This window comes from Rhineura floridana, chromosome 15 (genome assembly GCF_030035675.1).
Source record: "Rhineura floridana isolate rRhiFlo1 chromosome 15, rRhiFlo1.hap2, whole genome shotgun sequence".
Taxonomy (NCBI): domain Eukaryota; kingdom Metazoa; phylum Chordata; class Lepidosauria; order Squamata; family Rhineuridae; genus Rhineura; species Rhineura floridana.
In genome coordinates, this window is record NC_084494.1 from 4189466 (window position 1) to 4332616 (window position 143151).

The window sequence follows — 143151 nt, forward strand, 5'->3', positions numbered from 1 at the left end:
TTGACCCTTGCCCTTCATGGATTATTAAACAAGCCAAAGGAGGTCTGGCTCAATGGGTCTGTGGAGTAGTTAACGCCTCACTCCAACAAGGCTCCCTACCGGGATGTCTGAAAGAGGCCATCATGAGACCGCTCTTGAAGAAATCCTCCTTAGACCCATCATGCTTGGGCAATTATCGACCAGTATCCAACTTACCTTTTCTAAGTAAAATCGTGGAACGGGTGGTGTCTAGTCAACTTCAACGCTTCCTAATGGAAATGGATTACCTTGACCCATTCCAATCTGGGTTCAGACCTGGCCACGGGACCGAAACGGCTTTGGTCGCCTTGGTGGATGACCTTTGAAGGGAATTAGACAGGGGGAGTGTGTCCCTGTTGATTCTCCTGGATCTCTCGGCAACCTTTGACACCATCGACCATGGTATCCTTATTAATCGCCTCTCGGGGATGGGGCTTGGGGGTACTGTGCTTTGCTGGCTCCGCTCATTCCTGGAAGGTCGATCTCAAAAGGTATTAATTGGAGACTCTTGTTCAGCCCCCTGGCCGCTGACCTGTGGTGTTCCACAGGGTTCCATCCTGTCTCTGTTGTTATTTAACATTTATATGAAGCCACTAGGTGAGGTCATCCGGAGGTTTGGAGTTCGTTACCACCAATACGCTGATGATACTCAGCTTTACTTCTCCTTTCCCCCTGAAGCCAAGGAAGCCGTTCGTCCCCTAAACCAGTGTCTGTCCTCAGTGACGGATTGGATGAAGAAGAACAAGTTGAAATTAAATCCAGACAAGACAGAAATGCTCCTTGTCAGTCGCAAGGCTAACCTGGAAACGTGGAATGTACCTGTGTTAGACGGGGTTACACTCCCCCTGAAGACCCAAGTCCACAGTTTGGGTGTGCTTCTGGACTCGGCTTTGAACCTGGAAGCACAGGTTGCTGCTGTGTCCAGGAGCGCTTTTGCCCAGCTAAGACTGGTCCGCCAACTGCGCCCATTTTTAGAGTTATCTGATTTGACAAGGGTAACTCATGCCTTAGTTACATCCCGGCTCGACTACTGCAACGCACTCTACGTGGGGCTGCCTTTGAAGACAGTTTGGAAGCTTAAACTGGTCCAACGTGCAGCTGTAAGAATGCTAACAGGAGCCGATATTTGTGCTCACACAACTCCTGTGTTGCAACATCTGCATTGGTTGCCGATCTGCTTCCGGACTCAATTCAAGGTGCTGATGTTGACATTTAAAGCCCTTTACGGCTTGGGCCCTGTCTATCTATCCGACCGGCTGTCTTTTTATAACCCTCCCCGTTTTCTTAGGTCCTCCGATAACTCCCTCCTTAAGATACCCTTTTCCACCCAAGTTCATCTGGTAGGAACCAGAGACAGGGCGTTCTCAGTTACCGCCCCGAGACTCTGGAACTCCCTGCCTATAGAGGCACGGTTAACCTCCTCACTCCCTGCATTTCGTCGCCAGGTTAAAACATATCTTTTTCGTCTTGCTTTTAACCCGGATTAAGGATTAGGAAATCTTTTACCTATGAGATGATTAGGATCATTTTATTGTATAGGGCTTATTATCTAACGTTGTTTTAAATGGGTATTCTTAGCTGCTACTGTTGTTTTTACATTATATTTTTTATCACGGAATTGTTCGCCGCTCTGAGCTTCTTTGAAGATAGAGCAGCATAGAAATGTTTTAAATAAAATAAATAAATAAATAAATATTTGTGTAATATTCTTTCTTTCTTTCTTTCTTTCTTTCTGCCTGGGCAGAGAGACCATATTGCACCAGTCTTGAGAACTCTGCACCAGCTGCCTGTTAGCCACCGGGCTCAGTACAGGTATACAATGCAATCCTGGAATGCAAGAACATAAAGGACCCCCCCCCCACCCGGTATCTTCCAGTCTGTGCTTTGTCATCTACTGGGGAGATGCCACCAATGAGCAAGGTCTGTGGGGCACAGGCATGGAGCAGGGCCTTCTTGGTGGCAGCTCTCTGTCTTTGGAACTCCTTGCCAATGGAGATTGGATTGTCCCCCACATTGGCAACATTTTGACGTTACTGCAAAACATTTATTTCTCCAGGAACTTGGTGCTGCTGTTGTTTTAAAAGATGGTCCTGTTTTGTTGCGTTTTAAAAGTCTTGTATCATGACATTTGTGTATTGCCAATATATTCTGGTATGGTTTTAACGTTGTTAGCAGTTGTTGAGCTTTGTCAGGAGTAAGGGCAGGGGATCAAAATGAGAAAGAAAGAAAGAAAGAAAAAGAAAGAAAGAAAGAAAGAAAGAAAGAAAGAAAGAAAGAAAGAAAGAAAGAAAGAAAGAAAGAAAGAAAGAAAGAAAGAAAGAAAGACTGTTCTCCAGACTGGTGCAATATGGTTTCTCTTCTCTGCTCAGGCAACAGCCTGGCAGTCACATTGTGTGCTAACTGCAGCCTCTGGTAATCCCACATAGAGCTCGTTGCAGTAGTCCAGAGGAGAGGTTATTAGGGTTCCTGATGCCTGACTATCCAAGAACAGCAGGTATTTGGCTTGCTAGGACTGCACCAGCTGCTTACTTTCACTCTTCTTTATTTATCTCTGTAAATAAAGCAAATGTTTCCAGATGGCCCTAAGTCTCCTCCTGCACACTCTCCACCAGAAGGAAGCCAAACCCAATGTGGAATTTGCATGGCTTCTCTGCCTGGGGAAGAGTTTTCTGATAGCAAATGCTGCTGGAGGCTGACTCTTGGAAATTCTTTTTGCCTTGGAAAATCCACGGCAGAAATTCTTCTGCAGCTGCCATGGCAACTTGAGGGCATACCTGCAGATATCCCTCCAGAGGGAGGGAGGGGAAAGGCAAGGCTGTCGCAGCATCTGCCAATAGGATCCTGGGAGGGCTCTTGGCTGCCCCTGGCAATCTCTGAGCACAAAAAATTGCTCTTCCCTTGAGAGACAGAAGAAGAAACGTCAGAGCAGGCAACATTCTGGCAGCCATGGTGGAGCAGAGAGAAAGACTGGGGGCGGGGGCGGAGGGGCTCTGCCAGTGGCCTTCCAGTGTTTGAGAATATGTCTTGGCCAGCACAGTGGACACAGATTGTAAGTCCTTGATGATCCGTCTTCACTTTTTCTTCTACATACTCTGTAAGCAAGGTTCTGTGCACAGCTTCCAATGTTTAGACGCTCTCCAGAACCACATGGATCCACCTAAGCCGCCAATTGTTCTCCTGGGATAATCAAATCTGGTGCCTTGCTCTGGTGCCTTCCCTCCTTCTCTTCCCAGGGCTATGTGGACATGTAGGGCTATGTAGTTTTTTAAACTGCTGGCTGCAGGCACCACCACCCTCCTGAAATCCATGCGAACCCAAGGGATTAGCATGGTTTTAGGGAGTTGAAAATTGGATGCTTTCAAATCACTCTGCATCAATCATTTTGCTATCATTCATGCTACAGAGGATGAAAATAGCTATGACTATTATCAGGGGGAGGGGGTGTCACCCACTTGAGAAGGAGGCACACTGAGTGCTCTTCCCCAGATCCACATAAAGGGAGTCTTTGTCTTCAATCTACATAGAGGCATTCTATCAAAACCATAAAGTTCCTTCAAGATCATATATGTTGCTCCTTCTTTTTTATGTTCTGTTGATTCACTGTGAAGCCAACATTAATCTTTTTCTAATTTCTATCTCTAATATAGTTGTTTTGGACCCCTTTTTCAATGCCCATAATTTTGTATTTTTATTTGCAGTCTTTGTGTCAATTTGTATTTGTAGATCTTTATTGCAGAAGGTCAGGTATTGCACAAAGAAAGCAGGTTGTTGTCACCAAGCTTTTCTGAACTTCTCATTCTGCATCACAATGTAGAATGTCAGGGGTTTGAACAGTATCATAGTTTCATTGAACAGTAGAGTTGGAAAGGCCATTGAATCCAACCCCTGCTCAATGCAGGAATCCAACCTAAAGCATTCCTGGCAGGTGGCTGCCCAGCTGCTAGCAGTTAGGAAGTTTTTCCTGATGTTCAACTGAAATCTGGCTTCCTGCAGCTTGAGCCCATTATTCCGTGATCTGCACTCTGGGACAATCAAGAAGAGATCCTGGCCCTCTTCTGTGTGGCAATGTTTCAAGTAATTGAAGTGTGCTCAATATCTTAATATCTCCCCTCAATCGTCTCTTCTCCAGGCTAAACATAATAATAATAATAATAATAATAATAAAATTTTATTTGTTAGTCGCCTATCTGTCCGAGTGAACGGACATTCTAGGCAACTTACAGCAATGCAAAATACAATATATAAATCAATATACAATCAACAAACCATAACATCAATTCATCTAAAACCATCCTTCAATTAATACCCATAAAAACTAATCCACCCCAGAAATCCCATAGGCCTGCCTGAATAGCCAGGTCTTTAAGGCTCGGCGAAAACCCATCAGGGAGGAGGCATGTCGAAGGTCCAATGGAAGCGAGTTCCAGAGGGTGGGGGCCACAATCGAAAATGCCCTCTCTCTGGTCTGCACCAGCCTAGCTGTTTTGACCGGTGGGACCGAGAGAAGGTCTTGTGAGGCTGATCTTGTTTGGCGGCATAATTGGTGATACTGGAGGCGTTCCTTCAGATAAACTGGGCCGAAACCGTATAGGGTTTTAAAGGTCAATACCAACACCTTAAATTGGGCTCGGTAAACAACTGGTAACTAATGTAGGTCTACCAACACTGGGGTGATATGATCCCGGTGACGGCTCTGCTTTATCAAGCGTGCCGCCGCATTCTGTACCAGCTGCAATTTCCGGACCGTTTTCAAGGGTAACCCCACGTAGAGCGCATTACAGTAGTCTAAGCGAGAGGAGACCAGGGCATGTATCACTCATGGGAGCAGATGGACAGGAAGGTAGGGTCGCAGCCTCTGTATCAGATGTAATTGGTACCAAGCTGCCCGGCTCACTGCCGAAACCTGAGCCTCCATGGACAGCTGGGAGTCAAGAAATAATAATAATAATAATAATAATTATTATTATTATTATTTATTTATTGGTCGCCTATCTGTCCAGGTTAGTGGACACTCTAGGCGACTTACAATAACAAAAAGCTATACATAAAATACATATACAAAAACAAACCACAGTCCTAAACAATTTAAAACCAATTTCCAATTAAAACTTCATAAAATTAATCCTCCTCAATCCCACACACACACAAAAAAAGCAGCACACAAGAAACAAACAAAAAGCAAACAAACACCCAGGCCGCCCCAGCCAGCCGGCTTATGTATCCCTCCAAAGAGGGACAGGTGGTAGCAATCAGTCCCAGCTGACTGGGTACCTGGGGCTTGGTCCTGCAGGATGCAGGTCTGCCAGGCAGAAGTCCCACAGGGAAGGGTGGCGGAGGTGGTGATCCCACAGCAGCAGCAGCAGCAGCAGCAGCAGCAGCAGCAGACTCTCCTTCCCTGGGTGCCGATGTTCTCTTCCTGCAGGCCCTGGGTCTCCCAGGCCACCCCAGCCAGCCGGCTTATGTATCCCTCCAAACAGGGACAGGTGGTAGCAATCAGTCCCAGAATGACCCCGAGGCTGTGGACCTGGTCCTTCAGGGGTAATCTCACCCTATTAAGCACCAAGTCTAAATCTCCCAACCTTCTCTTATCACCCACAAGCAACACCTCGGTCTTGTCGGGATTTAGCTTCAGCCTGTTCTCTCCCATCCATCCACTTACGGACTCCAGGCATTTGGACAAGGTATTCACAGCCAACTCTGGTGAGGATTTAAATGAGAGATAGAGCTGAGTGTCATCTGCATATTGGTGACACTGCAGCCCAAAACTCCTGATGATGGCTCCCAGCGGTTTCACATAGATGTTGAATAGCATGGGGGAGAGGATAGAACCCTGTGGCACTCCGCAATTGAGAGGCCAAGGGTCTGAAACCTCATCCCCAATGCTACCCGTTGATGCCTACCGGAGAGGTAGGAACGGAACCACCGTAAAACAGTGCCCCCTATTCCCAATCCCTCCAGGCGGTTTAAAAGGATACCATGGTCAACGGTATTGAAAGCCGCTGAGAGATCCAGGAATGTGGATAAATGTGTATTCTCCCCTATCCAACGCCCTCCTCATATCATCCACCAGAGCGACCAAGGCTGTTTCAGTTCCGTGTCCAGTCCTGAAGCCCGATTGGAAAGAATCTAAGTAATCGGCTTCATCCAAGTGTGTCTGTAACTGTTTAGCCACCACTCGCTCAATCACCTTGCCCAGTTCTTTCAGTCTCTCCTCATAGGGCTTTGTTTCCAATCCCCTGATCAACTTTCTTGCCCTTCTCTGAACCTGTTCCAGTTTGTGTGCATCCTTCTTAAAGTGTGGTGTCCAGAATTGGATGCAGTACTCTAGGTGAGGCCAAACCAGTGCCAAATAGAGGGGAACTAGTACTTCACACAATTTGGAAATTCCTTTGGCAGAAGACTGAGCCAAAGCAGGAACTGCCTTTTCTTTGTCCTCTCATCATTTTGCCATCCACACTGAGAAGCTGTACCACAATTTTCTTTCTCTGTCTTTTACTATGGATGTACCTATAAAATGTAAATGTACTGCCTTCAAGTCGTTTCCGACTTATGGCGACCCTATGACTAGGGTTTTCATGAGGCTGAGAAGCAGTGACTGGCCCAAGGTCACCCAGTGAGCTTCATGGCTATGTGGGGATTCGAACCCTGGTCTCCCAGGCCGTAGTCCAACACCTTAACCACTATGCCACACTGAGGAAAGCTTTTTTGTCGCTTTTAGCATCCATCCTTAACCTCAGCTCAGCTTTAGTCTTCCTGATACCATTCTTGCAATTCTACCTCTCTGTACTTTTCCTCTGTGGTCTGGTCTGCCTTCCACTTCCTGTATGTGTCCTTTTTTGTTGGCAGGTCATCTCTAAGCTTTTTGCAAAGCCACCTTGGCTTCTTCTGTCTTCCCCCTTTTTACCTTGACAAAATTGTTTGCCGTTGTGCCTTTAGAATTTCCTTTCTTGGAACCCCCCATCTATCTTGGACTCTTATTTTTCATTAGGGTTGTTTGCCATGGAACTTTACTTAATTGTCCTTAGTTTATTAAATTGGCTTTCCTGAAATCCAGGGTATCTGTATGGCCACCCTCAGTTTTTGCTTCCTATAAAATCAAGAACTCAAGTATATGGTCACTTTCCCCTAGAGTTCCTGTAACTGCCACTTCATCCACCAAGTCATCTCTGTTGGTCAGAATCAAGTCAAGGACAGCTGATCCTCTAGTTGCTTCCTTCACTTTCTGTAGGAGAAAGTTATCAGCAACGCAAGTCTGGAATTTCTTGGAGCGGCCATGTTTGGCAGAATTTGTCTCCCAACAGATATGGGGGGAATCAAAGTCCCCCATCTTGCCTCCAGTAGCCAGGGCTGCAGTAAGAACGCAACAATACTTGAGTGAGGTCTAGCTGGGTTGGATGCATGAGGGAACTAATGGGGTTCTTTGCTCTGCAGCTTGTTGCATCCTGGGCAGAGTCCCCGGTGCCAATTTTCACCTTGGGACTAATTATGCCCTTGCTGCTTGAGTCTAAGGCTGCTCCAAATCATTTTATTCCCTTCCCCTCACCCCCCAAATGCAAATATTTTTCTCAGGATCACAGTAAGGGAGGAAGGGGTGATGTGCCCTGTCCTGATAATGAAGAACATCACACACCCCATCCAGGTGACAAATTTTGCATTATTTATTTTTTTTAAAAAACACAGCATATTAAATGCAGACACATTTCAGGTTGTGTCTAGTTTGGGCCTGAGCTCTGAACTAGGAAGTCCTGGGTTCCAGTCTTTCCTCTGCCATGAACTCCCCAAGCTACTAGTACTCCGCCTCAGCTCTATTGAGAATAGGGCGATAATAGCATCAGCCTCCCTTAAGGGTTCTTCTTGTAAGGATTGCTACAGCAGCACAAGAGAAGCGCTTTGCTAAGCAAATTCCAGAGGGGGTAACCCTGTGAGTCTGTCAGACCTTAAAGACTAACAAATTTGTTATGGATTAAGCTTTCATGGATTAGCATCTGCTTCACTGTATGCAAATGCAGCCCCAATTTCCTATTGCTCCAGGCCAGGATATCTGTGTGGCAAAACACATGCCAAGAGACCAGTGTAGCACAACAAGGTTGCTATTGTTTTTCGCTTTCACCAGGGATCTTGTTGGAGAGCCCTGCCCTTAAACATCTTCTTAAAGGTCTTATGGTTTCACCCAGAACTGGAGATGGGACTGTAATTTTAATCACTCTATCAATGTTTATTTGTGTAATTTAGAGTGAGGATGCCTCTTCCTCCCATCTGTCCAGACCATCTGCTCATTTCATCACTCTGAAACAGCCCTGGCCTTTGATTGAGAAGGTTGAGGAAAGCCAGTGTGAGTGGGGGAGGTACCTTATTTGGTAAATGATTGTTCACCCCCTGCACCTCTCTCAACAGCCACATGGCCCTGCTGCACAGAGGTTCAAAGTCAGCAAACCACTGAATGTACTGGGACCTCCAAATGTTCCATTCTGAGGATAAGCTGAATGGGTTCCTGTAGTTCAACCAGCCTTGCCAAAAGTCCACAAATGGCACTGGCCCACCCCAGCTTTTACTTGCCTGCTAGTGTTAAGCATTTGAGGCACACTGGTCTGAAAAAAGGGGGTAGGAGAGAAAGAAATCTTTCTTGCCTCATCAAGTGGGATGCTGTCCACCTACATGTTACCTGTCTATTTTCAAAGCCTCCATCACTCGAAGTGCCAAACTCTTCAACCTCTTGAGGCTGGTTCTCCTTTTTGGCTTTGTCCATTGGATGCTTCACATTTTTTGTGTCTGTTCAGAACCTGCTAACGGCCCTGCTAATGTACTTTCATTAATGGTTGGATGACCATAATAAATATTGGATTGACACCACTTTTGCCAGCCTGGTGCCTTCCCGGTGCCTTGATTCTGGGAGAAGCTACTGGCTGAAGAACTCTCAGAACCGCTGTCTATTATCTTTGCAAAATTGTGGAAGATGAGTGAAGTCCCGGATTACTGGAGGATGATGTTGTCCTCTATCTTCAAAAAGGGCAAAAAGGAGGAACCTGGAACCTACAGACCAGTCAGCCTGACATCGATCCCTGGGAACATTCTGGAGCAGATTATAAAGCAGTCAATCTGTAAGCATCTTGAAAACAATGCAGTGATTACTAGAAGCCAACATTTATTTGCCAAGGAAAAATCCTGCCAGACTAATTTTATATCATTTTTTAATCGAGTAACCACCCTGGTAGACTGGGAATGCGGTGGATACAATATATCTTGACTCCAGCAAAGCTTTTGACAAAGAGCCCCATGATAGTCTGATTAGCAAACTAGCTGAAACTGGGCTGGATGGAACCACTATCAGGTGGATCCACAGTTGGCTACAGAATTGTTCTAGATGGCCTTATAGTCCCCTTCCAACTCAACTATTAGATGAAAATTGGTGTAGGTGTGGTGTAGAAATTCCCTAAATCGGGGGGTTGGGGTTGGGTCTTTTTCAGCCTGAGGGCATTTCCTTTTGGGAGTCACTTCCCAGTGGTGGGCAGAGCCAGAGGCAATAGTGGATAGAACAACAAATCTTACCTTTGTTCCGTAGAGTAGTTTTTGCAAACATTCACACACCCCTCTCAATCCACCTTCCAGACAAGCAAGAGGCATTATCAGTGCTAAAGGACACATTCCAGCCAGGCAGGGCCAGTGAGGGGTGTGTCCTGGGGAGAGGGATGTTCCAAGGGCCAGACAGAGAGGCCTGTAGGGCCACATTTCCCTGCCCTAAATGTTACAAGACTAGAGAACAAATGTTGAGCCTCTAGTCAGCGGCATCACTAGCGGGAGTGCGGGGGGTGCGGACCTCCGGTGCGTGCCCTCCCAGGGGCATGGACAAGGTGGCTGGGCTTGCGCGCATGCGCACACTTGAGGCCAGCCACCCCGTCCATGCCCCTGGGAGGGCGCGCACTGGAGGGACACTCAGCCGGAGAAGGCCTGGGAACGCCGGCGCACCTCCCTCGCCCCGCCGACGCTGCTCCCGGTCTTGCCCGCCCGCCCGCCCGCCTCCGAGGAGTTGGAGCAGCCTTGCCGGGCAACGGCGCGGGGCGGGGCGGCTCTGGGTGTCACCCCCCCTCATGGTGACACCCGGGTGCGGGCCGCACCCTCTGCACCCCGGTAGTGACGCCCCTGCTTCTAGTCCTTTGTCTTTCATAAGTGCTGGCATTTGAGTTGATTACATTGGTGGCCATGATGCAATGCATGTTGACAGCCTGCAGGGACATCCTCATGGAACACTATTATCATGCATTTTTATGAAAATGTATTCTTTAAAATAAGGGAGCAAGAGACCAAAACCTCAAAATGAGCCACAATGATGCAAGTAGTTTTGGACCACAACTCGCCTCAGCCAGCATTGCCGATGGTCAGGAAAGATGGGAATTGTGGTCCAACAACATCTGGAGGCACACTGGTTGGGAAAGGCTGCACTAGATGATTAAATAACTTCTTTAGAAATAAATGCATTAAAGCTTCTAATTTATGCAGACCCTTTTTTCTATCAGGTAGTATGGGAATGTAGTCAAATCTCAGATACAAAGAGGAACAAAGCTGGCTGTATTTGAGGTTCTGGCTATTCATCAACCCTTTTTACAATTGCCATCACCCCCAGCCGGCACAGCCTTACTGAAGCTTCTTTGTGGATTTAACAGGATTTATATTCCACTTATTCATCAAAACCTCTACAGGCCGTCGAGCTGTAGATGGGAGTTGTAGCCCAATCCAAACAGAGGGCACCTGGTGGGGAAGGTGGAGCTGGAGCGGAGTGGGAGTTACTGATGAGAGCCAGTCAAGTTGATTGAGCAGGTTGTTCTTGCCAAGCTTTTCTGCACCTCTTATTCTGCCTAGCAATATCAAATACAACAGTTTCACCAGAGGATCTTGGAGCCCTCCTGGGTTCAGAGACAGTTTTCTCCTGGGAGATGAGAAGAAGAGGAAGGAACAAACAATTTTGGCAGTACTTTTCTACTTTCAAGAGCCCTTTCTTGTCTACCACTGAGGATTCCGAGGCATGTTCCTGAGGATGCTGTAGTGAGGCATGTGGAAGGGCTGTAATTCAGAGGTAGAGCATTTCATGCAGATGGCCCTACGTTCAATCCCCAGCATCTCCTGTCTGAAACCCTGGAGAGAGATGATGCCAGTCGGTGTGTAGATGATACTTAGCTAGATGGACCAATGGCCTGACTCAGCTGTGCTTAGCTGCAGAGGGCCAAACCCTACCAAGATGAAAAGGGAGGTCTAAAGATCAAAAGGAATGTGTCTAAATGGTGGCTCCCAATAGGTCTCCTTAGAGCCATAGTCCAGCCCAGGGATTTAACCTCCATCACTGCAGTTTTGATGCTTCTTGATTCTGCATCTAATTCAATATTATCTCCCTGGGAATAAGGTGCAAGTTCTGTTGACATTGCACCTTCCAAGGTGGGCCATCTCCAGATGCTGGTACAGGAAGCTTTTCATCTAGACAGTGGTACCAACTCCAGGATTTGGGGGGGGGGCTCTTCAATTGGAAAATGTGAAGGATGTAGACTGACAACCTTTCATGCTGCCTTGTCCTTTCTGGATGCTCCATGCAATGTAAACATAAAAATGAACATGCCCTCTTGACATGAAGGTCTCACGGTCAGGGCAAATGCTTAGTCTTGCTACCTTCTGGAGATGGGCATGGTCTAGCGGTAAAACAAAGTGGAGTGGAGGCTTAATTTGAGCTTTAGGTACATTGGAACATATTATATCGGAAGCTGCCTTTTACTGAGTCAGGCAAACGGTATTGTCCGCAGAGACTGACAGCAGCTCTTGAGGTTGTCAGACAGAGAAGATTCTCATCTCTACCACTGAGCTACAGCCAGGGGTGTAGTCCAGGGTTTCAGTGGGTCTTAGACCTCTTATTTTGGGGTGAGCCACGTCCAAACACAGTCCCTGTGTGTACAGCATCCTATGAGCCAATCATAATGAAAGGGGTGTTGGACACTGAGAAGAGTCTTCTAACATGCTTCCTTGTCCTTTCCTGCTTTGTCTTAACCCAGCAGCAAAAAAGCCCCCCTAGGAAGAGTGTGTGTTTGTGTTAGCCCACACACATATTTTCTTTATTATTGTTGTATTATTTCGCTTGAAATTGTTTTTGCCATTGTTCGATTTGCAGTAAGCTATTTCATATGCAGTGTGTTTTTGTTTTCCTTTCTGTATGTCGCTTTGAGTCCTATTTTTGGAAAAAAGCGACTAACAAATGCTATAAATAAATAAATAAATAAATAAATAAATAGAATAAGCCTATGCACCCATCAGTCTTAAAGAAGTGTGTGTTTTTCTTTATTGCTGTAGGTCAGTTATGCAGGCCTCAGTGAGTGTCAACTGCAAGCAGGACTTCTATTAGTTCTAAACTATTAATTCCTACTTCAAAAAGTCAAGACAAGTTGTGGAGAGGGAAGATTCTGCAACTGCAGAAGAGACAGTGAATCCTGATGAGAGCATCCCATCTACATCATCAAACAGTTGGGTTGCAGCTGGAGATAAATGAGACAAACGGAATTTGGTAATTCAAGCAGTATCTCTGACGGTGAGAAAAGACAGCCCAATGGTGAGGGTGACAGAGAAGCAGAAAGCAGGATTCAAGTCTGGCCAGATTCTTCTGTAACCTTAGAAGGGGGCCTGGCTCTGACTGTTCTGAAGGACCCCTGCGCTTCTGATGTTGCCACACAGGACTGGCTACAGCCCCTTCCCCTTCAGGGCCCACACGTTTGGGAGCCATCAAAAGCGGATTCACCAAAAGCTGATTCAGTGCCCTTCCAGCTCCCCTCCTCCCCATGGCCAGTTTATTTCCTTCCCCAGGTACTTATGGGGCCTTTGGTTTCTTTTTCGAAAGGGGTTTTTAGGCACATCTGCGGATCAGGATTTTACGGCAGGGAAGGGAGGCAGCAGCCAGCCTGCCCGCCGGCACAGGAAGCCCCACTCAGACCCCAAAGAAGTCGCGTGCAAACCCTCCCCGCAGAGAGGGGGCCACGTTCCCTCGGATGCCTCAGCTACGCCGGCCTCGTGGTCTGAGAGCACCACGGGGGGGGGGAAGGTGGCACAGGGACTTTCTACTCAAGCTCGAAACTGCCTCTCAGGGCAATCCTGTATGCAATCCGCGCAGTCCAACGACAGCGCATCCTTGCATGCGAGCGCGCATGGGGTGGCAACCTTCAACAGATCGCGGTGGCTGCGCAGCCCGTCCCAACGGATCGAGGTGAAAACAGACGCAAGCGACTCCACTGTCCCACGCCCCGTTTCCTGGGGGAGGGGGCGGTCAATGACATTTGCCTTTCGCTACAGACTTCCGACGGATCAGTCAGCGCATTTTCCACACGTCCCTTCCCGCTACAGTATTTGCGAATGAGCAGATTATGCAAATCGGCTGTGCCGTGGGAAGGCAATCACGTCTCCCCTCCCCCCCCCGAGGGGGGAAATCCTCTTAAAGGGCGGGGGGGGCTGAGCGCCTCTCGCTCCCAGTCGGACCGTACCACCCTGGCCCTGGGAAACGGGGGTGCGCCGGGGGTGGGCGCCGCGCTGGCCGCCTGCGTTCTAAACCGGGAGGGCGGGATCGGACGGGCCCCCAGGCAGCACGTGGCGCGCCCGGCAAGACTCGGCGGCCGTGGGGCGTGGGCGGCCCCGCCGGATGGAATCAGAGGGGCTTCCCCTTCTCCCCCCCCGTGCGCATTTGGCAGAACCCCGAGGCCCCCCCACGCAAAGCTCAGGCGGACGGGCAGCGCCTCGCCGTAGCCGCCGCGCTGGATGGAGCGGCTCGAAGGAGGCGGAGGCGAAGGAGGAGGGCGAGGGCTGCCGCCGTTGCCGTCGGCTTAGGAGCACCGCGGCCGGAGGAAGAGAAGGAGGGCGCCGCCGGGGCCGCCTCGGTCGCCCAGGTAGGTCGCTCGGGAAGGCGGGCAAACTTGGCGCCGCGGGATCCCGAGGGAAGTGGCGAGTGCCGGGCGGGCGGAGGAAGAGAGGCAAAGCGCTGCCTTAAAAAGGGGGGAATGCATTCGGGGGGCATTGCCTGGCATGGCACTGCGGGGGGGGGGAGGAGAGAAAGAAGCCGGGCGCGTCGGCCCCCGTTCGTGCGGTGTCGGAGCAGATTTGCTCCAGGTCGCTGCTGGGAGCCTTGCAACGAGCAAGGGAAGCCCTTATGCGGGGTGGCGGGAGGTCTTTTCCGACGCGTCGTTCTGCTCGGTGGCTTGCAATTGCACCGGGGGCGGAGGGGGCTGCTCTCTACGCATGGGAACGGCATTCGGGGGGGAAATCTCCCAGGATTGCCCTCCCGTCGGTGCTTACCAGCTGCAGCTGATGGGAAGTTGGATTTTGTGGATGGGGGGTTGCAGGGGAGAGGGGCGTCCTACAGCCCGGGTAGAGTGCATATGGGAAAAGACCGGGGGAGGAAATTCATCATCCCCCCCGCTGAGTAGGCAGGTTGTGCATTGGCACTGGTATGGGGGGGAATGGGGCAGGGCGACGGCGATTTGGGGCACCCTACAACCCCATGGGAAATGAGCGGGCAAAGATCTCCCCACTTTCTCTGGCCAGAGGTGTTTCTTGCTGCCTCTCTCGGGAGGAGGGACTCTCAGGAAATGAGGTGGGGGAGGGAGAAGGTGTGGGGTGCAATCCATCTCGTCCTCCAACCTGCAGATGCTTGGGGGAGCGGGGGGGAGGGGAAATGAGCTCTCGCTCTCTCGCGCACACGCGCCAGATTTCTGTACATGCAAGTGAAAGTAGGACTGATGGATTCCTCCCCCCTTCTAGCTTGGCTGCCTTCCACTGTGGAGAGGGAGACGTGAGCCCTCAAAGGTGTGGGGGGGGCAGCAGGTATCCCAGGGAGGCCTTCCATCTTCAAGCTCTCCAGCTGAGGGGGTTGGTTATCTATGCCTTTATTTCAAGTATCCCTTTAGTTCTTAAAAGGATGGATGCAGGAACTCCAAACCCTTTTCATGCATCTGAGTAGTACCTTGCTAGATTCCAGTGTAAACTTGTCTTGACCATCCTCCTGCGAACAGGAAGGAGATTGAAACAGGAAAAGTGGAGGCCAGTTTCTACCCAAGCCTCCTTGCCCTGCCCCTGATGGAATTCCCCCTATATTCTCTGAGGTCTTGATCGTAACTCTATGCACATTATACCTTGCCGTCAGTACACAGGGTGCTTTATAGCATAGGCAAAAATGGCAATAGCAGCACCCCAACAAATCCCTGCCCCAAGGCACTTACAATGCATCCTGTAACAGATGTGATGATGGCTTCTAACTTAGACAGCTTTTTAAAAAGGATTAACAATTAAAAAAAACCTTTCTTTTACAATGGACCTCAAGATGGCATGCATGGGTCTCCCGTCCAGGCACTGATAGGACCCACACCTGCATCATGTGCCTTTAGCTCAGACCCTCTGTTGTTGACTTTTAGCCATAATGGAACCCCCCCCCCATACTCAGAGGCAGTTTACCTCTGAGGACCAGAGGCTGCAAACAAAGAGTACGGAAACAAACAATAACCTTTATGCTCAAAGTAGATTATTATTATTATTATTATTATTATTATTATTTATAGACCGCTTACTATCTAAAAGATCTCAAAATGGTTTACAATAGAATACACAAGGTACAATTAAAAAAAAACAAATTAATTTACAAAGCAAAATACATAAACCATGTCCATATACATAAACATAAACACAGTATAAGTCAGAATTCACCAAGGGAAGATGTCAATGCAGCGTGTGGCATCTGTGAAAAAGGCAAATTCAATACCAGCAATGATTAAGAAAGGGATCTACAATAAAAGTGCCACTATCATAATGCCCTTTTGCAAATCTATGGTGCTACCATACTTGGAATACTGTGAACAGTTCTGGTTGCCAAATCTCAAAAGGGAGAACTGAGAGCTGGAAAAGGGGCAGAGAAGGGCAACCCAGTTTAAGGGGGCTGCAGCAACTTCCTTACAAGGGAAGGTTATGATATGTGGGGCTTTTTATGTATGTACTGCCTTCAAGTCAATTCTGACTTATGGCGACCCTATGAATAGGGTTTTCATAAGGCTGAGAGGCAGTGACTGGCCCAAGTTCATCCAGTGAGCTTCATGGCTATGTGGGGATTCGAACCCTGGTCTCCCAGGGCGTAGTCCAACACCTTAACCACTACACCACACTGGCTCTCTTTTTAGTTTGGTGGAAAAAAGGTGTGTGTAGTGGGGAGAGGGATACTATACAGCAACCTTCCCATACCCATGCATGGTGTGGGAAACTGGGCAGAAGGCGTTTGTCTCTCTCGGTCACAATTCTGGAATTCAGGACAATTTAATGAAATGGAATGGAGAGAAAATTCTGGGCAGGCACAAGGAAGTTCTCCTTCCTATAGGACATAGTTCAACCCTGGCACTCACTCAACTTGGATGACTTTATTAGGTAATGAGATAAACTCATGGAGGAGAAGGCTCTCTGTGGCTGCTAGTCATGAGGACTTGTGTGCTGCCTCCAGAATGAGAGGTGCCTGTCTCTGGATACCACTTGCTGGGAATGACAAGTGGGGAGTGTTGCTTTTGTGCTCAGGTCCTGCTTGTGCACTTCCCAGAGGCATCTGGTTGCCCACTGTGAGAACAGGATGCTGGACTAGATGGGCCATTGGCCTGATCCAGCAAAGCAGCTCTTCATGTTTCATAAGCTGTGGCTTGGGATCCTGTGCGGGATGGTAGAGGAGGGATTAGAGACCATTGATGGATGGGGAAATGGATATTGGCTCAAAAAAAACCCACACACGCTCTCCAGTATTTTCTTTAATATCTGTGGGTAGATTATTTCTGAGGGGGACGCAGTCATGTGTGTGCTCCATTTCTATTGATCTCATTTTTTCAATGGCTGGAAATAACTTGGTACAGGGCTGACACAAAAATTTGCTTGGATCCATAAGGATTGAAACTCCCACCTATGAATGGATACTCTTAACCTGTGTCTTTTTGGTAATCTGCAAACTGTTACGGTCAAAGCACTTCTGATGGAATTTTTTAATGCAGAGAGCAATGATTGTTTGGAGCAGGCATCTGTTTTTGTTTTTGTATTTTGTACTTTGCAGTAATGATGCTTATGATGGCAATGCACAATTGTAATTTTATTAAATCAAGGAGAAAGTAAGGTGACCATAATGATTTTAATGGATAAATACTAGAAAAATTCCAGATGTTTGATCAGTCAGGCACCTAAAAATTTGTTGCTTAGGCTGCAAGCCAATACAACACTTACCTAGGAGTAAGTCCCATTGAGCCCAGTGGAACTTACTTCAGAGTAGACATGTATTGGATTGCAGCCTTAGACATAAGAAGTAGGAATCCCCCCCCCCCATTGCTGTTTTGTATGATTTAACCAAAGCAGAAACTGATGAAAATTCTTGCCCATTGTGATAACTGAGAGCTGATTTACACATTATGCAGAATGAACTGCTGACTCCAGTGGCAGAATTCTGGAATGCGCCACTAGTCTGCAAGTGAGATGAGTCTTTTTTTTTTACTGTCTCCCTGTGCATTTTAAAAAAACAACACCTTTTTTTTTTTAAAAAAAAACACCCACTTCCCTGCTTGGAATCACCTAGCACAAAGAGATAGTTATACTAACGTTTCTGCTTGATGAACTTGCTTTCTACATAAAAGGAGGTCTTTTGTTTCTGATTTGAAGGAACGTTTGAACATGTTATCTCCCAGTTCATAGCCTTCCAAAATTCTTCCACTTCATTCTGTGTAATGTGTAGAACTGTTCTGGATTGTTTACCTAAAGAGTTAATGCTAAAATAACATGTGGTGCTGATGGGAAGATTTTGAAGCACATCTATATAGTGATAGCAGAGCACCAGAAGCAAAGGCAGTTTGAAGTACATTTGCATGGAATTTTTTTTATGAGATGGGTTATTTATGTAATTTTCCTCATAAATGATCAGAATTTTGGAATCCTGCTAGATCCGGCTGATCAATTTAACCATTGGAAAGTTAAGAGGATGTGAATAAGCAATTTGGATGACATTTTCTTGTGTAGATGTGCTCAAGGGGTTGCGTCAGGAAGTCCTCCTCCTTTGAACACCAAATGTTGCATTGAAATAGACCCACCACCACCTTGGGCTTTGAGGAGAGCGCTTTGCTAGGGCTGCAGGCGAGGGCTGTCACTTTCATGCCCTGCTCCGGATTTTTGCATGGGCATCTGGCTGGCTGCTATTGCAATAAAATGCTGGATTAGATGGTCCTTGGGTCCACTCCAACCAGCCTTTGTTATGTTTTAATCCAGGGGAGCTCATCTGCTCCTTTCTCCTCTCCCCCACCCAGCCCATCATTAGGGACCACAAATAGGACAGATGGGGTCAGAATTCTTGCAGGAAGGATGACTAAATGGCCCCAGATTTGATTCAAGGGCTGCCAGGTCATAGCCTCTCCTCCAGACAGCAGCTCAGCCCTCAGCTCAAAGGCGTATCCCAGCAGGCCAGATTAATCTTCCTTTTTCCTGCCTCTTCCTCTCTGGAGCCATGTAGGGCACACTCACACGATCAGTGGAGGGTGTTGAGTTTATGAGGAAACAGTTTGCTACTAATTACTGTTAAGCTCTCTTGATTAAATTTTTTTTTTCAGTGCTTCAACTCCTTTCCTGTATTGCATCTTCTGCAGGTGAGTATCTGCTTGCTGTTAAATATTGGATGTCCTGGAGGGAAGCAGGACTGGAGTAGTTCCAAAGAGGAACGTCACTTAAAATCTTTAATGCCTTGTTAGCAAGAATCAAGGTGAAGAAATCCTATGTGCTTGGCATCTCTAGAAATGTGATGGCAGCCTCTAGGGGGCTGAAGTAGGTCCAGTCATTCAACTTGACTTATTTATTTATGTTGCGCATTAGAACTTTAGCTTTGCAGCCAAGAGATCCGGAAACCTTTTTTTTAAAACAGAAATGCTAGGATTGTCAATATTCTTTGCACCTAGCTCAAATATGGGAATTTGGGAAAAGGCGGCATTGCTGGAGAAAGTGAAAGAAAGAAAATGTTATCTGTTGAATACCTGTTTCAGCTGATAGGTTCCCAAGACAGCTTGCAGAGAGAAGATAAAAATGTCAATTATACAATACAGCTAGATGGAGGAGGGGGAACAACCCAAAACATACAGAAGAATGCAGCTGTAGAGCAGATGAAATTCCAGCAATGAAATATCTGCAGACTGATCAACCTAAGGAAAATAAACAGGAGCTCACCTGGCACAGAACAGGAATCTTGAGTTGGTGCCAGGCACCTCTCCCACACAGAGTCTAGAGGCCACAGCTAAAAAGTCTCTGCCTTCCGTGAAGGACCTCTGAGAACAACTCATAATGTTTGGGCAGCTTCATGTTGAGGGAAAGCAGCCGTTAAGCCCCCTACATTCTAAGCCCTTTGGGACTATAAAGGTTAAAACTAGCACTTTGATTCATGCTCAGAAACAGGCCGGGGGCAGGGTAGGTGATAAAAAAACTGCTCAGAGATGTTTTCTTCATCTAGTCCCAATCAGCAGTCTAGCCACAGTATTTCAAAACAATTGCAGTTTCTTACCAGTCTTCAAAGGCAGCCCCACATGCAAAACATGTTGAAGTAATCTAAACATGTTGAAACCAGAACATGGATGTCTATGTCCAGGCTCCTTTTGTCCAAGAGCTGATGAACAGCATTCCATGCCACAGTGGCCACCTGGGGCAACTGGGTATGCTTACGAATACCAGTTACTGGAAACCACAGGAGGGGAGAGTGCTCTTGCAGTCAGGTCCTGTTTGTGGGTTTCCCATGGGCAATTGGTTGGCCACTGTGAGAACAGGATGTTGGACTAGATGAACCACTGGCCTGTTCCAGAAGGCTCCTCTTATGTTCTCCAAAGACAAGGATGGATCTGACAGCAGCCTCTGGCTGCAAAGTTGTTTCTCCATATCTAGTTCAGTCCCATTTAGATTGAAAACCACCTCCCAGGCCAAACCACTCACCTGTGGGACCTATCTAGACTGAGTTGTCTGATCTATCCTATTAAAAGGACGTTGGAAGGACAGGTGGGTTGGGATTATGTATGAGCCTAAAACAGCCTTCCCCAACCTGGTGCCCTCCAGATATTTGGGTCTACAAATGGCATCATCCCCAGCCAGCATCTGGAAGGCACCAGATTGGGGAAGACTAGCCTAAAATAAAGGCAATTAATTTTCATTATGATCCCCCAAAGCCTTAGAAAATAGTCATGATGCGTTTGGAACCTGGTAGCTTTCCAGCAAGTGCAGTTTACGCAATGTCTGAGTTCTCCATAAAATATTGACTGTGTATTGCCATCATGTATTCAGTTGTTCACAAAGTGGCTAAAGTGTAGCGTTCCAAGTTGTTGGCCCACTAGGTGGTGCCATTCAGCCAACACTGGGTTCTAGAGCAGAAAAGCCAAAATTGTTTGATAGCAGAAGGATAGAGCTGAGTGCCGGACACTTGCAGAGACAGAATCCTCACTAAGTTAGGAATTTTCCACCAGGTCCATTCATAGTCACAGAAGTCTTCCTTGCTGCTGTAACTTGAGCTCCAGATTATTGAGATTATAATTACAGGGATATTCTGCTGGAAAAGGTTAGTAAAATAGGAATGAACCATCTCTCAATCTTTCTCCCTGTGTCTCTCCAAGAGGTAGTCCTTGGCTTTGCTGAAAATAAAATTCTGCTCAAAAGAGAGCTGGCACACTTCTGCTGAAGCTTCCCGCATGAACACTGCTGAAGCAGTCTCCTTCCAGGGTGGGCCTCAGGTTGTTGGGAGCCTGTCTGAAGGATTCCTGCCTCCTCACGTGATAAAAGAAGCCCTTCTCCCAGCAAAACCTTTTGGGAGGCCAGGGGCTAAGGAGGATCAGGCTTCTCTGCACCTCCCAGTAGTTACACAGAAGAGGGGATCTTGGCATGCCCTGTGTTCCTCACCCTCATCCTGAAAAGCTGTACCTGCCAATACCCCCTGCCCCCAAATCCCCTGTGACAGATACAGGAGTCCCTCGATGCTCTTGGTCACCATAAAGTTTCTGGCTTCATAAATTAGATGTCCTTTGCTTTGTGCAGCCAACAAAAGGGATCCCCTGCTTCTGGATTACTCTCATTTCCAAGGCCATATTTTTGCTTTGATTATATATTTTTGAGCTGGGGGGGTAGGAGAGGGGATGTGAGCTTTCTCATGCAGAGATGGCATGCGCACATTTAAAGACAAAACTTACGGAGGTTGTTTAAGCATCTAAATAAACCCTCCAGTGTACAAAGTGCCTCATAATTTGGGAGCATGAGCTATCAAGAATGAAAAATCCATGTAGTGGCATAAAAGGCTGGGAACAGGAAAACCATTTCAGGCAGTTACGCTCTGCAAAAACAGCAGAAAAGGCCCGCTGGTCCATGTTGCGGAGTCTCCTGTCTCCCTCGGTGGCCAGCCACATGTCTCCGGGACCACACAAGCAGAGTGTGAAGGCAAGCGCCATACCCGGTTGTGTCTCCCAGCATCTTGTGATTAGAAGTACAGCAGTGTTTTGGGAGATGTTTTTCTCCCTCTCTCTTAATATTAAAACTCAGGATCATTCAGTGAGAGTGATTCAGGACAGTCAAAAGGAAGTTCTGCCTCAACATGGCTCATAGTTAAACTGGAATTTGGTCAGCTTAGACCATTTCAAAGGGGTTCATCAAAATCATGGAGGATAAGGCTGTCAATGGCTACTAGCTGTGAAGGCCGTGTTCCAGCGACAGCAGGGGTGGGGAACCCTTGGCCCTCTAGATGTTGCTGAACTGCAACTCCCTATCAGCCCCTCAAGCATGGCCATTGGCCAGGGATGATGGGAGTTGTAGTTCAGCAACATCTGGAGGGCCAAAAGTTCCCCACAGCTGGCCAGTGTGCCTCTGAATACCAGTTGCTGGAAATCACAAGCAGAGAGAGTGCTGTTGGGCTCATGTCCTGCTTATGGTGAGCTTCCCATTGGGGCAGCTGGCTGACCCCTGTGAGAAACAGGTTACTGGAGCAGCTGGGCCTTTGATCTGATCTAGCAGGGTTCTCTTCAACGCTGGGGAGAGAACAGAGAAACAGGAGTGAGGCGCAGTGGAGTGGGGAAGAATAAGCCCTTAACTTGGATACATGTATTTAAGCCACATCTGTATGTTACATTTAAAGCAATATCATGCCACTTTAAACAGCCATGGTTTCCCCCAAGGAATCCTGGGAACTGTATTCTGACATGGGTACTGAGAGTTGTTTGGAGGAGACCTTTATTCCCTTCACAAAGTTGCACTTCTCAAAATGGGTTAACAGTCAATCCCTCTTCCCAGGGAACTCGGGCAAGTGCAGCTTTGTGAGGAGAATAAGGGTCTCCTCCTAACTCTCAGTACCCATGTCAGACTACAGTTCCCAGGATTCCTTGGGGAAGCCAGAGACTATTTAAAGTAGCATGATACTGCTTTCAGAGTATTGTGCAATAGGATAGTTACAGTATTTGGCTAATTACTGAACCTGTTCTTTCTCCAAGTTTGCTCAGGGCAGCGTACACAGTTTTATCCTGCCCCCCTCCATTTTTTTTATTCTTATAACAACCCTGTGAGGTTGGTCAGGCTAAGAGAAGATGACTAGCCCAAGGTCAGCCAGCATGGCTGGGTGGGGATATGAACCCAGGCCTCCCCAATGCTTACCTGACACTCACCAGTCCACTAAAGTGGCAGTTGGGCATTGGAACTAAGGGGATGCCCCCTCTTCCTCCTACTAAAAAATTCAATTGGACTAGGGAATAGATCTATTAAAACATCTAAAGTAATAAATGTAATTATATATATATAAAGTATATATATATATATATATATATATATATAAAGTATATATATATATATATATAATAACAATTGTAAAACATTGCTAAAAACAATCATATATAGCAATAAAACATCCTTAATCCATTCCATGCATTCAGATCTTGAACTAGATGTAGATATATTCCCTAGCCCAACTGAGTTTTTCAGAGGTTGTCTAGGTTGGGTTTCTATCCTTTCCGGCTGTAGCCGTCTTCCTCCCACTCCAGGGATTACAGTAGGAAAGGCGGACAAGGAAGGAATCTAGGGAACAGCAGCAGAACTGCAGGAGCCTTTCTAGCAAAACCCACCGCCTGCATTGACCCAGGAAAATTGCGGGGATGTGTGTTCATCTTCTTTGCTCATTGCTTCTTCTTTTCAAGAGTGAAGTTGATTCAGTTCCCAGATGGGTAAGAGGGACTCTGGGTTTCTCACCCCTTCCCTGCAAACCAGGACAGAGCTTGCAAATTCAAGGCCCCTTTAAGTGAAGCCTTTCACGTTTGAAGAGATCACTGCCGTTAAGAGCAGTTTCAAAATATGCCATCAAGGCAACCAATACAGTGTGATAAGCAAATGAAAGCTGCAAGGATCTTTCCGCCCACCCACGGCCAGCGGGGGTCAAGCTGTAATTTCTCCTGTCTATGGAAACCAGCAGAGGAAAGAGAAGAAATCCAAAGGAGCTGTGGGCTTCAGAACAGAGGAAATGCCACCCCCGCCTTGGAGCTCGGTAGGGATTTCCAACAGAACGGGGCTGTTTCTCATCTTTCCATGCTTCCGGTATATTCTTAGGAAGGCTGGAAAGTTGAACCAGACAGACGCAGGTCCAGTCACCACACAAATGCAAACGAGAGACAAAGGGTCAGAGTCCTGTGCTTGCAGAAAGTGGCTGCTTTCAGGGGAAGGGTCATTCTTAGCATGGGAAGGGGAAGCCCTTCACCAAAAATTCTGTCACGGGGGGGTCTATTAACAGGACAAGGGGAAATCAGTGCAGGACCTAAATACAGATTGCCTAATATTTAATTCTGTAAGAAGTTGAGGAGTGTCCTATCCTTTGTTCTCATTGGCCAGACACTGGAAGGTAGATTTCTTACCAAATGACAGGGTAGGTTAGAATATGGCCTCCTCTGTTTTCCTTATTTTCCCAGAAGTAAATGGACTAGAGACTTGACTTTAAAAAACAAAGCTGACTGTTCAGGAAAGAGGGCTAGAATACATCTCTGAGGGGGCCAGCAGGGCCTCTTCCAGGCTTCAGGGGGCCGTGGGAAACGTTTCTTCCAGTGGGCCCCCTCTGCCATGGTGGGGCCTCGCAGGGGTGGGCCGTGGCAGTGCCAGGCAGCTGGGTCTAAATGCCGTGCATGTTTTTCATATTGCCCCAGGTCAACATTCTGGGGTGTATTGGGAAGTTCAAATGGGGTCTACGTTGTCTTTAGCTCTGGGCTGGAAAAATATCTGAAGGGATTGGGCAAGGGCAGGCATCGGTGTTGGGCCCTGGCAGCTGATGGTTCTGGGCTTTCAAGCAACCACAGACAGCCAAAGTGCAAAAGCAGCCTTCCCCAACCTAGCGCACTCCAGATGTTTTGGACTGCAACTCCCATCAGCCCCAGCCAGGACAGCCCATGATCCAGAACATCTGGAAGGCATCAGGTTGGTGAAGCCTGGCTTAGGGCAACAATGTTTTTTAAGGAGTGTGGCAAAAGAGACCAGTTTCGAATCCTGATTGGACATGGAGCTCTTTGGATCAGTCACTTTCTCTAGCCCAGCTTGGATGACCCATATCTCCGGCTGCTTTGGACTATGTCCCATCAGCCCCAGCCAGCCCTCCCAGGTATTGTAGTCCAGAACAGCTGGAGAGCAGCAGGTAGGCAAAGTCTGCTCCAGCCTAACCTGCTTGCAGGGTTGTTGTGAGGACAAAGTAGACAGGGAGAGAACTATGCATAAGAACATAATAATAGCCTTGCAGCTGGATGAGGGCAAAGAAGGCCCATCTAGTCCAGCATCCTGTTCTTACAGTGGCCAGTTGTCCATTGGAAGCCCACAAGCAGGACCTGAGCGCAAGAGCACTCTCCCTTCCTATGGTTTCCGGTAACTCACATTTGGAAGCATACTGCCTTCTTCTGTGGAGGCAGAGCATAGCCATAATGGCTTGTAGCCACTGATAGCCCTGTCCTCCATGAATTTGTCTAATCTTCTTTTAAAGCCATCCAAGCTGATGGCCATCACTGCCTCCTGTGGGAGCAAATTCCATAGTTTAACTATGCGCTGAGTAAAGAAGTACTTCCTTTTGTCTGTCCTGAATCTTCTGACATTCAGGGATGTCCCCAAGTTCCAGCAATGTGAGACAGGGAGAACAGCTTTTCTCTATCCAGTTCTCTGTGTCATGCATAATTTTATACACCTCTGTCATATCACCTTGCCTTTCCTCTAAACTAAAAAGCTCCCAATGCGGCAACCTTCCCTCATAGGGAAGTCACTTCACCCCCTTGATCATTCTAGTTGCCCTTTTCTAAATCTTTTCCAACTCCACAATATCCTTTTTGAGATGAGGTGACCAGAACTGTACACAGTATTCCAAATGTGGCAGCACCATAGATTTATACAACGGCATTATGATATCAGCAGTTTTATTTTCAATACCTTTCCTAATTATCGCTAGCATGGAATTTACCTTTTTCACAGCTGCCACACACTGGATCAGTATCTTCATCGAGCTGTCCACTACGACCCCAAGGTCTCGTTCCTGGTCAGTCACTGCCAGTTCAGACCCCGTGAGCGTATATGTGGAATTAAGATGTTTTGCTACAATATGCATAACTTCACACTTGTTTACATTGAATTGCATTTGCCATTTTACTGCCCATTCACTCCTTTTAAAGAGGTCCTTTTTGTTTAACGACCCTGAACAATTTAGTATCACCCCAAACTCTTATCATTTATGAACATTAAAAAGCACAGGTCCCAATACTGATCCTTGGGGGACTTCACCACAAGGCTTAAAATACAGCTTAACTAACAAACAAAGATATAATTCCCATTTTCTATGCTTGCTTCCTACGGCTGCCGTAATATCCCAGAAGATTGTCATCCATTATCAAAATGGGTCCCTCTCATTCGTGGAGTGATTCTTCCTTTGGCAACTGTTCTGGAGGAGTCCCCTCCTCCCCTCTCCTTTGATCTAAAGATATTTTCATGGTTAAAAGAAAGAAAACTGTTTGGCAATATGCTAGCCTCAACCATCCAAATGGCTCCCTTGTCTTCTGGGCCGGAACACGGACCAGGCCTAATTGCATCTGTGCTGTCATTCTCCTTGTGCAGCTGAGCATGCATGAAAAATTGTACAGCTGCCGCTGTAAGGAATAGATAGAAAGGGAATGAATCTGCTTGGGAAAGCGTTCTTTTTTCCTTCCCTAAAAGGCAGGCTCATCTGATAAAATCAGAGATCCGGTTTGAGCAGGGGTGGGAATAAAACTCACTCTTGTATAGATTTTTCTTTATTTCTTATCACCCTCTGTTGATAAGCCAGTAGCTAAGAGAACAAGCTATATTTTTAAAGAGAGAACATTGCTGTTTATTTGTACTGAGTTGCAGCATCTCTTGTTCCAAGCGCTGCACGAATGTCGTGAAAGAGCAGGGTTTAATTTCTGCAAAGAGAGATCCCAGCAGGAAGCCTCTTTCTCTGACAAAGCAGTCCCTGTGCCAGGGGGCCTTTGAATTAACCAGTGGCATGCAACATGCACTTTGCACATGATCCAAGATGCTGTCTTCACTATTTCTGTTTCATGTGCATTTTAGGGTTGAGATTTGGCTCAAAATGAGTGCAGTGACACAGACAGCAAGCTTTTTGTCAGCAAGACAACATTTAAGGCAAGGTCCAGAGAGGGAGGGGAGGCTGTGAGGAGGAGAATAGCATTGAAATGTGAGGTCCAGAGTCATATATCAGAAATGTGAGGGGTGTTTTGATCCACGACTGACTCTTTGGGGATAGGGAAAACTCTTCATGGAGTTCAGGGATCCCTCCTTGAATTGCATCCATCTCTTAAGAAAGCCCAAGCTGTGAATTTGTGAGGAGTTACTAGATCAGCCTTTGTCTATATGGTGCCCTCTTGATATTCTGGTTTACACCTTCCACCAGCTCCAGCCAGCATGGTATTACTTGGAAACAGAGCTTGGAAAAGTTACTTTTTTGAACTACAACTCCCATCAGCCCCAGCCAGCATGGCCACTGGATTGGGCTGATGGGCGTTGTAGTTCAAAAAAGTAACTTTTCCAAGCTCTGCTTGGAAATCCCTTTTGCTTCAGCACACACTCCCAGCCCTTCTTACAGTGACATGAGGCCTCTCTGGGCCTTTCCACAATAGCTGTGTTCACATGTCTGGGTAAACCATAGTTTTATCCTGCATCACTCCAGCATGATCAGCAAACCACAGTCCTGAGCTTACGGTTTCATCAACACTGGGGACTATGGATTGTTTTGCTGAGAGAAGCCACAATTGGGAAGGCAATAACAAATCTTGCGGGTTCACATGGCTTGCGTGGAGCAAAACAAATGTCAGTTCCCAGTTCGGACGTGATGGTAAGTGTGGAATGATGGTTTGACACCTCCACTGGCTAGAGGGGAGAAACAAAACTGGGGCAATCTTTGCATTCTTGGTAAATGTTATTTATAAAGAATATTTATGAACTCCTAAATATCACAGTAGGCAGAGCTGACACCAGCCTGCAGTGGGCCCTTGGCTGTGGCGGCACTACCGTTGCCACCGGGGGCTTAAGTAGGCCCGACTGTGTCACGTGATGGCAAGCATGCACACACAGCGTGCTGATGTGGCACCACAGGACACATTGCTGGCAGGGTGCCTGGGAAGGTGGCTGCCACTCCATGCTCCACATTAGCATCACGTTGCGAGGCCCATACTCTGCAGCCCAATGCTAGTGCGGATTGCGGAGTGGGAATTACACCTGCCCAGCCCCAGCAGCAAAGGCCCCTCTGAGCACCAGGGACCTTTGGCCAGTACCCAACCTGGCTGCCTGCTGATGCCATACCTGACAGTAGGGGTATATAACAATCAAGGTAAAACAAATAAAAATGAGATAAACCAGTTCTCAAAGAAGATCAAATACTGCCTGTGAGCAACCTCATATGATGTTGGAACTGGTCTAACTTCAATGGGCAGTGTGTTCCTCAGGGCGGGTGCCAGTGCCCCCAAGGACCTGGGCCAACTTGCAATGGAATTAACCTCTGGCACAACAAGGAGTGTCTGCAAAGATGACTGCAGTGAAAGGGCAGGTAAATAGGTAGTAAAGTGATTCTGCAGATATCCTCGTCCATGATAGTTTAGGGCTTTATAAATTTGACCCGGTAGCAGATTGTCAGCCAGTGTAGTTCCTACAACACTGGTGTTAGCTGTGGTGCACCTGGACATGAGAATGTAGTCGGTGAGGCCAAATGTGATCCAGCGACCAATTTTTAGCTGGTGCAAGTTCCTTGTCAATGACGGTGATTGAGTACCTTGTGGACAGGTAGCAGACAGGAGGAAGGGGCCGTCTCTTGTTAAGGGAGGAAGGAACAGATGCAGAGCCCTTTGTCCTTGTCCCCCTGTTAAAACAACTTTGTGGCTAGTTGTGCCACATCCAGCTTAGGAATGCCCGGCACAGCTCCAGAATAACTCGTCTGCAATATAAAACAGCAGGTTCACAAAATGATGAGCCGCTCACTTCTGCTGCTGCTTGTCACTAAAAAGAAATACGTATTTTGCTGGGCGAGTTCTCCCCTGCCAGTGCCTGCCACAGCTACATTCACAGCTTGGAGCTTCCACAACAGGCGCCTGAGTAGCAACAAAGCACTTTCTACTGAATTTGGGTGTCACACCTGCTGTGCTCCTTCATGGAGGTGTGACCCTCCCAACAGTTATCCTCGCTTTGGTCACATCCAGGTTGGACTCTTTTCATTGGTTCTAGGAGAAGCTGCTTTTTAAAAAAACATGGAAAGCTCTGCTGGCTCAGAATATTTATTTATTTGTGATGTTATTAGGCCATCCATCAACCAAGTCTTCTGGGCAATTTACAGACTTCAAAAAATAAATAAACGGAAAATAGATTTTCTTCAAAACTGTAAAAAATATTATCAATGCAGTATCAATACCATGATATAAATAGCAACACAAAACAGCATAAAGTAAGTATAAATGCAACAAGTGGGGAAAGCGATCAGTGCTGAACATCCACAATGCACTAAAATATTTATATAATTTAAAGAACTAAGCAGGCTAGGCTGTTAACAAGGGCCTGCTGGAATGCACATATCCTCCCTGTGCTGGAAGATTTCCACCAGCTTCCAGATGGATGCTGTGTTTCATCTATAAAGCCCTAAACAGCTGTCTGCCTGCCTGCTCCTGTCAGAACCTACCTGCTTGGGGCCAGCCCTAGGATTAGACATGGTGAGGTGGCTGCCTCATGGAGCAGTAATGGACAACTGGAAAACAGAGTTGTGTATGCCACACAGCATGTTCTCTCACCCCACCCCAACTAGCTTGCTGCCTCAGGTGTGGTAAAGAACCCTATCCCATCACCAGTCTTGGAGTAAGACTCTGGTGCAGTCCAGTCGGCCTCTGTACGTGGAATGGGAAGGGGGCACCATGTTGTCCTTTGCTTCAGGCAGCAAAATGCCATGAGCCAGCCTTGCACCCATCTGGGCCTTCGATGCTCTTCATTGCAGGACCTGCTCTCGGTGCTCCTGCCTATGGAGAGTGGGCCAGTAGCAGCCAGGATCAGCCACTGTCTGGCATGTCTCTGGAAATCCCTTTTGTTTTTCATGCAATGTTTTGTTTGTTGTTATTGGCTAAATAGTATTTGTTTCCAGTGCATTGTTTTAAATTCCTTCCTGTAGCATCAGGTGCCATGTAGCACTTACCATGGAAAGGGAAGAGTAAAACATGTTTTAAAGGGCAAAGAAATCACCCAGACCAAGGTCCTGGGAGGAAGGATGGGACATAAATGTGCTATATCACAAAAAGCTATTTGTATATTCCAGTGGGTACAATAAAGTCCCCCCCTACACACACACACACTTTCTTCTAAAAGAGCCCTGTTGGGGGGAATGCAGCTCAGAGGACTTGCACCCACAAGGCATGTGTCCTTAGAGGTTGCCCTTCTGCTCCACAGCAACTCTTTCTGCTGGGAAGAAATAATTTCATTCACCACTGAAAGGGTCCCAACTAATATGCAGGAGATGGGCCATTAGGAGGAATACCACAGGGCTGTTTGCTCGCAGACTCTTGAACTCATGGGAAGCGGAGGGCTCTTCCTGTTGCCGAGTAGCAAAATTAGGTATTTGAGCATCTGAGTGAGCCTTTGTGTGTTTGAATCTTTGCTAAAGATTACACCTTCCCTACGAATTAGTCAGACAGAGACTTTCAGCTTTAAAATAAGAGATAACTACTTTATGCTGGAAGTACATACTTGATAGGAAAGAGTCCTATATCTAGATAACTAGCTAAATTGAAGATGCAAACACTAAGCCTAGTGTTTGCCCTCATGCTTGGAGGAGAGGGAGAGACAAAGAGAATATGTCTGCTCTCTCTCTCAAGAGAAAGAAGAAGGAAGGAGGATGGAGATGTGGTCAACATCCTATGCATATCAGTCTATCAGAAAGGGAGAGTCAGCAGGAGATCAAAGGATAGGTATTAGCCTAGCAAGCAGGAGGTCTCCTCTCTAGCCACCCTTTTTAACCCCAAGCAGCCTCAACCCACAAGTTGGAGTTGAACCACATATTCCAACACTTCCCTGGGGCTCCACTTTCTCTGCTTCCTGGGATGGTCCCCAACAGCCCTTTTCCCCTGGCAGTTTTTTGGGATTTGGGAATGAGGCAAGAAGTTATTTTAATAGCCCCCCAAAATACATTTTTGAAGAGTTATCAGCCAACAGTAGAAGTCCCTCTTCCCTCACCCCCCCAAATCCATAGGAATTACCACTTTGCCAATATAAAGAATGATAAAATACTTCTATCACTTTGCTAATGGCATGATTATGATGGACATGCCTCAGAGTTAAATGCACTCAAGTGACTTCAAGTACAATCTGACATTTCGACAGCAGATAGAGCTATTGCTTTACTTAAGTCTCACTTAAAGAACACTCTGCTTAACTAAAGGAATGTCATCCTGTTTTGGCAAATATGTGTTTATTTTTTTACCAGATCACCCTGTGACAAGTTGTTAGAGGTGGGAGAGCTCTTGGTTTGCATGTGAGAGGTTGGAGGATCTTAACCATCTTTTAGCACTAGTAATTGTGCAGATCTTAAGCATGTTTTAGCACTAGTAATTCTGCAAAACATGTTTAATAATGTACCTCCTGACAACGATTTCTATCAGTTTTCTGAGCTATTTGTGTTCTGTGCAAGCTGAGTTCGTCAGAAAATGTAATGAATGAGCACAGAATTTGGATTCCTGAAAATCTGAGCTTGCATTTTTTTTAAATTGAAGCCATTTTCTAGCACTCATGGCTGTATAGAAATCCAAATAAAAATGAAAAATTATTGTTTGCTTGCATGAGGAAGTGGGAACTGCTAAAGATGGGGGAGAAATTTGATTCAGTTTGCATTTAAAGGAGAACTTACCTAATTTGCACTTTTCAAAACAACACATGAACTGAAACACAGCCATCCTTTGAAATTCACTCTTCTCTAAATTTTGTGGTGCAGTTCTCCAGCTGAATTATTAAAAAAAGATGTATGGATAAACATACATAAATAAACATGTTAGTGAAAATAGCATTCATTGAGGAAAATGGGTTTGCAAAGATGTGTAAGTTAGGCAAAATTGCATAGAAAATTGTGTATATTCGGAGAAATATGAACTAAAATGCTGATGAATTTTCATGAGGACTTCCTTTTTTTTAAAAAAAATTGCAAACTGGAAATGTGGAGACTTGAACTTAAGGAATGAAAAAAATTAGGAACTGAGGCAACCCAAAACTTGATTATTTGCCCATGCCTTGTACAACCTATGGTAGAGCTCTGATTACCTAGGAATCTTTTCTGAGCAAGCCCTCTGGTCTTTCCTGAAGAGCAGAGTGTGACTTGGTCCCAGGGCAGTTGTTCCATGCCAAGCTCCTTCCTGCTACCTGCATTTCATTTTCAGCCTCCGGTCCAACCATGGGGAAACAGAACAGCAAGCTACGTCCAGAGATGCTCCAAGATCTCCGAGAGAACACAGAGTTCTCGGATCTGGAGCTCCAAGAGTGGTACAAAGGCTTCCTCAAGGACTGTCCCACTGGCATCCTCAACGTGGAGGAGTTCAAGAAGATCTATGCCAATTTCTTCCCTTATGGCGACGCCTCCAAGTTCGCTGAGCACGTCTTCCGCACCTTCGACACCAACGGTGACGGCACCATCGACTTCCGAGAGTTCATCATTGCCCTGAGTGTCACTTCCCGGGGGAAACTGGAGCAGAAGCTGATGTGGGCTTTCAGCATGTATGACCTTGATGGGAACGGCTACATCAGCCGAGAGGAGATGCTGGAAATTGTGCAGGTAACCTGACTGGAGGCTGCTCTGGCCCTTCCCCCAGCTGCCGCCTTGGCCATGTTGTGAGTGCAGAAGAGGAGCTCCCTCTTGGGATAACTTTTCCCAGATGTCTGATAGTAACGGCTCACCTGGTAGTAAAGTCCCACTTTGCTCTGATGGCCAGGGAGGCTTTCTTCTAGAGTTCCTAAGAGCAGCACGTTAGGGCAATAAACAGCACCATGGGGCAAGAAGCACCTGCCTGCAAGGTTGTGTGGGTTGTGGAGGGTTGTGAAGACGAGCAGGGCAAGAGAGGCCCCACCACTCTCAGGCTTTCCTGGCAATGTCCATGAAAAAGGGCCAGCACTACCTCTCAGTAATTTTCTGCTTTCTCCAGTTCTGGGGAAAATGTCTGTATTTAAATGATAAAGAAACATAATTTAAGAAAAAGGTATCTGATTTTGACATTGCTATTTTACAGCTGACAGCTCTTTAAAATTATCATTCATAGTGGATAGTATTCAATGCTAGTCCTACTCAGAGTAGACCTGTTGAAGACATGACTAACTTAGGTGCATTCATTTTAATGGGTCTACCCTGAGTAGGACTAAGTTGACTACAACCCAGTGTTTATTACAGAATTTGTAGAGCTTGCAGTGCTTGGTAATGTTGCCTTAAAGTAAAGCCAAGTTTTGCTGGTTTTTATCTAGGAACAAATTACACAAAACCGGAAGTTGAAAAAAAAGCCTACTTTAAATTAAATTGATCCATTTTGTACTTAGGACCCAAACAACCTGTAGAACTTTAAGAAAAGGTGAAAATTACTTCCTCACTCACTGCAGACAGTACAGAGCAAGCTCCCCTCAGAGCCTCCTTCAGCTGACCGCTGAGGGCAAGTGGCCAGCTCATCCACCTCTACGGCCGGCCCTGGGACTATTGGTGAGGCAGCTGTCCCTCACCTGTTCCCGTCATATGTCTGGGACTGCAGCTGCATGCTGTTTGGGACTGATGTGCATGGTCATCTAAGACATCTGCAGGACAGTAGGTTGGGGAAGGCTAGGTTAAACCTGGGTTAGACCTGGACCTAAAGTCAGGATCATTCAGACTATGGTATTTCCGATCTCTATGTATGGATGTGAAAGTTGAACAGTGAAAAAAGCGGGTAAGAGAAAAATCAAGTCATTTGAAATGTGGTGTTGGGGGAGAGCTTTACTCATACCGTGGACCGTGAAAAAGACAAATAATTGGGTGTTAGAACAAATTAAACCAGAACTATCACTAGAAGCTAAAATGATGAAATTGAGGTGATCATACTTTGGACACATAATGAGAAGACATGATTCACTAGAAAAGACAATAAAAAAGGTAAAGGTGTCCCTGCAGTTGTAGTGCGAGTCGTTTCCGACTCTTAGGGTGACGTCTTGCGACGTTTTACTAGGCAGACCATATATATGGGGTGGGATTGCCAGTTCCTTCCCCGGCCTTTCTTTACCCCCCAGCATATGCCAGGTACTCATTTTACCGACCACGGATGGATGGAAGGCTAAGTGGACCTTGACCCCTTTTACCGGAGATTCGACTTCCTCCTTCTGTTGGAATCGAACTCCAGCCGTGGGCAGAGCTTTCGGTTGCGTTACCGCCGCTTACCACTCTGCGCCACGGAGGACAATAATGCTGGGAAAAACAGAAGGGAGTAGAAAAAGAGGAAGGCCAAACAAGAGATGGATTGATTCCATAAAGGAAGCCACAGACCTGAACTTACAAGATCCAAACAGGGTGGTTTATAACATAAGCTCTTGGTGGTTACTGATTCATAGGGTCGCCATTAGTCGAAATCGACTTGAAGGCACATAACGACAACAAGATCTGGACTGGGGAGAGCCAGGTTCCAGTCCCTGCCCAGCCATGGAGGAGGTGGGAGGTGGTGGGCCAGTCGCTATCTCTTCGCCTAACCTTCCTCACAGGGCTGTTGTGAGGATACAGTGGGGAGAGGAACCATGTATACTGCCTTAAGCTCATTGGAAGAAGGGGAAAATAAAAACGAAAGTCATGAATAAGAGTAAGACGTTCCTGCCATCAGAGGAAACTCCCTCCCCCAGTATTTCTGTGTGAGCTGCCCTTGGGCATCAACTTTGGGGAGGCCCTGAAACTCAGCGCTGGACCTTGCAAACAAAGAGTGCCAGATGCAGTGGCCAACCTCTGGAGGGTTAATGAGCTTGGCTGGCAAGGCTGGGAAGTGACCTTTCCCTGCTAGAGACCCTGGACAGCAGCAACCAATCAGAGTACAGGGCTGAGTGGACTGATGGCTGAGAATTCACTGCAACATTTTGAGGTTGTTCCCCCACGGACCTGGGACCATCCGGAGACCTGAGATTAGAGGCTTGCAAATCTAATAATCCTGGCTGAGATTATTTCAGGTGCCTGCCCCCCGCGCCCCCCAATCTACCCCTCACTGTTAGAAGGCCAGTGCTAAAGCATTTTCTTTTTGATCCCCTGAGATACGTAACACAGGCGAACCGAAAGAGCTTGAAGTAAGTGGATCCTAAAACTCAGCATTTCAAAATTGCTGCTGAATTAAAATTGGTCCCCACTGCTCAGTCAGCTAAAGCCGTAGTTGGTTAATATCCTCATTAAACTGATTAAAGCTTGCAATCCTAATTAGAGAGTGGGCAAATCCACTCTTCAAAGGATCTTGAGTGTGTGCCACTGGTAGCAAGTTAATTTATGATTAAATTGATTAAAGCTTTCAGCTTTAAGATATATGTATGGACTGTGTTTACAGCAGAGTTTGCAACTGAGAGTGTAATTGCTTTGGGGAGTGGAACGGCGACCTGTGAATGAAGACCATTGGTTTTCTCCTGTTTTGTAGGGAAGCAGTGGCAGCAGTTGTGCCTGTCTGTCTGTCTCCTTTCGCACAGGGTGTGTTGTGTGTGTGCATGCTTGTGTACATGCTGAATTCTCTCTTTTTCACTACCTCTTTCACTCTCTAAGCAATGGTGCAGATTTAAAGGATACGCCCAACAGAGCAGATTGGAGAGCTGCTTTTAATGGGGATTTAACCGGCCAAGGGAGCAGATTAGAGATTGCCCCTCTTGGATCCCACTGTGCCAAGGCATCCAGGCACCTGTTTGCCTGCTAGCTGCAGGAACCCTCCAGTTTTTCTCTGCCCTCGGGGGGGGGGGCAGGAGGGGACAGAACAGCTGTTCCATTTCTGTGCCACAATAAGATCCAAGAAGACACAAGTGTTTCATCCTGGCCAGTGTCAGCAAGTCAGAGGACGCCTCTGGTGAATAATTTTGATGGGAAATCAGCTCCACACTGTTACTCCCAAAGCTGTGGACCTCTTAAGGGACTCTGAAGGCACAGTTGTGAGGGGATTCATGAGCAACCATTTCTGCAGCACTCCTTAATACATTTTCAAAGGGCTTTATGAGTTTTATCTTGCAGGTATTCACAGTTCCTCCCCTACAAGGGATGTCACATGATCATCATCATTATTCCCATTTTGCAGGTGAGGGAACTGAGGCAAAAAAAACCAGGGGCTTGCGACTGGGCACACAGTGAGTGTGACCATGCCCCAGTTGTCGTCCCCCCCCCCCGGTTTTGGTTTTATTTTGGCTTCTACTGCATCATCTGCCAGATAAGAACTAGACTTACTCTGTAAAAGTGACACACTTGGGGACAGGGAGAACACACAGACACGGAAAAGTAGTGAACTGGAGAAGGGCTCGACACTCCTCTCCCCCTTCTACTGCTTCTTCCCTGCAAAGCCTCCTCCCATTCTTCTTAGATAGCAAAGACTGGTTCCCCCCCCCTTATGTTTCCACCCTGCCTTTGTTCTGTCTTGGACCCCAGACGGTCTCTCACCCAGGCCCATACTAGATCTACATCTGCTTAGCTTCAGCAGGGTGGTGGCCTCACATGCCTTCAGACCAGACCCTGAGACTGAGGTATCCTCTGTTTGCCATAATTTCTGGCATCACTAGTCCCCCTGTATTCCTCCCCCTCCACATTTTTACACATGCCAGTATTGAGACAATTATGCTGAGGGACATCAGGAGGTGTGAGTGGGAGGCACGAGCAGACCTGCTGAAATGCCCTCATCTTCTCCAGGCTGAAAGACCCAGGACCCCTTCCCTCCTTTGTCTCTGATCATTTTAATCTACTTGCAGGTAGGCCCTCCAACCCACCTCTTCATGTAGCAGGCTGGGGTGCTTCTCCCCCAGTAGCACTACTCATGAGTAAATGCTCCAGCCTGCCACTGGAAGGAGCAAGAGGAACATCAGACGTACAATGACTGTCACAATATCTGACAAGACAGCATAAGGATTCCCAAAATTATGAGGGATTGCAGGGGTGGGGAGGCACCTTCCAAATCAGATAATGCAGTCGTTTGGGCAGCAAAGCATCTTGGCCAGCCTGGGAGGTCTGTGAAAAGCAGCATGGACTGCATAAAACTTTCTTCAGGGATCGGAAGTGTTGAAGCATCACATTTTTCCATTATTTGGGGCTTAAAATTTGGAGAACTTATTAGGGCTATACAAGGTTACCTCTGTCATCTTGGGAATATCCTAAACAGAACTCATCGGGAGAGATCTGTACTGGGTGCCATGCCATGTTCACCAAGACTATTGCATTGGAGGCTTTGTTGTGGTCTGGCAACTGGGGGAAATGATGGAACAGAAAAACACCATGTGCCCCCCCTCATATCTCCGCTTTCAATTGTCTTCTCCCAAAGCCACTATTCTAAAACTACAAGCCGCATCAAGGAGCTTAATTCGCACATTTGCACATTGGGTATAGTACTAGCCACATCAAGGCCCAAGCCTGAACTTCCAGAGGGCTAAGTAGGTTCTCTAGCTTTCAGAAATAATCCCTGGTAAAAACAGGAGACAGAGTCTGCTGGCTCAGCAGGCCCAACTCATGGAGGGAAGTCTTATGCCATCTTTCCAGAATGTGATGCCATGCTGATGGCAGCTGTAGTCCAAAGCATCTGGGCACCAGGCTAGGGAAGGCTGCCTGACACCCAGAAGAGAATCAGGTCTGATTTCAGGCTGCAAAGTTGCTGCTTTGGTTGTCTGAATACTTTGGTCGTTCCTCTGCCTGGGCAGGGTTGGGAATACTTTGTAAACTAGATTTGCCTTGGGGATCCCTTTTTCTTCCACACCGAGATGCATTACACTTGATTTTTATTCTGTCCAGGTTAAGGGACCTGCTTTTTGGGAGAGAACAGGTGGGTTCCCCACAGAAAACTCAAAATAGTTCATCTTGTTTGGGAGGCAGCAGTGAATTGATTTAATTTTTTTTGAGGTGGAGGGTAGAGAAATTCTTTGAACTGGGTCTTGGATAAATTGATGCTCCAAAGTGCCCTTGGCATAGAGAAATGAGGACAGCTGGGGTGGTGGCTTTTTATGCAGGCGTTCCAAGATCAGTTGGGTTTCCATCCCTTCTGTTGAAAGGCTAGTCAAAGCAGAATGAATCCCAACATCCTCTTCAGGTTGAGTACCCAGATCTACAAAGGATCCAGCAGTCAGAGATTGGTACAGGCCTGTTGGGTGACTCTGCCGTTTTCTAGAAGGGGCATCTGGCTGTTGGCTGCAAGAAGGTTTGAGCTTTTCCAGGTCACTTGGAATGTATCGCTTTAGCTCAAAAGAGACATTGGACACTAAGGTGCTGACACAATTGGAACAGAGGGCTTCATTTAGCAACTCCATTTCGCATTAGGTCAGCCTTCCCCAACCTTATGCCCTTGAGTTGTTTTGGACTACAACTCCCATCAGCCCCTGCCAGCTCAATCATGCTGGCTGGAGCTAAGCAGAGTTGTAGTGTAAAACAGCTCAAGGGCATGAGGTTGGGGAAGGCTGACCTAATGGTAAACGGCTGCCATGAATTCAGAGACCTCACCCAACCAGGGAGCCAGTTCAAGCATGCACTGGAGTGCTGGATTCTACTCTTTCTCCAGCTGTTAGAACTGAATGGAAGAGCTTGGGTAAGTGACCCACACATCCTGGGTTTCCTGTCTGTAAAATGGGAATGAGAGGCTTGCATTAAAAATGCCACATAAATAATTAATGATAATAAATTGCTTTGGTTTTTAATATTGTGACCATTTTGTGGTTGGTCATGGCCCCCATTCTGTCCGCTATTGCAGAAGTCATTCGGGGATCACCAGTGGTGTAGTCATCTGGGGTCTCGGGGGGGGTCTTAGACCCTTTACTTTTTTTGGAAGCAGGGTCCCAATGTCTCCACCATCCTACAAGCCAATCAGTATGAAAGGAGAGTGTATTAGCCACTGAGCAGAGTCTTCCAACATGCCTCCTTGTCCTTTCCTGCTGATTGGAACCAATCAGAGTGAAAGGAGGTGAGTCGGCCACTGAGAAGACTTTCTTCAGTAGCTGACACTCTCCCCTTTCATGCTTGTTGGCTCCTAGGGATGGCCGTTGTTATGAGAGAAAGCATTAACAAGGATCGCATTCTCAACCTACAGCAAAAAGGGGGTGTGGCTGTGACTATCATGGAGGGACCCTGCACTTCTGGATTTGCCACTACAGTACTGGAGATCACACAGAACTACAAAGTGGAGATTAGAAGGGGTTGTACACCTTGGTCCTTTCCCCTGTTCTTTCTGTCATTGCTTGGAAGATTAGTAATAGAGAATATTTACAAAAAGGAATGCAGTGGTAATTTCCCGGGAAGCATCTTATGATACAGACAAGTCTCCTTTATCCTGGTGGTAATAACTGGGACCGATTAAGTACCTCCTGAGCTAGGAGCATCTAAAGGGACCCTCCACATGTTGTTGGGACTCCAACTCCCATTGGCCACGCTGACTGGTTGATGGGACTTGGAGTCCAACAGCATCTGGAGGATGGCTGCTTGGGAAAAACATTTCCCTCCTTCCCTTGTACTACCATTCAGGCTCACCTAGCGGATAACATTGCATTTCAAAAGGAAGTCACTCTGCTTAACACAACACACAGTCAGCTAGCTTGTAGAATTCATAGCCACTGGCTTAGGCAGCCTGCAGAAAAGGCTAGGCAAATTCACAGAGGACAGTTTTTCTGTCAGCGACCAGGAGAAATACATGGAACCTCCATCTCCAGAGGCAGTACACCAGACAGTCAGCAAGGGGAAGTGGTCATCCCTTTCAGGATCACCTTGGAACCTCTTGGAGGTGTTTGACTCTAGCAGCTGTTCTTACTGTAATTCCTGTCCAGCTCTGTAGTGCCCTCTACTGATGGCAGGATAGTATTGCACATCTGCATTGTAAAATCACATCACCACTCATATGTATACCCCTTTTATCTATTTTTCTTTTTCACTTCCATCAAGTGGTGCTGTTCTTATTGTTGGTCTGCCCTGATGGACTTGAGTCAACTCCCCTGCCAAAGTGGAGGTGTTTTTGTCCTAGGTGATCAACCATACCGAGGAGGTGCGAGGGGGAGCAGCTATGGTGCAAGGGTTGTGATCAGGGAGATGGAAACTTTCCCATCTGCCTGCATGATTTGTCCTCACCCCCAAAAAACGTTTGGAATGTTAATTACCAATTTCTCCAACCAGGCCATTTACACAGCCTCCTGGGAAATAGCAGCTTGGGTATTCTTATTTTTAATGCCACTTTTTCTGTTTGTTTTAATCAAGTCCATTCTGCTTGCTTCTCTTTGGTTTTGAGTGCTCAGGGCAGATAGGGCAGCGTCTCTTTGAAACAATTTGTCATTGTCCCTTAGCCAGAGGGCTTCCACTGCTCATTTGAAGGCTCTTTCCCCAACTCGATGCCTGAACCTGGGGTTGATGGGAGTTGCAATTGAAAATATCTGGAGGGCACCAGGTTGGGGAAGACTGGCTTAGAGCAAGGGATCTTTGGGTGTGACAGGGTGCTCATAATCTATATGCATTAGATGTGGAAATTGCTGAAGCAAACCCAAGATAGAAAGAGCAGAGCAGATGGCACTAGCGTGGTCCTAAGTCATCAACATGGTCCATGCCGGCATTGAACGTGCTCAGATGCAGCCAAGGCTCAGAGACGGCTGTGGAAGGGCTCTCCCCACCAAGCCATGCCATGTGCGCTGCTAGCCATGCACATAAGATTTTCTTTTGCACATTCCCACTCGGCTGGTGGCATCCTATCACCACCACCTCTCCTTGTGTGTGAAAGATTGCAGCCCCCTTATGGGCACGGCTTGCACCATTGATACATGCCTGCCTGTGCGTTTTATTGGGAGGTGAACCTTCGTAGGGTTGCCAGGAGCCCTTACCACAGGGGCCAACAACACGATGCCCTCCAGATATTTTGGAGGGCAGCTCCTGTCATCCCAATGGTGAGAGACGATGGGAAGTGTAGTCCACACCATGTTGGCATCCCTTGCCTTAAAATCTGAAATAACTCAGCTGCACAGAAGGTGGTTTTTCGCTCTGAACTTCTTTGCCTCCTAGTTTCAGTCGTCTGAGGGTTGGCCGTGGTTATGCACTTATAAGACAAACCACTTTCTCCAGTCCTTATGGCATTCGCATCTGTCTGAGGGGTAAAACAGGCCAAAAAAGAGACTCCGCATAGCTTGGCCAAACTGGCTGTCGCCAAAGGGCTGCAACTCAAGATTTATGTCTCAGATTTATTCCCCATTCCTTCTCTGCAGGCCATCTACAAAATGGTCTCCTCCGTGATGAAGATGCCTGAAGATGAGTCGACACCTGAGAAACGGACAGAAAAAATCTTCCGGCAGATGGATACCAATAATGATGGTAAATGAGGAGAGATGAAGCTACGAAGATACACCCGCATCACTCAGTCCAGAGCTCAGACAAAAAGGCAGGCAGGCAGGCAGGCAGGCAGGCAGATGAAATACATCAGGGGAGAGCTGCGCGTCAAGATGGGGAACGACCCGCATAGTGGTTTGGGAAGGCTGCAGGTTGATGGCTGAGGGAGGAGGTGAAACAAACTGGGGGCTGGCCTGCCGTGGGGGAAGGGCCACGGCTAAGTGTGGAAGCATCTGCTTTACTTGCAGAAGGTCCCAGGTTCAATCCCCAAGTAGGACTGGGAAATGTCCCTTGTCTGAAACCCCAGACACCTGCTGCCAGTCAGTGCAGAGAGTGCTGAGCTAGGTGGACCAAGGGTCTGATTCTGCGTAAGTCAGCTGTTTGTGTTCCCATGTCATTGGGTGACAACTTGTGTAGATAAAAGAAACCCTGGCTCAAGAAATGCCATTGTAGGGATAACGGGAAACATTTCGCAGCAGGCTTTCACTTGCCCAACTTTTAAAGTCAATGTGACTTTGCACAAGGGATGGAGGTCCCGTGGCTCACCAGCTCTTGTTGAACCCCAACTCCTATCAGCCTCACCCAGCGTGGCCAGGGATGATGGGAGTTGTCCTCCCACAACATCTGCAGGGCCATACGCTTGCCAACTCTGCTCTAAATCTTGGGGAGGATAAGGCTGTGCCTGGTCAGGAGTGACGTGGTTGAGCTTCCACTGATAGTCAACTGCAGCTCTTCCCCAGCTGGTACCCCCCCCCCCCGGTGTTGTTGAACTACACCTCTCATCAGCCACAGCCAGCATAGCTGTGGGCTGATGAGAGTTGTAGTTCAACAACATCAGGAAGGCACCAGGTTGGGGAACTCTGATCTACAAGATTCCATCCCAATTATTTTTTATTAATTAGAAAGCGCTTTAATATTTTATTTATTTAAAGCATGTGTGCCCTTCCTTCAGGTATAAAAATAGTGAGGGTGGTTCATTTATTTACATTTGTGTCCTACTTTTCCACCAAGGAGCTCAAGATAGCATACATGGTTCTCCAACTCTCTGTTTTATTCACACAACAAGCCTGCAAGGTAGGTTAGGCTGTGACTGGCCCAAAGTCACCCAGTGAACTTTATGGCTGAGTGTCGACTTGAACCCAGGTCTCTCAGGTCCTAGTCAGACGCTCTTAACAATTACACTACATTGCCTCTCTAATAATAATAAAATTAAAAACAAAAAATAAAATAACCCAAATATTTTTTTAAAAAACCTTCTGCTTTAAATTTTTATAACTTGCTGACTTTGTTCTTGTTTTGGATGGGCTGGAATTTTTAGAATTTGGTTTTTATAGATAAATATTTATGACGCACACAAACATATGCACACCTATGTTGTAAGCCATGTTTGAATGCGTTTTTAACATGGGAAGTTGCAATGTAAATGCTTGAGCATCACAGCAGAATTAAAACCAAATCTGCAATATCAAACCTATTGGACCTATAACTATTTAAAAATGGAAATGGACTGCCTTCAAGTAGATTCCGACTTATGGCAACCCTATGAATAAGGTTTTCAAAGACCTGAAAAAACAGAAATGTACTGAATAACTTTTGGCCCCATCAGACACACATCCCTCAGCTATGGAGAGTGTTCCACGTCTGAGGCACAACAGCCAAGAAGCAGATTTCCTCCAATACCACCCAGCTGATTTCAAGAGAGCCCCCGGCTATGATGCAGGGGGGCAGGTACATGTAGGGAAGATGAAGAACACTTGGCAGTTGTTTTCCTTGGACTTCCCTTGTTAATTAAAAGCAGTAGTAGTATTTATAGTAAAAATTTAAAAATCACAGAGCCGTTTACAAAACATAATACAACCTCAGTACATCAAAATACATTAGAATCAGGCTTACAATTCATGATCACAATATAAAAAATAGACTGCCCTATGAACAGAGTTTTCATGGTAAGCGGTATTCAGAGGAGGTTTACCATTGCCTTCCTCTGGGGCTGAGAGGCAGTGACTGGCCCAAGGTCACCCAGTGAGCTTCATGGCTGTGTGGGGATTCGAACCCTGGTCTCCCATGTCGTAGTCCAGCACTCTAACCACTAGGCCAAACTGGCTCTCGGTCACAATATAGCAGCAGATATAGTAGAAGTTGTCCAGCACCTTGTCTCGGAAGGTCCCAAAAGCCTGGGTGAAGAAGGGCATCTTAAGAGGATGTCGAAAAGGGTATACCAAAGACTGTTGATGGGCTTCCAGGGACAGGGAGTCCCACAAGTGGGAGTTCCACAAGTTCCACAAGCCTTCCCCCAGGTCACTGCATCATGTGCCACTTTCATTCCTTCATCCTCCTGGGTGCTTCATCGCTCTCATTTAGGCCGCAGTCCACATACCAGGGAGTAAGGATCACATGGTTAATAAGTAAAGCCAAGGAACAAGAGAGTAGAATTGCCCAAAGCCACAGAACATAGGCAGAGAAGAGTTGAGATGAAAGGATGCCTCCATGTGCATCCTATGATGCTGGACGATTAAAAGCCAGCCTAAAGAGAAAGGTTTTAACTGCATGCTGGGACAGACCAAACCACTGGATGTGAGAAATCTTAGGTCTCAGGGGATTCCGCAAAAAGTGGGTCTCCCAGGAAAACAAAGTCAGGTGCATTTTTAATTTTTAATTGAATTTCAGGTCTTTTGGTAGCAGGTGCAGGTCTCCCACAGCCAGAATTAAGCACATTACTTTGCAGGCGCTCCAGGCTCCCTTCTGAAGGGAGGACTCATTTTGCTCTCCCCATCTCTCCTTTACAGGCAAGCTGTCTCTGGAAGAGTTTATCAAGGGGGCAAAGAGTGATCCTTCCATTGTGAGGCTGCTGCAGTGTGACCCCAGCAGTGCCTCCCAGTTCTGAGCACCTCCCTCGCTGTGCGGCAGGAGGAGGCAGCGTTCCGAAACAGCACCGCAACCTCGCTCCACCCCAAGGAGGCGACCAGCTTCCCCTTACCTGCCCCCCCCTTGGAGAAATGGACATGTTCCCAAGGAAGCAAACAGCACTGCCAGTCTGGTTTTTTCCGGACTCATCGGTTCCCTTCCCTTCTCCTCCCCTGAACACTGTCGTTGTGTTTGACTGTTACTTTGCTGGGTGTGTGTGTGTGAGGAGGCTCCTGGGGGGGCGAGGGTGGTAGCAGCACAAAGGGGAGACAAATAGACAGGTTCATTTTTTGTGAGGTGTTGGCATTTGGTTTTGCAAAATGTATTCCTCACTTGATAACTGCTTCTAGTGTGGTGCATGTGGCTTGCTCGTAGCGCACTATAACTGTGGCTGCATGTGTTATGTGTGTGTGCGTCTTTGATTTACAAGAGCAGAATGCTTGGGGTGCAGTTCAGTCTCCTAAGAATCCTGTGGTGTCTGTTGCTTTGAAGCAAGCCCAGCAGGCCTTGGGACTGCCAGGAGAAACTTTTGAAAAGGTGGGAGTGAAATCCCAGAAGGCAGCGGGAGGGAGAGGAGAAGGGAAGAGGTCACTGAGCAGGTCCTCTTGCCATGGTCAGTTGCTCAGTATTCTGTGTAGCTCCTGGCCCCTCAACCCAAATTAGCCTTCACGAACCTGGTAGCCTCCAGATGTTTTGAACTACAACCCCCATCTGGGGCTGATGGGAGTTGTAGTCCAAAACATCTGGAGGGCACTAGGCTGCTGAAGGCTGATTAAAATAAGCACAAATACAGAAATTTGCATTCAGGAGGATTTCTTTCTAGCATAGAGTTAGTAGTTTTGGCCCATAGCACCTGCAATCCTGATTGTCATTGAATTCAGATGGTGCGGTCTCATACTTTCAATACTTTGAATGCAAGCAATCCTGTGTCACCGAAAGGTGCTGAGCTAAATGCCCTGCAGATGGCCACACATAACATAAAGAACCTGGTGGGGAATCACATATTGATAGCAGGTAGGGCTATTTATTTATTTGGGACATTTCTCTCCCGTCTTCCTTGCATTTTTGTTTGTGGGGCACAGCACAATCCCTGGGAGGGCAGAGGGAGACCTCCAGGCCAGGCCCACTGAAATCAAGAGCACAACCCCATTTCCATAGCCATTTCAAACCTGCAGCTCGGGAGTGCACCCTGGAGCACCTGGGCAGTCTCGCCTTTCCCTCCACCAGCCCCTGAAAGGCTGCAAGGGCCCCCAGCCAGAGGTTGGCCATTCACTTTAGCATCTCCAAAGCACTTTACATACCTTATTTATTTATTAGCTACATTTATATCCTGTCCTCCTCCCTGAAAGATGTCCAGGGCAGCTATCAACATAAAATCAAATAAAACAATGTACAGTGTGCAACAACTAAAAGCTACAGTAATAAAAAAAGACACTGCCTAACAACATCTATCCCCTTCCAAAGATCTAGGCAAATAAAAACGTCTCCAAATCCCTCTTGAACATGACCATTTAACCTCTAAAGGTGGGCCAACATTCTCATCCCTGTATTACAGATTGAAGGCTGCGGGGGAACGATGCCTCAGTTGAGAGCCCAGAATGGGTGTTGGGCCAAGGTGAGATTTGGCCCAGGGGCATCCTTATGCACAGCTCAGACTCAATTTGTACTCGGAGAGTCTCCATGCCTCAATAAACAGACACATCCACTTTCCATGTTTCACTGTGTGTGCGTGTGATGTAGCTGCATTGAATGCAGTACAGGTGAGAGGCCTGAAGCTGGCACAGGCAGCTAGGTTACCTGTGTAGGCTGGCCAGGTCTGGCCTCCTCACTTCTCTGACAAGGACCATACTGAAAGCCACAAAGGGCTTGGCTGTGGCAGAGTTGATCCAGGGAGGCTGGCGTGTGCTTTGCAAATAAATAAATAGGAAAAACTGGAAGCAGGCAATCAACATCTAGTCATTTGCATACTTGCATTTAGTTAACACATAACTAATATTTTTGCTTTTATTTTTGCTCTTGGGCAGGGAGAGGGGGCAACCATTGCCAAGTATTATCGAGTTAAAAGTCCACATTAAACGAAAACTGGGATTCTCAGGCTGTGGCTAGAGGTGAGATCAAGAGGGGGCAGGCAGGAGGTAGAGAGTGCCCAGGTGAACCTCATCCTCCCTAGGAGAATTATTGCACTAATTAAACATCAAAGGTCAGTCTGTTCACCAAGACCGTTCACATTGATGGTCTTCCAGCAGTTGAACGTTTCTTTCTGGAAAGTGTAATGGTCACCCTGATGAGACCCCACCAACTTCTAGAAGCAGAGCATGTCCTGATGACAGCTTTAGACTCCTCCTCCACCCCATATATATGCCCCATCTTCAAACTCCATTCTTCTCTGTCACATTATTTCAGTGAGCATTTGGGGCTCACACAGAGTTTCCTTTGCGGTGGGGGGGGACTCCTTTGGGCACCGCTCAGGCAGCCCTCACCTGCATAGCAAACAGGATTAATTAGTTAGAGTGGGTGAGAGAATGCACAGGCTTCCCAGCCAACTACAACGTGATAAAAGGCAACAGTTCATGCCACTGTTTTTTAAATGGAGGAATCATCACAAGCTTGCCCCTAGCTCTATCCAAGAAGCAATTAACATTGTATGTTGTTATGCCATATGAACAAATCGTGAGATGCTAGAACCAGGGACTGGCATATATAGGGCCCTGATGGTGCTCCATGCAACCTACCCAAGTTGGAGAAGAAACGGAACAGTGGCGAGAGGAAATGGCCAGTGGGGCAGGAAGTGCTGGCGCTTGCCACTGGACTCATCAACCATTTACAACAGCCTCCACCAACCTGGTGCCTTCCAGATGTTTTGGACTACAACCCCAATCAGCCTCAGCATCATACAGTGGTATGATGCTGAAGCTGACAACTGCAATCCAAAACATCTGGAAGGCACCAGGCTGGCGAAGGCCGATTTACAACATTTTTGGTTTATTGATCAGCTGCCTCTTAACCAGTCAATTGTTTGTTAAATTTAATACAGATGGCCCTGTGTATTGACATATCTGTGGCAATATCCGTTTAATTTACTATTTCACAATGCTACTGCTCCTTATTAGAAGGAAATGTAGCCTTCCGCAGGCTCATTTTCCATGCCTTTTCAATTAATGGTTCCTCAACCAAACTTCCCTCAAAAAAGACAGTCCCTCCAGTCAAAAGTTGCCCCCCCCGATTAGTCAAAAAAAGCATTTGTTGATTAATGAGTCCTTTCCACTTTATTCCTCAAAGAGGGTTGTTTGCTAACCAGATAGCTACAGTCACCTTGTGGCAACTTTTCTACCCGGAAACGGCTGAGAGAATCGTCACCCCCTCCGCTCTGGAGAAAAGCACACCACCGATTGGTACAAGTCGTAGATCAGCCCACCCATGGCAGGCTTTGCTTCTAATACCGTCACATCGCAAGGGTTTTTTATCTCAGCGCAGCGGCCCATAGAGTTTTTGCGGTTGCTCATGGCAGCCAGTTGAGCACAGCTGTTCCCTTTGTTCTGGAGAAGAGGCGAGCTCAGGACTGATTTTTCAGCACAGGCATAGCAATAAAAGGTTTGGGGGAGGCCATTGTCCTCTCTTTCCTGCAATCAGTTGCTCAGCTTTAGGCAGCTGAGAGCAGAGCAGGCACAACGGTTTGCTGACATGTTTACTGGAATGAAGCAGAGAAAGACCCTGGATGGTGTCATGGGAGAGTCTATGGTGGTTCCACAAGAGCAGTCGCAATCTGGGTGACAACAATTGGCCTCTAGAGCCGTGCCGTCTCCAAGTGGTCCAACCTCAGGAGATCATGGCCCTCACAGACTTCTCTGCTCTCGGCCATGACGAACTGCAGTGAGACCTTTAAATCAAACAATGAAAAATGGTTGAAAATAATAACAGCCCAACCCCTTCACAGCATGGCAAAGTCACCTCAAGGTTGTTTTTCCCTTGTCCTTTTCTCAAGATTAGTTTTTTTTTAACCACACAAGGGAATCTCATGGAAAATCAAGCTCATTGTTGGGGTCAAAAACAAACCAAATTTGGGCTAGACGCATGAGATAATATTTATCATATGATGTGTTGGGCACAACTCTACCATGTGAATGAGATAACTGGCACGTGGCGGAGATAAGCTCATGGTCCATCAGGACAGGAAGGGCTGGCTTGTTGACTTGTTACTACAGGTCTCAACTGATCACAGGGTTTTGTTAAAGCTGATAACAGACATCTAAATCATCTGACCATGTTCCTTTGACTAAAACCTCAATGAGAGGTTGGAACAGAGCCCATGGACAATCATCCATCTTTTTAAGATAGTAAACTGCAGTTAGTCAAAAATGACAGCTAAGTCACTAACAGTCCTATGAAGTGCATCTCTCCAGTCTTCAAACAGCTCCAGTGAGCTCAGCTGAAGGTGCCATTTTTGACCTTTGAAACCCAGGTGTCCTCCAGATGCTTTGGACTACAGCTCCTATTATCCTTGATTATTGGCCTTGCTGGGTGGAGGTGATGGGAGTTTTAATTCAAACATGTGGAGGGAATCATTGTTGGTGAAGGCTGCCCAGGAGGACTTGGGAAGCATCGTACCTCATACATGGGCCTAGATCTCAAAGGCGTTTTTCTGAGTATCCCCCATCTTCTGAAGCCAGGCAGGTGAAGACCAGTGACAGGGCCTTTTAAGTTGTGGCACCCTGACCCTGGAAAGCTCATCTGGCTTCTTTTGGGCACCAAGCAAACATCCTGTCATTCACACTCAGACATTTTAGTGGCTGTGGGTGGTGGTGGTGGTTTAGCATTTATTTATTTAACTAAATTAAATAACCTGGATTAAATTGCTGCTGTGTTTTAATCTTGATTAATTTTATATATTAATGTGGTATTTCAGTTAGCCATTTCAAGAGGCTTTTGCTTGCTAGAGCAGGATTTTTTTAAAAAAAAAATCAGCCAAAGAACGGGGTTTGCAGCTCTGGACAAAAGCAAAGACCAAATGTCCACTCAGTGGATGCCATCTCAGACACAAGTCTAGGCAATGATACATGAAACATGCCTGGCATTTGGGGTCACACACACACACACACACACACACACAAAACCATGCCTAGACCTCACAGGCTGAACCCTAAGGAAAGGCAGCCAATGACACGTGTGGAGCCAGAGTAGTTGCAAGGCTCTGTTAGAGGGTGGGCAGGCTGTATATACATATATATGTACACACACAGCAATTTATTTGGCCAGCTTGAGCATCCTCAGTCTTCAACTGTCCTAAGATTAATGCACAAGACAGGAAGGGCAGAAAGTATGTCTTCACAGACCACACACAGTTAAGCTAGTGATGGCCACCAATTCGAATGGCTTTAGAAAGGATTAGACAAATTCATGGAGGATAAGGTTACCAGTGGCAACTGAATACCAATTGCTGGGAATCACAGCACTCAGGTCTGACTTTTGGGCTTCCCAGAGGCAGCTAGCTGGCCCCTGTCAAAAGCTGCCCCCCACATCGATCCAGGAGTTTCAAGGTCTCTGCTTCATCCAAGGAGAAGGTCAGAGTTAGACTCCTGCCTGTTCTGTGGAATTGCTTTGGTTTCGCAGTGTCAAGGCTCTGCAAAACATTACCCACAATCTGAAGCAGCCTAGTGCCCTCCAGATGTTCTAGTGCCCTCCAGCGTGTCCAGCGGGTCAGGGTTGGTGGGAGTTGCAGCCCAGCAACATCTGGACAGCCACACCTTCCCCAACCCTGCGCTACTGCAGTTCTACCCCTCTTTTCTTTGTCTATTGCAGGAGTGGGGAACCTGCTTCTCTTCAGATGGCACTGGACTGTCCTCAGGCCCTGGCATCACAGCCAATGGCAAGCGTTGTAGGCTAGCGATATCTGGAGGAGCACAGGCGTCCCATCCCTGTGGGACAGGGAAGTGTCGGAGGGTGTTTGTGGGGGGGAGAATGACACAGCGAGCTCTTTTCCAAAGACCATGATAAAAAGCGACAAGAACCTGAATGAGGAGGACGGATCAGGGAGAGCCATACCTTTTTCTTGCGCGTCCGCCTGTGACACAGCCTCAGATTCAGGAGTGTGAGAGTGATCAGAAAGCACCGAATGCTGAAGATGATCTCCACGGAATCCAGGAGGAAGGAGAGACCCCATAGGGCCAGTGCAGAGCTCTGGAGGGAGACGGGAGGGAAGGAAGGAAGGAGCACAAGGGGCCTTCATCTTCTTTGGCATCCAAATGCCAACACCTCACTATCATAAAGGCAGGGCCCATGGATTACCTAGCCCAGCCTTCACCAGCCTGGCACCCTCCTGATGTTTGAGACTACAGCTCCCATCAGCCCCAGCCAGCACAGCTGTGCTCCCGCCAGTGGCAGCATGATATAGCCATGCTGGCTGGCTGGGGCTAGTGGGAGCTGTAGCCCAAAACATCTGGAGGGCACCAGGTTAGTGAAGGCTGATCTAGACCTACTCTTCTCCCCTCAAAAAAAATCCTAAAGAAGGGCCATCAGTCCATTATACCTCCCCATTCTCAGATCATCCCATGCAATTAGGGCAGAGTATATTACAATCCAATATGGGGCAATATGCCGCAGCTGAGTGAATGTGCAACCTATAATGCATCCAAGAGACTTCTACAATCTGCAGAGGATCCTCAGCAGGGGGGAAAACATGCCAAAAGGGTTCCCAGATGCCAAGCTGCTTGGAAAACAAGAGAACCAGACCTAGGACAGTCCCTAACCCTACACTAAAAGACTTTTTCACAGACACCACTAAGGAAGACACATCTCCGCCACTGCTCCCTTGCGGCAGGAGCCCTGTGGACACTTTCCAGACTTACATAGACCCGGGTAGGGTCGAAGGGGCACTCGTGTGTGATCTGGATGAGGTCCACGTCACCAAAGGTGCACAGAGCCAGGAGAGCACGCCCGTTGTTGGCAAACGTGAGGACAATGGCAACCACCAGCCCCATCGAGCAGAGCAGCGAGAGGAGAGCGCTGCTGATGCTGAAGGAGAAAACCGCCCATCTCTGCAAAGAAGAGAACACCTTTGTGGGTCTGCTAGCCAAAGAGGGCAGGTGCATTGCTTGCTATGCTTGCAGGGGGCCAAACTCAGGGCAGACGGCCCAGATCCCTCTCACCCAAAGTCACAATGGGGCTGCATCATCTGTCAGCTCAGAGTACAGTTTCTTGGAGACCCAAAAGACTCCCTGGAACATGCAAAATGTTTGTTTCAGTGTGTGCAATCAAGACAGTGGCTTGTTTGGACTCTGGGTATTCATTCATTCATTCAGAAAGATTTATAAACCACTTAATCGTAACCCACTCTATGCAGTATCGGAGGACCCAACTTGAAATCCTGCCTCAGAATCTCAGTGGCTGTTGGAAAATCCCTTTCTCACACTGAAAGCTGCCTTGGACAGCTATTCTTGCTCTCCTGTGCTGTTACAGACCCCCTTTAATTTCAACGGGGCTCACACAGGTGAGCTTTCCCCTGGACTGGATTTTGGAAAAACAAAGGGGAAGCATACACCTCCAGCACACAATGAGCCTTCTCAACGAGCCACCACAAAACAGCTGATGGAGCATCAAACATTTGTTTTAAAGGTGCTGGCTGGGGCTGATGGGAGCTCTAGTCCAAAACATCTGGATGGCACCACAGTGGTGAAGGCTGCCACAAATGATGCAAGTGTAAACAGCCTTTGTCACTGTAATAATCCTACAATAAATGGTACTGAAGTCTGGAATGAATCTCATAAAAATGGCTTTAACTTTTATACTCAAAGCTGGCTCCAGACCTCAGAGCTTGATTTGCATTTTGGGTGATGCGCTCCCAAGCTTTAAGAGTAAGTCAAGCATTGCATTATGGTGCCATGAAGGATTCACACAGGACTGCAGCGACAGAGACTATTTGCATTATCAGTGACCTATTAATGTTTTTTTATATATAACAGACAGCAGTTAGAACAAACATTGCATGCTATAGCCAGCCTTTGGCATTCCTTTATCTTCTGGTAGCCCTGGACACCTGTGAGGTTTCAGGACACACAAGCACACACTAGAACCTTTTGCAGGCTAAGGGCCCGATCCCCTTCTGGGCAACTTTCCCGGAACTACATGCAGAGGCAAAAGTGAGTGCAGCAACGAAAGGAAATTTCACCTGGGCACACACTCCTGTCTCTCCTGCATCCAGGCAAGCATTGCCAGAGATCAGGACACTTTCCAGCCAGGCCAAAAACACTCAAGGAGGGTTTGTGAGGTGAGAGGTGTGGCCTCAGGAGAGTCCTGGGGGCCAGGAAGAGAGGCCTGGAGGGCCACATTCAGCCCTTGAGCCTGGGCTTCCCCACCCACCCCTGCTCCAGAAGTCGGAAGGGGGCTTAACGTATTTTGACACAGTCAGCTCAAGACCTTTTTGCAACCCCCAGCTTCTGTGTCCCCCGGTCTGAGGTGTCCTCCAGGATCCTAAGAGCAGTCCAGCTGGATCAGGCCAAAGGCCCATCGAGTCCAGCATTCTGGTCTCACAACCAGGTGCCCGTGGGAAGCCTGCAAGCAAGAAATGAGCGTCATAGCGACTCTTGTGCACTTGCACTGGTAGTGATGCTTTGAAAAGCAATTCAAATGCCCTTCTGTAGAATGCTCCCTTCCTGACTGGCAATGAGGCAAGGCAAGGCGTGGCAAGGCAATCAGGCAGGCAGGCAGGCTTGCTCATAAGAAGTGGGAAGCTGTCAGACCACTGGTTTGCCTCCTGAGACAGGCAGCAGCTCTCCAGCCCTGCAGCCTGCGCTCTCTTAACTGGAGATGGCAGGCACTGAACTAGGCAGAGCTCAAACCCAGCAGTCTGGCTTCTACCCCCCCCCAACATCCACCCACAAAGTGGCACAGGCACCATCCAGGAAAGCTGCTCAAAAGGCGGGCTTGTTCCTCCTAGAACAACCCCAGGAAGGTGTCAGAGAGACATCAGAGAGACCACCCATCGTGAGGGAAGAGGGGGGGGCGGCGGGCGACTTTGCTCTTCCCGTTTCTTGAGTTTCAGCAACCGGGGATATTTTACAACTTCTGGAGTGATTGAACTTTCCGTGGCATCATCTCGTATCCTGGGTGGGGCAAACAGCTGAACTGATAGTAATGAGGGGGTATAAATGGAAAAGGAAAAGAGAGCTCCCTGCCTGAATGTCCAAGCTCCTGCAAACAGTCAGGTGTAACTGAAAACCATGACAGGCTCTTCTACTCTGAAACATGACCTGCCTCTTAATGGAGATGCTTTTCCTCCAAAATGCCGCCAGAGAGAAGTTTCTTACCAGCAGTTTCTGGGATACATATCTGGAGAGCACAATTGCTGCTATTCCACAGGAGATAGTCTGCAAAGGGAACACAAGTGTCAGGAAAATAAGGCACCACAAAAAGTTCCACAAGGTTACAAGCAGGGCCATACAGGTGGGAAGCCAAGCCCAAAAATCCAAATGCTGTATTCAAGATACAATTTATGCAAATAAGCACATTTGATAATTTTGCACAAATAATTTTTCATTCCAAGAACCAAAGTGGTTGTTGCTTTTTTAAAAGAATCCATAATCTTGGGCAAGAACTTACACTTGTGTTGATTTTTTGGATCCCATAATCATACAGCTTCAGCGACAAATTTTTTTATTATGAGTGCGAGAGTGTGTTGCAAGGAACCAGAGGTGTGCGTGTTGCTCCCTTCCCGCGGGTGGCAGATGGGCTCCACCCTCAGCATTACCCTAAATTAAACAGGGCATGCAACCCTAGGGGGCTAACGGAGAGAGAGAGACAGCTGAAAAGGGCATCCTGCCTCATTTTGGCTTCAGCCCCACCAAGTGCTGGTTCTGGCCCTGCCCATGGTTGGTATGCGGCCCCCAACAGATTAGCCTTGACAGAATGTAGCCCTCAATAGAAAAAAACTTCCTTGCCCCAAAAGTACTTTATTTCCCCCCCACAGGAGCGAACGGCAATTATGTTGCTTGTATGGAAGCCCATGAAGGGGTTGATCCAGGGGTGCCATTTGGGCATGAGCTACACCTGCTCCTAGTTCCCTCACTGTCTGGAATGAAGGTCAGAGTGTGCCCTGTTCCAGCTGTGCCCCAACTGTAGGATATTTATTGCATTTCACAGAACTTAACGGGAGCCAGTGAAAGCCATGCTTGCTCCTCTCTGCCTGCCCTCTGACCAGGTTTGTTTCTTGGTGTGGCACCACAGGGTGACAGGGCCGTGGGAGCTGGTAATGATATGCACATTACACATCAGTCTTCCTCCAGCAAAGATCATGCAACATAACACATACCAAGACGGCAGAGATCACCGAAACAATGTTGGAAACGGCATACTGCCATGAAATGGCATCCTGAGGGTTTGCAATATGGCGCAGGACTGTCCCATGAACCAGAGCTCCAGTGATGAAGTTCAGGTGACCAATGACTATCAGGATGAGCCCTGTTTTCATCAAGAGCTTCTGGGCACTGCTGGAATCAAGGGCATCTGAAAGAGAGAAAGGAAAGTCTTTCTTCCACGATGGAGGATAGAAACACACGAATTGTTCTGCCGATTCCAGTGCATCTCCACTTCTCTCTTCTGAAAACAGAGGCCCACAACACTAGTCAAACCCTGACCCTTTTTACTGTAAAATCTGGTGGGAGCAGCTCAAGTGCTTTTCTTCTTATTTCATTCAGCTTCAAAGAGATTTCGCAACTGATCGGCAGATTGACCCATTCCCCTTCCAAGTGTGGCCAATGGAAATGCTTTGCTCTGACGACTAGTGTGTTTACAACCTGAGTTTACCATATAAGCCACTGACTCATGTGGACCCAGAGCAGGAACAACATTTCAAAAACACAGAATGTTAGAAAGTAAAGCATAGCTGTAAGAAAATGATCATTCTAATACCTGGTCCTTCCTCCCACAGTGAGCACACACAAATCAATCAAATAACAAGTGTTAAAATGGCCCTTAACAAAACACACGATCAAAAGTTAAAAGCAGCAGTGGAGCCTACAGAAACAGTCTTCACATCCCAAACACTTGGGATACAACTTTTGGAACGCCCTCCCTTGTGAGATCCAGCTGTCCCCTGCAGGTAGGGGGGGGGAAAGCTGGCTCTCACTAGGGAGGGCGTTCCATAAGTTTCAACACACATATTCCTTCCAAAATACACATAAGGTCCTCTCTTTACATCAGAACCTCTTGCTGGATGAGTCCAAGAAGATCCCTCTAGTCCAGCATCCTGTTTCTCCCCAGGACGCCCAGATGCAAGGCAGGAAGGCATTCGCTCACTCTCATGCTGGCACTCCCCAGCAACTGACAGTCAGAGGTAGACTACCTCCAAACTTGGAGGTTCTATATGGCCATTGTAACTAATATCCATTGGTAGGCTTCTCCTCCTTCACAAATTTGTCTAATCCCCATTTAAAGCCATCTGGCCCAGCAGCTGTCACAATGCTCTGGGGCAGAGAATTCCATCCATTATGTATTGTGTGAAGTTAGACCTTTTCTCATCTTTTCCTAAAATGTAAATGTACTGCCCTCAAGTCCATTCCGACTTATGGCGACCCTATGACTAGGGTTTTCATGAGGCTGAGAGGCAGTGACTGGCTCGAGGTCACCCAGTGAGCTTCATGGCTGCGTGGGGATTTGAACTGTAGTCTCCCAGGTCGTAGTCCAACACCTTAACCACTATGCCACACTGGCTCTGCAATCCTGAATTTACTGACAGTGTTCCCAAGTTCTAGCGTTGTGAGCAAGGAGGGGAAAACCCACTCTCCATGCCATACCTATTGGGTTGTATTCAACTACTATTTATTTAGAGTAGAAATTAATGCCTATGACTAACTTAGGAGCAGCCCCTCACCCCTCTTCTTTCTAAAATAAAAAATCCCAAACATTGTAACCTGATGGTTTGGGTTGCCCTTTGCTGCACCTTTTCCAATTCTACCATATCCTGTTTGAAAGGGGACAACCAGAACCGTGTAGACTGAGCACTCAGTGTGGCCGATTTGTATAAAAGCATAACGATATTTTGATCCTTTCCTAAGAATCTCTGGCATGCAATTTCCTCCCCCCCCCCGCCAAACTTGTGCATGCTACAATGTTTTCACTGAGTTTTCCCAGATGATCCCAATACCTACTTCCTGGTCAGTCACTGCCAACTTAGACCCTTTCAAGCATGTCATATCTGAAGTTCAGATGCCTGTTAAATCCCCCCAGCATCCTCCCTCTTCTCTCCTGTCTGTCACTCCCCCTCTTCTTCCTCTCTGCTTTTAGCATTCTGTGTGAGCTCTCCCCCCCCCCACATTCTTGTGCCAAGATACAGCTGAGGGGAAGGTAGGAGAGTGCAGCTACAGGACTTTTTGCAGAGCAGGAGCAGTGATGTCATCTGCTGGAATGCCAGGGTAACTGACAGATTTTCCTTACTCTGGCAAGTGAATGAGGTGATAAGGAGGCTTCCAAGTTTTATTATTTACTTATTTGATTTGTAAACCAGGGCAGAATCTAGGCAGCTTAAAACATTGCAAATGTTAAAAATGTCCATCAAAATGTAACAAATCAATACATAAAACATAAAAACAGCACCAACCTCCACAAGAAAAAAAAAGGTTGTTATATATTAACCATAGCAAATATCAGAGAAGCAGGAAAATAATTGAGCAGAGGCTGGATATTTTCCTTTCCTTTGATGGAGTTCCTATTTCACAGCTTGCAGATAAAATAGTAACACTTCTTTCCAATTTAAAATGAAAGGCTGCATTTCGGCTGACTGAAGATATTTTGCTAAAGCTCAGTGTGTTTGATCAGCTGAATCTATACAGTCAGGAGTAAGCATCCCTGGATTTAAGGGAGCTGACTCCCAGGAAACTATGACCAGGATTGAAGTCACGCTCATCCTAATAACACGGGGACTGTGCTATATCTACACTAGACACATCAGTGGATCAACACAGCAGCTGTCTGCCTTCTTGAACTCTCCTTGGGGGTGTGGCTACGGGGACTGGAACCATGTGCTCCTGCTCTTGTGCAGGATGGTACAGCTAGAGGCAGAGCCTAGCAATCTGGTGCCATGGATTGGTGGGATAATGGCAGGCTGCCCAAATCCAGACTCACATCTGCCTCAAGCAGAAAGTGGGAACTGGAAGTGCAGGCAAGCAGGCAGTTGCATACAGCCGACAGGAGCCTTGAGGCAAGCCATGCACGACACAGCAGGTTCAGTATTCTCAAGCAACTTTCAGGCAGGACGCAGTGCCACTGCCTGCCCTGCCTCCTAGCCAGGCCATCGCCTTTGGGCTGGACCAATTGATGTTATGTCAGTGATTCCTGATGATTTATGCTTCCTTATGAGACGGAATTCTTATGTTTCTTACTGTTTGAATGTATTTACTTGGATCTCCTCAGTTGCACGTCTCTTTGTGAAGGCTAAACCCTAAAGGATGGGATATGAATACTTTAAATAAGGAGATAAACCATAGGTATTACAGATTTGGTATAACCCTTTGATTTGCAATGTCTGTGGTGGGTTTCAGCTATAGTTACCATAGGGATGCATAGTATCCTCCAGAAAACGAGGATGTAAACAGGACAGCTGGAGAGTAACCATCACCTTTGAAAGGATTCCAGTGAGGAAGATTCTTCCTTGCTCTGCCTAAGACTCCTGCGAGCTGCTGCCAGTCAGTGCAGACAATACTGAGCAAATTGGACCAAGGGTCCGACTTGCTACGAGGAAGGTCCCTTCCTGAGTTCCTATTGGGGAATCCCATTTGGAACTCAAATGTTATTCGTTGGGTGACCCTGAATGCTAGCAGGAGAGGAGGAGGACAGTGTTTTACCCAACCGGGCACCCTCCATATGCCGTTGCACTCCAACTCCCAGCAGCCCCCAGCAAGCATGGCCAATGGCCAGGGATGACGGGAGCTGTAGTCCAACAGCACCTGGAGGGTTACAGGTTCCCCACCCTGAGCCAAGTGGGCCAAAGGTTTGACACAGGAGGCTACTGGATGGCTACATCTTGGGCTGTCTCCATGGGGGCACCGCCCTGGGCTCCTGCCGGGAAGAAGGGCAGGATATAAATCAAATAATAAACAAACAAATAAATAATACTAACTCTCAAGTTCTGTGAGGCTCAGGCAGGCGGACGGAAGCTTCCAAGCTAGATAATGCCAGAACATTTTTTGAATAAGAAAATCCTGGAAACCTAGGGAGAAGGTTTTTAGGGGACCTATGTTTTGCTGATTGATGGACTATTGGTGTTTTTTAAAATAACATGACTTGAATTTTTTAATTGTGACTTTGTATTTCCATTATATGTTTGGATAAAATAATTGAAATGAGACTAAAAAAAATCCAATGCATTACTAAATTGCACTATAAAATTACACCTTTGCTTTGCTCCAGCCCCCTGCATCTTTGCCCATTAACAACCATTTGCCTTGCAGGATTGTTGGTGTGATGCTGGAGATACAGAATTATAACATTTAGCTTACTGAAAAATGCCAGAGCAGTGCATAATAAGAAGGGCACTTTTAAAAGACCCAGTTCCTTCCCCAGAAGTAGAGCAATTGCTTGGGAAGGGAGGAGGCAAACACAAGAGATTAACATTTAGAAGAGTCAAAGGTAATGGGGTAAGTTAAACTGAGAACTGTAAGCTCAGATGCAGGAACAAGTTTGGAATCATTCTCAACATTCCCCTGTACTGTTTATCTCACTTGAATAGTATTTACACGGTGTGCATATTTTTTCCTCTTGGGGGTGGGGCATGGTGGGGCGGGGCAGGACAGGTCTCCCAGAGGCCTAGGTATGGACTAGGCCAGTGGCCTTCAACCTTGGGTATCCAGATGCTGTTGGACTACAACTCCCATCATCTCAGGCAGCTTAGCCAGTGGCTAACTGTAGTCCAACAGCATACAAAGAGCCAAGGTTGAAAAATAATGGTCTGCTCTGCATCAGGTGACAGGGTGGCTCTGTGTAACTGCAAGTCCCCACCCAGCGCCTGGCAGAAGGCACCACTTTTGAGCCTTGGCATCTGGTGTGCCATGCCACAGCACTTCTCTTGCAGAAAGGCCTGGATGTAACCTCAGCTGCTGGCTGTCCAAAGGACAAGCTCCTCTTTCCCACAGCTGTGAAAGAAAAAGGACAGAAAGATGCAGACTTTCTCCAGATCCAGGGGGTCATGGGTCACAGATCCAGGCAGAGGGAGCCAGCCATTTTCAAAGAGAGAATTTCACACCATCAGATGAGATCAGGGATGTTGACTCAAGGGCCATAAGGATGTCCCAATAATGTGGCATTTCCTTTGAAAACAAGGCTGTGTCCTTAAAGATTAACCACTAGTTAAACAGAAAGTGGCAAGTGGGATCATAGTCCTGCTACAGCATCCCAAAGTTTACAAGCCACCAATACCTCTTCTTTTTCCCACAGGGTGATGTTGGAAGAGAAGGTAGAACACTGCAGACATGCAACATGCTAGCAGTTGAGATTCTCTTTTTGCTCATGTGGTCCCAGGGACTTTTCTGGGAATCATCTTTGTGGACAGGCAATTTTCCAGGCAACACAGTCTCTTCCAATCCCTCCCTCACTTTCTTCACTTGTCAACATTTCAACTGAGCACTTTAGGGGCAGGTGCCCATCTTCTGGGGAGGGTGGTGGCTCATGAAAATCTGCAAAGTCCCATGTGTGCCAAATACTCTGAATAAAACTATTTTTAAAGAAGCACCACAAAGAGCTCAGGAAGGAAGTAGGAATTCAATTTTTATTCTGTTGGCCAGCCTGAGGCAAATCTCTAATGATGCATCTTGATGCATCACACAACACTTCCATATTACATTACATATAAACAAAAACCTTGGACCCTAAAGCTTAGAGCCCAGTGCTGCTGCTGAAACAATACATTGAGGAGCTGCTCTGCTAGACCACACTATGCTCCTTGGGATAGTAAAGAGATTTTAATTTTCTGCCAGGAACCTTCTTTACTGGCTTTTAGAGAATTTTGGAGTCTAATCTGAAGAACCATCTTGCCCTGAGGGGAGAGAAGAAAGAAGTGGAGGAACTGTCACCATTCAGCTGCCATAGTGGGGCGCCTCCCTCTTTCCCCCAACTGTCACATCTCTACCCAAACCATCTTGCCCTGAGGGGAATGAGAAGAAGCAGTAACAGCTTCTTAAACAGACAAGCTGTCCTTTCCATTTCATTGTTTTTTAAAAAACAATACTTACTGCTGTAATAATCTTATGTAAACCGCTTTGTGAGGTCTGCCTGAAAAGCCATATATAATCGCCTTAAATAAATAAGTAAAGCCATCTCGAATTTTTTTTTGGGGGGTGCATGTGTGCACACACTCATACCAACCTAAAACTGAACTGGTGCCTGGTTGCGACAATGGACTGGATGAGAGCTAATAAACTGAAGCTCAATCCAGACAAGACTGAAATGCTGTTAATGGGTGGTTCTTCTGACCAGATGGTGGATGTTTATCCTGTCCTGGATGGGGTTGCACTCCCCCTGAAGCAGCAGGTTCGTAGTTTGGGCATTCTTTTAGATCCATCTCTGTCACTTGAGGCTCAGGTAGCCTCGGTGGCACGGAACGCTTTCTACCAACTTCGGTTGGTGGCCCAGCTATGCCCCTATCTGGACAGAGACAACCTCGCTTCAGTTGTTCATGCTCTGTTAACCTCTAAATTAGATTACTGTAATGCGCTCTACGTGGGGCTGCCTTTGAAGACGGTTCAGAAACTGCAGCTTGTGCAAAATGCAGCGGCCAGATTGTTAACAGGGACCAGGCGGTCCGAACATATAACACCGATTCTGGCCCGCTTGCACTGGCTGCCTATATGTTTCTGCACTCGATTCAAGGTGCTGGTTTTAACCTATAAAGCCTTACACGGTTTGGGACCACAATACCTGTTGGAACGCCTCTCCCGATATGAACCTACCCGGACACTTCGTTCAACATCGAAGGCCCTCCTCCGGGTGCCTACTCAGAGGAAAGCTCGGAGGATGGCAACAAGAAAAAAGGCCTTCTCAGTGGTGGCCCCCGAACTGTGGAACGATCTCCCTGTTGAGGTACGCCTGGCGCCAACATTACTATCTTTTCGGCGCCAGGTTAAAACCTTCCTCTTCTCCCAGGCATTTTAACATTTTAACATCTATGTTTTAACTTTTTAACATTTTAATTCAGCATTTTAGTATACCAGTATTTTCATAGTTTAGTATGTTTAAATAGTTTTGTTGTGCTTATTGTATATTGAAGTTTTACTGTTGTGAACCGCCCAGAGAGCTTCGGCTATGGGGCGGTATAGAAATTTAATAAAAAAATAAATAAATAAAACTTAATTCTTACACCTTTGGAACACTGGATGCCAAAACTAGGACTAGTAATGATTCACACTTGAGTAAAGGTTCAAGCCACAGCAGAGAGGCATTCTGTTGCATGCTCACAATCCAAATCAGTATCATAATGTACACAAGTGTCATTATGTACACAATCCTGGGACTTTGGCTCTTGAAGAAAAAAAGAGGAGTATAACAACTGTTTTCAGCCCCTTTCTTAGTCTCCAAATTTGGCAGGTGCCTTATTTGTATGACGAGAGTGCAATGTTCAACCCTGTTGGAAAATCACCCCTTTTCACCTTTCCCCACCCACATCAAGATATGTGGGGTTGGAGGGTTGTGGTGAGCCTGTGCTGCAGAAAACTCTCTGCATAGGCTGAAAGATGGTCAGCACTGTCAACTCCTTGGGGCAAGGACCGTGACCTATTCTGGAAAGTACCATGCATCTTGAAGGCGCTGTATAAACGAAATAATAGTTATTGCTTTGCCTTGAACCCTGCTGCACAAGAGTGGTGTTTAGGGCTGTCAAAGAAACAATGTGTGATCAGTGTTATCCAGGATCCCTTTCGATGCCAAAGAACAGCCCTCACCAACCTGGTGCCCTCCAGATATCTCATCAGCCCCAGGACGAAACCTCTCAGGCTGTTTGGTTCCACCCCAGCATGCTTCCCACTGTTGCAAGAAATCCTGGGGGTGTTGCCTTTTTTTCTACACTGCCACCTTTCCAAATGTCTGGGGTATGCCCTGCCCTGTGCCTTGCCTTTGACCTTGGAGAGGGACCAACTTACCCAGCCAACACATCTTTGCAGTTTGGGATCAGGCCATCAAAGCTTCAGAACATATCCGAGTTCTCCGTGTCCTCGCCTAGTCTCTGGGAGCAGGCCTTGCCGCAACTGCAGCAGCCTTGGCACTTCTTGACCATCCACCTATTTTATGCGTCTTCTAGGCACTGCCTGCCTCTCAACATCAACCCTCCTCCTCCAGTAGTACAACTGCAATTTGAAATCAGCTCTTCCTGTTTGACCAGCTCTCCAGGCTCTAGAACAAAGAGCCAAACCCCACCTTCTTTTTCCCACAAGAAATGTGATTCACCTCCCAAACCCCACCCACAGTGGAGCTCCTTGCTCCAGCCTATCCTGACTTACTCTCCAGGTATGTCAGCTTGACTTAACGTGCCCAGAATCCAGCGGCTCTTCCGATTTAAACGTCCCAGCCTGCCACCACTGCATGCCTTTCACTGCAAGAGTATTCATGTTTACTTCTCCACCCCCCTTGCAAAACATTTGAGACTGAAAACATGGAATTAAAAAAGCATTCCAAAATCGAATGAAATAAATGAAATCAGGAGTGTCATTCCTGAGCAGTTATTTGCGTATCTTTTGATCTGGAAGTCCTGTATTTCAAGGTGCCCAAACTTGCAATGCAGAATGCGTCAAGGCTTCAAAGCAAGTGGAGTCAGGTACAGAGGAAGTTTTCTGCATGTCTGTTCTTAGGGCCATTGACTTCTCGCAGTCACTTTGCTGTTGCACCACTATCAGGTGCCCAACAAAAATACACACACAGCAATTTATAGCAGCCATCGTAGACTAGCAAGCCACAGCTGCTTTCCCAGAATTTCTCTCACCTGTGAGAAGCTGGATGCTCCTCCAGGAGAGATTCACAGGATCTGTTTCTTTGTGAGAATGCTGGAGGCTTGGTTTTTGTAATGTTTTGCACAGATCCTTATCTGCTTGGGGTCATTGTGCCCCTCCTGATTGCATGTACAGAAGCAACTGTGCCTGGGTGGACTGTATATTTATTGCTATTTGCTTTCTTTATTGTCGTGTGAAACATCCTCAAATAAAAAGTGAGTATGTTTATGAAGAGACATAGGAAGGGTGAGGAGCAGGCAGGGACACAAACACCTAGTGCTTGTCTAGAGCAGCATGATGAGCTATCCTACAAAAACCAAGTACACTCTGGTAGCTTCACCAGGCTTCTCTTTCGCAGCCAAGGAGGAGAACCTGAACTCATGTGTGTGTTTGTGTGTCTCTCTCTAGCCCAATTAAAAACTGGGATGGGGGGGGGGAGACCAAAGCAACCTTAGGATCATATAGAAAACGGCCTTGGAAAGAGTCAGACCCAATGTTCCCGTAACTCAGTATGGTTAACAGTGACTGGCTCTTCCGGTTTCAAGATGCAATGGATTGAACCCAGGCCCTTCTGCACGCAAAGCAGGTGCACTACCCAGCTTTCCCTTCCTTTGCCGCAAGGCTTTTAGCCTTCCATTCTCATCCTCAGGAAAGCCAGTGTGGCATAGTGGTTAAGGTGCTGGACTATGACCTCGGAGACCAGGGTTCAAATCCCCACATAGCCATGAAGCTCACTGGGTGACCTTGGGCCAGTCACTGCCTCTCAGCCTCATGAAAACCCTATTCATACATCAGGATCAACTTGAAGGCAGGACATTTACATTTTTTCTCATCCCAAAAAGGAAAGTTTGACTTGCACTCCAGATTCTAGGATCATCAACTTTACTATCCATGCCCACCCAACTAAGTACCTTTAGCCATCAAGCTGTAACGAAAGCTCAAGAGGTTGCTGTCTCTTCACATGGCACAACGGAAAACACAGGCCAGACAGACTCATACAGCTGAAAAGAACCAAAATTCCTAGTCTCAAATATCCATTCCCTAAGGCTCCTCCCAGATCCCTCTGTGCAATCCAAATCACGAGGTGCCACAAGCTGAGAGCTTCAGATGCCTACAGAGGCCCAGCTCCAGAGGACTCAAGCAAGCAAGCCAAGCTACAGTTCAGGGAAAATAAAAGCAATCCACCCACCCCACTCCAGCACATGCACGCACGCCTGGCTGCAGGAGAAAATGTAAATGTACTGCCTTCAAGTCGATCCTTACGTATGGCATTTTGATACCTTATGACTATAGTTTTCAAAATGATGGAGTTTTGCTTTGGAGCAAGCAGGCTTGAAGTCCAAGTCTGCAAGTTGGGAGTTGCATTAGCAACATCTTTGAAATTAGGCTGTTGTGAGTGTGCAGCAGTTGGTTTTAAAACTAAGCCTAGATACACGTTCACCTCCTTGCTATAAACTGACTTGTCCCTCAGCCTATTCCTGGCTTAATGAAAGGCAATCAGAGTGCTTCAATATTGGAGGGGGGTGTCATCATGCTGTTTTCAGTATTTCTGGTGACCAGTCTATATGTGAGGTGCTTCACACAAGGACCTGGCCCACGATGCAATGCTGCTCCAAACAGCTCTGACACATAGCACAACTGGCTCACTGAGGTGCCAGACAGTGGGCCGTTGCTATTGTCAACATGGGTGAGAGCGCTCCCAGGTCACCTGGTGAAGTCCTCTGCTGTCACTGGCAGTAACAACTACTTTTCCCAAAACATGGCTACTACTCCCTGCTCACTTCTGACGTTTGAATACCACCACCCCCACACTAATTTCAAAGCCAAGTACTCATCTAGCTCTTTAGAAATGGCAGACCACCTTGCCACTCTAGGGAAAGCAACTTCACTAAATACAGTATCAAGTTGTTGGTTGATTTTTTAAAAAAACATGTTCAATTCTTCATGAAATAATAGCTAGGAAGGATCTCACTGTTGATTTTATTGTGGGAGCAAAGGTATTTTGAGATCACACTCGGGGAGCTCCCAAACGTCCCACCTCCAGTTACAATTCAACACTGTGTCCTGAGGCCACTTACTACCAACACACTTCCAGCCATTCCATCAGGCTGAGGTAGAGAGACAGGTCCTACCCATCCGCTCTGCTGGAAGATCAGCTCCATCAGCTCCTTCCTTGGCTACAGCAGCCATTCCATCAGGCTGGAGGAGAGAGACGCGACTGCAGGGCCTCTCCATCAGCATTACTGAAAAATCAGCAACTTTTGGCTCTTCCTCTCTTTGAAATATTTTCATTTTAACCTGTCTGTTAAGAAATAACGCTCAAGTTTGCTTTTCCCTCCCTTTCCTTCCAATGTTTTCTTTTTGTGCCATGTCTTTTAGATTGCAAGCCTGAGGGCAGGGGCTCTTTTGATATTTTTAAGGTGCTTCTGGGAGCTTTTATGGCTTAAGAGCAGGGTAAAAATGCTTTACACAGTCATTCTGTCCTGCCCTGCGTGTGAGCTTCCTAGAGGCATTTGGTGGCCGCTGTGGGAAACAAAATGTTACCTCCTACATTAGACTAATCTAGCAGAGCAGGTCTTGCACCTTATTTTCTTGTCACACTTATCAGCATTCTAGCAGTTTGTTCTGAGATCTTCCATTGCATCTTTTGTATTATTTTCTACATGCCCTCATCACTGTAAGTCTGGGACACAAAGAGCCAATTATTCACATCACCAGAATCCCAAACTGGAGATCAGTCTCCACTAGGTTCCAATCAGATAACACCCCAACCCATTCCGTACAGGACTACCAAACTGGCATTGCTCTGCGCTATTGCTCCTTCTTTTTCCAATTTTAGAATGGAACAGTAATGACAGCTGTTTCCTCTTCTTGATTGCACTTGTTTTAACTGCTCTGTTCCAGAACTCACTGTGGGGAAACGCTGAAATATTTAGAAATTCAAACAGCAATTTAACAGTTGGGCATCTTGCATAAGGCTACAAAAATAGAAGAGTAGGAAAATGTGTCTGTAAAGTGCTTTGGTCATGAGTTTTGTATTGCAGAAGCAGCATTCACATTACTAGCCCTTGAACTGTAGCGCAAGGATGAAGGCTTCAGACAGGATGCAGGTGTCTTGTCCAGGACACACGGCAATTCATGCATCAGATGCCAGAAACCGCCCAGGCAAAGGAAATGGGAAACTTGGTTTACGTTACTGAGCACTGAATTCTTGAGCAACAGCTCAGTGCAAGCTCTAAGTACACGATACTGTATCCTCAGGACTTATACTACTTCAGCATGAAGAAGTCCAATCCCCAGCATCTCCAGGTAGGGCTGGGAGAGACCCCTGTCTGGAATCCTGGAGAGCTGCTGCCAGTCAGTGTAGACAGTACTATGCTAGATGGACCAATGGTCTGACTCAGTATAAGGCAGCTTCTTATGTTCCTCAGAGGTAGAACCACATTTTTAAATGCCCACACATATAAAAAGAACTCCCTGACCATGGAAAAGTAGCATCTCAAGAGAAAGATTAAGAGTTTTCACTTTCTACATGCAGGACATTTTTGACACTGGGGAACATTCAAATATACTCACATCTCAGGTAGGTTTGAGGGATCTGTACAACACAGTAATCCTAAATATTTAGATCTACACTTTGCCCTCCAGGAGAGGCATTTGCTCTAAACACCCTGCAAGGACTAAACACAGATATGCATATTGGGGGGCGGGGGGGGGAAGAAGAGCAGAGTAGAGCACTGCTTATACAAGGACTAAGAGGAGGTAGAAAAGTCAAATAGAACACTAAACAGCATTTTCTGAAGAGCTTCCTTCACTTTTACATTTATCACTTTGGGGAAATGTTGTGCAACGTTGCGCATTTGTGGACCAGCTAATTCTGATTTTGAATTTGACCCTTCTCCCACAGAATCTGACCCTTCTGGAGAAAGTGGCTTTGCTCACAAGCAGCTGAGTTGAGGTGGAAGCCAATCCATGATTTTTTAAAAAGATGTGTTGCCTAGAGTTGTGGCAAGAAGGGAAAAAAAGGAAGAAATGGAAACTCTGAGGGGCCAAGTGCACAAGTGACACTAAATGGCAAGGATGGTCCCACAATATGAAGCATTCACCTTTGGTATCTTCTTCATGTGAACCTCAAATGTATTCTTCACTTCTGCTAATGAAAGTCAGAAATTTATAGATGTCAAATGTCCTCATCACTTCCATAAGCCTCGAAGCATTCAATACCACAGGATCACTATGTAAAAAGCAAACTTTCACCTGCAGAGACCAAAGAGGCCACTGGAGGGCAGCAAATTCATACTTTCATCCAACTCTTGTTGGAACAGAGCCTCCCTGCCACACCCAGGCTTCCTAACAGCAGCATTGGTCAAAGTGGACTTATATTTCAATTCAAGGAAAGGAACAAGCTTTAGCGAGGCAGAAGTGCACCAAGGAAAATTCAGAAGAACTTACTAGTTCTAACAAAAGGGAGAACAGGATCCACTTTGAATGGCAACAGGAATCTTTATTAAAGGTGTTCTTTAGGTGTATGTTTGGTAGACATACGATGTACATGCGCACTTGTATGTACACTCTTACACAACTCACAGAGCATCACCAAGCGCTTAAACCAATAAATTAAAAAAGAGAGAGAGAGATCAAGGGTTTATTATTGTGTATGAAATGCCATTTCCCCAGAGTCGGGTTCGGGCAGCATTCTGGGGAATCAGAAACAAAAGCCAACAGGACATAATCACCCCCACTGCTGGGTGGCCCTCACCATAGCAGAGGCAGGAACAATCAGTGTGCTTCATCTCAGGAGGAGTGGCCTCATACTCTGGCCTCAATGCACTCCAGCGTGGAGACTCTCTCCTCTGGCCTGTGCCCTTCTGCTTGGGCACACTGGCCAATATGGGCACTTGGGCTGTCAGCACCTCTGGCGTTTGGGGGAAGCAGGCAGGCAGCAGTCTGCGGACAGGGAGAATCGCATTCATCCGAGGTAATGTCGGGCACATCATCCGACTGACTGTCCGAGCTCTCCAAGTCACTACGGATGCTTTCAGGCTGCGCTAGAGTGATGTCCCAGGTTCTGCTAGCAATGCAGTCTTTCTGCTCACAGCTTTGGTGGCTGCACATCTGTCCCTGCTCCTCCTCTGCTTCCTCCTCCTCATTCTCTGCCATCTGGGTGTGAACATGGAGAGAGTCTTCTGTGCTGCTCCCACTAACAAGCTGGTAATGGCTCGGCTTGGTCTCTATGTCCACCTGGATCTCCATATTGTTACACTCTCTAGGGAAGGAGGACACCATGTTAGTTCTAGGCTACAACATTTGTCTTCAGAATTACATATTGTGATTCAGGAGGTCTGTCAAGCTAACAATACTAACAGTTTCTTAGAAACTTAATATAAAATAAGCAACATAGCACACAAGCAGGGTCCCACAACAAAAAGTTGGAGTGTATCTCTAATGTGGGTGTGCTACCTGAGCCTGTGGGTGAGGTGGTTGAAAACAAAACAAAACACTGACATAGAAGTCATAAGCCTCCCTTCATGTGAGATCTCCATCTTTCACACGCACACAGTTTTTTAACATTGAAAAAGTGAAATCATAAGAAAAGCCTTGCTAGAACAGACCAAAGGCCCATCTAGACCAGTATCCTGTACTCACAGTGGTGAACCACTCTACAAGCATGAAGCTTCTCCTGCAATGGGCAGAGCAATTTTACATTGAGGAAGCTGGCATAACTTAAGCTGGCTGAAGTTACATCTGCTTAAAGTACCCCAAATACTAACTCCATTCAGGAGCCCCTGGAAGGGGAGAATGCTGGCTCAGCCAGCAGAGTCCAGTGGAAAAAAAGCAGAAAAAAGCAGAGCTATTGCGTGTTTTTCCCAGCTTAATTTATGCCAGGACTGGAGATCACATGACCAAGCTGAATGGATGCAGGATATGACACAAGTCTCCCTCCCCTCAGTCCCACCACACCACCGGAATGTTTCTTTGGGGGGGCCTTATGCCAGCTTAATTTACACAGTCTCGAGTCCCTGCTAAGCTGGGAGGTATGGAGATTTGCCAGCTGAGCTGGGATGAGGCACTTACATCTGCATAGTCCCGCTGAGCCAAGACCCAGTCCTTTCAGCCGGAGATCTATCATATCCTAACTCCCTGCAGCCTGGCGTAAATACCTGTAAGGATTGCACCCTAAGTGTTTGATTTGGCCTAGGAGGAGATCTGTGGAGCCCTACCTCTGGCTTGCAGTATTATCAGTGGACAACGCTGCAGGGCTACTCTAAGCTACACTCTCACAGGCTGCAGCAGGGGTACAACTGAATTACACAGCAGGGTTGTTGTATACTAGACTCTCAGCCCAACCTACAATGGTGTGGATAAAAACAGTGAAAGGAAAACATAGCAGAGGTGTCTTAAGCTAGTCTCTCTGTTTTAGCCTAACCCCAAACCTGCAGTAGAGGTCTAATACCTCTGGACAATGGTGCAGGGTTGTCGGAAACCACTCAAAAGCTTGACCTGCAGTATTCAGTGTAAACTACACTGGAAGGCTGTCGTAAGTCACTCTCTTCCAGCCATAGCCTTTTCCAATCTGCAATTTGGGGATAATGACCTGCATTTGCTTTGGAACTTAAAAAAAGTAAAGGTTTCACACTACACAAGAACTAATTTAGGGTGGTGTGGTTTTGAATATCCAAGGATGGGCTCAGTCAAACTGGTATTAGGGTTACAGATGACAAACCTTGGCCCTCCACATGTTGCTGGACTACTGGAGGGCCACAGGTTCCTCATCCTCAGTATAGAAAATGATATAGTGTGTTATGCCATTTCACATTATAAATTATAGTCTGTGGCAGATTCAAAGAGACTGTAGCTCTTCTAGGGCTGTATCACTGGGACATTGTATGTTTAAATTCTTCCTCATATGAAAGCCTCTGGCATGTGGAAAGCTAGCATGTTGGTGAGAAGGCTTGCGGCCTTGTCTTCTTCCTGACACAGTAATGTAGACAGAGGAAAGGTTTTGCTTTTACAGCTCCACTGGCTGCCAATTTGTTTCCGGTCACAATTCAAAGTGCTGATTTTGACCTACAAAGCCCTATACGGCTCAGGTCACTCACAGAACTAGGGTATGCTGAAAGCATTCTACAGAACTTTATGCAAAAGATGTTGGCTTCTCACCTGGTGTTGGTAGCCTGTAAATGTAGGGGACAGCTGAAGCATACTGTCACCACACACATATATGTGAGCAGAAACAACTTTGAAAGGCAGGTATCTGAAAGTTTACCCATTAAATTAATGAAATAATGAAGTATCCCCCATGTGTATTTTTACTTATGTCTTACCGTCCAGTTAATTTTTCACTACACATTATGAAGTCAGCCCCTGAAGTTACAGAGAAATGTATGCAATTAAATGTGCAGGATCTCCTAGTAGCTCACAAAGTATGAACAATTAGAGACACACAGAGCTTCCAAATGGTCAGGAGAGAAACATGAATAAAGCTGGTCTACAGAGTCCACAACAAGTCTCAGTATCTTTCCATCCAACTGCAGCATACAAATTAAAGGGACTCTCTGCCAACATGTGTTAACAAGATCAGAACCCAATGTGATAGATTTTCCTTAGAGCCATTGGCTTTACCCCATTGCCCTACCTTACAGACACACCAGTTGCATTAACATACCTGTCTTGGGGGTTGTAAGAACTAATGATGGAGCCTGCCATAGCTCGTGTGCTGGCATTGTCACTGATGGCTCCAAGGCTGACTGAGTCCTTTGGAAAAATTTCTTTCTGAACATCAGCCTGCACTTCCAACCTGAGCAAGAGAAAGGAATTTATTTGGTTCATTATACGAATATAAGTCCACCAATCCCATTTAAAAATGAGGCACTTTTGTTTTGGCTACATCAAGGAGCTATTTAAAGCATCACATCTGACTCAGTTTTAGGCAACAACTTGTTTGGCTGAACTCTGCTATGCCTCTTTTTCTCTAGAAAAGGGTCACATCCATACCCATGACCCACAGTTCCTGTGTAGCACGTTTCCAAACATTCTACAGTCTCTGGGCTGTACGTTTAGTGTTAGAGAGGTGTTTAATTATACCGCGGCCGGATTCAGAGAAGACTGTGGTATAACCTTACGATTCAGGAGGCAAACTATCATGTCATTGTGCATTGGGATATTTAAAAGGTACTGTGTGAAAGAGAACAGAGTAAGTCCTTTAACTCTCTGTAAAGTACCCAATTCAATTTTATTTCTGCAATATAACCATGGAGCCAGAACAGAGAGCATTCTGGCATGGCAATACCCAGCTTGAGGGTTGTGCAACAGAAGCAAACTTGAGTTCTACTTATAGCTGAGTCTCAAACCCATGGTCCCACAAATATGCTGTAGCTGGAATGAACTTTTTTTTTTACCTGCTGTACTTTCCTTTCCCACCCAAGAGCACTCCACCACTCAGAGTCCCTCCTGAGAGGGCGGCAAAGCTGGCTGTCTCACTGTAATTGCCCTGCATGACGCTGAGCCCGTCAGTAGGGCTTCCACTGGTGCTCAGCACACTGGTAAGGCCTTCAATGCTGCTCTCCCCAATGCTGGGGTTCTTCAGAGCCCTCCAAGCATCTGCCACTAGACCATGAAAAACATAAGAAGGAATATGACACAAAAGATGATTTGACAGCAACATTTGCACACTACTACTGTATATTAGTCAGTCAAGTTCTAGGTAAGTTAGCACACCTAGAATCAACACAATGAAGCTGAATGAATTGGTGGTTTTAAAATATTTTCATCTCTGAATGAAATGAAGAAATATGTACACTATATCTATATATATATATATACACACACAGAGAGAAAGACACATCTATCATACGTGTGTGTGTGCATATATATATATATATGAGAGAGAGAGAGACAGAGAATGAATATGAATCAACACAACCTTACAGGTTCACCCCATCAGAATGATCTAACCCATCCACTTGCCCTGGATATGACTGTCGAGCACAGCCCTGCTTTTATTTCTATCATGGTTAAAATCACAGTGGATTATTTCTTTACCTGTAATTGGCCCATCATCTTCATCAAACTCTATTTTGACTCCTTTCCCATTGGCTGTGCTAACACCACAACCACCACCACGGCACAAAGAAATTGGCACAACTCCATAGACATATGCCAACATAATAGGGACTCCAATACCTAGAAAAAAGAATGAAGTAAGAATCCTGCAAGCGAAAAAAGCTTATTCCAAACAGAGCACTCCATCTCCATAACAAGAAGCTTCTATCCAAGAACTGCTATCAATCTGTTGTAGGAGGTATTCAACCTTTTATTTAGACCAAGTTCAACCGGCCTGGAAAGCACAGTTCCTTTTTTCAAGCTAAGAAAGCAAAATCTACCTTGAACCAGTCATTAGTGGAGCATGCAGTATAACCATATGGATTAAAATATGCAAAGGAGACCCAGGTTGCTTACCTATAAATTATGTTCTTTCAAGTGACCATCTTGTACAGTCATCGTTAGGTCCAGCTCTTGGACAGAGCATTTGCAGAACTTTCTAGAGCTGCACTTCTTCCCCTTCCCTCAAGTACAGAGATGTACCCTACCTGTGCATGCCCCAAGGGCAAGGTGAATGCCAACTCACTCAATTATCTTCTGACCACCGTGCAAGTGCTCAGAAAAAGACTTAAGACCACCAACACCTGGGGAGGAGAGTTGGTTGTATAGACTGCATAGATGACTACTTAACAGCAGCTGCATGTAAGCAACATGCCTTTTTTTCTTGCAGTCTGTGTGCTGTGTCACAATGGGGTAACTGGTAAGATCATGTACCTGGGCGTTGGTGCTGTTATCATCACTTAATGCCACTAAAGCCTCAAGAGAACAGTTCTTCCAAACGCAGCATCAGCATAACCTTTCAATCAAGAACATGCTTAAAAATGTGAATCAAGTGATACCATCTTATCAGGAGGTTCGTTCTGCACAATATAGGAAGCGGACCTTTAGTGTGGTGGCACCTACCCTGTGGAATTCCCTCCCTTTGAATATTAGGCAGGCGCCATCTCTGCTATCTTTTTGGCACCTTTTGAACACTTTCCTCTTTCAACAAGCCTTTTAAGTTGAGACCTATTCCAGTCTGCATCTGTGTCAGAATTGTTTTTAATGTTTTTTAATAATGTTTTTAACCCTTCTTTAAGGTTGTTTTTTTAAATGTTTTTAATGCTGTTTTGTTTTAATGTATTTTAAGATCTATTTTTATGATGTTTTAAAGCATTTTAGTGCTTTGTTTGCCACCCTGGGGTCCTGCTGGGAGGAAGGGCGGGATACAAATTAAATAAATAAATAAGTGGACAAAGGGGCAGCTTTGCAATAATCCAATACCCTGAAAATATCCTAAGGGAGTAGCAATTTATCAAGAGGAAGGTGGGTACAGGTTAGTTGGCCAACTAGGTACCAAGTATGATAATACAAAACAAACAAAGACAGCTTTGAAACCAGTTTGCCTTTGCAGTAAATCACAGCAAAGATTATTGTTCTTGCAAAACTACTTGTTCTGTGCAGACAGAAGGAAAAGAAACAACTGACACCCGGGTGTGAAAGCAAACCTCTGGTCATGATGGGGGGGGGGGGTGTGTGTGTGTGTGTGTGTGTGTGTGTGTGTGTGTGTGTGTGTGTGTGTGTGTGTGTGTGTGTGTGTGTGTGTGTGTGTGTGTGTGTGTGTGTGTGTGTGTGTGTGTGTGTGTGTGTGTGTGTGTGTGTGTGTGTGTGTGTGTGTGTGTGTGTGTGTGTGTGTGTGTGTGTGTGTGTGTGTGTGTGTGTGTGTGTGTGTGTGTGTGTGTGTGTGTGTGTGTGTGTGTGTGTGTGTGTGTGTGTGTGTGTGTTGAATATATCCTGACCAAGGTGAAAGAAGGAAACAGACGTAGATTAAAAGGTGATGTCTGGTTGAAGGATCACCTTGTTCTTATGCAAGGCAAGCAAAATGTTTCTGTTCATTAAAAAAATCAACTTCAGTTCCTTGCAGATATTGTTGACCCATAGGCATGACTGCCTCGTGTTTCCATCAAGACTAAAGCAAAGAAGAGCAGAGCAGGGGTTAAGCTGCTTGCAGAGCCTTGGCGAGGCTGGCAAGGCCAGCACCTGGTGCTGCCAAGGCAACCAAGAGAGATAAAGGCTGGACAGCTCTGCCAGCCGTTTGTGGGGGAAGAAGTTCTTGCTAGGTGGTGTATTCTGTGGGGGAAGAAGTTCTTGGTAGAGGGAAAAGTCTTGTGTGCTGTTTTTGCTGCTTTAATGTCCAAAGGACTCTTAAAACAAGATCTCTGTCGGTGCTTGGATTTCTTGAACGTCTTGCTGTTCACCTGTAAAGAACCGGACACGCAATTCCACACACACCAACAGGGTTATGGGCCCAGATCCGGTGCACGTTACAGCGCAGTGAAGAATGTTCTGATCCAAGTCAGAGCTCCAGAAGGCAGCTTGATTGTGCCTTGGAGAGGTGAGCGGAAATGGAAGTGAATATATCTGCAGGCATGCCAATGGAACGTCTCACGGAGACTAACTATGCCAGCTGGAAGCTACGGATGAGAGCATTTCTGATTAAAGAAGATTTGTTTGAAGTTATCGACACCACCCCACCGGCAGTTCCTCAGGCGGCCTGGACGCATAAGGATGAGAAGGCACAAGCTTTTATTACTTTGGCACTCTCTGACTCTCAATTGCTCTATGTGAGAGACGAACCCACAGCGAAACGGATGTGGGATGTGTTGCAAATTGTACATGTGCAACAGACAGCGGGGAGCAAACTTTGCTTGGCAAGGAAACTGTACCAGATGCGTCTAACTGAAGAATGCACCATGACCGAGCATCTCACAGAGTTCAGACGTTTGTTTGCAGAATTGGAGGACAGAGGAATGGAGCATAGCAATCTTCAAAAGGTGTACATAGTTTTGGCTTCACTTGACGAAACCTGGAATAATCTCATGATGTCAATGGAGGCTATGCCAGACGGAGTTCTGAATTTGGACTTTGTGGAGGAAAAACTGAACCAAGAATGGCAGAGAAGACAGGAGAAGAAAAGAACTGAGCTGAAGGAAGCTGTCAAAAGCAAGCAAAACTTCAAGGAGCAGCAGGGGCTGAAACCCTGTTATTTTTGTGGAGCACGGGGTCATATACAGAGGAACTGTGCAGCCAGGCGGAAAAGCAGAGACTGTGGCTGGAAGCAGTCAAGTGTGAACTTTGTAAGCGCAGAAAAGCCTCAAACCATCAGTATGCAATGGGTGTGTGACAGCGGTGCTTCCCATTGTCTTGTGAAGGACCTAAGCCTGTTTCACACATCGAGAGCAGTACAAGACTCAGTTTTGTTGGTGGACGGATCCAGGAGAGACGTTCTGGCGAGAGGCACGATGAAGTTAAGTAAGATTGGGATTCTGACGGACGTTTTGTATGTACCCCAGTTAGCTAGCAATATTCTGTCTGTGATGAAGTTAGTAGATATTGGTTATACTGTAATCTTTGACAAAGAGAAATGTATTGTGCAAAGAGGGGGTGAGGTCTGCATGCATGGGTGCCTAACAGATTCACAGTTCATCATACAGAGCAATCAGGCAGGGTGTGCTGCGCTGAGTGCAGAGAGACAGACACATAACGGCTGTGTGCATGATTGGCATAGAAGGTTAGGACATGCCAACTATGAGACAATTAAGAAAACCCCTACACATAGCGAAAACATGAAACTGACAGAGTGTGGGCAACTGATGGATTGTGATGCCTGTTGTAAAGCGAAGGCTACGGTTGCACCCATCAATAAAGAGGCGGAATGCTCCACAACCGCTCCCTACCAACTGATACATGTTGATCTGTCAGGGCCGATACAGAGTTCACGAGGGGGTGCTAAATACTTTATGGTCGTGGTTGATGACTTTACGAGGTACTGTCATGTTTATTTACTGAAAAGAAAAGATGAGGCAGAACAGAAGCTACGTCTGTTTATCAGGAGGATTGAAACACAGCATGGCATTACAGTGAAACATATACGCTCAGACTGGGGGGGGGGAATTCACAGGCAAAGCATTGCATGAATTCCTGGAAAGCAAGGGAATAGAGCAAAACTTCACTGCTCCATTTTCTCCGTTTTCTAATGGGTTGCAGAGAGAAAAAATAGATCCCTTCAGGAATCGATGAGAGCCATGTTGGGGGATTCCAGCCTAGCAGGCTCATTTGGGGAAGAGTGCATCTTGTATGCAACATACATACACAACAGGGTGTTACACAGTGCCATTGGGATGTCACCCTATGAGAAACTCACAGGAAGAAAGCTGAGGGTGCAACACATTGAGCGGTTCGGGGCTAGGTGCTGGGTACATATTCCAAAGGGAAAAAGGCATGGAAAACTGGCTCCCAGAGCACAGGAAGCATTTGTGCTGGGTTTCCAACATGCTTTTTACAGGGTTTGGGTTCCTAAGACACAGCAAGTTGTGCTGAGTAGGAGCATAAAGATCTCAGTCAAGCCGTGGGACCAAAACCAGTCTGTTATACTAAATGGGTCAGACAATGCACCAACGCAAGAGGTGAAAACAGAAGAGACTCAAATACCATTAAAAGATGCTCTAAATGAATTAATATGGGGCAAACGTAAAACAAAGAAAAGAAAAGCTGATGATCTGACTTCTCCTGAACAAGCCATGCCAGGTACAAGTACAGATAATGGTGGTACAGGGGGAGCCGAAGCTCCAGTACCCTTGAGGCGCTCCGAGAGGGCTAACATAGGGAAGCCGCCAGAGAGATTCACAGTGGGTATAGTCAGCGGCCCGGGTGCATACAATGAATATGAAATGGATGCAGAAACGTTGTACTTGACTTGTGTAAAACCCAAATTCTGTGAATAAAACCCAAAGGAACCAATGACGTACAATGTAAATAAAAGCATGTAACTGAAATGTAATGTATGATACAATTTACTGTGGAAATGTAATCTGGAAACTGAAATGTAACTTTTATATCATGTGTAGTCTTAATGGAAAGGTGGGGACTGTTGACCCATAGGCATGACTGCCTCGTGTTTCCATCAAGACTAAAGCAAAGAAGAGCAGAGCAGGGGTTAAGCTGCTTGCAGAGCCTTGGCGAGGCTGGCAAGGCCAGCACCTGGTGCTGCCAAGGCAACCAAGAGAGATAAAGGCTGGACAGCTCTGCCAGCCATTTGTGGGGGAAGAAGTTCTTGCTAGGTGGTGTATTCTGTGGGGGAAGAAGTTCTTGCTAGGTGGTGTATTCTGTGGGGGAAGAAGTTCTTGGTAGAGGGAAAAGTCTTGTGTGCTGTTTTTGCTGCTGTAATGTCCAAAGTAAAGGACTCTTAAAACAAGATCTCTGTCTGTGCTTGGATTTCTTGAACGTCTTGCTGTTCACCTGTAAAGAACCGGACACGCAATTCCACACACACCAACAGATATCTCCGTCTTTTTTCGGGGTCGTGCGCCAGGGGAGCCATTCTCTACTTGTCCGCTGGAATGGTTGAGAATTCCAGGGAATACCCCTTCATTACTGTGTCCAATACCCACTGGTTGGTAGTTGATGCTGCCAATGCGTCCGCAAAAAACTTCAGCCTGCCCCCGACCAGCTACTTCGCATTGTCACGATTGAGCCGGCTTGGAATAATGTTGTCTACCAAATCTACCTCGCGAAAAGGGGGTTCAGTGCTGCTGTCAAGCTGCACCCCAGGAAGAGCCCCAGGAACCTCTGCTTTGTCTGCTGTTCCTATATGCGGAAGAATAGCCCTTTGAACGAAAGGACTGCCCTGACTTCCTACGAGATTGCTTACCCTCGTCTTCTTTCTTAGCCATGGGCAAAGCCTTCTTCTTGTCCCTGGTCTCCACCAAATGGCGATCCAGAGACTTGCCGAAAAGATGCCCTCCTGCATAAGGGAGAACAAACAGGCTGGCCTTGGAATTGTGATCCACCTCCCACTGTTTAAGCCAAATGTTTTGTCTTATGACCATCACGTACCCTAGGACACGAGCAGAGGACGAGCAGACTGTCCATGGAGAAATCAGCCAAGAATTCGGCAGTCTTGGCCAGTTCATTAAGTCCCTCCCGGATATGCCTGGCATCAGATGGAACTTCTTCCATCAGTGTTCTGACCCATTTGAGCACTGCTTGGGCCAGGAAGGAGTTAGCCGCCAACACCCTCTTGGCCAGAGCTGCGGCCTCATAAGCATGCCAGAGCACTGCGTCACTGCATCTGTCATTAGGGTCAGATAAGGAGTCCCCTTCCTTGGGGATAGCCGTTTTGGCACCAAAAGCCAATACTGGCTCGTCTATGCCTGGCACTTTCAGGCTGTCCATCACTGGAGAAGGAAGACTGTAAAGTTTTTTGGACAAGATGTGGGACTTTGGTTTGCCTGGCTGTTCCCATTCCTCCTCGACTATGTCCTTAAATAGCTTCGGAAAGGGAATGCCAGTGAATGTCTCCCCCGACCTAGAAGACATCAGAAGAGCCTTGCTGCCCCTCATCCCCAGCTTCTACGTTGGAAGAGGTCTCCTTAGGCAACTCCAACTGCAGGCACGCCATAGCCTTGGTAATGAGCACCGAATATGTATCGGGCGAATAAAGCCTCTTGTGCAGAGCGCCATCCCCGGATAACTTTCCCTCCTTCCTCCCCAACTCCTCTGAGCCAGAATCTAAAAGCCCAGTGGCCTCTAAGGAATCCGGGCTAAGGCCCTCATCTCTGTGGTAACTCCTGGACCAAGAAGAGTGCCCCTTGCCGTGCCCCCCAGCTCTGTGGTGGCCTTTGCACTTGGCCCGCTGTTTGTTGCAACTGGACTACAGCCAGAAGAAGAGGACCACAAGGCTGACCTTGAGGCAGGGGAGGGAGAGCGCCCTCGGTCATGTCTGGCCCGCTTCTTGTGACAGCGACCTAGGTGCTTGGCCAGTGAGGCCCCCGCTTCCCTCATCATGGCCCTACTAATCCATTTCATCACGGTCGAGGAAGACCCTTCTTCAGACTCATGATGATGCCTGGACCTCTTGTGGCAAACGCCTCCCCCACATTGCGTAGACGTAGCCCCCCCCCCCGCTGAAGGGGAAGGCAACATGGCCCCTGCCCCTGAGGCCAAGGTATCAAGAGGAGTATCATCCTGATGCTGCCCCTCGCTTTGAAACAAGACATCCTCCTCCAAGGAAGACTGATGCTCCGTGGTTGCAGCCATTTAATTTTTGGGGGGGGGGGTTCAGGGCTACAAGGGGCACCTTTGCCAAGACCCCTTATGTCCTCAGGTGGCCGGGGAAATTTGGGGAAAACTGGCGGCTGCTGGTGTCCTTGCGTAAAGCGCTCAGTGCCTTCCCGCCTCGCGCAAGACTGCAAATGGCGTGAAAATGCCCTTCCCCATGAGTATGGCGAACAACCCATTGAGAAGATTTGACAGGGTGGGAAACAGCAGAAAGTTCCCTCACGACCGCCTTGGGCCTACACGGGACATACGGAAGCCCCCAGCTGCTAGGTCACCTCACCCTGTGAAAGCCCTAGCCGCTGCGTGGAGCCACATCAAGCAGCCGAGTGCTGCTGGCACCAGGAAGAGATGGAGGGGGGCCTAAGATGCTTCCTGGCTAGCCCCCCTTTTCAGCTGCTAAGCCTCTTCAGCGGTAAGGCCACAGAGGGGCCTGGGATTGCTCCTGGCTACCTCCCGCCCCTTCAAATCCTGGCACGCTGATACTCATGGCTGCCCTGAGGTAATGGAGGGGCCTGGGATGCTTCCTGTCTACCTCCTGCCCCAACTTGAGGGAAGAGTGGAGGGCTGACTGAATGAGGTGCGCCGCCGCTGTGAGGCAATGGAGGGGCCTGGGACGTCTCCTGGCTACCTCCCACCTCGATTCGAGGGAAGAGCAGAGGGCTGGCCGAACAGATGTGCCGTTGTGAGGCAATGGAGGGGCCTGGGATGCCGCCTGGTTACCTCCCGCCTCCAAGGGAAGAAAAAGGGCTCACACAACAAGACTCACCGCCATCCTGAGGCCGAGGAGGGGCCTGGCATGCCTCTCGGCTACCTTCCGCCTCCAAAGAAGCTGTCCGCTGCTTCTGGCTAGCAACGGAGGGGCCAGGGACAAATCCTGGCTACCTCCTCCCCCCGGATGAAAGGTGGTCTTAGCAGGGCAACGGAGAGCCCTTGGAGAATTCCCAGCTACCACCCCACTCGAAGTCTCCAAAATGCAATTTTTTCTCTCCCCCCCCATCTGACTAATCACTGACTGTCAGGGTGAGCAAGAGAAGCCAAAAGCTGAGGTAAAAATTACAGAAAAAACACTTCTTCACCCCCGTATCCCTGAAGACACAGGAGCAGACAGTTGACTCTGTTAGCTCGCTGGAGGCAGAGTCAAGACTGGCAGTTAAAGGGCGGTTCCCTCCCCCTTCTGGCTGGCCACCATCTTACACTTTGTTTCAGTTTGACTCTGCCTACAGGAGGAGGAGGAGTTAACCCATTCCTGTATGCTCCACTCCCCACTGACGGAGGAGATCCCATTAGCCAGTGCTACCTTTGCTGTCACCGCTTAAAGTATCTACCGAGGGATTGTTGCCAGTACTGACATTTGTAGTCATGTACATACTAGTCCCTGAGGGTCATTGCTTCTGTGCAGAGTCACAAAAACTGCACCTCCGTTTGTTGGTGTAATATTTGGAGATTATCTTGTCCATCACTGTGTGTGCTCTCTCTTCCTTTTAAAAAGAAGGACAGAAGCACTGTGCACGTCATCGCCAGTTCCAAATAATTCATATGGGCAATATGCCTTGGGCTCCCCATCCCAATAATGATGTGCCTACTGAAAGTATCACGGTAAGTGATGGAAGAGCAAACTAGAACTGAATTCAGTCATCCACCAATGCAGAACGTGATATAGTCAAAAGAAAGAGAGAAACACAATTTTTAACAGTTGTTTGCAAAGATAAGGATGATGATGACAAAACTTGACAATGCCGTGAGGCCGAAAAGGTGCCAGATCAGATATGGAAGAAAAAACTTATGCTATTTAAATAATGTTGCATGCTTAGTCCTGCAGAAGAAAGTTCAGAATCTTGTCAAATCCAGAATAACACCAATGAATTGGATGCACTGCACTGGTTCTTCCAACATATTTGCATTTGTGGACAAACAGCTTGCGGGAGATTTGAATACCATTCATTAAATCCAGGCCAAAAGTCTGCTTCTGGCAGCCACTTGTCTACATATGGAAACCTAAAGACTCCTTTGTACAAAAGAGTATTGTCGCCAATGCTATGTGTTTTGTAAAGATTCAGTGCTATGGAGATTCTAAACTATAAGATAGGATACCAATTGCAGGCATTACTAATCACAGTAAAAGATCTACAGTGCTGCAGCTGGATACTAGTTATCAACAGTATCAGCAAAAGAAACCATATAATACTAATAAAGGCAGTGGTGCTGTTTCTTTTCTAAAACACACTCTGTTGCCAACAAATTGGGGAATGGATGCATGAGAAGACACAGTCACACTGCTTTTGAATCCTATGCATGTTTTCAAGAGGACAGAAAACAGTAAGGATGGAAAATAGTCTGTCACAAGGATCTTTAGTAACTTGCAGTGGTACAGACAACCAGGAAAAGGATACTGGAATAGCTGTCACAGATGAAGCACGCTGAAAGACCAGACCATAGATTAGCAGTTGGGTTTTTAGAACCTGAGCCCAAAGGATTTCACAATGTACAGAAGTTGCTTTACATAAACATAGTGGTCCTCAGTTGGGTAAACAAGCTTAATGTCCCCAACAATGTGATGTGGAGAGGGTTCAGAGCTGCAGAGTGGATAAATATGCAGGATTTTTTAAAAAAACTGTTTTTTTAATTTAAAAAAATCCTGCTCCTGCTGGGAGGAAGGGCAGGATACCAATCAAATAATAAATAAATAAATAAAACAGTAAATTTCTCTCATTCAATTCTGTCGTATTACAAACATGCTAAACCTACACTTACAGTTTCATTAAAATGAATTAATGGCTCTATCACACACATATTGAGTTACCTACCAATTAAACATGGGCATTAATTTCAGTTTTCCATCTCATGAAAATGGCTCTGCCCAGCCTAACTACAAACACTTGCTTCTTGGAAATTCTGGACTTTCAGTTTCTGTTTCTCTGACTAAAGTTACATGTGCAAAGACACAAGCTGGATGGGAATGGGTTTGTTGTTGTTCTGAGCTTTACATGGTGGTGGAGCTGGGCCACACAAGGCAGAGTAATGAGGACAGAGGTAATACAGACAAGGGCAGTTGGAGGCAGAGTAGAAAGGAACAGTGGAAAGGACTGGAAAGAAAAAAGAGAAGACATTATAGTACAGACGCGGCTTCCAGTTCCTATATTCCCCCACAATTCTGCCATGGCTTCTGGGCGTAAGAGAGACCCTATCTGGGAATACCTTGAAGAAATTCCTTCATTGGGCAGAAAAGGAAAATGTGCCAAGTGTAACACTGCAAGGAGGACAAGCAAGGCCTATTTGCAAGAATGATGAAACATCATAACGAAACCTGCTTATTGGGAGAAAATGATGTGGATGAAGATGTGGTTATGTCTGAAGAACAGTGTGGATCAACTGGTTAGTAAGTTGAGTAATTCACTCTGTAATGAATCATGGGAATGAATCATTCGTCAAGACTCTACGCATTTTAGTATTAGTGTTATTCAACAAGCTGTCTATCCTGGATGTTAATAGGAAAAACAGCCAAGTTCCTTGTGGCTTGTTTAATCAGCGAACTAGGTTTACAATCTATAACCCAAGCAGCTGATGGTGTGTTCATAGTGACAGAGGCAGGGGATGACTCTACCAGGTCCTTCCCCGGCCCCACCTCTGACATTCCCCTTCTGGGCTGAAGGTGGGCCAGTCGCAGGAGGCTGCCTTGGCAATGGATTGGCCACTGAGGAAGTGACGGCTCACCCCCCTCATCCATGTCAGCCGGCACCTCACGGGAGGGGCTGTCGGCGGGCAGATCACAGGGCCCTCCTCTGGATCCCAGACCTCCTCCTCCTCGGACCAGTCCTGCCAAGAGTTCTCCACAGGGCTCATGACACTGGGTTTCCTTTTCCTTCCTTCCTGACCCAGAAAAGAGACTTGCCCCCAACTGCTACTTGGGGCACTTTACTAGTAAGAAAGTAGTAAGAAGGATTTTTAGTCTAGACCCAAACCCTCACAAACCACCCTATCGCTGAGGTCAGGGCAGCCAGAGTGGTAGCAAACCTAGGAACCTCAGCTAAAGCCTTGATACAGCTGTCTACTTAAGACATGTCAGGGAAGGTAGCAGCCAAGGCTCATTTTCAAGGTAAGCAGAAAATTTGTTCCTACAAGCTTACTTGGGAACTCCTGGTATGTTGGGTTCCTCTTCCAAGTAAAGATGGCAGCAATTATATTTCTCCAGTGTAGACACTTTTTCCCATCAACCACTACATTTTTGCAAATGGTAAACTGCAGCTGCACAGGCATGCACGCAGGAGCAGAAGCAAGAAACATAGTCCCTATAAACCAATCCTACAGAGAAAGGGTAACCAACATGATGCCCTCCATCAGGGCTGTGGAGTCGGAGTCATGAGCAATTTTGGGTGGAGTCAGAGTTGGTAGAAATGTACCGACTCCGACTTCAAAATAAATTTTGATTGACAATTTTTTTTAAATATAAATTCAAAATGTCAAAGAAGCTTCCCATGAAGTCAGCTGTAGTTGAGCATTTCACCATAACTCAAGATGGAAAACATTTTGTGTGAGTGTATGACACAAGACCCAGATGAAGACAAATGCTGTGATGCCAAGATCAGCGCATATTCAGGCAGCGATAAAAATGCTCCTACGAGAGCTTCCAATTTAAAAAGACATTTACAGCGCTTTCCAGGGCTGTGGAGTCAGAAGCAATTTTGGGTGGAGTTGGAGTTGGACAGTAGAAAAATAGAGGAGTCGGAGTCGAAGGTTTGGCGTACCAACTCCACAGCCCTGCCCTCCATACAATATTGGACTCCATCTCCCATCAACCCCAGCCAGCATGGACTACAGTCAGGGATTATGGGAGCTGTAGTGCAACAAGATCTGGAAGGCACCATGTTGTCTACCCTTGCTATCTACTAAAAGTGGTGCATGGCCACATTAATTAAACTGACAGAAAACTCCACAATTATATAGGAACTGGGAGAAGAATGATAAGCTTCTTTCTCTGAGCTCTCCCTAAGGAAATCCTCAATGGTGCCAGTTCTGCAATGCCAGAAGAGAATTGAGCAGGGAGGTATTCGCCGCACTCCTAAAGCATTCATGGATGGGGAGGGCAGGAACATCTACCCCTTCTCTCTGTCCCCAGTTCTGCAGATGCTCTGCACAGGCACTGAATTGCATCTTGAACCTAAATATATACATTTGTTATGTAATTTCCAACCCATCAAAACTTACTCGTGGTGGGAGTGGTAGCCAAAGCACATTGTCATGCACTTTATAACACAGACTTCTGCTTACCTACACTGACAGCAGCAATGACAGGAGATGCAATCACTGACAAGGTTACACCACCAGTGATGGCCAGGTTCCTCTTATGCTTGGAGGTTTTTTTCCCTTCATACCTGCTGTGAATCTGGCATAAGAAAAATCAAGGATACAACAGGCAATGCAACACAGAAAAGAGTGGCATCCTAGGGAGGTATTACTTATGCAGCTATAAATAGTTTACAGCAGAGATGGCTTCTCCAGAAAATAGAAAAGGGGCTGAAGGGTTCTCCAGAGGTAGGAGTCTCACTATGCCCTTAATTGCTCAGGCTGGAGGAAATCAAAACAGGGACCATGGACAGGGGCCAATGCGACAACAGCAGCAGCAGGTTCAAAGTAACTTTCTTTTCTAGTAATTAAATACTGGGCGGGCAAAGCTATAGACAACATGCAGTTAGTGACTTCTAGGGGGAAATTACCAATTCCAGGTTCCCCAGTGCAACACTTCATCATCACTGAGCTCTCTCCACCTCTAACATTAGAAGAGCCCTCCTGGATCTGACGAAACACCCTACTAGACCAGCATATTGTTTCTCACAGTATCCAACCAGATCAGCCAGATACCTATGAGAAACACACAAACAGGGCATGAGTGCAAAAAACCCTCTCCCACCGTTATCAACAACTGATATTCAGAGGTATGGTGCAATACTGTATTGTATGGTCCCTCTTAACTACAAGAGGAACTTTATAGAAATATCTCCCCTTCCACTACCACACAAAAATACCCCCATCAACCTTGCAATTGGTTCATTTCAGCATATACAATTCTTATGCTTACCTTTCTTCCAACATAAACAGGGATGCCAATGACCATGGCTGGAATGGCAATCCCAGCAATGAGGGAAATACCCACTGGGGCGCCAATCAGTGTTCCAAGCTGCCAGAGAATCTTCTTTTTACGACTCCATGGCTTCTTGCCCCAGAATGTGCAACCAGAAGGGCTGCAAGAGATTTTATATTTGGTCCTTAGGAGGACAGAATACAAAGCATTCGAAAGGTGGATATATGCCTACAAAGGTTCTACTAAACGTATTTTTTATCCAAGTACTTAAAGGTGTGTCTACAGCAGAGATGGGGGAACCTTTTTGACCATTTCCTCACCTCCAACCCTCTGAGGACGACATGCTAGCAGTGGAAGAAAGGGGTGTGCGTGTCACACACTCTCACAGACACACGTGCACCATAGACTTGATGCATGCATGCATGCAGACAGGTACACAGCCTCTCCCTCAGCTAATCTCTGCAGATCACTGGGGAGGGGGGCATCTTCACCCCTATGGCGGTGCTGAGATGGACATGAGGTTGACATTTCCCCATCAGTCCACCCAGCTTAGTGCCACTATGGGGATGAAATTCACACCATCCCCACTTGATCCCACATGCTTTGTTTGGTGTGCTTTTTTCCACTGTCAGTGGCACGAGAGCCTAAAATTATGTCAGAGGACGGCAGACCACTGGGAAGACTTGGCTGGCTAAACTGGGCTCAAAGGCCAGCAGACCCTCTGCCCCTGTCTAGAGAAATCAGATGGCAACTTGGCATTGCCTCCCCTCAAGGCAATTTCTGAGTATGAGAACACAGATCACTATTATATCTGTTTTGTTTGTACCTGCAATCTGTGTTTGTACAGCACAGTGGGTAAAGCATGCTTGGGGTAGTGTAGGTTTTGGACAACAGCAATATAGCTCTAGCAAGGCAGAGCTGGTTGAGGACATTTTGCCCTCCAGCTTACCTGAGGTAATGCAAATCAGAGATTTCCTTCATGCAAAGCCAGCAGAATTCACAGCCACATACAGCACAGGTCATATGATTACAGCTGCCATCATTCATCTTGATGATGTAGGCACTGCAACGTGGACATGGCTTGATGTCATCTGCTGTGGAAGTAAAGAAGGGAATCCAGTCAAATTTTGTTCACCAAAAATAAATTCCTAGAAGTAACTGAAAAAATCCTTGTAAGAAATAAGGTGAAAGATAAACCATTATAACCTTACTCTTCTAGCCTATTCCTTTCTGGATGGAACAGCAGTGCTTAAATCACCTGCCAGGCCAAGATTTGGAAATCCCATTGGTTCTAATACAATTGACTATGTTTAGGATCATAGATCTAATTAATAAATTTATATCCCACCTTTCCCTCCAAGGAGCTCAAGGCAGAATACATCCTCCCTCCCCATTTTATCCTCAAAACAACCCTGGGAGATAGGTTAGGCTGAGAGAGAGTGTCTCACAATCACTCAGTGAGGTTCTTGGCTAATCTCCTCATTAGGTAACAAGCAGGATATCATAGGACTTGGTCCTGGGCCCAGTGCTCGTCAACATTTTTATTGATGACTTGGATGAGAAGGTACAGAGAACGCTTATCAAATTTGCAAACGTTACAGAATTGGGAGGGATAGCTAATACCCTGAAGAACAGAAACAAAATTCAAAGTGATCTTTATAGGCTGGACCATGGGGCTGAGAACAACAGAATACACTTATCCCTGTTAAATTTCAAAGTTCTACACCTAGGAAAAAGAAACCAAGTGCACTTGGCTCAGCAATACTACATGCAAGAAGAATCTTGGAATTGTTGTTGATCACAAGCTGAATGTAAGCCAACAGTGTGATATGGCTGCAAAAAAGGCAAATGCTCTTTTAGGTTGCATTAACAGAAGTATAGTTTCCAAATTGCGTGAAGTACTAGTTCCCTTCTAATCGGCACTGGTTGGCCTCACCTTGAGTACTGTATCCAGTTCTGGTCACCGCACCTTAAGAAGGATGCAGACAAACTGGAACAGATTCAGAGGAGGGCAACAAGGATGATTAGGAGACTGGAAACAAAGCTCTATGAGGACAGACTGAAAGAACTGAGCATGTTTAACCTTGAGAAGAGAAGACTAAGGGGAGATATAGTAGCACTCTTCAAGTACTTAAAGGTTGTCACACAGAGGAGGGCTAGTTTCTCTTCTCAGTCGTCCCAGAACGCAGGACATAGAATAATGGGCTCAGCTTGCAGGAAGCCAGGTTGTGGCTGAACATTAGGAAAAACTTCCTAACTGTTAGAACAGTACAACAATGGAACCAATGACCAAAGGAGGTGGTGGGCTCTCCAACACTGGAAGCAGCAGCTGGCAGCCATCTGTTGGGTATGCTTTAATTTGGATTCCTGCATTGAGTAGGGGGTTGGACTCGATGGCCTTATAGGCCCCTTCCAACTCTACTATTCTATGATTCTATTCTATGAAAATATTACAAAAGAACATAAATATAGCAGAAACTGGTCCAAACACAGGCTTGCAATTACACCCGTATCCAAGTAAGTAAAAACAGCTTTTCAAATGAATGAGTGTAAAATTACATGATTGAACAGATCCTACCTCCCCCCCCCCCCGGCCAAAAAAAGAAAGGCAGAGAACGGAAAGTTGGACTTACCGTGAAGTATCCTTCTGCTCAGTGGGGAGTGGTGCATACAGGAATGGGTTAACTCCTCCTGTAGGCAGAGTCAAACTGATACAAAGTGTTAGACGGTGGCTAGCCGAAGGGGGAGGGAACCACCCTCTAACTGCCAGTCATGATAAAGCTGACCCGTCGAGGCCAGCCACCTGAACATCGTAAAAAATTACACAACATGCGAAACATAGACAGTAAAAGAATATGGAACAATAGTAGGCAGTGCAGGAGGTTGTCATGGGAGGACCTCCCTACACTATCCAGGTTTCCGCACGAACGTGAGCTGTCTATGGACCTCGAAGAGGAGGTCCTTCCCACCCCTGGCCTAGCCACCCCTGCAGGGTTGAACTGTATGCTCCGCTCCCCACTGACCAGAAAGACACTTCACGGTAAGTCCAACTTTCTGTTCTCGGTCAGTGGGGTCGAGGAGCATACAGGAATGGGATGTACCGAAACAGTGAACCCCACATTCCTAGGGGGGATGCAGGGCTAGGCCACTACTCTGTGAAGAACCCTCCTGCCGAACGCTGCATCGGCGGAGGCGAAATTATCCACCTTATAATGTTTGATAAAGGTGGATGGTTCTGTCCATGTAGCTGCCTTACAGATCTCCTCCAGTGGTGCCTCCCTGTGGAGTGCAGCTGTGGCAGCTGCTCCCCTGACTGAGTGAGCAGTGATGCCACTTGACGGAGACCTGTCTGTCGCCTGATAGGCCATGGCCACACACTCCCTGACCCAACTGCTGATAGTGGATCATGACACCTTACGTACCTGTGCTCCCTTTTTGAAGGAGACAAATAGGGACTCCATCTTTCGGAAAGACTCAGTCCTGTCTAGATAGATCCTGGGTATCTGCCTGACGTCCAGTTTGTGGCATTCCTTTTCTCTAGGAGAAATAGGGTGTGGACAGAAGTTAGGCAAAGAAAAGTCCTGCCCCCTGTGGAACACCGAATTCACCTTGGGGGGGAAAAGCGGGATCTGGATGAAGAACCATTTTGTCTGCATAAAAAGTGCAAAGCTCCTCTCGTGCTGAGAGAGCTCCAATCTCTCCTACCCTCTGAGCCAATGTCACTGCCACCAAAAACACCGACTTAAGGGTGAGCAACCTAATAGACGATGTACGAGCTGGTTCATATGGTGAAGAACAGAAAGCTCTAAGGACCAAGGGCAGATCCCAAGAGGGAAATCTATGTATAGTGGGGGGAGAAACGATGGATGCTCCCCGCAAAAAAGGTTTACCCTGGGGTGGGATGCCAAAGAGCCACCTTCCGTGGGGAAACCACGGTACCGAGCGCCACTGCTTGGCGCTTTAGTGTGCTAGGGCCCAAACCCTGATCCAGACCATCCTGCAGGAAATCCAGAATGATCCTAAGATGGCACTCACTGTGCAACAAGTGTTTACGCCTGCGGCACCGATTGAAAACCCTCCACGTGGTCTTGTAAATCCTCTGTGTGGAGGGTCTGTGCGAGGCCATTAGGGTGCCTATGACCCTACCTGAGAGACCCTCTTCTTTCAAGGACCGCCGCTCAATCTCCACGCGTGAAACTGAAGCCAGTCTGGATCTGGGTGGAGCAAGGGTCCCTGAGAGAGAAGATCCTGTCTCAGAGGGAACCTCCAAAGAGGTTCCGAGCTGAGGTCCACCAGGTCTGAGAACCATGGATGTCTGGTCCAATGGGGAGCTATCACCACTGCCTGCACTTGGAGAGCCCTGAGCCTGCACAGGAACCTGGGCAGGAGAGGTGGGGGGAAAATGCGTATAGTAGACCCTGGGGCCGGGGCACAGAGAGGGCATCTGCATCCTGTGCCCCGGGCTCCCTGTAATGTTGACCTGCATGTTCATCTCAGATGCAAAGAGATCTATGCATGGAGTCCCCCATCTCTGAGCCAGCTGGCAAAAGAATTCTGTGTGGAGAGACCATTCGCCCTGTTGTACCTGCTCTTTGCTGAGCCAATCTGCCTGGGTGTTCATTGTTCCCTTCACTTGAACAGCTGCAATGGGTATCAGGTGCTGTTCCGCCCATCTGAAGAGGAGACTGGTTTCCTTCAGCAGGGAGCCCTGCCTCGTTCCCCCGACGGTTCAAATGAGCCATCGTGGAAACGTTGTCGGTCCGGACCAGAACGTGGGCTTGTTGGAGGATGGGTAGGAAGTGCTGGAGAGCCAGTCTGACCGCCCAGAGCTCTAGCCAGTTGATTAAATGCACCCTTTCCTGCACCTGACACCTTCCCTGTGCAAACTGATTCAGACACATCGCCCCCCATCCGTAGTGACTGGCGTCTGTGGTGACAACCGTGACTGAAGGAATCCTGAGGGACAGACCCTTCTGGAGCTTGGGCAGATGGCACCACCAGCATAGAGACGCCCTCACTTCTCTGGTGAAGCAATCTTGTCCTGGAAAGGCAGCAGAAGCCATTGTAAAGCTTTGGAGTGAAATCTCACCCAGGGTACTGAGTCCATCGCTGCTATCATTCAGCCCTGGAGCTTGGCCAGGTCACTCAGCTGGACCTGCCTGGTGCTGAGACAGGTAAGTAGTTGACACTGGAGCATGGATATCCTGTCCTCTGACAACTTGGCCCACTCCGTATTTATCAGTATCCCCAGATGTGGACGGTGCTGCATTGGCAACAGATGCCTCTTGGATGTGTTGACGACGAAGCTGTGGGCTTCCAGACAGCAGATACGCCCCATCTTGTCCTCTGAAGAGACAGGGCCCGGATGAGAAGGTCGTTTAGGTAGGGGTATACATGTACCCCCTGAGTGCGTAGATGGCCCCCACTGCTGCCAGGAGTTTCGTGAAAACTCTGGAAGCGGAGGAAACACCAAACAGCAGAGCTCTGTATTGGAATTGCTGCCCTCCGAGTGTCAATTGCAGGAACCAGTGATGCTGGGGTAGAATCGGAACATGCAGATATGCCTCCATAAGGTCTAAAGCAAGAAAGTCTCCAGGCTGAATTGCTTCTACAATCAACCAGAGTGTCTCCAACTTGAACTTCCTGGGCCAGATGACCTGGTGCAGAAATTTCAAGTCCAAAATGGTGCGGAGGTTGCCATTGCATTTGGGCATGGTAGTGGATGCTGCCCTTGCCTCCGCTAAAAACTGCAGCCTGCCCCCGACTGGGTACTCCACGGCGTCATGATTGAGCTGGCTTGGAGTTGGGCTTGGGCTGACGTTGTCTACCGGATCTACCTCCTGTTGAAGAGGTTCGGTGCTGTTGTCGAGCTGCGCCCCAGTAAGATCTCCATGGACCTCTGCTCTGTCTGCTGTTCCTATACGCGGAAGAGCATGCTTTTGGACGAAAGGACTGCCCTGACTTCCTAAAAATTGCTTGCCCTCGTCCTTTTACTTAGCCACGGGCAAGGCCTTCTTCTTGCCCTTGGTATCCACTAAATGACGATCCAAGGACTTGCCGAAAAGATGCCCTCCCGCACAAGGGAGAACGGACAGGTTGGCTTTGGAATGGTGATCCACCTCTCACTGCTTAAGCCAAATGTTTTATCTTATGACCACCACATAGCCTACAGCACAAGCAAAGAACTGCAGACTGCCCATGGAGAAATCAGCCAAGAATTTGGCTGTCTTGGCTAGCTGGTTAAGACCCTTGCGGACATGTCTGGCGTCTGATGGGACTTCTTCCATCAGTGCTCTGACCTATTTGACCACTGCCCGGGCCAGAAAGGAGTTAGCTGCCAACACCCGCAAGGCCAGAACTGCGGCCTCATGCGCATGCCAAAGCGCTGCGTCACTGGGGGGCTGGTGGTCAGTACTACGTGAGCCCCATCCTCCAGACCCCTTAAACACAATGGTGGTCAGAGAAAAAAGGGGGGTCAGCGCTGGATATATGTCGCTGTCTCCTTTTCCACTTGCTTTTCTCTCCTCTGACTATTAATGGTGGGGAAAATTCCCCTCCCCTGCAGACCTGGCGTTCGCCCTGCTGGAAGGGGAAAAAAGGCGGGAAACAGAGGGATGATTGAGAGCTGCCGCTGAGACGGAGAGGGGAGGCTGAGATGCCTCTCAGCTACCCCCTCTTATAAGCATGGGCTCGGCTGGCTGTTGCTGCCGAAATGGAGGGGGGCCTGGGACACTTCTAGGCTACCCCCCCTTCGGCTACAGAAGCCTCTTCACCGTCAGCCTCTGAAAAACACGCCACCACCCTTAGACCATGGAGGGGCCTGGTACAGCTCCTGGCTACCTCCCGCCCCCACCAGAAGAACCCGAGTTCAGGCGCTGGAACTTACTGGCGTCCTGAGGTAATGGTGGGGCCTGGAACCTCTCCCGGCTACCTCCAGCCTCGACTCAAGGGATGAGCGAAGGGCTGGCTGAAAAGATGCGCCGCCAGGGTGAGGCAATGGAGGGGCCTGGGACGGCTCCCAGCTACCTCCCGCCCCAAGCTGAAGGATCGCGAATCCAGGCACACTGCTACTTACTGCCGACCTGAGGCAAAGGAGGGGCCTGGGATGGCTCCCGGGTACCTCCCGCCTCGAGTTGAAGGACAAGCAGAGGGCTGCGCTATGAGGCAATGGAGGGACCTGGGATGGCTCCCGGCTAACTCCCGCCTCCGAGGCAAGAAGGAGGGCTGGTGTGACAAGACATACCGCCACCCTGAGGCAAAGGAGGGGCCTGGGACGGCTGCCAGCTACCTCCTGCCTTTAGAAGCTGTCGTCCGCCGCTGCTGGGGAGTAACTGAGGGGCCTGGGACCAATCCCGGCTACATCCTTCCCTGTATGATAAGCGGCTTCACAGAGCCACAGAGAGCCCTCCGCGCCACCCAGAGTTCCAACAGGGAAAAAACTTTTTCTCCTCCCCCTCCCATCTGACTAGTCACTGACGGTCAGGGTGGGAAAGAGAAGACAAAGGCTGAGGGAAAAATTTCAGAATTTTTGTGTGTGTGTGTGTGTGTGGTTGGAACCACGTGGGCACCCCCGTCGAGACCCCTTAGGCCCTCAGGCAGTCGGGGAGATCGGGGAAAGCTGGTGGCTGCTAATGCCCTTGTTCCCTTTCCCACGCAAATCGCACAGGGCGAGACCACAAATGGCGAGGAAAAGCCCTTCCCCCACGAGTATGGCGACCACCCTGCTGACAAGATCTGACAGGGCGGGAAAACAGTAGAACGCTCCCTGACGACCACTCTTCTGGGTCTACACAGGACATTCTGAAGTCTCCCGCTGCTAGGATACCTCACCCTGTGAAACCCCTAGCTGCGCGAATGGCCGAGTGCAGCCAGTGCCATGAAGAGACGGATGCTTCCTGGCTACCCCCCCTGTTCAGCTGCTAAAGTCTCCTCAGGGAAGGAGAAACAGGGTGGCGAGCCTTGAGGCCGCGGAGGGGTCTGGGACAGCTCCCGGCTACCTCCCGACCCACTTCAATGGAACATAAGTCGCAATGCGTTGGTACTCACGGCTGCTCTGAGGCAATGGAGGGGCCTGGGACGGCTCCCGGCGACCTCCCGCCTTGCTTCAGAGGAAGATCGGAGGGCTGGCATAAGGGGATGTGCCGCCGCCCTGAGGCAATGGAGGGGCCTGGGACCGCTCCCAGCGACCTCCCGCCTTGCTTCAGAGGAAGATCAGAGGGCTGGCATAAGGGGATGCGCTGCTGCCCTGAGGCAATGGAGGGGCCTGGGATGGCTCCCGGCTACCTCCCACCCCGATCAAAGAAGAGCATAGATCTGGAATGAGATGTGCCACCTTTCTGAGGCAATGGAGGGGCCTAGGACGCCTCCCGACTACCTCCTGCCTCTGAAGAAGTTGTCTGCCGCGTCTGCAGCTACCTTCTGTTAAAGCAGCAAAAAAGCGAAAGTCATGTGACAGGGGAGAGGCCTGGGACGACTCCCGGCTATCTCCCCTGAAAGGTAAATTTCTTCTCCTCCCCCTCCATCTGAACTAATCACTGATGGGCGGGGTCAGACAGAGAAGCCAAAAGCTGAGGAGAATTAAAACCTAAAAAACACTTTTCCACCCCTGTACCCCAAAGAGATACGGGAGCAGACAGTTGACTCTGTTAACTCGCTGGAGGCAGAGTCAAGACTGGCAGTTAAAGGGCAGTTCCCTCCCCCTTCTGGCTGGCCACCATCTAACACTTTGTTTCAGTTTGACTCTGCCTACAGGAGGAGGAGGAGTTAACCCATTCCTGTATGCTCCACTCCCCACTGACCGAGAAGCTGCCGGCACAGCACACCAAGAAATAAATAAAAAGAGAGCAATAGAGATAAAAGATCAGGGACTATTTATGGGAACTTTAGAGGAGGGACCTGACACTAACTTTTACAACTAACAAAAATGAAGACCTGGTCTGGTAGGCTAAGCTCCCTGTAAGAAAGAACACCATACTTTGCCCAGAAGTCATGAAGCTTTTGTGCTGCTGAGGACACTTGACTGGGCCAAGCCATCATACTCACTGTCAGGTGTTCATACATACATTTTCATACCAGGAAATGCACCAGCAACAAGTCAGACTCTTCCCCAGAGCGTCTAACACAATAGCAAGAAGCTCATTAACACATACCTGGTCCAGATTCTTGACCGTAACTGAGGCCTGATGTGTGCTTTGTTCGCACCCGCAGAGTTTGTGCTCTTTGTTGGCGGGCCATGTCGCAAGTTTGGTTTGGGTGCCATATCTGTTTACAGTGATAACAAAATTCTGTCTGGCAGCCTTCTCTCTCACATGTCAGTTTGGGACAGCTGGCACATCCATAGGCAATAACAGCATAACTGAGGAAAAAAGCAAATGGCACGGCAATTAACCAGGTGAAAGCAAAAGGAAGGACAGAGCTTTCTTTGAAACTTGTGTTGACAAAACTGGACAATGAAGTCAAGCTACACAGCCAATTATCTCTGTAAAGATCTATGCAATTCAGCCACAATTAGCCTAGGTTTGTCAGATTTACAGTGTGACCTACATCTCAGCAAAAATGACGGTAATTTCTTTGATGTAGTTCACATCTACAACATAACATAATTAATCCTTGGTAATAATTAACCTTTGATGAGAACAAGACATTGACTTCCTTGTGTAACACCCTAAGAGCTCTTAACATGGGAGGCTTGTAGTAATCAAATTAGGTTTCCCATCTCCCTTAGTCCCTTGTTGAAACCCTGGAGAGCCCCTGCCAGTCAGTGTAGACATTACTGAGCTAGATGGACCAGTGGTTTCATTCAGTATGAGGCAGCTTCCTGCGTTCCTACGCCACCTAAATGACTTCTGGCCGGCCCTTGGCTACTTCCCTAGATGCAAGTTTATTTTTTAAATTTTAATATTTGATTTATATCCCACCCTTCCTCCCAGCAGGAGCCCAGTTCTGTGTCTGAGGTTGCCTGCTTGTGAATCCGAGGAGAATTGCTTTGAGGGAGGAGTTTGCCATCCTCCCTGCTGAGTGCAAAGTACACCAAATAAACACAGAACAATTGAGTGGATTGAGTCTCAATCTTCTTCTTGCCCTCAGCTGGATGCTGTACTCCTTTAAATTGAAAAGCTGAAGTTTAACCTTACTCAGAGTAAGCAAAGTCTTGACACATTTCCTAGCATTCATATTCAAAACAAGCTTCTCTCAGATATACACAAACACTGCAGACTTCAGATATCAAACAGAATCAAGCAGTGTGCACTTAACTGTTTAGTACATATCAACAACAAATATTCCAAAATGATGCCTAGAAGGAAACATTTAAAGATTATGAAGCTCAAAAAGAGATACTTAACCTAATGCCTCATCTTGTGGGCCGAACACAGCTACCTCCACCTGAATTCAGTATTGTTTGCAGCAGGGCTGTGAAGTTGGAGTCAGAAGCAATTTTGGGTGGAGTTGGAGTCGGTAGAAATGTACCAACTCCGACTTCAAAATAAAAACTTTCACAGGAATTTAGGAAAGTTTTCTTGTTCAGAAATTTTAATCAAATAAATATATTTTATGTTCTATCAATCCAGCCTGATGATTCACGTGGTGGTGATGAAATGCCTTGTGCTACCATTTTACTACAGTAAATTTGTTATTACTAGTTAATATACATTTGCCATTTATGAAGGAGTCGGAGTCGGACAGTAGAAAAACAGGAGTCGAAGGTTTGGCGTACCAACTCCACAGCCCTAGCTTGCATTTCCCAGTAGGGTAGCTTAGCAATGCTGCCTCTTTTCTGATCTCTTTACATATGGGGAATGGACTGCCTTCAAGTCGATTCTGACTTATGGCGACCCTATGAATAGGGTTTTCATGGTAATCGGTATTCAGAGGGGGTTTACCATTGCCTTCCTCTGAGGCTGAGAGGCAGTGACTGGCCCAAGGTTGCCCAGTGAGCTTCATGGCTGTGTGGAGATTCGAACCCTGGTCTCCCAGATCATAGACCAACACCTTAACCACTACACCTACAGAGTTGTAATTCAAAGCAATGGCAGGTTTTACCTCTAACATTTTTTCATACACACTTGTTTGTTACAATCACTTGAGGTATTACACCCATTCACATCTTTATACCTCAAAACTAATATAAATTGCAGCTCAGCCCCAGATACCTTGTGGGCTCCTCCTAGCATACATAACTGTTCTTTCTGAAATATCAGTAGGCATAGACATGTCACAGACAGTGCCTCTTGCATTTCATGGCCTTTTGGGCACACTGATTACAATTTGCTCTCTCAATACTTTTATGTGTATATTGTATACTCTTGCCAACTAAGGATAACACATCATGCATCTGATGAAATGGACTCTAGCCCACAAAACTTAATGTCAAGATAAATGTGTTAGATTAGGGGACAGGCAACAGAGGAGAAACAAACAGCTGCCCTGACTAACTGCAACAACTGGAAGAAAAATCAATGAAATTTGCTGCATGGTAGGAGTAAAAAAGCTGGCTTTCTTAGGGGAAGAAAACACAGCTATGACAAGAAGTAAGGCAGATATCATTAGGCATTTGGCTCCTAATTTTCATGGACTTTTGGAGAGCTCTTGATGTTGCAGCCTCTTTGAGGGGGTGGGTTGCTCTACTGCTGTTTTATTTATATAATGTGTTTTTAAATGTTTTATTTTATTTTAGTTTTTATACTGGTATCAACGTTTTTATTTATTGTAAGTCACTTTGTGCCCACTTCTGTGAAGAAAGGTGACTAACAAAGTTAATGAATAACAAAACAAAAGCATTGTTATGAATTACAGTGAATTAGTCCTAATTATACCTACAGATCTAGCAAGAAAAGGCAAATGGAGATACATGCATGTCCATAGGAAGGCTCTATATTTCTGGTATGCAAGAATGCCCAGCACCAGCAGAGAGGCATGATGCAAGTAAGAAACTTAAGATTCTGGGGTCATCTCTGATCACAGGGACATGCCAGACCTATCACTCAACAAAAACAATTATGCTTAATCAGGAAATACAGAAATATGCACAACCACCACAATACTGCATGTCACAGGATCTAGAACTTACTCCACCCATACCGCATCTCTGCTTCCTTATGAATGATATGTGCTTTCTAATGATAAGGCGTGCAATGCCCTGTCCTTCCCACAGTTCCTGCTCCTTCTTTTTGAAGATTTATACCATCTCAGTAAAATGATTTAAGGTGGTTTTCAATGGATTACACACACCTGCCCTCACAAAACCCAGAATAGTTTGTCTAATTTACTGGGAATGTATCTAATTTGCATCTTATTTATTTACATATAGTTAACAAAAATAAACATAATTTTCTATAATGTAATGAGTACTGAAAAGGAAAATCCATGAGTAAAGGGTGGGAAAAAATTAGCCATATTATGTGCAATATATAAAGGTTTACAAAACATATTAATCTTTTAATATAATTTTCCTATTCCTTTATAATCATGTATACAAAGAATATGGGTAAATATTGACTTAAATCTTGTTGATTCAAAACATGTTAAATAAAGACCACCATTCAACAAACCTATTGTCTTTTTAGTGCATATTATTCCAGATAGCCCTTTCCTCCATGAAAAAACGATGCCTATTTCTGAGAGGAGAACCTGCACTGAGCCATTTGTAAGCAGCTGCTGGGGAATCCATCCTGCCTTTTTGTAAGCCTGATAATCTCCTAACAGGTGGGAAAAGAAGCTTTGACTATCCAGCACAGATACCCCAACTCATCTAAGCAGAGTTCCTACTGGGGAATTAAGCCCCCTCTAACCATCCCAGTCCATCACTATCAAGGAGACAACTGCTGCCCCACAAGAATCATATTTCACCACCAGAGCACTAGGACAGCTGACAGCCCCAAGTTCAATGACGTAGTGTTAATGACATACCTTTTAGCCTTTAAGGAATAGAAACAAAGAATTCTCAAGTCTCCTTTAATCCTCTCTCATGTTTTGGCTATGAACAAACCATCCATAATACCACAGAGTTTCCACGGTTAACAACTATATCTAGTCATATTTGACTTGCCCCTCCAATTTCAAGTAACCCTTGTAAGGCCTTAGTTGTAGCAGTAGCTGCTAGCTATTCATTATTTATGAAAACTCCAGAATTAAGAACAGAATCCACTGGTGGGGCCTGCAACAAAATGTTGTAGTGTGAATTGCTCATTTGGTTCCAGCCAGCAAGCCATGCTCTTTTCCCAGGATACTCCGTCTTAGGGAACAACTCAGTCCTGTCTAGGTAGATCTTAAGTAACCGCTTGATGTCCAGCTTGTGCCATTCCTCTTACCAAGGATGTATAGGGTGTGGACAGAAGTTAGGCAAGGATATGTCCTGTCCCCTGTGGAACATCAAATTCACCTTGGGCAGAAAAGCGGGATCTGGCTGGAACACCACTTTATCAGGGTGAAACGTGCAAGCTCCTATTGGGCTGAGAGCACTGTGATCTCTCCCACCCTCCTAGCCGATGTCACAGCCACCAAAAAACACCATCTTAAGGGTAAGTAACTTAATAGACGATGTTTGAGCTGGTTCAAAAGGCAAAGAGCAGAGGGCTCTGAGAACCAAAGGGAGATCCCAGGAGGGAAATCTGTGCAGAGTGGGGGGAGATACGATAGACGCCCCACTCTGAAAGCGTTTAACCCTGGGGTGGGATGCTAAAGAGCAGCCTCCCACTGGGGAAAGCACACTACTCAACGCCACAGACTGCCACTTCAGCATGTCAGGGGCTAACCCCTGATCCAAACCATCCTGCAGGAAATCCAGGACGATCTTAGGATGACACTCACTGTGCATCAGGTACTCACACTTGCACCACTGATTGAAAGCCCTCCATGTGGTCTCGTAAATCCTCTGTGTGGAGGACCGTGACTGAAGGAATCCTGAGGGACAGACCCTTCTGGAGCTTGAGGAGATAGCACCACCAGCATAGAGAAGCCCTCACTTCTGTGGTGATAAGAACTAAACCCTTCCACCGACAAGCAATCTTGTCCTGGAGAGGCAGCAGAAGCCATTGTAACGTTCTGAAGTGAAATCTCGCCCAGGGTACTGAGTCCATCGCTGCTATCATTCAGCCCTGGAGCTTGGCCAGGTCACTCAGCCGGACCTGCCTGGTGCTAAGACAGGTAAGAAGTTGACACTGGAGCTTGGATATCCTGTCCTCCAACTGGAATAACCTGGCCCGCTTCGTATCTATTACTACCCCAAGGTGCTGGAGGCGTTGCGTCAGTAACAAATGACCCTTGGCCATGTTGTCAACGAAGCCGTCTCCACACCCCATCTTGCCCTCTGAAGAGACGGGGCCCGGATAAGAAGATTGTCTAGGTAGGGGTACACATGTATCCCGAGTGCGAAGGTGCCCCACCACTGCTGCCAGGAGTTTTGTGAAAACTGTGGCATCGGAGAAGAGGCCAAACGGTAGAGCTTTGTACTGGAACTACTGCTCTCCGTGTGCAAATCGTAGAAACCAGCGATGTTGGGGCAGAATCGGAACGTGGAGATACACCTCTGCAAGGTCTATAGAGGAAAGGAAGTGTCTGGGCGGAATTGCCTCCGCATTCGACTGAAGTGTCTCCATTTTTAATTTCCTGGGCCGGATGAACCGGCTCAGAAATTTTAAGTTCAATATGGCGCAGAGATTGCCATTGCATCTGGGCACTGTAAAAAAGACAGAGAAGATCCCTGACCCACGCTGAAGGTGTTGGCACCTGTTCTATGGTGCCTATGTCGATGAGATGAGCTATGGCATCTAGGGTTCTCTGTCTTTTTTCGGGGTCGCGCACCATGGGGACCAGAGTCCACTTGTCCGTGGGAATGGATGAGAAGTCTAGGGAATACCCCTTCATCACTGTGTCCAATACCTACTTGTCAGTAGTGGATGCTGCCCAAGCCTCCGTAAAGAATTGTAGCCTGCCCCCAATTGGCAACTCTGCGGCGTCAGGATTGAGCTGGCTTGGAGCTGGGCTTAGGCTGTCGTTGCCTACCGAATCTACTCCCCGTGGAAGAGGTTCAGTGCTGCTGTCGGGCTGTGCCCCAGGAAGAGCTCCAGGAACCTCTGCTCTGTCTGTTGTTCCTATATGCGGAAGAATAAGCTCTCAGACGAATGGACTGCCCTGACTTCCAACGAGATTGCTTGCCTTCATCCTTTTTCTTGGCCATGGGCAAAGCCTTCATCTTGTCCCTTGTCTCCACTAAATGGCGATCCAAGGACTTGCTGGAAAGGTGCCCTCCAGCATAAGGGAGAACAGACAGGCTGGCTTTGGAATGGTGATCCACCTCCCACTACTTAAGCCAAATGTTTCGTCTTACCACCACCACATACCCTAGGGCGCGAGCCGAGTACTGCAGACTGTCCATGGAAGAATCAGCCAAGAATTCCGCAGTTTTGGCCAATTTACTGAGTCCCTCCCAGACATGCCTGGCATCAGATGGAACCTCTTCCATCACTGTTCTGACCCATTTGACCACTGCCCAGGCCAGAAAGGAGTTAGCCGCCGCCACCCTTATGGCTAGAGCTGCAGCCTCATGTGTATGCCGGAGCGCAGTGTCACTGCACCTGTCACTAGGGTCAGACAAGGAGTCCCCTTCCTTGGGGATAGCCGTTTTGGCAACTAAAGCCGATACCGGCTCGTCTACAGCCGGGACTTTCAGCCCGTCCATCACTGGAGGAGGAAGATTGTAAAGTTTTTTGGACAAGACATGGGACTTCTTTGGTTTGCCTGGCTGTTCCCATTCCTCCTCGACTATGTCCTTAAATAGCTTTGGAAAGGGAATGCCCATAACCGTCTGCCCCGACCTAGGGAACACATCAGACGCACCTGGCTGCCCATCGTCCCCGGCCTCCACATTGGAAGAGGTCTCCTTAGGCAGCTCCAACTGCATGCACGCCATGTTTTATAAGGTTTTGTTCACCACTTTGGGGGCGTTTTGGCCAAAAAGTGGTATATAAATAAACTATAACAACAACAACAACAATAATAACAATAGCAGCCTTGGTGACCAGCACCGAAAATGTGTCAGGCGAATAAGGCCTCTTGCGCACCGAGGGAGGAGGCGGAGCATCATCCTCAGGTAACTCTCCCTCTCAGACTCCTCCGAGCCAGAATCTAGAAGCACAGCGGCCTCCAAGGAAATTGGGCTAAGGCCCTCCCCTCTGTAGCAACTTCTGGACGCAGAGGAGCGCCCCTTGCCATGCCCTCCAGATCTGTGGTAGTCTTTGCGCTTGGTCCTCTTGGTTGCCACAACTGGACTAGAGCCAGAAGAAGAAAAGGAGTATGAGGCTGAGCTTGAGGAAGGAGATGGAGAGCGCACGCAGCCATGTCTGGGCCGCTTTTTCCTGTGAGAGTGAGCCAGGTGCTTGGCCAGCGAGGCTCCTGCCTCCCTTATCATGGCCTTACTGAGCCACCTCATCATGAAGTAGGAAGAACCTTCCTCAGACTCCTGACAGCGCCGAGTTCTCTTGTGATGAACGCCCCCCCCAGTGTGTGGATGCCAACTGGGATGGGGTCGCCCCCACTGAGGGGGAAAGTAGCATGGCCCCCGCCACTGAAGCAAGAGTACGAAGAGCAGTATTCTGCTGGTGCTCCCCCTCACTAAAAGACAAGACATCGTCCTTTGAGGAGGAGTGATGTTCAGTTGTTAGGTCCAAACCCAACACGCAAGTCGTCCTGTCAACCCCAACTCGCTTATTACACCCGGAAGAGTGCGGAGCTGAGTGCAAATGAAACCCACTATCAGAGATCAAGTAACACGAGACAAAAACCTTTGCAAAGGGGACCCAATACTTACAAGCCGAAGCAGGCCAGCATGGGAACCTCGTTTATTGGTGTTCATATAGGCTTACCCCGAAGTTTACAATATCGGGTTCACGTCATAAAATACAAAGAAAACAATTGCCAACTATCATAGCTTTGGGGCATGTGTAAGGAGGTAAAAGGGGTACAGGGGGAAGGACAAAGTGGAAACATCAAGACTATCTCTTAGACTCTATGTCTGCATATTTCGCATGTCCTTGAGATAAGCACTATGCAAGAGCAGACAAAGGCAACTATTGAGGGGAGGCCCAGCTGCAACCGGGCGCCCCCTAAAACAGAGACAGACATGACATTACTCTGCTCACATATCAAAAGGAGTAGTATAAGTCAAGGATATGAGGGGCATTTGGATAGCAATTGACATTTCTATGCAATGCATGTTTGTAACAATAAGCAAGGCCATAAGCACAAATGTGATACAGAAAATGCATAGTAGGGGAGTTTCCAGCTTAAACCGGCTTTTATTATGCGAGCCACTGGAATGTAGGTAAGGGTCAGGTCACCAGGAAATAAACCGACATTTTATATCAAAAGTCAAATAAAGGCTACTTTGGTTCTATTTCCCATGAAGCCCAAGCTGGTTTGGATAGGGCAAGTGAACTATAGTTTCACAAACACCGGGGATTTCAATTTATCCTTAACAGCTCAGCCATTCAAGCACGTTTTTTTGGGGGTGGTACTATGTGAGCACCCCCCTCAAGACCCCATAAACACAGTGGTGGCTGGAGAAAGAGAAAAAGAAGGACAGCGCTGGATGGAGTTGCTATCTCCTTTCCCACTTGCTTTTCCCGCCTCTTGACTGTTAAAGGTGGGGAAATTCCCCTCCCCCACAGACCTGGCAATCGCCCTGCTGGAAGGGGAAAAAAGGTGGGAAACAGAGAGCTGCCGCCAGGACGGAGACGGGGGGCTGAGATGCCTCTCGGCTACCCCCCCTTACAGGCACAGGCCTGACTGGGTGGTGCCACCAAAACGGAGGGGGGCCTGGGACCCCTCTTGGCTACCCTTGGCTACAGAAGCCTTGCCGTGAAGCTCTGAAAACATGCCACCCCGAGATCCTGGAGGGACCTGGGACAGTTCCCAGCTACCTCCCGCTCCCACCAGAAGAACATGAGTTCAGGTGCTGGAACTTACTGGTGTCCTGAGATAATGGAGGGGCCTGGGACCTCTCCCGGCTACCTCCCTCCTCGAGGGATGAGAGAAGGGCTGAAAACATGCACCGCCGTCGTGAGGCAATGAAGGGGCCTGGGATGGCTCCCGGCTACCTCCCGCCTCAAGCTGAAGGATCACCATAAAGATCTCCTCTTCCAGGCGCACTTTCACTCTCTGCCAACCTGAGGTAAAGGAGGGGCCTGGGACATCTCCCGGCTACCTCCTGCCTCGAGACGAGGGACGATCGAAGTGCTGCACTGTGAGGCAATGGAGGGGCTTGGGACGGCTCCCGGCTACCTCCTGCCTTGGAGGAAAGAAGGAGGGCTGCCACGACGAGACGTACCGCCACCCTGAGGCAAAGGAGGGGCCTGGGACGGCTCCTGGCTACCTCTCGCCGGTTGGGGTGAGAAAGAGAAGCCCAAGGCGGAGGAAAAATTACAGAAAAAGCACTTTTTCACCCCCGTATCCCTAGGTAGACACGGGAGCAGACAGTTGACTCTGTTAACTTGCTGGAGGCAGAGTCAAAACTGGCAGTTAAAGGGCGGTTCCCTCCCCCTTCTGGCTGGCCACCATCTAACACTTTGTTTCAGTTTGACTCTGCCTACAGGAGGAGGAGGAGTTAACCCATTCCTGTATGCTCCACTCCCCACTGACCAAGAAGGCAATAAACATCTATTCCTTCTGTTGTATCAATGGCAGTGCCTCCTACAGGTAAAAATGCATCTTGTGCTTTCATTTGAGAGTTGTACTCTCAGTGTACAATTCAGGACTTGCTTGTCCTCAGTGTACAGGAATTGTAATGATAGGGGAGTGTAACTCTTGTTACTCTTGCTTGATCTCAGCGGCTTTTGATAACACTGACCCAATGTTCTTCTGGATCAGCTCCATAAGATGGAAGTTGGAGACTCTATTGCAATGGTTCTGGTCCCAGAAGTAGCACTGGGTGATTGTGCCTTAGCCCCTAGCAGTTAAGCTAGGAGAAGCCCTAGAGCACTATTTTGTCCCCAATGCTACTTACACGGCCTAGGACCGCAATACCTGATGGAACACCTCTCCCGATACGAACCTACCCGTACACTTCGTTCAACATCGAAGGCCCTCCTCCGGGTACCTACACAGAGGGAAGCTCGGAGGATGGTAACAAGAAAAAGGGCTTTCTCAGTGGTGGCCCCCAAATTATGGAACGATCTCCCTGCTGAGGCACACCTGGCGCCAACATTATCTTTCCGGAGCCATGTTAAAACATTCCTCTTCTCCCAGGCATTTTAAGCATTTTAACATTTAACATCCTATTACATTTTACTATTTAGTATGCTAGTATATTGGTATTTTTAATGTGTTTAAATTGTTTAATATTGGTTTTAATTGTATTTTGATGTTTTGCTTGCTTGCTGTGAACCGCCCAGAGAGCTTCGGCTATGGGGCGGTATAGAAATTTAATAAATAAATAAATAAATAAATAAAACATTTACATGCAGCCATTAGGAGTGGTCATCTGGAGTTTTGGGGCAAGCTCTATTTCTCCATTTGAGTTGGGAGTGGCCATACACACCCTAGGCTGGTGACTGGATGTAGCGGTGGGCTTGATGAGAGCCAATAAACTAAAGTTGAATCTTTGATACGGCGGTGCATGGGCAGTTTTCCGGTCTGGGAATTGAGAAGTCTTCCGGTTTTATATGGGGTTGCACTCTCTCTTAAGGGACAGATGCACTGCTTGGGGGTGCTCTTAAATCCATCTCTATGACTGGAGGCCCAAGTGACCTCAGAGTCAGGAAGCGCCTACTGCCAGGTCCAGCTGGTATGCCAGCTATGATAATTCCTAAACAGCAATAGCTGAGCTATTGTGATTTGTACATTGGTAACCTCACAACTGAATTACTGTAATACACACTGTGAGGCTAACCTTGAGATTGGTCTGGAAGTTGCAGCTAGGCTGCTCAGTGGGGCTATGCACTGGCAATTCATTAGCTACCAAGCCAGGTTTATGTTCGGTATTATAAATATACACACAGAAATAGGAACTAATTTGGTTGGTCCTATTTCTTAGCAGAGTTGTAAAAATAGAAGCAGCAGAATGAGAATATAAACCAGCCCCACCTTTCTCTATATAAATAACAGACACAATCCTTTAGGTAAAAGAAAAGAATATTTACTTACGACCTTTCATATGTTAGGAATGTAGGCTCTATAGCTTAGATGAAAGAAAAATAGTCTCAGTCCATCTTGGTCTTTATATTGATGGATGCTCTCAGAGACAGCATCTTGCCATGCAGCCTCTCTCAAAGGTAGGAAGATCAGCAATGAAGGATATTCAAAAATCCCCCAGGGGGACAAAGGAGAAGGAAGTCAGGTAACTAAACCCCACCCATTTGGAAGTTACATCATGGTAAACAGCTACATGAGATATTTCCCAAATATCCCTTAAAGTGACCATGCAATATTTGTTTACTCTAACAGTTTAAGGTGTTGGACTTGGATTTGATCTATAAAGCCATAAACAATCTGGGAGCAGGTTATCTTCAAAATTGCCTTTTCTCATATAGTCCATCAAGGTCAATGGGATCTTTGGGTGGGACTCTCCTTACTGTACTGTGACCTGCTGAAGTTCAGTTGGCCAGAGTTCAAAAGAGGGCCTTTTCCACTGTAGCACCCGTTTTGTGGAATGAGCTCCCTAAAGAGTACAGATGAGCACTTACAATGAGGTTCTTTCACAGATAGTTAAAGATCTTTCTGTTTACCCCAACATTTCCTAACTTTTCATATTAAGATCTTTTCAGATTTGGCTACTAGAGTTGCTGAGGTGATACGACTGTCTGTATGTTTTAACTATTAATTTTAAAAGGTTTTATGTATATTATGATCTGCTTTGATATTCATACATGTATAAATGAAAAGCAGTATATACCAGTGGTGTCCAACATTTTTCATACTAACCAATTGTGGCAAATATGTTAACATTTGACACATGCAAAAAAAAATTGTGTTTTTGAGGGTAGGAAAATACACAATGTTTTGAATTATTTATTGACAGAAAAATCTGACATGACCTTTCATTAATAATAATAATAATAATTTACTTTGTGGGTCGCCTATCTGGCCAATGGCCACTCTAGGCAACGTACAATTTAACAACAATACATTACATCATAATAAAATACATCATAAAATACAATATAACAATAAAACAATAAAACAGTTCCAGTACAGAGTAGTAGGCTATTGGTCGTAAAAATTTAACCCTCCCCGTAAGTCCCAAAGGCCTGTCTGAAGAGCCAGGTCTTCAAAGCTTGGCGGAATACATTCAGGGAAGGGGCATGTCGAAGGTCATACGGGAGGGAGTTCCAGAGAGTGGGGGCCGCCACTGAAAATGCCCTCTCTCTTGTCCCCGCCAACCTAGCTGTTTTAGTTGGCGGGATTGAGAGAAGGTCCTGTGTGGCTGATCTTGTTGGGCGGCATGGTTGGTGGCGCTGGAGGCGCTCCATCAGATAAACTGGGCCGAGACCGTATAGGGATTTAAAGGTTAATACCAACACCTTGAATTGGGCCCGGAAAATAACTGGGAGCCAGTGTAGGTCGAACAACACTGGGGTGATGTGTTCCCGGCGGCGACAGTTTGTAAGTAGTCGAGCCGCAGCATTTTGTATAAGTTGTAATTTCCGGACCGTTTTCAAGAGTAACCCCACGTACAGCGCATTACAGTAATCCAACCGAGAGGTGACCAGGGCATGTACCACCAGTGGGAGCTGATGAGCAGGAAGGTAGGGCTGCAGTCTACGAATGAGGTGTAATTGATACCAAGCTGCCCAGCTCACTGCCGAAATCTGAGCCTCCATGGACAGCTTGGAATCAAGAACAACCCCAAGGCTGCGGACCTGGTCATTCAGGGGCAATTTCACCCCGTCAAACACCAGGTCAACATCTCCCAGCCTTCCCTTGTCTCCCACGAGTAGCACCTCAGTCTTATCAGGATTCACCTTCAGCCTGTTCCTTCCCATCCATCCACTCACGAATTCCAGGCACTTGGACATGGTCTCCACAGCAGACTCTGGTGAAGATTTAAACGAGAGATAGAGCTGAGTGTCATCCGCATATTGGTGACACTGCAGCCCAAATCTCCTGATGATTGTCCCCAGCGGCTTCATATAGATATTAAATAGCATGGGAGAGAGGATAGAGCCCTGTGGCACACCACAATTGAGAGGCCAAGGGTCTGAAACCTCCTCCCCCAATGCTACCTGTTGATGCCTGTCGGAAAGAAAGGAATGGAACCACCGTAGTACAGTGCCTCCTATTCCCGATTCCTCCAGGCGATGTAAAAGGATACTGTGGTCGACAGTATCAAAAGCCGCTGAGAGATCGAGGAGGACAAGAAAGGTGAATTCTCCCCTATCTAATGCCCTCCTCATATCATCAACTAGAGCGACCAATGCTGTTTCAGTTCCATGTCCAGTCCTGAAACCCGATTGGTATGGATCCAAATAATCCGTTTCATCCAAGTGTGTCGACAACTGATTAGCCACCACTCGCTCAATGATCTTGCCCAGGAATGGTAGGTTCGAAATTGGGCGAAAGTTATTCAAAACTTGGGGATCCAAGGAGGACTTCTTTAAGATGGGCTTTACAATTGCCTCCTTGAGTGCTAATGGCATTACACCCTCCTCCAAGGATGCATTGACCACCGCCTTAATCCCCTCGCCCAATTTCTCTTTGCAGCTCACAAGGAGCCACGATGGGCAAGGATCAGTTAGACAGGTGGTAGGCTTCACAGTCGAGAGCACCTTGTCCACATCCTCAGAAGGAAGAGGTCGAAACCTATCCCATTTGACCGGATTGCAACTGGCCAACTCTGTTTCATTTACTGTGTCCACGGCGTACGGAATTGAGCTCTGTAAATGTTCGATTTTGTCGGCAAAGTGCTTTGCTAATTTGTCACAGGAGGCCTTAGACTGTTCCAAGGGTTCCTGAGCAACTGGACCGACCAGGCTTCGGACCACTTGGAACAACCTCCAATCCATTAACAACAACAATCCATTAAGTATTGCAGGGAAATCAGGCATAAAATTAGAATACATATTAACTTTGCCTCCAAATTTCCATCCAATATTTACAATCTATATTTTGATTTCACCATTTTAACCACAGAAAAAGTTGATTTGCAGAGCCATGTTGAACCAAAAATTGAAAACAGTTTTAGAATAACTGCAGTTAGAACCACAAACTCATTTTGATTTAAAATATGAGTCCACATAACTAAATCATCTTTCAAATGCTGAGTGCTTTGAACTAAAATTGCATCTGTTTGAAAAAGGTGCCTCCCCAAAGAAGCCTCACAAGCTCTCAAGATACTTGAAAACTGTAGATGTCAAAGACCTTGCATGAATTAAAAACGAGTATGTACTTTTTAAAATTGGAAAAGCATATAAGACCCAAGGATGAATCTGTGACTGTTAAAGGCAGAGGGCAGAAATGTTTTAGAACTGGTACATGTATAAAATAATTATATTAAGACATCTATTAAAAAATAGGTGGTAGAAGTAAAGCACCAATTTGCCACAGGTCAACAGCCATTTCACCATGTGGCAAGTGGTGACCAAGTTGGGCACCAAGAGTTTTTAAAAAGATCAATGTGAATAAATATAGGATACTGCTCCTACCCTAACCTCAGCTACCAAGCTGTCTACTTCTACTGACTAAATGAGAGCTAAATACATGCCCCACCCTATTCACCCTATTTTGCTCTACTCATTTAATTCTGCCAACACAATGCATTTATTTTAATGCACTGAATTTTTCCCCAAGCCTCTGTGAAAAATACAAAGCTATAAACGCCAGATTGAAGCATGAGCCAACTTCAATGAAAAAGGTAGTTTCAGATTTGTATGCAGATCTAACAGTGCACCAGAAGACCAACATTACCATGGAAACACACCCTTGTGTTATGTCTGCAGTTTACCTCCCTAGGCAGAATAGCTAAGCTTGCCAATGTATGAAGATGCTTAGAGCATGGGTGGGATGCAGAAGCCATTATGATCTTGCACACTGTATTTCTTGGAACAAGCTTTTACTGCAGTCTCTCAGAGAAACTGATCTATGAAGCCTATGTGACAAAGGTTTCATACAAATCATGTCAGAGGCAGAGAGAGAGAGAAAAAAGCATCTTTCTAAACCCACACAGATTACTGACAGGTCTTAGCATCCTGCTGCTTGAAGTACCGTGTGCTGTTGAGCTCGGTATAAATATAACAATTATTAATCAGAACACATACCCTACCCCACTGTTGGTTCCAAAAGTTGTGTACACCCTACAACCTGACAATTGAAGAACTGACATCTACTGTTCATGTAACTGATATGCAAAATGACAGTTGGGTTTGTGCCACTAATTTTATGTTACTAGCAAACGTAAAACATGACACTTCAATATAGAAATAGTTAGTTCTCTCTTGCTTCTCTGTTTCCAGACTTCTGGTATGGATGCCACTTCATTTCTAAATGAATCTCCGCAACAATGAGAACATTTTATTTTTCACAAAATAAAATCTAAATTTTAACAGTGAACAGCATAACCCAGGGCTGTGGAGTCGGTATGTCAAACCTTCAACTCCGACTCCTCCATTTTTCTACTGTCCGACTCTGACTCCTCTATTTTTCTACTCTCCGACTCCTTCATAAATGGCAAATGTATATTAATTTTTCTACTGTCTGACTCCGACTCTGACTCCTTCATAAATGGCAAATGTATATTAATGTAATATTAATTTTATTTTGAAGTTGGAGTCAGTACATTTCTACCGACCCCGACTCCACCCAAAATTGCTTCCGACTCCACGACTCCAACTCCACAGCTGTGGCATAACCACCACCACTGTCTTACGTTTGCTACAAAGGGTACAGTGCTGAAGAGTCTTCAGTAATGTTTCTGGGTGGTCTTGGATCTCCATGCACAGTTAAGACTACAAGGCAACCAGACAGGATATATTTCATTTCAGTGTTAACTCACGTATGAACCTTTAAATATTTGCCACAGCAGTAGCATCAAAAACAAGGCAAGTCAGCTGCATCTCTCCAAGATCAGGGTGTTCCACCAGCTTGTTTTGTGTTTTACATTCAGTTAGATAAATTTTGTGTCAGCTAAACAGAGGAAACAGTTAAGTGATTACCAGATTCTAGCTAATTTAATAGAGCAGAGGATCAACTATCCTTGACTTCATTTTAACCAATACAGATAACTTAGTGGAGAAAGTGGCAATTATAGAAGTTGAAGTTTCTAAAAAAGTAAATTCCAAAGGCATTGCAAACAATTCCAATAAGCAAAAAGGGCAGAGGATGGTAGAATGCGGCAATGTGGCTTCACAGAAAGCTTAGAGATGACCTGAAAACAAAAAAGGAGACATATAGGAAGTGGAAAGAAGGCTAGGTCACGAAGGAATAAATAAAGGAAGAGTACAGACAGGTAGCATGGAATTGAAGGAATGGCATCAGGAAGGCTAAAGCTGAGAATAAGCTAAGGTTAGCAAGAGATGCCAAAAGCAACAAAACAGCTTTCTTCAGGTACATCCATAGTAAGAGACAGAGAAAGGAAATAATGGTTCAGCTACTCAATGATAATAGCAAAATGATAACAGATGACAAAGAAAAGGCAGAAGCGCTCAATTCCTACTTTGGCTCAGTCTTCTCGAAAAAGAGGGTCAATGAGCCTCCTGGCAAACGTGGAGGGGGCAGGATTGCAGATTGCAGATTGAGATTGATAGACAAATGCTCAAGGACTATCCAATTACTTTGAATGAGTGCATATCTCCAGCGCCCAATGAACTGCATCCTAGAGTATTGAAGGAACTGGCTGAAGAACTCTCAGAACTGCTGCCTATTATCTTTGTGAAATCATGGAGCAAGGGTAAAGTGCCGGATAACTGGAGCAAGGCTGTTCCTATTATCAAAAAGAAGTTGGGAGCCACATACCAGTCTGACATCAATCCCAGGGAAAATTGAAGCAGATTATAAAGTGGTCAATCTGTAAGCACCTTGAAAACAATGCAGTGATTACTAGAAGCCAACGTGGATTTATCAAGAACAAATCCTGCCAGACTAATCTCACCTCATTCATTATCTTTGGGAATGCTGTCGACATAATATACCTCAACTTTGGCAAAGCTTTTGACAAAGTGCCCCAAGATACTCTGATTAGCAAGCCAGCGAAATGTGGGCAGGATGGAACAACCATCAAGTGGGAGTAGAAAAAGAGGAAGACCAACCAAGAGATGGATTGATTCCATAAAGGAAGCCACAGATCTGAACTTACAAGATCTGAACAGGATGGTTCATGACAGATGCTATTGGAGGTCACTGATTCATAGGGTCACCATAAGCCGTAATCGACTTGAAGGCACATAACAACAACAAGTCTAGTTTGGGGATAACTAGAAGAAGGGTGATTAAGGCAAGCTGCTGCTGTTCCAGACAGGGCCGCAGCTAATGTACCAGCCTGAGCTAATAGAATGCACTCCTCACAACTGCCACTGCCTGTACCACACCAGACAGCAATGAGTCCAATAGTGCTTATCAGCTGTGCACCTGGTCCTTCAGGGGGAATGGAAGGACCAGGTTAACTCCTCTGTCTAGATTGACAGATTCCCCCAACCCATAGGACCTCTGCATCATCTTCTTCTCCCTCATCCCTAATATAGCTTGACTTCAGCAAAGCTTTTGACAAAGTGCCCCATGATATTCTGATTAGGAAGCTAGCTAAATGTGGGCAGGATGGAACAACTATCAGGTGGATCCACAACTGGCTACAGAATCGTATTCAAATGAGAGTGCTTATCAATGGTTCCTTCTCAAACTGGGGGGAGGTAACAAGTGAGGTACTGCAGGGCTTAGTCCTGGGCCCAGTGCTTTTCAACATTTTTATTAATGACTTGGATGAAGAGGTGCAGGGAATGCTTATCAAATTTACAGATGATACAAAATTGGGAGGGATAGCTAGTACCCTGGAAGACAGAAATAAAATTCAAAGGGATCTTGATAGGCAGGAGTATTGGGCTGAAAACAGAATGAAATTTAACAGGGATAAGTGCAAAGTTCTACACCAAGGAAAAAGGAATCAAATGCATAGTTATAAGAAGGGGAATATTTGTTCAGCAATACTACATGCAAAACAGATCTGGGAATTGTCGTTGATCACAAGCTGAATAAGAGTGAACAGAAAGACAAATACTATTTTAGGCTGCATTAACAGACATGGTTTCCAAAATCATGTGAAGTACTAGTTCCCCTCTATTCAGCACTGGTTAGGCCTTATCTGTGGTGTGCCTGCCAACATTCAAGTTCTGATCTCCAATTCCTTGGGGACGTTTAATCAACCAGAATCAAAACACATGATTTTTCATGAGGCTGGGCAGTGTAATTTTGGACTGTCCAGCAACAACATATGCTTAACGTAACTCAACAGAATCTGAGACAATCACAACTATTTAACTATAATTTCAAGAATATTCTGCAGTGTCCCGTACATTACAACTTCCATCATGCTGTAACTGAATTTGAATGTTTTATAGGCAAATGCTGAAAAACCCTAAAACAAATCATCCCCTGTACTCTGTAAACTCTGTCAGAGAAACTTTGGGGGAGGCGGATTTAAAGGAAAACAAAAGTGAAAGTAAAACAATACTTGTTAATCAAATCTCATCTTGACTATCTGCCAAGAGCTAGGCCATTTCCCAATTATCCAACTAGATACTGAATCATAATGACTCAACATTCTATCACATCCATCCCTGCACACATTCTGGGATGAACACATGTCATGTAAGTTATGTTCTTACTGAAAGTCACTGTTTACACTTTCCTGTAGAGATGTGAAACGATGCCCCAAATATCTTGAAGTTCTTAGCATATAGAGAACTGGGAAAGACCCAGTTCTTTTGCATTTTAGAAACAGGAACTTCTCAGAATAAGAAATACATCCATGCAAACCCTTCCTCCCCACCTGTATCATCAACTCCACTTCAATAAATATCCACGGGAATCCATGCAGGATTCTTAGGAAACAAAATTTTACTGATAAAACTGATTCTGGGCAGAGCAGTCCTTCAGGTATATAGACAAGCATGACACAAAGCAGCATTCACACTTCACTGCAGGGGCTAGCTAATTAATTACCATCAACAGCGCCAATCTCTCTTGTCAATGACTCCAGGGAATGATTTGGGGTTACTTAGATTACCATCAGCTGGGACTTGCCACATGTACTTTCCTCTTGATGGGTCATCCTATACTTCTCAGTGAGGCCAGCAAATCACGATCTGTAATCTAACAATAAACCATGGCTTAAGGTTGGTTATCAATCACGGCTTTTTAGGGAGCAACAAATCACAATCCCTGGTTCACATAAAAGGAAGCCAAGGCTTCCTGGCTTGTTTATCCTGCTTGCATTACGGGAGGAGCGAAGTGGGAGCTATCAAGCAGCACGTACCAGCATACTGCTCGTTCATGCTTAAACCACAATAATCCAGAAACCCCGTCTTATCATTATGTACAAGCACAAAAAGTATTCCACATCCCATTTCATAAAAAGATCTCTCTAGAGGTCACACTGTAGAAGGAACTGTTTCCTATAAGTCTGTCCTGAAATACAGTTTGCTACAGAAGCACAAATCTCTGAAAAGTGTTGTTAGCTTCATTTACGTATACACACCTCACTGATACACACATGTCCTCCATTTACAAAGGTAAAGTTAAGCTGCAATCCAATACATGTCTACTCAGATGTAATCTCCATTGGGTTCAATGGGACACACCCTGATAAGTGTGTACTGGGCTGCAGCCTTAGTCCTTAAACCGCCCCACCTTAAAGGGCATGTTGATCTCGTAAGCATGTGCACGTGTGCTCCATGTGTTTTCAAGTATCTAGCATGTCTTGGGCATTTCAAGAGGTATCTGATGACATAACTTTCACTTCTTCCAATTCCCTTTCAAAATTATAACTATTAGGCAGCCAAAGTAGCAAGAGGCTGGAGATCTCCTTACTGCTGGGAACTTCATTGTTGGACATAGTCCTACTGGTACTGAATGCACTTGTTCAGCAAGTTTACTACCATTTCCCCTACGGTCTTTGAAAAAAGACAACTGATCAGTTTGGGAACAGAACAGCTACTTCTCTCCCTCTCAGCAGCCAAACTGGGTAGTGCACCATTTTCAAAGCAACATCCCCCCATAGTGCCATTAATTTATACAGGAGAACATTAGAGTAGCCTGGGCTTCTATGAGAGGAAGGGCAGGACAACAATTGAATAAATAAAATAAAATAATTAATAATTAGCCACTATTTCTCAGCATAGAGACAAAACAGAAATCAACAGTAATAATAAGTACAATGCTTATTAATATATGTAGATCTTTTAGTGTTCAACATGTTTCCCACACACTCGTTTTAAACTTTACAACTCTGTAAGATTAGGAAATATTAGCTCTACTGCTCTAAAGCCAAACCCTAAGGCCATCTTGTCAATTCACAGTATATATGAACTTCAGACTTCCTAATTCAGTTCAAACACTATGAGGTTACCAACGACTTCCCAAGTGAAGCACTAGTGTGTGAACTAAACAATAATATCAGATCTGCCAAAACCACCTCTCCCACAAAGCCTTTGGGATTAATTCCTCAAGCCCTTGTCCCCAACTGAAAAAACCCAAATGACATGGAACCAACTACATTATTTCACATTCCTTTCTTTTCATCTTTCTATCACTTTGTCCCTTTTTCTCAGAACTACCAAGTCTTCTGCTGAAAACTCTTGATGGCAGATACACACTTACCATTTTTGCTCATTTTACTCTTAACGCAACATGTATTTGGCTGATGTAGAACAGTGACATAGCTACAAATACAACCTTTTGGTCAAAGCAAAGGCATCTGCAGTACACTTTTAAAGTTTTAAACTGCACACAGGGTTCAGTATTGTGACCTTTACAACCTTTTCCTCCCTTCAAGTCTGTGCTTCTTGGTGAACCTTGAAAGCTTAGGGCACACACTGCCAATCGTGGCTGGCCCCAATCTAAATATTGTTTTTGCCCCAGCTCCGATTTGGTGCAGAACAAGTGCAGATAGGAATCATGGAGCCCCAGCTTGAATTTCCCCTCCGGCGCGAACCTGTTAAGTACGATGCTGTCTTAAGCCTCACCCCTGCCCATCTGTAATGCGGGGGTGAAATCTAAGGCCGGCCTACTTTTCAGGGTTGTTGCAAAGATTACAACAAGACAATGCAGATAAAGAGCATTATGAGCCCCCACTACTGCCACCAAAGTAGCAGGAGCTACTGCTGTTGCGATGATGATGATGAAGCGCGTCCTCCTTCCTCCCCCCGCTCTTCCCCCCCCGTCTCCCTTTCTCTCACCCGCAGTCCGGGGCCGGGCACCACCTGCAGTCCGGGTCGGCGGCCAGGCAGCGCCGAAGCATGAACTCCTCGTACTTGGCGACGAGGTGGGGCGAGTCGCGCAGTAGGAGGCGGATGTCGGCCGGGTTGAGGCGCTCGCTGCACTCGGGGCAGCTGATGTTGACGCGCGACTCGGTGATCTCGATGCGCAGGTACTGGCGGAGGCACGAGCGGCACGAGCGGTGCGGACACGACAGGAGGCGCGGAGCGTTGCCCGCCGGCTGCCGCACCAGGCACAGCGGGCACTCCAGCTCGGACGGCGAAGACTCCTCGCCTTCCTCGCACTCCGCGCCTGAGGACGACGACGAAGAAGAGGCGGCGGCAGAGGAGGCCTCCCCGGGAGCCGCCGCCGCCGCCTGGAGAGAAGGAGGCGGCGGCGGCGAGGAGGAGGGCGGTGGCAAGCCTTCTTCGGTCGCTACTGCTGCCACCGCCGCCACCGCCGGCGCAGTCCGACCGGTCTCCTCCTCCACCACCGGGGCGGGCTTGGCTTGAGGAGTCTCAGGCTTGGCCTTGGCCTTCCGGCGGCGGCGGACACCGGCTCCGGAGGCAGACGAGGAAGCGGCGGAGGCGGCGGCCGAGAAGACGTTTTGGAAGCTGAGGAGGCGGTGGCGGCGGCGGCCCCGGCTAGTGCTGCTGCCGCTTGTGCTGCCGCCGCCGCCGCAGCCTCCATCGCCGCCGCCGCCTCCTTGCGCTGAGCCGTTCGCGGGGCACTTGGCCGGAGGGGCGGCCGCGTGGATAGAGGTAGGGCGCGGCGACTCCGAGTCCTTCTCCGAACCCATCGCGAAGGAAGGAGGGGCGGCCAGGGGCGGGCGGGCGGCAGCGGCGACCGCTCTCCTCTCCTCTGCGCCGCCTCTGAGATAAAACGAGAAAGAAAGCAGAGTGAGGCGAAGGAAGGCACGAGCGCATGCGTGGCCGGCAAACCAACCGGCCCCACTGACTGGCTGCTGAGGTAACCCAACGGCCGCCAACGGCCTCCCAAGCCTCGCACGCGCCTGCGCAGACACAACTGCGTCCGCTCCGTACCACTCACATTCCCCTCCCTAGGCGGCCTCCTCCTTTCGCGTTGCGCATGCGTCGCAGCGGGGGGGGGTTGATTGGGGAGTAAACGACCAACGTGTTTTATATAACTGCATGTAACACAAACGTTGCGCTCTGAGCGTACGTGTCACTCAGATGCTGTTGCTTGCATGTATGCTCACAGCCAGGGAATGAGTGTCCAAAATGAAGACGTGTGAGGGAATCTCAGACTCAGAAGATGGATAAGCATAGTTCTGTAAAGAGGATTTCTGAGCGTGTGCAGAGTTGAACTGATCCTATCCTATTAATGTACATCAAAGGGCGGTTCAGTAAGACTCCTGTTAACAAACGGATGTGTCTATGTGCAGCTGGAACAATAGAATCTGTCGAACACGTTCTAGAAAGTAAGTGCTGTTTTGACTAAGGGATGCGTCTTCCTTTGTTACTGAAAGGGCTGCAAGGTTTTTTCCTGACCTCGATGAAGATCAGGGAGAAAAAAACCCTGCTGGTTTCTTAAACAAAGGAACTGTATAATTTGTGCTTTGTTTTTAATTGTTATGTTTCCTATATTTATATTGCATTTTGCTGGTCTGTGACTGTAATAAATGGCTTGACTTGATTATAATACACCGGCTTTGCATACTTTTCAAAACAAAAGCAAAACAAAAAAAAATTATAAGCCTTATAAATAACAGAAATACTGGGAAGTGAACATAAGATTCCATAGGACTAGTCTTAAGGTTCAGAGAACAGTAACTAGCCCTGCTACAGCCCTGGCCCCAAGGCATTCCCCTCACGTGGAAAGGAAAAGGGCAGCCTCTGGTTGGCCCAAAGTGGGCTTCTTCCTCAGACTCATTGCCACAAGGCCTGGCTGTAACGAAACCCCTGATTTGGCCTCCATAATGACAAAGGCAGTAGAGCACATTTCCCAACATATGGACAGTAGCAGACCACATGCTTGGCATGTAGAAGGTCCCAGGTTCAAGCCCTGGTGTCTCCAGGCCATCCTAGATGTGATGGGGGCAAACCTGATGCTACAGAACAGGCAGAGGTGAGGTTGGGGAGGAGAATTCACTTCTCCTTTGATGTGAAAATCACACACGTAACACACTCCCCGAGAGAGCCAGTGTGGTGTAGTGGTTAAGGTGCTGGACTACAACCTGGGAGACCAGGGTTCAAATCCCCACATAGCCATGAAGCTCACTGGGTGACCTTGGGCCAGTCATTGCCTCTCAGCCTTATGAAAACCCTAGTCATAGGGTCGCCATAAGTTGGAATCGACTTGAAGGCAGTACATTTACATTTAACACACTCCCTTCCCGTGCTTTATACATGACCAGAACAGCCTACACACCAGGCACGGGGAACCTCAGTCCCAGGGGCCAAATGTGGCCCTCCAGGCCTCTCTGTCTGGGCCTCAGAACTCTCCTCAGGCCACACACCCCAGCCACACCCTCCTTGAGTGATTTCACCTGAATGTGTGTTCTTGAACTCAAGCCTCTGGGTTGCTTGACTGGTTGTGTGTGTAACGCGAGTGTGTGGAGAAAAGACGGACTGCTGCACAAAGGTAAAATTCACATTTGTTGAACTGCCCACTTTTGCCTATGGCCCCACCTGTCATTGGCATGGGGCCCCCACAAGGTTGCCCAGAACCCAGTGTGGCCCTCAAGCTGAAAAAGTTTCCCCACCCCTGCTATGCACAAACAACTGCTGTGGCCTCCTTTGTCCACACCCAGAAACAAAGCTCCTTAGGGCCTGTCCCAAACCTCTCTTACAAGCTTCCTCTCCCCATCCCCAGCCAAAAAAGTCTTCTGTGATTTGAAAACTGGAGGATTAATTAGTGTCCTTTATGCATTCATTCCGAGTATAATACATATTATTTCCTGGACCACCCTTATAGAGTAGGGATGGGAAACCTGTCGTCCTCCAGTCCGAGAGTCACCCCAGCCAACGTGGCCAGGGGTGGGAGATGATGGGGTTGTAGCCCAAGCACACTTGGAGGAACCATGTTTCCTACCCCTCCCACACAGAGACAAATAAAAACAACAAAGCCTCAGGCAAAGTTTGATGGATGAATGGATATAAACAAATAGACACATTAAAGATACTGAATTAGATCACAAGGATTATCTTAAGAAAAAGGCAACAGTAAAAAGCTAGGGTGTTTTCAGTCTTCTTGAATGCCAGCACTGAAGGGGCCAAATGCATGTGAACTAGAAGAGAGGGCCACAACTGAGAAGGCCCCATCTTGTGTCCTCACCAACTTAACTCATTTCTCTAATGGGCATAGAAGCAGGACCTCAGATATGGACCTTTGATTATAGGCAGGGCCACACAGGTGCAGCAATCTGGTCCCATTTAGGACTTTAAAGGTTAATGAATTGGGCCTAGAAATATACTGGTAGCCATAGCAACTGGCGAAAAACTGCCATCACATGTTCAGATCTTCCAGCATCCATCAGTATCCTGTCAGCTGCATTTTGCACCAGGAGCCCCATGGAAATCACATTACATACGTCTAGTTTGGGGATAACTAGAAGAAGAGTGATTAAGGCAAGCTCCTGCTGTTCCAGACAGGGCCGCAGCTAATGTACCAGCCTGAGCTAATAGAATGCACTCCTCACAACTGCCACTGCCTGTACCACACCAGACAGCAATGAGTCCAATAGTGCTTATCAGCTGTGCACCTGGTCCTTCAGGGGGAATGGAAGGACCAGGTTAACTCCTCTGTCTAGATTGACAGATTCCCCCAACCCATAGGACCTCTGCATCATCTTCTCCCTCATCCCTAATATAGCTTGACTTCAGCAAAGCTTTTGACAAAGTGCCCCATGATATTCTGATTAGCAAACTAGCTAAATGTGGTTTGGATGGAATAACTACCAGGTGGATCCAGTTGGCTATAGAATCATACTCAAAGAGTCCTTATTAATGGTTCCTTCTCAAACTGGGGGGAGGTAACGAGCGGGGTACCGCAGGGCTTGGTCCTGGGCCCAGTGCTTTTCAACATTTTTATTAATGACTTGGATAAGGAGGTGCAGGGAATGCTTATCAGATTTGCAGATGATACAAAATTGGGAGGGACAGCTAATACCGTGGAAGACAAACAAAATTCAAAGGGATCTTGATAGGCTGGAGCATTGGGCTGAAAACAACAGAATGAAATTTAGCAGAGACAAGTACAGTTCTACACCTTGGATGCACAGTTACAAGATGGGGGATACTTGGCTTCCAACTCCATTATTCTATGATTCTATTGTCCAACCCAGCTCCTGTCGCAGAGTTCCGCAGCCTCCCTAGGAATTGTGGGTGGAAAAGAAAGGTAGAGCTGTGTTTCGTCAGCATATTGATGTCAGTGCAACCCAAACCTTCGGATGACTTCCCCCAGTGGCTTAATGTAGATGCTGAAGGGCATGGAGGATCAGACACAACCCACACAAGCCCCTATAAGTGAGAGGCCATGGAGTGAAGCAGAACTCCCCAGCATTACCTTCTCTAAACAACCCCCCAAGAAGGAGTGGAGCCATCATAACACATTGCCTAAGCGTAGCTCACTCAGATGGGATAGAAGGATGCCATAATCAATGGTATCAAATGTTGCTAAGAGGTCCAGCAGGACTAAGAGAGTTACACCATCCAGGCATAAGTCATCCACCAAGGCTGTCTCCATCCCAAAACTAGACTAGAACCCAGAATGAAGTGGTTCTAAATAATCAGCTTCCTCCAAACCACCCATTCAAACACCTTGTTCCACACAGTACGATTAGAGACTAGGCAGTAGTTATCAAAGTTCTTTGGATCTAAATTAGATTTCTTCAGTAAGGGCCACAGTACTGCTTCCTTAAAAGGCTTCAGCACAGCAGCTTGTAACATTCTGAATGATGAAAAAATTGCCAAGGATCATTTCAATGAACTTGATTTGAACCATGAACTGAATGTGAACAGAACTAGTTCATTTTGTAATGGGAAAACATGAACTTGAATTAGGTTCTAGTTGGACATGTTGAACTTGAAGAAGAACTAGTTCCTTTTAAAAATGAACTTTCCAAACTCTAGCAGGGCCACACCCTCTCTCATTAAAGCATTTACTATCTCTGCTGTGCAAGTCTTCACCCTGTCTGCTTTTAATAATCATAATGAGGAAGGATCTAGAGAACAAGTACTTGGTCTCAAACCTCCAAAGAGCTTGTCCACATCCTCAAGTTGCACAAGCTGAAAAGTTGTAATAACATTATTAAATGGCTCTGTAGCTACTTCCATCTTCAACCCTGTCTTTATGGTTGCATTCAATTCACTGCAATTGTGAGCAATTTTACCGCAAAACATAAGCCAACTTGGTCACAATAAGCTTTTGAGGGCTCTACTACCTGTCTCATTATATTTTTGTGCAGAAGGCAAAAGCTCAGTTGGCCAGTGTTGTGCAGATGCAATGGTGGCACAGAAGGATTTCTTTTCCATCATCACCACAACAGAGTAAGCCTTACAATGGAATCTTACCTGTGACTGATTGTGCTCAGGGCAAGTCTTCTGACATCTGCGCTCTATATGTTGTCCCAGCCATTTCTTTGCCCTTAATTCCTTAGAAAATTAAGGACTAGATGTGGCTCTACAATGTGGTCAAGGGCACAATGATGTCTAAAGACTGAGTCATCTCCATCCTAGGCAGAGATCAAGATCCCAAAAGCACTGCTAACTAAGTCTGCAGGAAAATCCCCCAAAGATTTCAGAAAGCCATCAGGATCTCTCAGCCTCCAGGGACAGGACACTGTAACAGATCCTCTACCCCTGTGGAAGATCTAACCTGATCAGGTAGCAATCACTCCACAGCAATGGAACCATCATGGCTCTTATACCCACAGATCAGCATCCCTTCGCCCCAAACAGAACACCAGAGCAAGATTCTGACCTGCCACATTTGTAGGGTCTGATATTATATGTGATTGTCCAGGGTGGCCGCTTACACATCCTCCCCGAAAAAGAGGAAATGCATCATCAAGAGAAATTTGCATAAAATGAACATATGCTTGTTTGTATGTATAAATGCAAATTTAGAAACTTAGAAATATTTTGTCATTTAAATCAAAATACAATATAATCTCAGCAAGCCATCTCTGCTATCTTTTCGGCACCTTTTGAAGACTTTCCTCTTTCAACAAACCTTTTAAGTTGAGACCTATCCCAGTCTGCATCTGTGTCAGAATTGTTTAATATTTTTTTTTAATAATGTTTTTAACCCTTCTTTAAAGTTGTTTTTTTTAAAAAATGTTTTTAATGCTGTTTTGTTTTAATGTATTTTAAGATCTGTTTTTATGATGTTTTAAAGTGTTCTAGTGCTTTGTTTGCCGCCCTGAGCTCCTGCTGGGAGGAAGGGCGGGATACAAATTAAATAAATAAAATAAATACATAAAAGTAGGAAAGACTGTGACCAGGTGGCCAAACTCATTGTCTGCTGTCATGCTGTTGATGGACAACTTAAAGTCAGCTTCAAGGCCCTGTTCGAGGCCCCTGCACTTCCTTCTTATGAGTCTTTATCTTTAAAGTGGACTTGGACCAAACAGCCCGTCAAAGTGAGGGCACTTTCAGATTAGAGGACTATCCTCTGTAGAGTGCATGGACACCCTAGATAGGTCTATGGGTGTCCCAAGCTGCTCTGGGTAAGGGGGTCTCAATGTGGATTTGAAATTCCCCAAGATAAACAATCTTCAGCTTCTCTCGGTTGCTTTGTTTAGGTGCTTTCTATTTAATATGTATACTGCGGATATAATTCCACACGTATGACAAATGCCCTTTGGACTCTTGTCCTGTATCTAGCGTCAATTTTTCTACACACAGTGAAAACCAGGGACCTAGGTCATTTGCTCCCATCTGCTCTGGAGCTCTGTACAGGAAATGCCAGCAGGAACTAAGGAACTCTGGGTTCTCGAGAGAACCTGTCACATTGGAAAATGCATTTTGCTCTGTCTCTAGAGAACACAAACCCTACCATTCCCTGTACGTTCTCTCTCTCTCAGCATTGCTTCTGACTTTGTGCCACCAGATTTGGGACACCTCATACAAATACAGGGATGGTACCTTGCAGCAACATCCTCAGGCATGTTCTACAATTTAGTTTCAGTTTTCCCCCTTCATGATAATGAGCTTACAGCCCAAGTTGGGGCCTTCTGTAATAAATGAACAAACCACATCAGTTCCAAAGAAAACAATGTGGAAGCAGCCTTGTGCCCCAAACAGTTATGTATGTAAGAGGGATTTTTGCCAGGTGCTGCTTCTTACACCCCTGCAGCATGGTGACTTTTTGCTTAAATTTAGCAAACCTGATTCTTGAGGTTTGGGCTAGGCAGCAAAGCTAAAGCCAGGAATAAGACCTCATTGATTTCAGTGACATTTTTTTCTTGATAAATTGTTTTGGTCATGTTTGCTGCCCAGGGTTCCTTCAGGAGGAAGGGCAGGATACAATATTCAACAAATAAATACAATTTCCCCACCCTTTCCCAGTGTAACCTGTGGCCTGAAGGCCAGCCCAAATAAGGAGGCCTTTCAATACTCCTGAAAAGGGTTGGCCTTCAGCAAGTCTGGAGGAGGGAGCGCCATAATTAGTGAAGATTTTCCTTTTATGGAGATATAGAGATGGGAAAGGCTTCACCTGTTTAAATCTCTGTCCTAATGGCTTGCTGCTAAAAGTATAGGCGTGAGGGGTGGGAAGAAGCATCACTTTAAGAAAATAGGCAATTGATTGGCCAAAAATCCTTTATTCAGTTTGCAACCCTAGTTTGTATATTTTGAGTGCCCTGTTCTGAAAGAATGAACACAGATGGGGTTAAGCACATAGAAATTTTATGAAAAGTTAAAATAAGACTGTCTGGTGGGGAAGCAAGGGACCAATTCCCAGATTCAATGGACAGATGTTTCACTTTCTGCAGGTGCTCTGTGCATGCAAGGCTCAACTGTTAAGTCAGTTACTGAAAAAATAAGATCTTTGCAGCACCCAAAATCTTAGTTATAATGGCATAAGCTTTTATAGACTTCCTCAGATGCATCTAGTTTCAAGACAAGGGTGTTAGTGGTATCCCATATAAAAAGCTAGAAGAACCATGTCATGTTTTTGCTGCATGGCAGCATCATGAAGCAGCTGGCCAGTGGTTGTGGTCTGTGATTTCACAGTGGTTTGGATGGCACCCCTTGTGGAAATTGAAGAGGCTTCATGTTTTGTGCCATGGCAGCGCTGTGAAGTGCAGGGTCCATGCTACTTAAGCTTCAGTTCATGGACACTGACACAGTATAGGCTTTTACAGTGGTTTCACAAGAATCCATGTTTTCCCACATTGGTAGCATCACGACACACCAAGGATTCATGATTTTTACACTGCACCCTGTGGGCACAGATGTGTTCTAAGATTTGACAGTGTTTGGAGGGTGTGTGTGTTCCCTATGTAATCCAGAGAATCCATGAAGTTCTGCGCTTCTTTTCTTTTTTAGTCCACTCTGCAGATACAATTGCAACCTCTGATGTTACGGGGGGTTTGAGGAAAGCCTGTATTAAAATTATTGCATTAAGAACATAAGAACATAAGAAGAGCCTGCTGGATCAGGCCAACGGCCCATCTAGTCCAGCATCCTGTTCTCACAGTGGCCAACCAGGTGCCTGGGGGAAGCCCGCAAGCAGGACCCGAGTGCAAGAACACTCTCCCCTCCTGAGGCTTCCAGCAACTGGTTTTCAGAAGCATGCTGCCTCTGACTAGGGTGGCAGAGCACAGCCATCATGGCTAGTAGCCATTGATAGCCCTGTCCTCCATGAATTTGTCTAATCTTCTTTTAAAGCCATCCAAGCTGGTGGCCATTACTGCATCTTGTGGGAGCAAATTCCATAGTTTAACTATGCGCTGAGTAAAGAAGTACTTCCTTTTGTCTGTCCTGAATCTTCCAACATTCAGCTTCTTTGAATGTCCACGAGTTCTAGTATTATGAGAGAGGGAGAAGAACTTTTCTCTATCCACTTTCTCAATGCCATGCATAATTTTATACACTTCTATCATGTCTCCTCTGACCCGCCTTTTCTCTAAACTAAAAAGCCCCAAATGCTGCTACCTTTCCTCGTAAGGGAGTCGCTCCATCCCCTTGATCATTCTGGTTGCCCTCTTCTGAACCTTTTCCAACTCTATAATATCCTTTTTGAGATGAGGCGACCAGAACTGTACACAGTATTCCAAATGCGGCCGCACCATAGATTTATACAACGGCATTATGATATCGGCTGTTTTATTTTCAATACCTTTCCTAATTATTGCTAGCATGGAATTTGCCTTTTTCACAGCTGCCGCACACTGGGTCGACATTTTCATCGTGCTGTCCACTACAACCCCGAGGTCTCTCTCCTGGTCGGTCACCGCCAGTTCAGACCCCATGAGCGTATATGTGAAATTCAGATTTTTTGCTCCAATATGCATAATTTTACACTTGTTTATATTGAATTGCATTTGCCATTTTTCCGCCCATTCACTCAGTTTGGAGAGGTCTTTTTGGAGCTCTTCGCAATCCCTTTTTGTTTTAACAACCCTGAACAATTTAGTGTCGTCAGCAAACTTGGCCACTTCACTGCTCACTCCTAATTCTCGGTCATTAATGAACAAGTTGAAAAGTACAGGTCCCAATACCGATCCTTGAGGGACTCCACTTTCTACAGCCCTCCACTGGGAGAACTGTCTGTTTATTCCTACTCTCTGCTTTCTGCTTCTTAACCAATTCCTTATCCACAAGAGGACCTCTCCTCTTATTCCATGACTGCTAAGCTTCCTCAGAAGCCTTTGGTGAGGTACCTTGTCAAACGCTTTTTGAAAGTCTAAGTACACTATGTCCACTGGATCACCTCTATCTATATGCTTGTTGACACTCTCAAAGAATTCTAATAGGTTACTGAGACAGGACTTTCCCTTGCAGAAGCCATGCTGGCTCTGCTTCAGCAAGGCTTGTTCTTCTATGTGCTTAGTTAATCTAGCTTTAATAATACTTTCTACCAGTTTTCCAGGGACAGAAGTTAAGCTAACTGGCCTGTAATTTCCGGGATCCCCTCTGGATCCCTTTTTGAAGATTGGCGTTACATTTGCCACTTTCCAGTCCTCAGGCACGGAGGAGGACCCGAGGGACAAGTTACATATTTTAGTTAGCAGATCAGCAATTTCACCTTTGAGTTCTTTGACAACTCTCGGGTGGATGCCATCCGGGCCCGGTGATTTGTCAGTTTTTATATTGTCCATTAAGCTTAGAACTTCCTCTCTCGTTACCACTATTTATCTTAGTTCCTCAGAATCCCTTCCTGCAAATGTTAGTTCAGGTTCAGGGATCTGCCCTATATCTTCCACTGTGAAGACAGATGCAAAGAATTCATTTAGCTTCTCTGCAATCTCCTTATCGTTCTTTAGTACACCTTTGACTCCCTTATCATCCAAGGGTCCAATTGTCTCCTTAGATGGTCTCCTGCTTTGAATGTATTTATAGAATTTTTTGTTGTTGGTTTTTATGTTCTTAGCAATGTGCTCCTCAAATTCTTTTTTAGCATCCCTTATTGTCTTCTTGCATTTCTTTTGCCAGAGTTTGTGTTCTTTTTTATTTTCGTCATTCGGACAAGACTTCCATTTTCTGAAGGAAGACTTTTTGCCTCTAAGAGCTTCCTTGACTTTGCTCGTTAACCATGCTGGCATCTTCTTGGCCCTGGCGGTACCTTTTCTGATCATAGAGAACTGTGCCTCGGATTCATCTGGTGTGCTATGATGCTGCAGTGATTCACCATGTTAGTGGGTTTTGTGATAAAGATCACATCTGCGCCCGTGGAATGTGATTTAATTACTGTAAAAATCCTGACGATCTGTAGTTTTTGCATAATGAATACATCATGAAATTCCAGGTCTGCAATTTTTATGGTTCATTCTTCGGGCGAAAATGTCTGATTTTTGACAGTTGTTTTGGGTGGGTGCCTTGTAAAAGTCCAATGGATGCCAGAGGATCCATACCCCAATCTATTTTTTTGCAGCAGAGCAGCACCTAGCAGATCTGCAATTTTTATGGTTCAGCTGGTGGATACAGGTATTATTTGTGTTTTTATATAGGATCCTGTCAAATCATGAAAGCCCTGCTGGATCAGGCCAAAGTGACCAGCCAGATGCCTTTGGGAAGCTCACAAGCAGGACCCGGGTACAACAGCATTTTCCCCAGCAACAACTATTTAGAAGCATACTGCCTCAAATGATGGAGACAAAAAACAGCCACCATGACGAGTAACTGTTGGCCCATGGTTCTGTGCCATGGTGAAGGCAAAGGGCAGTGGGTCCACAGTTTTTACAGTCTAGCCTAGGGGAACATATTTGGTTTGTAATTTGATAGCAGCTTTAGGATTATGTTGTATAAATCATGCAAATTCATGACTTTTGCTTTCAGCCCATTTCTCTCTCTTGAACACCAGGCTACACAGCAATAAGTGAGGAAACAGATATTATGCTCTGCCAGTGCTAAACAGCCTGACCAGCAGTATCCTCAAACCTGCAAACCCCATCTCCCAATTGCCCTTAATTCCTCTGCATATACTCTGAAGCACATACTCCAGGTATATTAAGTTATTGGTGTACTAATACTATTTGAAGAGAGACAAATGTGTGGGCACTTGACAAGTCCTCTCCTGTCCACAGTTATGACCACAGGGCCTTGTTATCTCCAAGCCACAAGTTACAGCTTTCTCCTTAAAACATTATGCCTTTCTTCCCCACCCCACCCCCTTACTTACAACATAGTCAACTTGCTTATCTTTCTAGATTTTCTCTTCTGGTGCAGGTTGCTATCAAGGTTTAAATCTTTCCTGAAGTCTGTACAGACCTAGCAACCTTGCAAGGAAAAAATGTCACAACAAAGTTGAGCATGTGGTTCCTGGCAACCAGCCTGACTCTCCTCCCAACCCCCACATCGAAAATCAATGTACGAAACTGCTCAGGTACAAAAGTGACACCCATTTTATTGAAGCAGCAGGTGGTCCCTAAAAGGAGGGCAAGTGAAAGAGCTAGAAGCTGCAGCTGTTCCGGGAGGGAGCGGAGCAGAGTTATTCTTGGCTTTGCCCCTTCAACATTTACGTGGATACCACTCTAAACACTAAAGGCAGCACTGCTCCATCAAGAAGATGAAGGCTTCAGATGCTATTGCTGATGCAGTAATTCTGCAGCCTCTCTGCGCCAGAAGTGATTGAAAGAGCCGTTCACACCCAAGGCCAAATTATCCACTCCAAGGGGAGGCTGCATGGAAAACAGGCAAGGCTGAAATGGAGTCACACATGGCTGGGGCTCTTGGATTGATAGAAGCCTTTGAACAGATTCCTGCATGATCTGGGAATTTTATATTATGCCTCCAGTAAGCTTCCCAAATTATTGGAACCACCAAGGGATTGAGATGGTTTTCAAAAGCCCCAAATCCTCCCTCTTAGGATGCCAAGTTACAGACAATTGATTTCACAATGCAATAGTCTGGACTCAGCCTTCAGAAACCATTTTAACACAATACACTCAATTTCCTCTCCAAATACCAATTTGTCTTTCCTAAAACAGATTTCCTGTTGAGTTATATTCTGGGAAGAAACCCCTTTGCTTCCCGCAATTTTCCCTCCCCTCCCTTCGCCCCCCTTGCCTCAAGGGCAAAGGGGTGTGGGGTGATGAACACGCAGCATTCGATGGTGTCCTGTCCCGTCTGCCTCCTGGATTCATGCAGCTGAAATGAAGATAAAAATATAAAAAAAGAGAAATGGTCCTTCAGAACTCAAAATGAATACTTCTATATGGCAGACAGGCAAGCAAGACTATGCAGAAGAACTAAAAAAGGAGCGGCTTGGGATATTTAAGACATTAATAAACTGCCCTTCAAAATATTTATCCCAAGGTGGTTAACAGTGCAAAGTAAAACAAGCAGCAGTAAGAATTACTTTTTTGGGGGGGGGGGAGACAGTAGGACTGGTTGCTAATGGGATAAAGAGACTGGCCTGGCCTGGCCTAGTTGGACAATGTTTATGTTCTTAGGGACTCTAACAAAAACTTCTCCATAGCCTGCTGGGAAACCAGCTCTTCTCTCACCATTAGATTATAATGGCCTTTCTTTAGCAGGCCTCAAAGGATTTCCAGAGCAGAGACCAAAGCAGCTTATGCTCAAAGGATATTTCATAATCCTAAACTAACGAGACATTATCAGTGTCTCAGAGATGGCAACAAAAGCAAGTCTCTAACCAAGTAATTTGCAAGCTTGATTCAGTTGCGACCACAATCTGTGTCCCCAAAAACCTAAGCATTGTAGAGTTACCTGCTGGGATAAACTCAATTAAGGTAAGAACCACCACAGGCCAGTCACAAAGGGGAAAGGGCTGCTACCCACCCCCAGCACAAGGGTCTTTCATCACCAATGCTGTGAAATGGGCCTCTTCTTGGGGAAAGATTCCCCTTGGAAAAATATTGCTTTTCCAACCAATGCCATTTTGAAAAGGCACAACCACATCAACTGTCCCTCCAGGGGGGGCTGAAATCTCACTTCTTCTGGATCCCAGGTGGTGGGGGCGGGAATACTATCAAGTATCTGTTTTGATGAGTGAGAAAATGGTAGGTTGCTGTGATGTCTTAAGATAATAAAATGAGACGAGGCAGTTTTCATTTCAGGACAGCGAAAAATCTTCTTTCAAATCTGCAAAATGCTTCACAATAGACTACACTGTTCAATGGGCTAAGTTTTCTCTGTGCTATGTTCTTGGGCAGTGAAATATTCTTCCAGCCTATTTAATCAAAAGAGGAGCATGGTTCTTTAAGAAGAATCATCCAGAGCAAAAATGCATTTAAGAAGAATGTAAGAATAATTAAAGGAAGGACTAAAAAGAAAAGGGGAAAGAGACAAGGACACAGGTCAGTGGACAGTCACAATGCCTTCGCTCCCCCTCCCCCCTGCCAAGGGCACTCTGTACTTCACAGCCCTGGATCTATCAACATACAGAATGGCCAGAGAGTTGGAAGGCTGGAAGGCCAACAGGCAGATATAAATGTGACCTCAGAAGGTAGGCAGCAATATCCACATATGCCAGAATGCACACCTTTATTGCGTCGTAGCAAGGCACAGTACAGACTCCAGCAGCTTCAATAGTCATGTGAAGTCAAGAAACTTAGCTGCAAACTGGCATGGCAAGTGCCGCAGATGGAAACATTCTACAAAATTAAAGCTCCCTCCCAACCCACCTGCACCCCAGCAATATTGCTGTGTGTCTTGAGAAAACACCAGTGCCTGTCAAGGATATCACCAAAGTTGGCAAAAATGACATGAAGTCAATTCACAGAACTGATCGAGAATGAACAACCCAAGGTTGCTGCAAGTGCCCCTTGGGTCCTTATTTCAGGGTATTCTGGAAGAATACAAGACTGCAGAGAGGACTGCCAAGGCACCATTCGTGTATCACCAACTGAAGGGCAAAAACAGAGCCACTCTCAGTGCCCCTGGGCCAACCCATGCCCCCCAGATGCTTTGGACTACAGCTCTCATCAGCTCCAGCCATGCTGCAAGTTGTAGTCCAAAACATCTGGAGGGCATGGGTTGCCAAAAGCTATCTTAGAGGGATACAAAGTCAATTCTCATGAATAAATTAAGTTTACCACAAATACAGGGCAACAGCAGGTAGGCTCCACCAGACCCTTGTGAAGTGTGCTTTCAGTTTCTCCACCATAACTGCAATCCAGCCTACATCCTGGTAGAACCACAAAACTGCCAGAGGAGGATGAAGAGTAGGAAGCGTGGGTTATATTGCACCTTTGCCCCATGTTGAAACAAATCACTGCATAGCCTACTCTCAGCCTGCATTCTTACCTTGCCAATCTGGCCCTCAATGTTGCCATCTTGTGCAAATTATGACTTGTCCATGAATATGCTAAACCAGCGAGGAAACAGAACTTCTGCACGCACAGACAAAAAACATATTCTCCAACCTGAAGAAGTTACACAGAGTAGACACTTTTGCATCTAGTGTCCTATTCAACATATTTATTTGGCTTCTGTTAGCCATGAAGAGAACACAGAGGCCCACTCCATGACCAATGAAAATTCTCCTGAGCCTCCCTCACAGTTTCACAGCTTCTAGGCAGCCATGAGGACTAGAAGTTTTTTTTAAAAAAATGAAGAGTCAAAAGAGATTCTAAATTCTTTACTGACTACCAATACTCAGGCTTCCATCTTGAGATTATGGGAGTATGGAACAAGCCCTGCACTGGAAACATCCACTGACGTGCTGGTTATAGGTTTTGCTCGGCCCAAGCATAACACAGGATGTACACATCTCTTCACACAGGTGCACGCATATCTGCGCTTCTGTACACCCTCATTTAAGCTGACACAGCATTTCAGTTCCTGCAGTTCAGAAACAAGAACTCAGGATGAGGCCAGCCAACAACTTTCCTCCCCGCAGCCACGCATTTGTGACCTTCAGTGCTCCTATGTGCATTGCACCCAGCCACCTGACCTGTAGGCGGAACAGCAGAAACTGCAGCAATTTTCCAATTTTACCCTGATAAGTACCAAAACACTTTCAGGGGCAACCCACTTCTGAGGCCCAGAAGGGTAGCGTGTGAGTCATCTGCACCCTCTGCAGGCCATCCGCACATAAGAGACCAAAAGTGTTTCCATATATCAAAAAATACATACATACAAATTGGAGAGAGCACAACAATTTCGTTTTAATGGGCAGTTTCTCCAACCTTCCTTCCCCGGCCACTTTGTGCCCCCTCCTTACAGCTTGCTCTTGTCGACCCCAGAAGACAGGAAAGGAGAAGGAAGGATCAGAAAGAAGAGGAAACCTAAACAAACATAACCAGGTCTTTACATGTTGCTTTTGAGAAAGCTGCCAGGATGCTGGCAAAAACCACATCAGGGGACTGGGAAGCATCAACGGCCGCATGGATCCCACGTCTGGTGTAGTAATTAATCAGTGGCGTTGTCTGGGTGTGGTAAGCCTTCAGGCGAGTTTTCAAAGCTCCTTCGGTGTCATCGGATCGGCGTATCAAGGGTTCCCCAGTGACCTAGCAAGAGCAAGGCAAGCATTGGATTCCTGCCTTGAGCAGGGGGTTGGACTCAATGGCCTTATAAGCCCCTTACAACTCTTACTATTTTATGATTCTATAAAAGCAGGTGTAGCCAATGATTTGAACTACAATTCCCATATAGGCTCTGACCACTGGACATGCTGGCTGGGGGAGATAGGAGCCCCAAAGCTGTCAGAGGGCACCATACTTGTTTCCCCCAACATAAATGAAGACATCCCTTGGGGTGGGAGATGCAGCATCATACAAGGACAGAACAGCCAAAGCTTCAGGATGCTGCAAGATTAGAGAGCTAAAAAAAATGTCCAGCATTTCAAACTCTGGTGCTGCCAAATCTGATGTGCTATGCCAATTCTTATCAGAGCCAGCCCAAGAAGCCTGAACTGTACAACCCAGGAGGTGCCCCAGGATCCCTTGTGCTGTTGCTGAGAATGCTGGGACGCAACCCTAGACTATTATTTCTTTTATTTAAAATCATTTATATACTGTTAATTTTTTCTCCCAAAATCTCTCAAGTGGACTAGGGTACTTTACATTAAGAAAAAAATAATGTGCCAAGAACAGGAAATTTCTGCAACCTGTATAAAATTATGCAAGGCGTGTAAATGTATGTAACCTCTCATTTTGCAGAATTCTGTATAATTTATTCTGATGTTGTTAATCACGGGGGGGGGGATCAGAAGCGACTCCCGAAGCCACTGGAAATATTATTGCAGCCTTCCCTCTGAATTCTGAGATATGGCCTACGAAGTTTCATGCAGGTCTTCACAGCCAAAATGGCAGTCAAAAACTTGCTCTCTTCTCCTCACCCCACTGTAACCATTGCAAAGGACTGGCCAAGCTCTGGTGAGTGACACAATCCCAATGGTCCCTTCATGTATGAACCCCACCGCCTCCTCAGCCCAACAGTTCAGCAGAATCCAGACATTTGCTCTGGCTCTGCACCTCCAAAATGCAAAATTGTCAGTGGATTCCAGTGCCTAACAGCAATATTCAAAATCTAACAAGTCAACTGAGAATTCAGTTTTGGTTTTGAACATTCTAGTCAAACAAAGACTGAATCAAAACTCTTGCAAACTGCAGCAAAAGCAACAGCAATAAAAAAAAACCAAGCATGGAACTAAATTAAATTTAAGAAGTCCATGCAGCCTTCTGAAAGCATTACAGAGCTTTACCGCAACGAAAGGCATTTTGAACAGAGCCCCAAAATGGAAGATTACATACATCGTCCTTCATGTGGACCTTAGGAGGGTTGAATTCCTCATGGTAGGAACGGCCGCTTGCTGGGTGGATCAGTCTGAAAGAGACCACAGAAGTCAGTAATGTGCAATTCAAAGCTGGTCAACAGGATGGCCTAGAAACAGGATCAGCAAGAGTTGGATCAGGCATTTGGGCTCATGCTGCAGCATTAGTGGATCTATGCAGGTGGCCAGTCCTTGGATGGAGACCAGTGGGTGTGAGAGTATTTTTTACCTCGATTTATATCCCACCTTTCTTCCATCAGAGAACTCAAAAGAGGCACGCACAGGATCCCCAGATGTCTTCCATTCGGACTCTAACCATATCTAAACATACATAGGTTCAACTTATAGCTATGAAATAAGTTTAAAACTAGGAAGGCAAACACTAGAGCCAGGATAGGGAACCTGTGGCACTCCAAATTCTTCTGGGGTTTTATGGCGAAGCAAGGCCTAGAAGGCCCTATTACTGCCACCTACTGATGACTAAAAAAAAGCATACTGTAATCTAAAACACAATAAAATATAAATGTACTGCCTTCAAGTCAATTCCGACTTAAGGCGACCCTATGAATAGGGTTTTCATGAGGCTGAGAGGAAGTGACTGGTCCAAGGTCACCCAGTGAGCTTCATGGTTATGTGGGGATTCAAACCCTGGTGTCCCAGGTTGTAGTCCAACACCTTAACCACTACACTACACTGGCTCTCACTCAAAACACAATAGACCAACTAAATTACAGGCTTGCAAAAAAAGCCAAATGGCAGATAAAACCAGAGGCCACAAACCACAATCCCTACGGAGGACTTCCAAGTCACCCATAGGAGCTCCCCTAGCAGCCAATAAATAGAGAGAAAGCTCCCTTTCGTCTCTATATCAGAAGCAGTCCCAAAGAATGTAGACTATAGTTTCACATACCCCACAAACGTCACAAACACCTGAGCCCGCCCACCCATCCAATGCTAAAATGGTATCGACGTGTTGCACAATGTCCTGTCAACACACGCAAGACTTGTCACGCTTGACCATACTAGTTAAAGATCTGGAAGTCTTGTTGGAATACAGCTCCCATCAGCCCCAGAAAACAACATAGCAAAATGCCATGCCCTGGGACCTATTCTTCCTTGGAATGAAACAACAACACTTGCAGTTTGTTACCTGAACCAGTGGGAGGTGCTAGACAGAAAGAGTAATGTTTTGTGTTCCTCTCACTGACCGCCTTGTAACTTGTTTGTTTTAACCATCTCCTTCTTGCTTCTTCTCAAACCACACATCCTTCCTTTTTCTCCCTCCATGTCTTGAGGATGTGCTCTCTAAGCTCTTATTCAGAGAGGTGGCCATGTATGTTCTTAATGAATAAACCTTAACTTTTCTTTCTCACCTTTACCAGCGGTCTTAAACTGATTTGTTTCAAATGCTGTGTTAACTCTGCTGACCTTCCAATATTCTTTAGGGCAAAGGTCACCAATGTAGTGCCCGTGGGTGCAATGATCCCCTTGAGGGTTTTCTGTGGCACCCACAAAGCCTCTAACGCCCCCCCCAATTCACTGCCCCCTTGGTCATGAGGTGGTAAGGGCAATTACCTTCTTTTCCCTTTAAAAGTACATAGAGCTAAAAGAGGAAGCTGGAAGAATGACACTTTCCCACTTTCTCTTTCAGCGTTATGTGCTTTTCAAGGGTCAGATTAATTCTTCTGGATCTAACTTTTAACCAGCCTGGGGACTGCAGGGTGAGGGTGGGGGAGTATTAAACAGAACACATGCTGTATTGTTCAACATAGGGTTTATTTTTAATTCTCATTAGTACTCCAAGCAAGACCTAGCCACTCCCCACACAGAGCAGAGTACCACACTCCTAGTTCCGTTTTACAAGGGATTTTAAACATGCAAGACTTAGCTTTTCCGAGTGGCTCAGAACACTGCAAAAAGTATATATATACCAAGTTTCCCCCAGAGGAAGCGGCTGTTACCGTCCAGTGATTCTCCGGATGAGTAAGGAGTCAGCAACATTGAATTCGATGACAGATTCTAGTTTCTCTCTTCTCTTTTCCAGGAGTTCATCCAGCTGCAGCATTTTAGGAGAATGGAAAGAAGAACTACATTTACAATGCACAGAATGAGTGAACTGAGACCTAAATGAGTTGCCTCTGAAACAATCAAAAAAGGGGCAGCTGGACTGAGAGTTCTGCTCTAGCAGGCTTGGAGCTCAGCAATGGAGCCCAAACTGAACCACTCCAGTGCAGTGAACTCCAGGTATGTTCCCACCTTTTCAAACACTCTTTTCACCCTCTTCTTACTATACTGGTGGGAATTAAAAATCATGTCATTTCTGCATATTGTTCACAGTGCTATTCCTGGATTTTTCCAGAAGTATTTTAACACCAAACTACCAGTGCTCAGTTGCAAAGCCTCCAAGTGGAACAATGCAGGCAGCCTCTTCCACATGACAGATGACTTGGGACAAGCAATGGAAACCTTAGTGACCATGACAACAGACAACAAGGTGTCAGAACAGCAAGATGTGTTTTACAACTTCAATGCTCTCATGGTTTTTACAATATTCATATGATAAAAGGATTAGACTGTAAGAGTTTACATGAAAACTTCTATATTTTTGTGCAGGGTAGAGGTACTATACTGTAGATTTCAGTAGATTCTTAAGTCTGTTATTGTTTTGTTAACAATGGCAGGTTTTACACATCTATGCAATTGTACAAAAAAAATAAGAAGACTACATGTAAAATCTTGATAGCTACATAACTTGCCATTTCTTTATATGGAACACATGTTGAGTTGTTAAAAATTATAACTGTTATAAAGAAAGATTGTAAACAAAGTTTGCTTTATTAAAAATGTTTATATAAATCCCTATTAAAAAGCAAAACAAAAAGAGGCAGTGCACTTGTTTAGGTAATTGTACCAGACATATATTTATGTCCTGTGTTCTTTTCCTTACCAGAGAATTTCTGCAACACCAAAACTATCAACATACATTTCTCATTATTTTGTGTCTGACTAGCACTGGCTTAAAAAATAATACTGTCCTGAACTTCCAGTTGAGGTAGCTTTTCCACCTCCTTCCAAGTAGAAATTAAGTCTTATAGGAATTTATCCAGCTAGTTTATTGATTATAAGTCACTTTGGGTTCACTTTTGTGAAGAAAAGTGACTAACAAATTAAATAAACAAACACGCAGAAGCAATTCCAGGAAAATGCCACCATTAACATATATGCAAACAACAGGACAGAGACCCACGAGAGTTTCACGTACTACGATCCACTTCATCACATGCACGAAGTACTGTCCTGAGCTGCAGGCATATATACACACATATGGTTGCTGAGGAAAGGGAATGTGGAGTTTTAAGCAGTGAGATCAGAAAGAAGCAAAACGCAGAAAAATACAGAAGGTGATAACAGATTGTCAACAGCAGCCATTCACAGAAAACAGTTGTTGCTGATAACATGGACATTCTGGCATTGATAAGCCAATTAACACATGTAGTGTGATACACATCCTTTGCATAATAGTGCTTCCAGGGACCAGACCTTGAGGCAGATGTGAACTCTGTCCCATGTCAAGTCAGGAAACACCATCACAGGATCTTGTAACGCCATCCACCATATCAAAGGTACATTCACTTTCTCATCTTCCAATGAGATACATGTCATCCTCTACCAATAATGCCCTAATACAAAGCACAAGCCAGCCTTTACGCAAAATAATGAAGAGACCCAAAACTGACATCAGAAATGGCCATATAAAAAAAAAAAACAGCGGGGGAACATTTCACCCTCCCAGAACAATCTAGTCTGTAGCCAACATTAGTCCTACTCGGAGCAGGCTCCCTGAAATTAGTGCACGACTAACCTAGGTCCACCAATTCTAAGGCAGCCCTGCTGGAAACAGGAACTTCAAAGGGAGACTGCACTGTGAAGCCACAATTCATCAAGGGGTTGGTGCTATCACTCATTGATTGAATTGGGACAAAGTATTTTTAAATCACACTATATGCGAACTCTCTTACCAATAGCAGGATGCCTGTATCATCAACAGTTTTTAGTTTGTTAATAACAATCACCATTTGTACTTTTCTGCATTTTGTTTCATTCTGAGTGCAATGTTTACAATTCCACACAGACCTCGGAAAAGTTACTTTTTTGAACTACAACTCCCATCAGCCCCAGCCAGCATGGCCACTGGATTGGGCTGATGGGAATTGTAGTTCAAAAAAGTAACTTTTCCAAGCTCTGATTCCACATATACACACTCAAAATCATCTATAGGCGTGCATGTGTGTGTACACACACACACACCCAGAGGAACTCTGGGTAACACTTGATGCATCTGATGTAGTGGGCCATAGACTGCTAAAGCTTATGCCACATAAATTGGTTAGCCTATAATGTGCCACAAGACTCTTGGCTAGTTTTGCTGCAGTAGACTAACGCAGCTACCCTTCTGGAAATTCTTATCTCTGAATCCTAGGAGAAGATTCCAAGGGTAGATATAGCGAGACACATACCATCTCTGCTTGCCGCACTGTGCGAGGGAACCCATCCAAAAGGAAGCCATTTCTGCAGGAGGGAGTCTCCAGGTTTTTCTCAATCAGCTCCACCACCATTTCGTCACTCACCTTATAATTGGGGGAGAAGAGGAACAAGAAAAGGAAGCCTTTACAGCATTGTCCTCATGGCACATGTCAACTTAAAGTTCTGGGCCACTGGAAGGAAAACATGCTTACCACGCAACCCCAAAATTATCTTGTTTCCACAAAGTAAGTTTGAAACTAAAAGTGCAAACATACTAATGGCTCAGAAAACAAGAGTGCAGAAAGGCCAGTTTCAAGACATTGTGTTGCACTCAGGACACATCAGTCCCTCCAGGCTACTCAAGAGCTAGTGCAAAATTACAACTCTGATTTCAAAATAAGGTCTTCAGAACAGCAGCAACACGCCCACAACCTCAAACACTCTGCAAGCACCCTCTGCTCGAGGTATGCTGTGGTACCGAGACTTTATAGCTTGATGGGGCTGGGGGTGGAGAAGGACCGTCAAGGATGCATGCTCTGCTGCCCTAGCTGAAGAGTGGACTTAGTAGCCTTGTGATCCCCCTTCCACCTATGACTTTCACAGATTTCAAGCTTCAGTTCACTCATACATTTCAACAGTTGACATGTACCAGAATATACAGATAAGTTTTTGATGTGGTCCTTGGAACTGAATAAGCTACTATTAACTCCCATCTCACGATCTGGGTGTAGTTCACAATCAAGGCAGATTACTGGCTCCAGGTAAAACCCCATTATCTAGAATATTCAGTCATGCCCATAATGCTCCTGAGTTTCCTAGGCGACCAATATAACAATGAAGGCTTGGAGTGAAGGCTGCATGCCTTACTCATCATAACCCCGCTCTAAAACTGTAAAACTTTGAACAAGGCCTTGTTTGGGAAGTGATCAGGTGGAAGCAACAAAATGCAGGAGAACAGGAAAAAGCCATTTACTAGCAATCCTAACCATGTCTACTCAGAAACAAGTCCTTTTGAATTCAGTACATCTTCTCCCAGGTAAGAGAGATTAGGACTGCAGTCCTAGATGCCAAGTCATGATCCAAAGGGAAAGAGGGTCAGCAAAAAGGATCTATTATCAGTTCAATTTCTATTAGCATAAGACTGAAGCATGTATACCTTTTACTTAAAGCAACCTCTAAAAAGCAAAATGGGAGGAACCGGAGCTAAATGTAATGATTAGACCTGCCTTCACCAATCTGGTGTTCTCTAGAGGTCTTGGACTACAGTGTGCAGGCTGGGGCTAATGGGAGTTGTAGTCCAAAACATCTGGAGGGCGCCAGGTTAGCAAAGACTGGTCTAGAGAGTATTGCTAATCCAAATATTTCTAAATGCTTCAAATAATGGCATTTCACAAAGCTTTTAAGACAACATTGATCAAAAAGGGATGGAGACGGATAGGACGGAGAAAACAGTTATTTTCCACCAATTCTTCCTATATATTCAGCAACTTCTAAGTGAGACTGCCTTTGATCACAGCAGTGAGGAAACCCACACTCTACAATCAAAAGATATGTAGGGAAAAGACGAGATGAGACATTCAAATCTCTTTAGCCAGGAAAGCTTGGAAAACTACTTTTAAAAGGAAATACAAAGAAAAACAATATAATTGGAACACCAAATTTTACTCTGTAAAGCTATTTCATAAATCAAAATTTGTGACCCAGGGAGATGCGCCAAATGTATCCGCAGGGCGGTGTACTGAACATTTCAACGGAGGTTCTGTGCTCAACTCAAAAACTCTGTGGACACGTTCAACACACCACCCAAGTCATACCTTTCCAATTCTCAGTAACATAAATCAAAGGCCAAAGAACATCGTGACAGTGTACGTTGCCAGCCAACATGCTCAATATACACAGGTAGTTTGCAAGACCACAGCTCTTTGAAAGACACGGCTGCCAAAGGGAATGGCTTAGTGGAAGTGACGGCTTCGTACCTACCAGCTTTCCCGCATCCATCGTCTCCTTCAGTTTTTTCCCCAGCTCTGAGCCAGAAGCCACCATAGCCCTCAACATGTCCCCAGTTGCCAAGTGACACACACAATAGGTTTCAGCAAGCCGAGGAGCCTGAACGGGTAAAAGCAAAATTAAACTTTAAGGACAAATCTGTACAGCAGCTACTGTAGGAAGTGTCTCTGGCTTTGGTATATATAACTGAGTTATGTGTGCTTTTTCTTAAAACGTTGCTGATTTTATCTGTACTATTGACACTGTTTTATATTATTTTATGCACGCTCCGTATAGAGTTTTGTACAGTTTATTTTTTCTAAATAAGTAAAACAGAAAATACATTCACACAAGTGTTACAGTGCTGGAAAGTTGTACTGTGCCACATGTACAAATGCACTTTTTGCACTAAAGCCTGCAAGGAAAGGTTGGCCATCTGACATGTCAATTACTTATCTCCCATCATAAATGATATTGTTGAGAGAAGGAAGCCTGGACAATAAGCATGAAGAATTGCCTTGGTGAATTATCTGATGGACCCAGTGAGGTCAGGGACTGCCAATGACTAGGAGATGCGGGGGGCAGAGAGAGAAAGGGAAAGTCCACTAACAGCCAAGGAATAAGTACAAGAAGGCAAAGATCGGTTTAGAACAGCTCTGAAGGATTTGTGGGTCTTAGAATAGAGATGTAAGGTACCTAGGAGGTCATCTAGTTCCATCTTCAACAACCTCGAATCCCCAAATGTTGCTGGACTACATCTTTGAGGTCCACTGGCTAAGCTGGCTGGGAATGAGGGAAGTTATAGCCCAACATTTGAAGATTGATCTAGTCCAACAGCTTTTCAGTACAGGGTGCAACTACATCATTTGTAACTGATGGATGCACAACATCTGCTTAAATGCTTCTAGTGGAGGAGAGCCTGCCACCTCCCAAGATGCTCCTCTGGCAAAAAGCTCTTAGAAAGTCTCACCTGAAGTTTGGGTAAAATCTGCTTCCCTAGTTCAAGTCTGGCCCTCTGGAGTCACAGAAAACAGGTTCGCTCCTCCCAACTTTAAACTCCCTTGCCGTTGGACACATCTGAGAGGGAAAGTCATTCCCCACTTGATATATATTAGTACCATGGTTCCTAAACCTTTCATATCTGAGGCACACTTCCCACACACACACACACACCCCCTGAATTAAAAACTGGGAAGAACACTTCACCTATACTCTTTTTTTTTCCTTCTTAGGACTGACTGGAAGGAGGCAAGCCCAGAACACTGACTCATACAGAGACACAGTGGGAAATGCTGCTCTCAGGAGCAATCAAGTGACCAAATGGCATCCAATGCAGATTTGTGGCAGAACTGTGGGGGAGCCTGACAGTACAGAAGCAAAGTCAAAGCAGTGACAACATGCAGAGACACAGAGGACAACCTCCTCTGAGAATGCACACACTCTAGTCTTACAAGAGGCTTTAGTAATTTGTTTATAGGCCAACCATACTCCCTCAGGTCGACAGTGTTGAAATGCTAAAGAATGCTTAAGGTTATTAGACAGTCAGGCAGTGAGAAATTAGTTTTGCAAGAAACAATAAAACGTAATAGATCGTTTCAGCTATGCAATGGTGCCCCACCCAAAACTGTACAAAGGGCAAGTGGCTTGCCTTGCAACACAGCAAACACAGATTAGCTGGGCAAAGTGAGAGAGAGATGGCTTATTCACATAGCACATGAAGTCCAACCCCCCAAAATATCTTTTTTTGATAGCCCAGCTTTAAATACAACTACTTACATACATTGCAACATTTGAGGCCATACATCTTTCCCAAGAAGTAAGCCCCCCTGCTCAGAAATGGGTCAGGAAAAGAGCCCTCACAGGGATGCTGTGTCTTATAAAGCCTTTGCTTTCTTGCTTTCTGTCAGAGTCTGGTCATGAAATTGTCACTCACCCCTATTTTTACCCCTGGCTATGGCAGTTTCACTTAGCACCTACCTCCTCGTGCACTTGCTACATGGTGACCACTTCCAAATAGGAAAATGTAGACATGGCATGTACATATGTAGAAACATAGAATAGTAGAGTTGGAAGTGGCCTATAAGCCCATCAAGTCCAACCCCCTGCTCAATGCCGGAATCCATCTTAAAGCATACCTGGCAGGTAGCTGTCCAGTGTTGGACAACCCACCACCTTCCTAGATAATTGGTTCCATTGTAGTAGTGCTATAACAGGAAGTTTTTCCTGATGTTCAGTCATTATCTGGCTTCCTGCAACTTGGTTGGTTTCACTGTCTTAGTGCTCTAACAGTTAGGAGGTTTTTCCTGATGTTCAGTTGAAATCTGGCTTCCTGCAACTTGAGGCCATTATTCTGTGTCCTGCACTCTGGGACAATTGAGAAGAGATCCTCGCCCTCCTCTGTGACACAACTTTTCAACTACTTGAAGAGCTGTCTATCATCTCCCTTCAGTCTTCTCAAGCCTAAACATGCCCAACTCTTTCAGACTCTCCTCAGAGGGCTTTGTTTCTAGTTCCCTGATCATCCTTGTTGCCCTCGTCTGAACCTGTTCCAGTTTGTCTGCATCCTTCTTAAAGTACCGAATAGAGGGGAACTAGTACTTCACACACAGCCTAAAATAGCATTTGCCTTTATTATAGCCACATCACACTGTTGGCTCATATTCAGCTTGTGATCCACAACAATTCCAAGATCCTTCTTGCATATAGTATTGCTTGCATATAGTATTGCTGAGGAAAGTATCGCCCATCTTATAACTGTGAATTTGGTTTCTTCTTTCTAGGTGTAGAACTCTGCACTTATCCCTGTTAAATTTCATTCTGTGTTTTCAGCTCAGTGCTTCAGCCTATCAAAATCACTTTGAATTTCATTTCTGTCTTCCAGATTATTAATCATACTTCCCAATTTTGTATCATATGCAAAGCTGATAAGCATTTCCTGCATCTCCTCACCTAAGTCATTAATAAAAATGTTGAAGAGCACTGGGCCCAGGACTGAGCCCTGCAGTACCCCGCTTGTTACCTCCCTCCAATTTGAGAAGGACCATTGATGAGCACTCTTTGAATACGATTTTGTAGCCAACTGTAGATCCACCTGATAGGTATTCCATCCAGCCCACATTTAGCTAGCTTGCTAATCAGAATATAATGGGGAACTTTGCTGACACTGAAGATATATTAGGTTCATAGCATTCCCACAGTCTACCAGGAAGGTTACCCACTCAAAAGATGAGATAAAATTAGTCTGGCAGGATTTGTTCTTGATAAATCCAAGTCAGCTTCTAATAATCACTGCATTGTTTTCAAGTGGTTACAGAGTGACCGCTTTGTAATCTGCTTCAGGATTTTCCCAGGGATTGATGTCAGACTGGCTGGTCTGTAGCTCCCAGGTTCCTCCTTCTTGCCTTTTTTTGAAGATAGGGACAACATTAGCCCTCCTCCAGTCATTTGGCACTTCATCCATCCCCCATGATTTTGCAAAGAAGAAAAACAAAGGTTCCGAGAGTTGTTCAGCCAGTTTCTTCATTACTCTAGGACATATGGCATAGCTGCCCTCAATCAATATCAATGACAGAATATGGGTGGTACAAGCCCCAAAAGCCTCTCAATTGGATCAGCAGCCTGGGATCCAGTGGGCTGCCCAAGTTCTTCAGCAAGAAAAGGCACCA

At 46.3% G+C, this 143151-nt stretch overlaps 4 protein-coding genes and 1 long non-coding RNA gene across 11 annotated transcripts in view; 2 read left to right on the forward strand and 3 right to left on the reverse strand.

Annotated features, from left to right (window-relative positions):
- Positions 1-13619: 13619 nt before the first annotated feature.
- On the forward strand, positions 13620-45734 carry HPCA (hippocalcin). 3 transcript variants are annotated; one of them, XM_061597960.1, is made up of 5 exons: positions 13620-13919; positions 18636-18671; positions 31968-32359; positions 40963-41068; positions 43870-45734. In XM_061597960.1, exons 1-5 carry the CDS (start codon positions 13676-13678, stop codon positions 43965-43967), a joined length of 876 nt encoding a protein of 291 aa, XP_061453944.1. In that variant the 5' UTR covers positions 13620-13675; the 3' UTR covers positions 43968-45734. The 3 variants fall into 3 exon arrangements, with proteins under 3 accessions (XP_061453944.1, XP_061453945.1, XP_061453946.1); XM_061597961.1 differs by lacking the exon at positions 18636-18671; XM_061597962.1 differs by lacking the exons at positions 13620-13919; positions 18636-18671 and adding an exon at positions 23367-23563 and having other exon boundaries at positions 43870-45733.
- Positions 45735-46908: 1174 nt separating this feature from the next.
- On the reverse strand, positions 46909-62405 carry TMEM54 (transmembrane protein 54). Its single transcript, XM_061597963.1, has 6 exons — positions 62101-62405; positions 54288-54481; positions 53287-53346; positions 50830-51018; positions 50027-50161; positions 46909-47864 (listed from the first exon to the last, which is right to left on the reverse strand). Exons 1-6 carry the CDS (start codon positions 62111-62113, stop codon positions 47772-47774), a joined length of 684 nt encoding a protein of 227 aa, XP_061453947.1. The 5' UTR covers positions 62114-62405; the 3' UTR covers positions 46909-47771.
- A 5021-nt stretch (positions 62406-67426) lies between these two features.
- On the reverse strand, positions 67427-116675 carry RNF19B (ring finger protein 19B). 2 transcript variants are annotated; one of them, XM_061597648.1, is made up of 10 exons: positions 115591-116675; positions 94369-94574; positions 86169-86313; positions 85217-85379; positions 84409-84523; positions 77735-77827; positions 71986-72126; positions 71343-71550; positions 70610-70741; positions 67427-68209 (listed from the first exon to the last, which is right to left on the reverse strand). In XM_061597648.1, the coding sequence occupies exons 1-10, from the start codon at positions 116406-116408 to the stop codon at positions 67753-67755; spliced, it is 2478 nt and encodes an 825-aa protein (XP_061453632.1). In that variant the 5' UTR covers positions 116409-116675; the 3' UTR covers positions 67427-67752. The 2 variants fall into 2 exon arrangements, with proteins under 2 accessions (XP_061453632.1, XP_061453633.1); XM_061597649.1 differs by lacking the exon at positions 77735-77827 and having other exon boundaries at positions 115591-116673.
- A 53-nt stretch (positions 116676-116728) lies between these two features.
- LOC133370801 (uncharacterized) lies at positions 116729-135728 on the forward strand. Its single transcript, XR_009759203.1, has 3 exons — positions 116729-117050; positions 135021-135220; positions 135314-135728. It is a non-coding gene; the product is annotated as an uncharacterized LOC133370801 (long non-coding RNA).
- AK2 (adenylate kinase 2) overlaps positions 127618-143151 on the reverse strand; it is a 16615-nt gene continuing 1081 nt past the window's right edge. For 3 of the 4 annotated variants that reach the window (XM_061597650.1, XM_061597651.1, XM_061597653.1), the window contains 5 exons: positions 139481-139606; positions 137494-137604; positions 134938-135032; positions 132957-133029; positions 129306-131711 (listed from right to left, as the gene is read on the reverse strand). In XM_061597650.1, the coding sequence (XP_061453634.1) occupies positions 131490-131711; positions 132957-133029; positions 134938-135032; positions 137494-137604; positions 139481-139606 (627 nt within the window). In that variant the 3' untranslated portion in view covers positions 129306-131489. Of the gene's footprint in view, positions 128386-129305; positions 131712-132956; positions 133030-134937; positions 135033-137493; positions 137605-139480; positions 139607-143151 lie in introns of those variants that run through there. The other variant, XM_061597652.1, reaches the window with a different exon arrangement.

Coding starts and splice junctions, on each gene's coding strand:
- TMEM54 (XM_061597963.1), bottom strand. Junction 53,347..54,287: donor CGGTGATCTCTGCCGTCTTG/GTATGTGTTATG, acceptor TTCCCTTTGCAG/ACTATCTCCTGTGGAATAGC. Junction 47,865..50,026: donor GGCGGACGCGCAAGAAAAAG/GTATGGCTCTCC, acceptor TTTGATTTAAAG/GTCTCACTGCAGTTCGTCAT.
- RNF19B (XM_061597648.1), bottom strand. CDS start 116,408: ATGGGTTCGGAGAAGGACTCGGAGTCGCCGCGCCCTACCTCTATCCAC. Junction 85,380..86,168: donor TCTGATTTGCATTACCTCAG/GTAAGCTGGAGG, acceptor AATCTCTTGCAG/CCCTTCTGGTTGCACATTCT. Junction 72,127..77,734: donor GGCTAAGAAAGAAGACGAGG/GTAAGCAATCTC, acceptor TCTTTTTTCTAG/GTATTGGAGTCCCTATTATG.
- HPCA (XM_061597960.1), top strand. CDS start 13,676: ATGGAATCAGAGGGGCTTCCCCTTCTCCCCCCCCGTGCGCATTTGGCA. Junction 32,360..40,962: donor AGATGCTGGAAATTGTGCAG/GTAACCTGACTG, acceptor CCTTCTCTGCAG/GCCATCTACAAAATGGTCTC. Junction 41,069..43,869: donor GATGGATACCAATAATGATG/GTAAATGAGGAG, acceptor TCTCCTTTACAG/GCAAGCTGTCTCTGGAAGAG.